Source organism: Eutrigla gurnardus (assembly GCF_963514095.1).
Source record: "Eutrigla gurnardus genome assembly, chromosome: 19".
Classification (NCBI taxonomy): domain Eukaryota; kingdom Metazoa; phylum Chordata; class Actinopteri; order Perciformes; family Triglidae; genus Eutrigla; species Eutrigla gurnardus.
In genome coordinates, this window is record NC_139930.1 from 22,706,756 (window position 1) to 22,817,666 (window position 110,911).

General features: G+C 41.7%; 7 protein-coding genes and 1 pseudogene across 25 annotated transcripts in view; 3 read left to right on the plus strand and 5 right to left on the minus strand.

Moving 5' to 3' along the window:
- The window catches only part of aebp1a (AE binding protein 1a), a 10,785-nt gene extending 7,174 nt beyond the window's left edge, over nt 1-3,611 (minus strand). Inside the window, exons 1-3 of one of the 2 annotated variants that reach the window (XM_084036078.1) lie at nt 3,061-3,611; nt 383-631; nt 232-291 (exon numbers count right to left, since the gene is read on the minus strand). In XM_084036078.1, the coding sequence (XP_083892204.1) occupies nt 232-291; nt 383-631; nt 3,061-3,313 (562 nt within the window). In that variant the 5' untranslated portion in view covers nt 3,314-3,611. The remainder of the gene's footprint in view (nt 1-231; nt 292-382; nt 632-3,060) is intronic. The other variant, XM_084036079.1, reaches the window with a different exon arrangement.
- Nucleotides 3,612-6,933: 3,322 nt separating this feature from the next.
- pnx (posterior neuron-specific homeobox) lies at nt 6,934-7,571 on the minus strand (the record flags this gene model as incomplete). The annotated part of the gene is made up of 2 exons (XM_084034832.1): nt 6,934-7,382; nt 7,463-7,571. The coding sequence occupies 2 exons, from the start codon at nt 7,569-7,571 to the stop codon at nt 6,934-6,936; spliced, it is 558 nt and encodes a 185-aa protein (XP_083890958.1).
- A 2,825-nt stretch (nt 7,572-10,396) lies between these two features.
- On the plus strand, nt 10,397-17,290 carry ash2l (ash2 like, histone lysine methyltransferase complex subunit). Of its 2 annotated transcripts, XM_084034930.1 has the most exons (17): nt 10,397-10,458; nt 11,226-11,292; nt 11,410-11,555; nt 11,643-11,731; nt 11,829-11,923; nt 12,302-12,397; nt 12,614-12,709; nt 12,797-12,872; nt 13,203-13,220; nt 14,333-14,432; nt 14,548-14,765; nt 15,221-15,388; nt 15,504-15,697; nt 15,834-15,926; nt 16,011-16,109; nt 16,200-16,259; nt 16,676-17,290. In XM_084034930.1, the coding sequence occupies exons 1-17, from the start codon at nt 10,400-10,402 to the stop codon at nt 16,781-16,783; spliced, it is 1,782 nt and encodes a 593-aa protein (XP_083891056.1). In that variant the 5' UTR covers nt 10,397-10,399; the 3' UTR covers nt 16,784-17,290. The 2 variants fall into 2 exon arrangements, with proteins under 2 accessions (XP_083891056.1, XP_083891057.1); XM_084034931.1 differs by lacking the exon at nt 13,203-13,220.
- Nucleotides 17,291-17,620: 330 nt separating this feature from the next.
- On the minus strand, nt 17,621-26,752 carry grk5 (G protein-coupled receptor kinase 5). Its single transcript, XM_084034932.1, has 16 exons — nt 26,517-26,752; nt 25,776-25,865; nt 25,575-25,687; nt 24,873-24,950; nt 24,671-24,768; nt 24,503-24,595; nt 24,237-24,300; nt 22,884-23,024; nt 21,892-22,082; nt 21,230-21,267; nt 20,641-20,730; nt 19,718-19,926; nt 19,496-19,633; nt 18,885-19,022; nt 18,665-18,796; nt 17,621-18,096 (listed from the first exon to the last, which is right to left on the minus strand). Exons 1-16 carry the CDS (start codon nt 26,566-26,568, stop codon nt 18,007-18,009), a joined length of 1,755 nt encoding a protein of 584 aa, XP_083891058.1. The 5' UTR covers nt 26,569-26,752; the 3' UTR covers nt 17,621-18,006.
- Nucleotides 26,753-36,893: 10,141 nt separating this feature from the next.
- On the plus strand, nt 36,894-88,138 carry LOC311029380 (electrogenic sodium bicarbonate cotransporter 4-like). Of its 14 annotated transcripts, none has more exons than XR_014598876.1 (29): nt 64,018-64,157; nt 65,834-65,898; nt 66,059-66,277; nt 69,386-69,515; nt 70,021-70,181; nt 70,460-70,615; nt 70,795-70,902; nt 71,633-71,688; nt 73,915-74,072; nt 74,159-74,246; nt 74,319-74,477; nt 74,996-75,117; nt 75,200-75,374; nt 75,457-75,590; nt 75,820-76,000; nt 76,089-76,179; nt 77,361-77,419; nt 78,388-78,579; nt 79,039-79,152; nt 79,424-79,537; nt 79,859-80,020; nt 80,780-80,958; nt 81,041-81,113; nt 81,196-81,264; nt 81,916-82,089; nt 84,515-84,679; nt 85,615-85,726; nt 87,192-87,244; nt 87,568-87,655. XR_014598876.1 is itself a non-coding variant. In XM_084034496.1 (28 exons), the coding sequence occupies exons 2-28, from the start codon at nt 65,835-65,837 to the stop codon at nt 87,839-87,841; spliced, it is 3,630 nt and encodes a 1,209-aa protein (XP_083890622.1). In that variant the 5' UTR covers nt 52,791-52,828; nt 65,834; the 3' UTR covers nt 87,842-88,138. The 14 variants fall into 14 exon arrangements, 10 of the variants coding, with proteins under 10 accessions (XP_083890619.1, XP_083890620.1, XP_083890621.1 ...); XR_014598878.1 differs by lacking the exon at nt 85,615-85,726 and adding an exon at nt 84,906-84,918 and having other exon boundaries at nt 87,568-87,652; XM_084034496.1 differs by lacking the exons at nt 64,018-64,157; nt 85,615-85,726 and adding an exon at nt 52,791-52,828 and having other exon boundaries at nt 87,568-88,138.
- Nucleotides 54,664-59,705, minus strand: LOC311029510 (substance-P receptor-like). 3 transcript variants are annotated; one of them, XM_084034670.1, is made up of 7 exons: nt 59,345-59,705; nt 57,028-57,203; nt 56,710-56,904; nt 56,370-56,520; nt 56,002-56,198; nt 55,830-55,926; nt 54,664-55,026 (listed from the first exon to the last, which is right to left on the minus strand). In XM_084034670.1, exons 1-7 carry the CDS (start codon nt 59,567-59,569, stop codon nt 54,862-54,864), a joined length of 1,206 nt encoding a protein of 401 aa, XP_083890796.1. In that variant the 5' UTR covers nt 59,570-59,705; the 3' UTR covers nt 54,664-54,861. The 3 variants fall into 3 exon arrangements, with proteins under 3 accessions (XP_083890796.1, XP_083890797.1, XP_083890798.1); XM_084034671.1 differs by lacking the exon at nt 59,345-59,705 and adding an exon at nt 57,519-57,590; XM_084034672.1 differs by lacking the exon at nt 54,664-55,026 and having other exon boundaries at nt 55,831-56,198.
- Nucleotides 88,139-92,377: 4,239 nt separating the features above from the next.
- Nucleotides 92,378-101,563, minus strand: LOC311029393 (3-hydroxy-3-methylglutaryl-coenzyme A reductase-like). Its single transcript, XM_084034519.1, has 20 exons — nt 101,440-101,563; nt 100,509-100,712; nt 100,273-100,384; nt 100,087-100,174; nt 99,563-99,647; nt 99,324-99,429; nt 99,094-99,200; nt 98,868-98,987; nt 98,558-98,691; nt 98,167-98,444; nt 97,906-98,060; nt 97,609-97,803; nt 97,207-97,365; nt 96,627-96,784; nt 96,444-96,549; nt 95,945-96,115; nt 95,147-95,287; nt 94,324-94,482; nt 93,587-93,741; nt 92,378-93,503 (listed from the first exon to the last, which is right to left on the minus strand). The coding sequence occupies exons 2-20, from the start codon at nt 100,668-100,670 to the stop codon at nt 93,455-93,457; spliced, it is 2,640 nt and encodes an 879-aa protein (XP_083890645.1). The 5' UTR covers nt 100,671-100,712; nt 101,440-101,563; the 3' UTR covers nt 92,378-93,454.
- Nucleotides 101,564-108,080: 6,517 nt separating this feature from the next.
- LOC311029980 (beta-1,3-galactosyl-O-glycosyl-glycoprotein beta-1,6-N-acetylglucosaminyltransferase 4 pseudogene) lies at nt 108,081-109,549 on the plus strand (annotated as a pseudogene). Its single transcript, XR_014599354.1, has 2 exons — nt 108,081-108,086; nt 108,167-109,549. The product of XR_014599354.1 is annotated as a beta-1,3-galactosyl-O-glycosyl-glycoprotein beta-1,6-N-acetylglucosaminyltransferase 4 pseudogene (transcript).
- The last annotated feature ends 1,362 nt before the right edge of the window (nt 109,550-110,911 follow it).

A 110,911-nucleotide genomic window follows, 5' to 3' on the forward strand; every position in this document is an offset into this window, starting at 1 on the left:
TTAAATACCTACATAATATCCACAGCAGCACATTTAGACAAGATTAAAAGTCCATCGTCGTCATGGGGGAAATATAATCTGCATTTAAATTCTCTTGAATTTATAATTTATGTAAAGTGGAGTAAAAAGTCAAATATTTCACTCTGAGATGTAGTGGTGTAGAAGTGTAAAGTATCTCCACATTTGACTTGATACACATTTCATCAAGGTTTTAATGTGATAAAGTCTCACCCAGGTCTGGCTCGACGGGCTCCTCCCACACAGGTGCCTTCGGGGTCACGGGTCGAACCACTGCGAAGACCAAGTCGGTAGAGTTAAAAGGTCTGGAATCATGTTTTACCAAGAATACGAAGAGTAACCGTGATGAGTTTAAGGTACATACGAGTCCCCCATCCCAGTTCAATCAGCAGTCGCTCCTCTTCCTCGTCCAGCGAAGGACTGCTGGTGTGTGGCTGCGCCGCGGCGGTCGTCACCTTCGGTTTCCTGGTGGCTTTTGGCGCCTTCGGCTTCTTTGTGGCTTTTGGTGCTTTGGGTTTTTTGGTGGCTTTAGGTGCTTTTGGCTTTTTGGTGGGTTTAGGGGCTTTCTGCTTCTTCGCTTTAGCTTCCTTCTCCGCCGCTTTCCTCGCTCTGGCTTCAGAGGGACGAGAGGAACACATTCAGTTATGGTCTTTATGGCACATAAAGCAGCTGCGTAGCTTCTAGAGACATTTTATTGGAGGGCAGTACGAACTTTTATCGTATTTACAGCAAACGTCTTAGCGTACCTTTTAAAAAGAGACACTCAGACAGACATAAACACATAAACGCAGCAGGACACGGTTCTGTAGAGGGTAGGCCGGTTCATTGGTTTGTTTTGGTCTGAGACCAAACCAGAAAGAGGCCTAACGAGCTCCCCGCTTGGTCCTTTGACAGTCGATGCCGTTCAGAGTGCATGAAGGAAGAGTTACATCAGAGCTTCATGTGTAAAATCAATCTAATCAACTCATCTTTTGATTGCTCAACATTCTGGGGCAATAGGGTTGTTTGTTTGAAGAGTAAAGTGGTTAGCTTAGCTTTGCATAAAGATGGGAAACCGTAGACATAGAACAGGAGTAGAAGGGACATTCCCTTTCAAATCAACGTAGCAGTATGGTCAGAGCGGTGGCCATTTTTATATGTACCGTTGCCCAAGTGACTGTAGCTAACTTCTGTCACCTAAGTGACGGCATATTAGACAGACTACATGATGTACATTTAACAACTTAATGCTTCATTAGCTTGCTAATTCCACCGTGCTTTAATGCTACCCCGGATACAGGAAAATGAGCTAAACTGGGCTCGGCGTAACGCTTCGTCCGCCTCACTTTCTGCTGCTAGCTAGAACAAGCTAGCTAGCTAACTAGTGTAACTGTGTTTATTGGACCCAACCAACCCCCAACCATAAGTCATCTTTCTATATAGTATTAAATACTATGTCACTACCTAAGCCCATATGTTGGCCTGTTTTATCATTTGGACTTTGTCAGCTTTTAGCTAGGATATTAAATTAGGTTAGCAGACAGGAAGGAACTGGACGGAGGCGAGTTCAGTGTCGTGTTTCGCCTCCTCAGATGTCTGAGATGCTTTCATGACTTAAAACAGTTGGTTTGAACTAGATGGAATATTACAGAGAGGAGATCTTCAAAGAGCGCCAGTGTTTTTAATCCACCGTCGTTACACAACCATCATCAGACCCCGACGCCGACACAGAGGGCGGCTTGTTTTCTTCTAGACGTGTTTCCTGATGTTCCACCGGTCCTTAAACACAACAGTCCCTCCCTGCCAACCCATTACTCACCTCCCCCGGTGGTTTTCTCTGCTGCCATTAGGCACCATGTATTATATGCTCCGTCTCCAGAGTGCAGACACAATTATAGTTTTATGGCAATGGGCTTCTTTTGCCAAATGATAACTGGTCTAGTTCCCTGTAAATAATGGCTAATTTCTTCGGAAACACTGTTCTGCCTTGTGGTCTCAACATCTAATCCAGGAAATACATTTTTAAAACAATTTAATCAAATATCGAAAAGAAAATCCATTTCAACTTTCAAACTAATTGCAGAGAAACATTGGTCGAGTTGCATTTTAGCAACGCAGCACTGGCTGCAGTCTGCTGTGTGTTGTGTGTTGCTATGTTTTGGTGAGGTTAATATTTCAGGCATGCTTAAAATAAATCTCATCAAAGTAAACAGAAGATAACAGCATTCTTGCCTGGATCGGCTGCAGAAAGAAAAAAAACCTGACTGCAAAACAAGGCTGATAAAGATGCTGCTCAGCAAAGCCTTCCCTGGATAAACAAAGCTTGAAAGAAGTGGAAAGAAGTTGTGTTTTGAGGTCTCAGGTTTAGTTAATTATGGCCTTTTATGTAACTTAAATCAGCCACACATGAGAAGTTCTGGCTGCTATGGCTTGTGGTTTTGCTTTATGCAGCGGAAAGTTAACATTCAGATCACGATTGCATCGATGCTACTGAGAGTGGGGCCCCGTAGTAAATCCTGCCTGCTCATTTATGGAAAAATCATAGTGGAAATATTTCTGCTGTTGCTCAGACTTTGTGTTTTTTGCAGATGTGTCTTTCCCGGAGACATGACTTTGGCACGCTGTCAATGTCGCAGCTCTTTCTCTGATCGGTATGTCGGACAAAACGAGCTTAGAAGCTTCAACAGTTGGGCAAGCAAGGGTCGTCCGCTGCCAAGAAAGTGTCAGACCACCAACTGGATCTCTGCGAGTTCCTGCTCCGTCATCTCAGACGCCTTCATGAAAACAAAAAGCCCCCAAACTCTTCTATTATTACTACTATCTACTATTCTGGGTCTGAAACTCAATATGTGTGGTGAAAATGCTTGGTTTTCTGTGATCGTGTGGGAGTGAGCTAATTGTCTGGACAGAGATTAACCAAATGTCTTCCTGCCTCAGAGATTGATTGCAGCCTTTCCTGTCTGCACGCTCAGAGCTGAGACGAGGCTGGAAAAGGTCAAGAAGAATCTACACATTTATTCCCTTAGATGCTTAAATTAATCGTGCATGTTGGCTCCTTCTTACCTGCCTCAATCTCCTCAGGTGTTTTCTTCTTCTTCTTCCCTTTCGTCCTCTCCTCTTCCACCACAGCAGGCGGCTTGTCTGACATTTCGCCTCCCTCTTCCTCCCCCTGCCTCCCGTGCTCCGCCAGTCCTTGGGTTTCTCTCCCACGAACCTGGCCTCCGAAGAGTTCAACCTCCTTCACATCTTCTTGAGCGCCGACCAGAACGCAGCTCAGGGTCAAACCCAGCCAGACGACCAACACCTCTGTCCTCATTTCTAAAAAATAAGTATACTCCAGAGAAAAAAAACCCTGAATCTTCAAACTAGCTGCAAAAAAACAACGTTGGACTCCCAATAACTAGCATCTGACCTGCAGATGCTTGATTCCTCTTGAAGTCCAGACGAAGTCTCAGCAGACCTGAAAGGGAGGTTGTCCTGCAGGTCTGGAGAGCGTTCTCCTCTCTGATGGCGAGTCAGCGTGGAGAGAAGGAAGAAAAATGTTGTGGGCTGGAAGTTTTAAAGCCGCCTCCTGGTCGTGCTGGAGACGAGGAAATTTGTCTGTCTGGAGAGGTTTTTCTACACACCTCCCTCTTCTTCCTCCTCCTCCTCCTCCTCCTCCACAGTCACATCTCTCCCTCATGGCCCTTCACCCCCTTTTCCCCTCACCCATCTCTGAGCAGAGGGGAGGAGCATCTGCCACATGTGACATTCCTACGAGGGGGAAAGAAAGAAAGAGGAGGAGAGGAAGAACATGAAGAATCTGAAATGAAATGATAGAAAACAAACAATGTGAGCAGCAGGTTCTGTTGTTTTCTGGGTTCTGCACACTTTTGTTACTTTAAAGCAAAGAGCACGGAGTAAAGGCACCGTTTTCTCAATTCAATATACATGTTTTGTTGCTGCAGCCTCAGTTGGTCTGGAATGACCAAGTAGTAGTAGCGGTAGTAGCAGTAGTAGCAGTAGTAGTAGTAGTAGTAGTAGTAGCAGCAGTAGACCAGTAGTCTGTTTTTTTTTCATCTAATCTTAATGTTAAGCCTAACATTGGTTAGATAACTAAACCTAACATTAATTTCGATAACTAATCCTAACATTGGTTTAGATATCTAATCCTAACATTGGTTTAGATAACTAAACCTAACATTGGTTTAGATAACTAATCCTAACATTCATTTAGATAACTAAACCTAACATTGGTTTAGATATCTAATCCTAACATTGGTTTAGATAACTAATCCTAACATTCATTTAGATAACTAATCCTAACATTGGTTTAGATAACTAAACCTAACATTAATTTCGATAACTAATCCTAACATTGGTTTAGATATCTAAACCTAACATTGGTTTAGATAACTAATCCTAACATTCATTTAGATAACTAAACCTAACATTGGTTTAGATATCTAATCCTAACATTGGTTTAGATAACTAATCCTAACATTCATTTCGATAACTAATCCTAACATTGGTTTAGATAACTAAACGTTACATTGGTTTAGATAACTAATCCTAACATTGGTTTAGATAACTAAACCTAACATTCATTTAGATAACTAAACCTAACATTCATTTAGATAACTAAAGCTAACATTGGTTTAGATAACGAATCCTAACATTGGTTTAGATATCTAATCCTAACATTGGTTTAGATATCTAATCCTAACATTGGTTTAGATAACTAAACCTAACATTGGTTTAGATATCTAATCCTAACATTGGTTTGGATAACTAATCCTTATGTTGGTTTTGTTGTCTAAAGAACACAGAATGGATGATAATTCCAACTGAAATTCATTGCTTTGAACGTTGTGCTGAGACATTTGTGTCCATGTCCATTGTCTTTGCAAGAAAAGATGTCCTGTCATCATTACTTGAAACTCCACATTGTTGAACATTTATTTGTTGAGCTCTTCTCAAATGTGGCTTGTAAAACATGCATGAAATTTTTAATGTTAATGTTAAAAAGATGTAGACTTCAGTGTATAGAGTCTTATTATAAAGTAATGAAGTCGTATTACACAACGTTTTGTTCTGGGTCACACACACACACACACACACACACACACACACACACACACACACACACACACACACACACACACACACACACTCAGTATTACTACAGTCAGAGTGTTTCCACATGTGAAGGCTGAAGTATTTCTGAGTCACGTTCTAAGCAGAGCGGCATTCTTCAGCAGATGATCCACTGAGATCAATGAAGACAAAAAAATACATGAAACGTGCCGCTGATGTGCAACTTTTTACTTTTACTCCCTACATTTTAAATCAGGCCCGTTACTTTAGTTTTAATGCATTTGATTTCATGATAATAAATCATATTTTTTTATGACATTATTCTATGATCATTGTTATGATATTTTATGGCATAGTACATCAACTTTTGAATACTTTTTTAAATGAGACTACTGCGATCCTTCTAACTGACATACACTGACATATACTGACTGTGTTTCTATTTTCTCAACATGTAAAGGAAACACTTCGTCCTTGATTTCATCACAAACATTCAACATCAACACAAAGTTTTACCTGGACAGGAAGAAACATAAAGTGGCAAGAGTTTAGTACCTTGAATTTGTACTTCAGTACTTGTGAGTACTGAATTCCTGCAAACTTTTTTTAATGTTTTTTATCATGGAAAACATTTGACATAGACGTTGACTCATTTCCCTGCTCACTGTGTGTGTGTGTGTGTGTGTGTGTGTGTGTGTGTGTGTGTGTGTGTGTGTGTGTGTGTGTGTGTGTGTGTGTGTGTGTTTTGTGTTTTGCCTCCATCTGGTTCTTATCCCTCATTGGTGACTGAAGTGATCTCAGATCTGTTTCTGTCTCACGATAATAACGTGTTTCATTCTTCTGGCACATTCTTTTTGCACATGAAAAGAAAAAGTTAGTGCTGAATCAATTATTTGTTTCTCCTGGTGTTTAAACAATCAGATTTTTCAGATTTTTTCAAACTAAATGCGTCACTGATTTTTCTCGTTCGTCGTGTTGGACGAACACTCTGGGGTGTTTAGAACCTCCTGACATCTGAGGACAAGAGCATGTGCTTAATTACATACAGATGTGTTCACGTGCAGCTGTGTGTGTGTGTGTGTGTGTGTGTGTGTGTGTGTGTGTGTGTGTGTGTGAGTGAGAGTTTAACTTGGAAAGGAAGTTGGATGAAGTTTCCCGTTTAGGATGTAGACACTCAAGACCATCTGTTCACACACACACACACACACACACACACACACACACACAGACACACACACACACACACACACACACACATAACACACACACACACAGACACACACACACTCCGAGAACAGATAAACTGATCTGAGGTCAGAAAATGGTCATTTGCAGGGTTATTTACAACAGAATGTACTTTTTCCATTAGCATGTTAGCATTTAGCTCAAAGCACTTCACAGAGCCTCAGTCTGGATCCTTTTCCCTTTTAGATCATAAAATAGCTTCTGGTGTTGAATATTAGAGCAAAGACAACCAGAATCATAAGTTTGTAATAAATCATGAGCCTGATGTGGTCCTCACCATCCCGTAACAAATGTAGAATCACAGTTGAGAATAGAGAAATAAAATATATTTAATACATTATGTGTTCCTTCAGATATTTATGCACATGATTGTTTTCATTGCAACAAGTTATTTTGAGATTAAAACTTCATATTTGACACTTTGCTGGTACCGTAAGTCAGTACATTTTAAGAAACAAGAACAACTTCAATACAAAATGTTTATCAAAATAAGTTATAGAATAATTACATAAGAAAAATATCTCTAAACTCCTGTTCGACACTTAAACAGCTCCCCTGAGTAATACAGAATATAGTGCCGGAGTGTTTTTGTTTGTCCTTTTTGTGCGCAGTCACTCATCGTGTGTAGATAAGATGATGATGCGGAAGCGGCAGCGGCAGCGGCGCGAACAGCTGGAGCGCGGCGCGCCGCTGCCAGTACGCCGGGCTGCAGGTCAGAGGTGCGCAGACGGCGGGATGCGAGAAGCCGAGATCCTCCTCCGCCTCCTTCCCCTGCAGCCGCTCCTTCTTCCACTTGGTGCGCCTGTTCTGGAACCAGATCTTGACCTGGGTCTCGGAGAGGCGCAGCGCCGAGGCGACGGTGTGCCGCTCCAGCACCGACAGGTAGTGGCACCTGTGGAAGCTGCGCTCCAGGACCTGCAGCTGCTCCAGGGTGAACGCGGTGCGGATCCGTCGGCTTTTAGCCTCCGGTCTACGATGCTCCCCCCGCGGAGACTCCTGCCCCGGGCTGCACCGTCCGTCTCCCGGGGGATGCTGCTGCTCTCTGGGTTCATCCCTAGACGCTCCTGGAAGAGAGAAAGTCACGGTTAAATCAATGCACGACATGATTAGCAGCCATTAGAACCTCGAGGAGTTTCATTCTCACCTGCTGCAGCTTGGATTAATCTCCCTGTAAACTTGGTCGGATCCAGAATATCCACCACAGAAAAGGGCGTCCCGTGGCTGAGCGGGAGTTTGGCGGCGTCTGGCTGCATGTCAGCGCTCTGTGGACGGATGAGCAGGCCGCGGGAAGCTCGCTGCTTTATATCTCCGGCCTCTGGCTTCATTTACATGTCATTCACAAAGTTAGACAAATAAAGCGACGAGCAGGTCCTTCTGTCTCTCCGGTGCGTAACGCAGACACGCTCCGGGCCCGTGGGACCCCCTCAGTGCGCGCTCCCAGCTGGGGGCCGCCGGGCCTGTTATTTATTGCCGGGCATCTGGTTAAAATGTGCCCCCTTTCTCTGCCTGCGTGTTCCTCATTGTGCTTTGGCTTGTCATTATTTGCAAATGCGAGATTTTACGCCGGTAGGACACGTGAACGCGTCTTGTGATGCTAATTGATGGACTCATCAAAGGGAAAGTTCGAGCCTTTTCTCTCTCGTGTGTCTCCAAAGAGCCGTTTGTCCTGTTGAATGCAACTTGCCCCAAGGCACTTCGGTTTAATGAGTAGTCTGTAACAACTTTATGAGAGCTGCTGGTCATGTGATCCCTGCAGCCACTTCAAGCCTATTAACTAATTAATTCATTTCATTAGCACTTATCAAAACAAATTACAAAGTATTTCACATAAAAACAAGAGGGATAACCAATCACAGTTAACAACTTTACATGTGACTTATTAGTTTAACTAAACAATTAGTTGTTTAAGCTATTAGCTGAAAAAATGCCAAATATTAGTGGATTGTCTATTTAAGGTAATTAAAAAATAGACTAATATATAATAATTGCCAATATATTATTTATTTTTCAGTAAAACATCCCCTGTGACTGACTTTATCAGATGGATCATGTTACTGTTGTACTTTTAACTACTTAGTGAGCTAGTTTGGTGCAGCGGTTCCCAACCTATAGGCGCCGGGCCCCTCCTGAGGGCCACAATCATAAGTGAGATATTTCCTTCTGGGTCTAGTGTATAGAAGTAGCACACAATGGAAATACTAAAGTACCCAAATTGTAGAGTAAATGTACTTAATTACTCTCCATCACAGCCTCTTTTATGTGTTATTGGCTGCATCCTCGGTTTTATCTGCCTCCATTTGCTCCATTAACTTTACCATTCAGGTAACAGTGGCATCTCTAAATCCACATTATGGGTGTGAGTTTCCTCCTCATGCAGTAAAGGAGGGTCCTCGGAGGTCCCTGGGGGTCACTGATCCTGAGGCCACTCATGAAGCTAGCAGCTGCCACCGAGCCTCCTGGCTGCAGACGCCTGCAGAGCTGCTGGTATTGAAAGGAGGCGAGAGGCCGTCCCAATCGGGACAATTAGCAGATGTCACCAGTAGTTTTGACCCTCTCTGACCCTCAGCTTTGTGTCCACAGGACAAGGGGAAGTGGATAGACTCAGGGGGGAATCTTCTTAGGTGGAATTAGCTCTTGTTGTACAGTTTATATGTATATGTATTATGTTGTGTCTGTTAGCACCTATAGGGCCTGAGAAACGGTTTGATGGAATGACAATAAAATCTGATGATGGAGGCAGAAAATGTAAGTTGGTGGAGACAGGATAAAAGGAAAAAAAATATGATAAAACTCTTCTTCTCCTTTTTTTCTTTAACTGGAAACCAGTTGAATGCAAGTTAAACTCACAAATGTCAAATATTTTTTTCTTAATAATCAAGAGAAGTTAAACTTGAATAAATGAGTCAGATATAAGAACGAGTTAAAGTCAAAAACCTAAATCAAATAAATAAGTAAACAGTGTTGGTAAAATCCTCACAGGAACACAGATGTGTCTCCATTGCAAGAGGAAAGAGGAGGAGAAAACACAACTGTTATCCTGCCAACAATGACTTGAAGGCATTTATTGCAGCACCCAGGGGTGCTCTCGGCATTCTCCTGGCTCCTTTGTGAGAGATCTGCTGGCACACTTTGTCTTTGTCCTCCGCGTCTCTTTTACACAGTTTCCCGAAAGGCCTCGCATAAACTTCTGGATAATGTTTGACCCTCACAGCGTACGTGGGGTGGTCTCGCTGCCACCACAAAGCTTATCACGTCGCTCTTCACTTTGTAAAAGGGTTCATGGAAATGTGGCGACATTTGCACGTCAAAACACGCAGTCGGCTGCTGGTTTAGGAACGTTTACTGCTCATAAATCCACCAACACTGTCTGCACTCTCTTTGTTGGTGTTCACACAGATGTAATAATGTGATACCAATTTGCTGTAGACAAAAATGATAGAACGTGGTTAAAAAGTATCCCTATGAAGGACATTTCTACTGGCTGTTTTTTTAAAAGGTTACTGAATCTCAGTCATATTAATAAGCAAAATAATAATAATTCCCCTCAAATACATTAAAACTAAAGAAACAAGCCTGTTGAAAATGTGAGTGTGTGTATGTTTACATATATTTGTTTTAAAATGTAGGGAGGAAAAGTAAAAGTTGTCAGCAGGTTTCAGCCAGAACCACATGGCTGCTGGCTTCCTGGCTGCTTCTGGATCGGCAGAGATCCCAACCACAAATCCGTCATCCAGTGAGGAAACTGTGAGTGGATTTGACTACAAATCAGCAGCAGTGCCCCGACTACCACAAAGCTTCCACCGTAAACATTATAATCTACTCCAACCAAAAGCAAGAGCCTGCAGAAACAAGACAGTAAACACAAAACAAAACTGTCCCATTGTAGTAAATATGAAGTAGAACAATATTACTCTTCCTCTAAAGTTATAAATTACACATTTAAAGTTTTTCCAGATGTGCAATTTTAGTATGGCGGTAAGATGCAGTACCCCTGTGGAACCTGCGGTGTCGCTGTCGCGCCGAACCGCGGCAGCAACCCGGAAACTGATGCTTTTCTTTTTTTTCTTCATTGATTTGAAACATGGCGTCTGAAGGAGAGGCGGGCAGCGCTGCTACAACCGAACCGGACCCCGGAGACGGGTATGTGTCCTTCGTGCGTGTTGTGTTTTTAGCCACGAGCCGTATAGTTCCCCATTCAGATTTTTACGTGAAGCTATAAACAACATTCACGCTTTTGTTTAACTGTAAACGCTCTTAGCAGCTAGCATGCTAACGTTAGCGCTCCACTGAGACGCCGAGTCGACCACAGACCGTTACAGCTTAGCTGCTCTTTGTAAGGAGAAAACGTCAACATATCTCATAGTTTAATGTTTACCTGTGTGTCGGCACGTCTAATTGCGTGCACTGAGCTTTATTTAATACTTTACGAACATCGATGTGTCCCTCTAATTATCTTAGATTCATATAAACAATTAATAATTGCGAACTAAATGTGTTTTTGATCGGTATAAATGGTGGAAGAAGTATTCAGACCATGTTTTAAGTACAAGTCAGTGTAGAAATATTAAGTTACAAGTAAGTCCTGCATTAAAAACAAGGGTAAGAGGATAGTGAATTGTATATGTTGTGTTAGTTGTTGTCTTCGACAGACTTACTGCGATGATGATACCTTTCATTTCTCTAATTTTTGACAATTTTGAAAACGTTGTGATGTGTATTTTCGCTTAATAGAGAATGGTTAAGACATTAATTTAAAAAAATAGCTTATTGATTTTCCTCTGTGATTTAAAACCGGTGCAGTTTCATGCTGTAAGGATTCTTTCAGTTCTTTTTACCAGTTGATATGAATTTACTACCTTTTTGTGTAACTGTGTAGTCACCTGATTTATCTTCCTGTTGACATTCAGTGATGCTGCATTTGGGGAACTTCCCACTAGCATGGATACGGAATCATCCAACGGCAAAGAGGGAATGGTAACTTATTATTATTATTATTATTATGACTTTACGTTTACATTGATTGTGTTTCGTTGAAGTGCACGTGACACCCATCATAAGTCAGGGTTTCTAAGCAGACTTTGTGTCACGCAGGAAACGGCCGGTGAAGGTTCTGAGGCTGCCGACGCTCTGACGGGGTCTGGCGATGAGGAGAGCGGCAGGCAGCTGGGAGAGGTGGAGCTCCAGTGTGCCTTGTGCATGAAGTGGTTCACTGCAGACACATTTGGCATTGACACCGCGTACGTGTAGCTATTCGAATGTCAGCAGTTTTACGATTGTACAGCGCTGATAGTTTTAACGATGCAACCTTTTCTCCTTCTCTACAGAACCTGTCTTCCCTTCATGACTAATTATGTGTTTCACTGCAACGTCTGCCATCACAGTGGCAACACGTACTTCCTCAGAAAACAAGCTAGTAGGTGTTCTGTGTGTTGCAACTACCTTGAAACCGCAGTGGATTTAAGCTGTTTGTTCTACTTGAGCCCAACGTTTTTGACCTTTCTGTGTTTCAGACCTGAAGGAGATGTGTCTCACAGCGCTGGCAAACCTGACATGGAGGTCCAGAACACAAGACGAGCATCCAAAGACAATGTTCTCCAAAGACAAGGTGCGTATAACTTTTAGTTGGACGTCTAAAGCCCTTTGCTCACGTGGATGTGATATAGAGCTTTTCAAGTAAACGTGACCTGGCTTTCAGTAAAGATACTGTGTTTTATTCTTCCCAAGTCTGTATTTATGTCAGGTCACTTTGTTCTTTTTTGAAGCACTTTATCTGCTCTTGCTAAATAAATAAAGTTATCACATGAAAATATATATATTTTTCTTTACAATAATTCTGACTGTTGAGACGGGTGGAAGTATTAAACTGTATTCAACTTCTTAAAAAAAAATATATACGAGTGAAAGTGTGGTGAAAATCTCCTGGTGTGAATACAACTACGGTCACTCATGGAATTATTTGTATGTGTCTGCTGTCTCCCTGCAGGATATCATACCGTTCATTGACAAATACTGGGAGTGCATGACGACGCGTCAGAGACCGGGGAAGCTCACGTGGCCCAACAACATAGTGAAGACGATGGTAATTTTGTGGAGTAGACTTTCTTGTTGCTGGCCATTTTCAGAGGCTTGTAAAAATTCCATCAAAATCTATTATTAGCCGTAATTTTGTTTAATATAATAAGACATAGCCATTTAAATCCAATATGCTCCTTTTTGCTTTTGTTGCCACACTTAACACTAGACTGACCAGACTTGTATATAGAGCTTTGTAATGGAACCTGTGCTAACTTTCCAGAGTAAAGAGCGAGACGTTTTCCTGGTGAAGGAACACCCCGACCCCGGCAGTAAAGACCCAGAGGAGGACTACCCTAAATTTGGCCTTCTGGACCAGGTATCCACCACTCGGCTGTCCTATAGACTGTAGGATGGAGCATGTCGTGTTTGTAGCTAATTTTAAGTTTCCGTTGCCCTACTGCAGGACCTGGGAAACATCGGACCCTCGTATGACACACAGAAACAGACCACAGCTGCTCCCACTGCCGGTGGGCTGAATGGTAGGAACATACGTTTTACGAGTAACACAAATGAAAGTATTGGTTTCACCATTCTGTGTCACAAAAGGCCAACGAGGGGGGGGGATGTATAAACTCCCAAGAGCATGTTAAACACATGCAGTGTAATTTTCTAGGTGTCTCTCAATGAAAACAATAACGAAATATTTTCTTTTATGTGGTGAAGCAGCGCGGTACCATGGGAGACGTTAGGATTCCTTCATCGTAGACATCGACAAATGTCTAGTCGTTTTAGACATGCTAATGTGGAGAAGTTTTGTGTTCTGCCTTTGAAATGTGATGACCATGGCGATGTTGTGCATTGTGTTCCAGGTGGATCTTCTTTCTCAGGTGAATATTTGGTATTTTGGCATCTGGAGCTGATCTGTTTTTGTGTCTTGTAACCTTCTGGATAGAAGTTGGCCCTGAGGTTCTTCAATTAGCATCTTGTGGGCAACTTCATCCACGTCCAGTCGTAATCCCCAACCCCAACTCCCCCCCCCTGTCTGCTTTTTGCACATGTTTGGTCCCCGCCCCCCTTCCTCCCTCCCAAAAGCTTTGCCCCCCCTTTGATTGATGAACATACCTTCCTTGTCTCTGGCTTGCTGCGAATGGGCTCTGACTTCCGTAAAAATCTCCACACTGAAATGCTGAAATCACATTCTGGTCCTCTGTAATCGACATGTGAGGGCAGTCAGCTATTTTTTTATTTGCCGTTGCCTTTCATCCAATACCAATTAGCCTCAGCCTCTCCCTTCCTGAATATTCTCTTGAGATTAAATAGATTTAATAGAATTAAAAAATCAGATTTTTTTTTTGTGTTGAAGGCTTGGATCAACCTCAACACATCACAGATGCTGTAGCTCTACATTTTTTACTTTAATCTTGGAATGTTTTTTTCTCTGAATATTTCCCCTGGCCTGGAAACCTTGATTTAGACTTTTTTTCTTTGTGTGAATGAATAACGGCATCTGCCTCCCCAAAGTTACGAGAGAACAATGTGTGTCACCTTGAAGAGGCTCATAGTGTTTGGAAAAAACCGCCACACCAACTACTTCCTGCCTTGTTGTGCCTGCTGTTTTCCCTATGTACACCAACATGCCTAATAACCTGCTTTCACCCTGTGTCCAAGTCTTTACGTGTGTTTGTGCTAGTGGCAGTCTTGGCATTGTCGGTGTGGAAAGAGTTAAAAGTGAATTTCAATTGGCAGAAAGTTGCCACCTAATGTAGAATGAATGGTGTGTTTTGTGGGAATGACTGGAATCGTTGTTTGTGGAATTCATGGTTCAATTATCAAAATATAGGGGAATACACAAAATATGAGACCGGTGGTGCACAGGTGTACCTCATAACTGGCAACTAATCGTATGTTGCCTTTGCCACCGACTGCCCGTGTGTGCACGTGCGTGTGTGTGCATGCATGCATTTTCTTTAATGTTGATCTGACTTGTGTTGTCCTGAAGGTGCTTTGGCCCCCGGCCCTGGAAAAGGAAGAGGGGCCAAACGTAAACAACAGCAGCAACAGGAGGGCTCTGCTGCAGGAGCCACGAAAAGAACCAGAAGGTAGAAGAACTGTCAACACACACACACACACACACACACACACACACACACACACACGTTATCAAATGATATGCTGAGTGAAGTCACGCATATATATCTTCCTCCCTCATGGCAGCGACCCCCTGTTCTCGGCCCAGCGCCTGCCTCCTCATGGTTACCCGCTGGAGCACCCCTTTAATAAAGACGGGTACCGCTACATCCTTGCAGAGCCGGATCCTCACGCTCCGGATCCGGATAAGCTGGAACTGGACTGCTGGGCCGGCAAACCCATTCCTGGAGATCTGTACCGGGCCTGTCTGTATGAGAGGGTGCTGCTGGCGCTGCATGACAGAGGTACTCTACTTTTACAGTTTTACAATTTGTTTCCTCATTTTTATATAATAGTTTTTTTATTTATAGTTTTTATCCATCAAAGCACGATCATTATTTTACATGTCTTGTGTTGGATGAATTACAGGAGACGATTTGACAGATTCAGAAAAGATGCTGCGTCTCATTTTATCAGAACATTTGGTCGCGCTTGTTATTTCCCTTGTTTTTTGAATGGAGTTCTGCTGATCCAGACACCAGCTCAGAGCGTGTCCTGCTTTTCTCCTCTTTAAATTTCATGTGTTGACTCCATCCTTCTAGTTAGCTATGTTTAAACTGTCCTCTTGTGGTTCTGTTCAGTCCTCTATCAGCGCTGCTCACACATCAACCCTTATTAAAACAGTCACACTTAAAGTAGCCCCGCTAAGAACAAGGGTAACAACAGGGTATCGGTAAGCTAACACATGTCCATGTTGCAGCGCCTCAGCTGAAGATCTCTGACGACCGCCTGACGGTGACCGGGGAGAAGGGCTACTCCATGGTGCGAGCCTCCCACGGTATCCGGAAGGGCTCCTGGTACTTTGAGGTCACCGTTGAGGAAATGCCTCCAGAGACGGCGGCCAGGCTCGGCTGGTCTCAACCCCTCGGTCAGCAGGATTCATTTTCAACGCAAAGCTCTTTACATTTAGGAATAAGAAGCATTACAACCCAATTTAAATCATCTTTGATGCTACAAGGATTTTTTTTTTATTTGTATTGCAGGAAACCTGCAAGCACCTCTGGGTTACGACAAGTTTAGCTACTCGTGGCGCAGCAAGAAGGGCACGAAGTTTCACCAGTCAATAGGAAAACATTACTCGTCAGGCTACGGTCAGGGAGACACGCTGGGCTTCTTCATAGAGCTGCCCGACGCCACGGAGACGGCAAGGGCTCTGCCTGACACGTACAAGGACAAGGTGACACCAATTTGGCCATTTTGAATTGTTTCTTGTTTCCACATAAAAATACGACAATGGAAAATTTGGCTGATGAGAACTACGCTGACTCAACACACATATTCAATCTTGTATGGTGAATCTGCTCTTCTTTCAGGCGCTGATTAAGTTCAAGAGCTATCTGTACTTTGAAGAGAAGGACTACGTGGACAAAGCAGAGAAGAGCCTGAAGGCCATGAGCACCAGCAGGGTGAGAACCAATCACCTAAATCCAGGTACAAAAGCTGCTGGTGTTTGCTGCTGTTAACTCATTTGTTTGTTTGTTTTCCTCCAGATGATCTTCTATAAAAACGGAGTGAGCCAAGGTGTAGCCTATGAAAACCTGTTTGAAGGCATGTACTTCCCCGCCATCTCACTGTACAAGAGCTGCACGGTCAGTATGCCGCTCGCGTCGGGGATTTCTGTTTTATTTTTGCTTCCTTAGTTGCCTTTGTGTGATCAACTTCACTCTCTCTCTTTTCAGGTATCGGTCAACTTCGGCCCAAATTTCAGACACCCTCCGAAGGAGCTCAAGTACCAGCCGGTGAGAGAATCGCGTCCTTTACAAACCTCACAACCGCACAAATTTAGTCGGAATTATACCTTTTTTATTCATTTTTTAAATTGTTTTTATAAGTGCTGTGTGGTGGATGTAATTGATGCCGATGTGAAGAGCGGTTCATGTGGATTTAGAAAAAAAAGATTGATTATTAATATTTTGTAAAATAAATATTAAAAGAAACTGTAAAGTGTTACATTTGAGAAAAGAGGTGGTAGAATTAATTTATTTTTGTTGGTCATATCTTTCATATCATTTCATGTTTACATAATTAACTATTTTCCATGTAGTAGAGAAATGAGCTGTAGTCATTTATCAAAATATAGTTGGTCTAATAATTAGGATATGAGGTTCCTTGAGTTATCGATTGATCTGCGGTTGTTTCCCCCCCTCCGTCTCAGATGAGCGACATGGGCCCGGGAGCTGTGATCGAACACACGCTGGCCGACATGCTGTTCCACGTGGAGACGGACGTGGACGGACGCCGCAGCCCCCCCTGGGAAGGATGAATTCAGTCCCCACACACAGTTGAATATTGTCCCGCCGTCAGGCGGTTAAAAAGCACTAATCAGAACAGCCACGGCTGATTTCTGCTCTTGCGATATAAAGTTTTTGCAAGACAGGAAGTTAAAACCTGATTAATATCACACCAAGCTAATTATGGATGGCTGCCCATCGTCATTTTATAACGTGCCATCAGCAGACATTCCACTCAACTAAACCAACATTTTTGGTGCTTTATAATATGTATATTTTGAAGTTATTGTTGTGCTGTAGATGGCTCCCACCGCCTGTCTCCTGTTGGACTTCTGGTTTTCTGCATGTCGCTGCAGCCAAACAGACTTCTAACGAGTCACATCGTCTGTAGACGAGAGCGGATTCTGCAGTTTTTAGTGCATTCAGTCTTTTTGCTAATTTTATTTGTTTTGCAGTGTGTGTCAGTTATTTACTATTTTATACTCTGGGTTAAATAAAAGAAATAAAAAAATATTACATGGACAAAGTTTCAGCTCATTCATGAGATTTGACATTCACTAGGTGGTCATCAACATTCAGCCTCCAGATTTGTCTTATTATTTCAGACAAATAAACAAATAAACTTCACAAAAAAAAAACGACCTCATCAGTGCAGGTAAAAATAAACAAACAAAACACAAGGGGGGTTTGGTTGCAGTAGCATCGCAATCCACACGGTGGCACCGCTGTAACGCCGCAGGGAGGACGTTTCTGAATTGAAGCACCAGGTATTAGTGGGGAAATGAGCAAAAGTTTGAGGAAAAAGTCAGGAAAGACAACTGTTATATGCAAATGTAATATTGTATCCATTAAATCGGAACCACTGCATTAAAAAAAAAAACTGGTTTATTCAGCCATTTCAGCTAAAACAGTGCAACTGGTGAAATAAGTGGAGAAGTAGCGTCATACTGCTTTTAAGTACTTTACAAAAAAACATTAACTTGATTTTAAAAATAGACGGTTGGTGAATCAACTCACAGAACAATACAATTACATATTTCAGATTTTTTTCTTTTTTTTACCTGAGAAAAAAAAAATACAAAAGCAAGTAGTGAAAGGAGATCAATACAAACACAAAGAAACATTAAAGTTGTTTACATTTACAGGATATGTTGTAGTTTGTGTCTCCGCCTCTTTAAAGAAGTCTGTATGTGTGTGTGTGTGTGTGCACGTGTGTGTGAGTGCACGTGTGTGTGTGCACGCGCTGGGATAGCCCTCAGAGCGCCGTACTGACCAGTCCTGACTTCATGTAGGTTTCACTGGTAATCAAACTCTGTCTGCTTTCATCTGACTGCTCTGAAGAAAGCTGTTAAGAGGAAAGAAACGTTCAGCTTCGAGAAATGGAATGCACACTAACTCAAGTACTGGAAGTACAACTTTGAGGTACTTTTTTTCCCACCACCACATCTCTGAGGCAAATATTGTACTTTAGTTACTTTTTCAGATTACAGTTTTTCTCAGAGATTATCAGACTTTTTTTCCCCCTCTTGTGTGATTTTATGATCGCAGAGGATTTTATTTTCCCATTTTTTAAAATGTTATATTGATGTTTTTCTTGTAAATCTGCCACTTAATCTCAGTGATTATTACATTTTTTTCTTGGTACATTTTTTTCTAGGAAATTCCTAAAGTGGATTAAGAATTTTTTTTTTTAATGTTTTAAAACATTGAACATACACGGTGATATTAATCCAGAAACATCATATATGATAGTAAACACTAACGGGGAACATTTAACTGCAACATCAATACTTCAGTAATGTTTTGAGTGCAGTACTTTTACTTGTGGAGTATTTTCACAGTGTGGTACTAGTACTTTTACGACGGTAAAGGATCTGTATATTCCTCCCACCACTGCAGTAGTATGTTCTTACGTTTCTGCGGAAGATGCGGTCCAGCAGGCTGCGTTTGGGGTTCTCAGGGTTCTGGGACCAGTCGAGGTCAGGAGATCTAGATCCATCAGGTCCGAACATGTTCAGCTCCCTGAAACATCCCGTCTCTATGATCTACAGGACGGGAAGAGGAAGACACTGAGGTTCCTGATTCTGTAGTCTGGACTGACATTGTGACAGAAATGACAGGATATGAACGTACGTCGTTTTGCCATGTTATGGGGACGCAGCCTGTGTTGAAATTGGAGTAGAAGTCGGTGTCTTTCTGGTCTAGAGTGACCCCCTTCACGATAGAGAACTCTTCAATGTCCTGCACGTCGCTGCAGTACACCAGTCTGGGCTATAGGGGCAAAAACAGACAGTAAGAACAGACTGAAATGTATTTAATGTATTACTCCTTCCTCTGAAAAACACCATTTATCAACCACAAGTGGAAGAAAGTTTAAGTACAATTCTGAGGTACTTCCCATTTTCTGATATTGATTTTCTTGACATTACAGCATTTCAGAGTGAAATATTGTACAATTAATTTAGAACTTATAATAATTACAAGTTATGGCTAATTATATTCCTGATTCAGATTATTAATCTAAAACATAACTGACTAATAAACTGAGCTGCTGGCCAAACAAAGTCGTGGACAGATATGGAGCTGGACCGTCACTCACACACGCATGCGGCTGTTCGCATGATCGTCCCTGCGAAATTATGGACAATCCTTCTGCATGTTAACTTAGCAGTGCGTTTGCTTGTGACATAGCGTGTTGATGCGGCCCACGTCGGACGTTTAAACCAAACAATGAGGGTACCTACATCAGGTTTGAATGGAGGCGTAACGAGTCCGGCCTCCAGCATCCTGAAGTTTACTTTCTTGAAGAAACGATGTGACTTGACTTCTGCCCCCCCTGAGCTCCCACAGCCCAACCTCGCTTTTGGGTCTTTGGTCAGCAGCTGCGACACAGGAAAGAAAAAAAACCTGCTTAGTTTGTTGAAAAAGGTGGACTTTGGATTTGATCGACGGGTTTCTGGACTTACTGAGGAACAGAGGTCCTTCGCCTTCTTGCTGAACTTGTTGCTGTATTCGAACTCTTCCGACTGGATCCTCCTCTCCATCTCGGAGGCGTTGGGATTCTCTCCTCGGGTCCGGAGCGGAGGCAAACCTGAGGTCATCTCATAAACCAGGCAGCCGAGGCCCCACCAGTCGACGCTCGTCCCGTAATTCTTGTGGCCCATCACCTCGGGAGCTGAAAGGATGCAGATCAATAATAATGTAGATATTGGTGTTTTCCTCTTGGATTTGTACATGGTTTTATGGAGATTTTAATCCCACTTTTTAGCGCAGTTCAGGACTCTGAGGTCTTATTAACCTCAAATATTAGCGACATCGCTACGTTGATGATAACATACTGTACATTCCTATGCATGTCGATTACTTTTTGGCTATTTTCATGAATATACAGAAGACCAGTGTATGACTGTGGAAGACCAGGTGAAAACGTTTTGCCAGGATAATTTGTGAAGGATCATCTTTCAAAAGTCCTTATTTTTGAGTGAGAACAGGCAAATTAAAACTCACCTGGAAGAAAACAATGTGTAGTGGTAATTAGAGTGTGGACTAGTGGTGCACTTTGGCCTCTGGTGGCTGAAATAAGTATTACAACAACAAACACACAAGTCGCCTTCCAAAACCTTTTCTTTTCTCCACCTGTTTCACAGATGCATTTCATTTTAAGGCATTTAGAAACACAGAAGAGAAAAATATATAGATCAGACTCAGAGAATGGATCACTATAGCCTCTTGAGGCTTCCTCAGATAGTATATTATTTTTATTTTACCCATAAAGCAGCAGGGACACTAAGCGATGAAAGGTTATTACTTTAGTTTATTTACAGAGCCACCAGCAGAAATCAGCATCTTAGCCAACAGCCTCCATCAGTCCTGTGAGGTGTTTTCTTACCCATATATCCCAGCGTGCCCACCTTCCCGCGCACCAGACCCCCCTCAGTCAGCCTCACCGCCAGGCCCAGGTCAGAGATGCGGATGTGACCTTCAGGGAACAAATAACAAGTATGATGACAGACTTTGTTTAATCATCTCTTTCCTTCCACGCCCTCCGGCTCTATGTAGGAGGCAAACCAAGAAGTTGTTGGAACTAAAACAACCATGTGGCGGCTCTAAGCACTGGAACCTGCCGTGCTCAATCAAGACTAAGACAAAAAGTCAGTTGTGCGTGGCCTGAAACACGATGCCGAGAATGAAGGAACAGGTGCAGAGAGGCTTCTTAAAATAGACGCCACACCTGAGTCCCACAGGCCTTTTCACTTCCTGCACCTGCATTTGTTTGAACCCCTGTCAGTGCCGCCGTCTGGCTCGACTTGAACTGTTATCATTCCGGTTAATTTCACCGCTAAAAATAGCTGAGCGAGAAGACGGACGTCATTTCGTCACGACTCCGTGGTTTGGAATGTGACGTTCCTGCGTGTTGTTGTCCAACATGAGCCGGTGTGTTTAGTGAACAGGAGGTGTTTTAGTGTGGCGGCACATACCGTTGTCGTCCAGCAGAATGTTTTCTGGTTTCAGGTCCCTGCAAGTTCAGCGAGGAGATATTGCATAAAGTCAGCAGTGGAATGTCAGTAAATACAATTCCACACGCAAACCTTTCCTACTTGCACTGCATTTATTTGACAGCTTTAGTAACTTAAAAAGCAGAATTTATGTGAAGAGTTTCTAAAATGTAATGTTTTGTCATAAATTTGTCTTCTTATACAAACAGTGGAAATGAGTCTATTAATAGAAAATGTAAACTGTTTCCAGTTGTAATAATGTTAATAGTGTTAATGTTATTAGTGCATGTCTCATTTCTTACTATTTTTACAAACCAGACAACCGATTCATTTCAGTTTAAAATGCATCAGTAATAATAATCTAATGATAAAATATATAATCAGTCACAGATTTAATACTTTTAACTACATTTTTCTGATTACATAATTTTACTGAACTTACATTGTTGTCAATGCGGGACTTTTATACTTGAACTTTGGCAGTGTGGTGTAAGTTATTTAACTATAACAGGGTATTTTACTGTGTGGTCATTGTTACTGTAATCAAGTATAACTGTGCTATTAGTTATTTTAATGTAATAGAGTATTAGTTAGTTAGTACTTGTACTAAAGGATCTGAATATACATCTAATACATAAACACACCTGTATAATATTGAGTTCTGATGCAGGTGGGTTAAACCACAGCAGACCTCTGCGGCGTAGAACTGCACTCTGTTTTTGTCCAGGCCGGCCACGCCGATGTTATGAATGTGAAACTTCAAGTCGCCGCCGCTCATCATGGTCAGAACCATACAGAGGGCGTGCTTGGTCTCGTAGGCGTACGCCAGATTCACCTGAAACGGAGAACCGTGAAGTGCATGTTGGCAACAGTGAGGCTCGTTGATGCGGTTTTAATGGCTACAAAGCCAGTACTTCTTCATTGGATGTTTTGTCTTTTGTTAATTTATTCACAATAGAAAACTAATGGAATATCACCAGAGACTTATCTCTTATGTGATCTTGAAAGCTTCTTTTTTAGACGATAGAAAGCGAAAGGTTTAAACCAAGAAATAGGAGTAGAATGGACATTGAACTGTTTTCAGTAGGTCATGTGACAAATGCAAAACAAAATGGTGATAGTTGTTAGTAGTCGTAGTGACAAACGCCTCAATGGGGCTGTAAAGTGATGTCACAGCTCACCAGGAAGAGAAGGGGCGGATGTCTGTCTGGCTAGTTAGCTAGGTAGCTAGTTAGCTTGTCCTTCTCCTGAGTCAATCACTAACTCATTTTCTGTTACTGGTGTAAAGAATTAGATAGCTAACTAGCCACCGATGCGTTAGTTAGTAAGCTAGCTTGCTAATTCCACAGCTTTAACGTGTCACTTGTTCCTTAAAATGATGTAAACAAAGTAGTGAGCCGGTGTGATAAGAGTGAGGGTGAAACATTAAGTAGTTAAATGTTCCTCATGTCTCTGCTTTCTAACATCACGACTCCACTGATAGTCGCTACGCTGCAACAGTCGTTGTGGCAACTGGACATACAAAAATGTCTGCCGCTCCAACCAACCTGCTCTATGGATTTTTGATGGGACAGTCCATTCTACTACTTTATTTCCACGGGTTAAACAGAAAGAGGTTAACTGGTGATCATCTCACCACAAATCTGCTGTTCAGCCCTTCCAGGATCTCCTTCTCGTTCAGAGCCATGGTCTCTCCTCTCCTCTTCTTCACGTGAGTCTTCTCCAACTTTTTGCAGGCGTACATCATTCCTGTGGCTCGCAGCTGACAAGCCCACACCTGAAAGGTTAAGATTGTGACACATGACTTAGTATTGCACTTCCATAAAGTCGGAGGACTTTGGAGGGACAGAATAAAAGGGTTCCTGAACATCCTGGTTTGAGTCAAACTCCAAAAACACTGGATCCCACAATTCCCGTAATGCAAGTAAATAGCATATATTGGTAGGCCCTCCCTGATTGGTAAATGCCCTTGACTTTTAAACTCCATCCAAGAAATGTTTTGATTACTTTCTTGGTATTCAGGAACTTCCTTGTTTCCCCAAACTAAGTACAAACAGCCACCATGAACTTCATTCCAGTGACTCTTGTTTCCTGGGTAAAACTCCAACCTTGCATCGGTCTTGTGAATATTCCCATATCTGCATGACGCCTCTCACCCTGAGCAACTCCAGAAAAGATGATAGTCCCCCTCCTCGCCAAGAGTTTGGTTCCCCCCTCATTGCTATCCAATTAGATCCAGTTGACACCGCTTTACCTCCTGCAACAGCTCTGGTTCCTTCCCCGCCAGAGAGGGGACGTTCCATGTCCTTAGAGCCAGTCTGTGATGCCATGGTTTTGCAAGCCCAGGTCCTCACATTGTGTCTGCTGTCCGACTCACACACCCCAATGCCTATCCATGCAAGCGGTGGGCCCACAGGGCACCGGCTCCATGTAGACTTTTTCGTGGAGCTCCCCTCCGAGGTCTGGTTCCAGAAGGGGGTTCACTTTCAACTCCTTTCTGGCGGTTTCATATAGAATTCACTCTTGGTTTAGCCCCTCCCCTAGGACCACTTTGCTTTGGGCGACCCTACCCGGAGGTATACCCCCTGAGAACACCCCTCTATCTCTCTTTTCTGATGAAGCATCATCTTCTTCTTCCGTAGCTACTTAGCTACCAAGCTGTTCAGGTTACTGTAGTATGTCATAGGCTGTCCTGGTTCTGGTTTTATGAGCTTTTCTACTGGAGAAGTTTCCTATTAAAGCAGGGGCAGTGGTTCTGGAAAAAATGCAACTGTCGATTCTTTATAATTCCCTATTTTGAAGCTGTAAGTATCACAAATGAATTCACCTCTCTTCTGATCTATTGTAGGTTGAGGTAGATATCTTGGAGACAGATATCTGAAAACCCTGGACAAAACTACAGAGAGCTAAATGGAAAGACAAGTTTTTCCTTTGAGTGAAGTAATATCTATGACAGAGAAATGTGAGGGTGATGTGGCTGCAGTCTTACCTCTCCAAACCCTCCTTTCCCCAGAAGTCTGTATTGTCTAAACGTCTGCTTGGTGATGGGTTGCCTTCAGGAGTAAAACAAGTTGTTGTTTTCATGAATTAATGGAATCCGTTTAAAAAAAAAAAAGAGAGAGTCAACAGTGAATGCATCAGAGCCTTCCCCGTACAAGCAGATAAACCAGCTACCCAACCATCCACTGATTTTTTTTTTTTTATGCATTGTCTTTTACGTGTCTTATTTCCTTGTTTCAGAACACACATACTGACCTCTCCAACATCTTCCACTGCAGGAAACGGTCAAAAAACATGCTCCCCTGGTACTGGATGAAGGGATCTCCACAGAGGTATTTATGTAGGTCTCTAACACATTAAACACACAGGTTAGTCCGTACTTTTAAACAAACGTGTGACCAGAAAGAGCATGTGCAGACTTACTCCCTGCATTCATGGAAGACGTCCATACAGGGGTTGAGCTCCAGTCTCTGGATGCAGCTCTGTTCACGCTTCAGCACGACGGACACACACTGATTGGACTGAGGCGACGTGGGCGAAGACGTTTAAAACGGCGTTAATATCGTTAGTGTGGTTGTCAGAGTGGATGCAGAACTGGTTTATGTTATGTGTGTCGTTGTCACACCTGACTCATGAAGAATCTCTGAATGATGCTGATGCCGAAAGCTCTCCTCTCTTCGTCCGACTTCGTCTCAAAGGCATCCTGAAGAAGACGAAGAAGAAATGGATGCACGTGTGCAGAAGCGAGTACGAATGTGTCCAGGCCAGTAAAACTCATTCACGATATCCACGATATCCTGAATTTATTATCGCGTCACTAAAACGGACATTTTTGCAGTGGTCACATCCAGCGTACAATATCGACTGCCCACTTTCTCATAGTCGGTGTACCATTATAAATAGGGATAAAAAACGTTATCGGGATTATCGTAAATATCGCTGCGAGTGACTTGAAAAAGTTGTGTGAGTCTAAGAAATAGATTTTTTCTTTATTAATGGAACCAGATATGAGTCCATATAATTCATGATCATCTTATTTAAGATTATTTAATGGATTTTCACCAAAACGACGTGTCTAAAAATAATTTTTTACATGTAAGGAGATACCAGGATGTTTTATTGTGACTCACGTCCCACGCCTAATAATAAACTTGTGGTGAAATACACAGATGACGCTGTCCTCAGACTTAGAGTGACTGAACTTAATTAAAAAAGAAGCTTTTCCTGCACTGCAACGACGGATTGGGCTCCACCTTGTTGTGTTTTGGTGATATAATTAATTAGGTTTACTCGAATTGTTAACAGTGACAGACAGGTGGAAGTGTACCAGAGAATCCTGCAGGGAGATGTAGTTCTGCAGATCAGGTCGACTCCGACAGAAGAGCTGGAACAGTTTCTTGCCGATGGGCTGCTTCACACAGAGACTGTAGTAGTCTCGCTCTGATGGAGAAATGAATGAGGTGTGAAACCATGCAGCAGAACATCGACATGTATTTAGATGTGTACACACACACACACACACACACACCTATGTTCATGGCCAGGTCCATACACTGACTAATGTGGGAGAAGCGGAGCATCTCTTTCCACTTCCAGCTCCTGCCTTTACTGCCTCCACCTGCAGACACAAGAACCCGGAGTCATGTTGTGAAAACATACATCATCGGAGAGATGATGGCTATAAATGCGTCTATTAACAATGAGTCACAACCGTGCACCCGTAGTGTAGCCTATATGCGTGCGTGCCTGGCCCGTCAGGTTTCAGACAATAGTATGCTACAGTGAATGAACTATTTATAGCTCTGGGAACAGGTAGGCAAAGCCTGTGGGACCGCATTACTTACTTTCACCCTGAAGTGGCCATGCTGTCACGTGAACATGACAGCTCAATCTCCCCAAAGCACACTTGTTGACTAACTCACAGGTAACAGCACAAGTGTGGTACATGTAATACTTCAGTTTTCCCTCTGCAGTCGATTTGTTCACCAGGAATGTCAATCATTTGAGGACAAAATAAAGGCTCCGAGCTTGTAATGTGTCAACAGTTTTGGTCCCGTCTCGTCCTTCAACACGGAGTTGTTTAGGGAAGTTACCGTTCAAACTCAAACTCAAATTATATATTATAATCAGCCTCTTGTTTGGTCTAAATTTAGTTCTATAAATATATTCATGACAAATACAAAGATTACATGTCTCTTTTGTCTAGTAACAATCACAGAGAAAATACGTTTTTGGACAAATTCTGTAGAAAAGAAAAACCTTCTCTTACCTTCTCTGGCTTTAATCAGAGTATTATTTGCCATTATACTTTCAATCTCCATCTATGCGTGTGTTTATCCTCCTTCTCTCAAAGCGGCCACACAATCCAATGTTCATGCACTGACTGTGATAAAATAAGATGTCATCACCAGCCACAACAACAATAATAAAAACAGCAACAGTCCAGTTGGTTGGGTTGGCGGAGCGAGGAGTGCTGCTGTCGCTGTCTAACCTGCAACCTGTTACCTGTGACTCACAAATGAATGGAGGTGTGCAGTTGTTTGCACTTTTTTTTAAGGACAGTAGCGTCCTCCAGCCCTGGGGACACTCCCTCGACTGGAAGGCGGGGCTGGCTCCCGGCTGAGACTCCACATAGATCCTGATGGGTATTGGCTTCCTGTTCTGGGGTTTTGGGTCCAAACGCGAAGAGCAGGTGTCATCAAGGGAAGGTTTACCAGAACAGAAGCATGTCGAGTCTACATCATTTAAAAGAACAAAAGTATTATAATTAAGATGCATTCATGTGTTCATCACTTTAATGTTGCAGCTGGTAATGATGAAGCTCATTTGAACTACTTTATATACTGCCGGTTAGTTTAATCTATAATCATACAGTATCTATCTATCTATCTATCTATCTATCTATCTATCTATCTATCTATCTATCTATCTATCTATCTATCTATCTATCTATCTATCTATCTATCTATCTATCTATCTATCTATCTATCTATCTATCTATCTATCTACCTACCTACCTACCTACCTACCTACCTAGCTATCTACCTATCTATCTACCTAGCTAGCTATCTAGCTAGCTATCTTAATTAACTAGTTGCAACACCTCTGTGGTCCACTAGATGGCGCTCTGAGGCCGTTGCAGACAGATAAAAGCTAGCTTGATATGGCATCGAGGTAAATTGGTACTATAAAAAGGCCCCCACATATCGTAGTCGTGAACGGTATATGATCTTGGAGACCAAAACCGTTGTTACACCAGGCTGTAACCGTGTATTACGTCACCAACAAAGCCGTTACATTTGGCTCGCTAGCTAGCTCCTCCGGCTGTCGCCATCTTGGCAGTGAGGACCCAACTGAACTCCCAGGTGAGCCGAGGTGACGCCGCAGAGCAGCTAGCAGCGAGCAGCTAGCGCCATTCAAGGGAGGTGAGTTATGTAATACCAATTAATACCAATATCAGAATATATAAAGATGTTCCAGTTCAGGACAAAATCCTGCATTTAAAGAATGTTAAAGTGATGCTGCTGGAGGCCAAAATAACAGTTCAACTTTTGTCTTTTCTTTAAAAAAATGCACTCTTTAGAGTCATGAATCACCTGTGCCACCACTGGAAAATGACAACGCAAAACATACACATTCATGTTTTTTCTAGTGGTGAAATGTGTCAGGTGGTCCTTGGTTTTCCACATGCTTTGAAAAAAGCATCATGAAAAGTTAAATATTTGATGTTTTAGTGTCTTAGTCGTTTTTAGTATTTTCACTAATCTAAATTGAGTAACATTACATCTTCAGAGCAACCGCTAAAAAAATAGGTTTGACAAACATGACATTCCCGAGTCAAGTATATGCCTGTACTGACCTCTAGTGGCACAATGTGTCAACTGCAGTGATTTCAAAAACAAAACAAAACGTTAGAAGACTGGTATTACATGATGTTGTGATTTAATAATAGATAACACTAAAATACAAAAATTTAAGAAAAAAAAAATCACCAGTGAGAGAACATACATAAAGTAAGCTTTCAGGTTGAATTATTTACACCATCAGCATCATTTTATTGAGAAAAACAGATTAGTAGGTACAAAATATTACACAAGGAATGTCAACATGGGACACAAACATTTTTATTTGACAAAGTGTTTTTTTTTTACTAAATCGCCTGACAATAAGATTTTTTTTATTTATTTTTTGATACCTTATTATGAGCCATTTACATCTTCATAGAGCAGGTCCTCTTCACGGAGTCCGCCATGTTTCTACAGAAGCCCAGAACGGACAAACCAAACACTGGCTCTGGAGAGGGCCTTTAGTGTTCTGTGTTTTTCACGTTGGCCTCCAACACGCTTGGACTAGAAAACTAGACAACATGTGACTGACTGGATCACATTTGACTGGATTAAACGAGTGAAACGTCACCAGTTCACTAGGGACTACGTTTGCATTTGAAACCCAGCGGCCGTCTGCAGGTCGATGGGACCTCTGGGTGACGGCAGTCATTCCGGTTTCATGTGGCAGAGTCTGCCAACAGAGTTGCCACCAACTGATCAGCTGGTTGCTTGTTCCTCTTAATCAGGACGCCAGAGGAGAGTTCTCTTTCATTATTTGGATGCTTCCGATGTGAAACAGTTCTCAGTCAGATTTGGAATCCGTGTCAAACCGATGATTGACCACCTTCAGGGTTTCGTTTCCTCGAAGCGCTTTAAAACAAAGCTCTGCCTGTCTGCCCTCCCTGCCTCACACACAAGGGATCTTCTACAAAGGAAATGATATCATTCTAACTTGAACTAGCTCTTATTTAAAATACATAATCGAAAATAAAAGTGTTTTAATCTTTTAATTTAAGATTTAAAATATAATTGTCTGCACCCCAAATAAGAAGCAACAACAACAAGATAAAGAATAACAAGTTGGCGTTTTGATCGTAGTTGGAGAAAAATTTGTGGTGTCCTTTGCAAGATCAATTACAAAGTACAATCAACAAATAAATTATAATTTTAAGAGCTAAAGATGAAACTTTATTGATCCTGAGGGGAATTCACAAGCTACCCAGCAGTTAAATAAATCGGCTTCAAAAGCTTAACCAGCTGCACCATTAAAGTGATCACATATAAAACATAAAATTACACTTAAAGTACTAAAGGTACAGTACTCACCATGCAGAATGATGATATATACTTGATAGATAGATTTCTACACCGTGGTACTTGGAATACCTTTTCCACCATTACAACTGAATATATAAATAGAAAGTAAATAATAGAGTCGGATTTCATGGCAATCCATCATCATAGAGGTGTTTGACACATTCCACTAACAACCACTAATGTCTCCTTGTCGGGGTGCCAGAGGAAACGTCACATGATCACTATGAGTCATTGGGATTCAACATCTGGGGAACAAGAACAACTGTACAAAAAGACAATTAGTTACAGAAGTACGAAAGTAAAATGTGTTTATGAAGCACTTTTCAAAGACATGAGTCACAAAGTGCCAAACGAGGCATTCTAAAATATTAGAAGGAATCATGTTGGAGTGACCATAAATGGGCCATGTGATTAAAAAGTGCAAGGCTAAAAAAAAAAAAAAAGCTAAAGAAAACAACAACATACCATGGATAATACTAGATATAATAATCATAATAATGATAACTTAGTGCTGCACGGTGGTGTAGTGGGTAGTACTCTTGCCTCACAGCGAGAGGGCCCTGGGTTCGATTCCCGGGTCGGCCCGGGTTCCTTCTGTGTGGAGTTTGCATGTTCTCCCCGTGTAAGCGTGGGTTCTCTCCGGGTTCTCCGGCTTCCTCCCACAGTCCAAAGACATGCAGGATGGGGATAGGTTAATTGATGACTCTAAATGTCCCGTAGGTGTGAATGTGAGTGTGAATGGTTGTTTGTCTCTACATGTCGGCCCTGCGATGGACTGGCGTCCTGTCCAGGGTGTACCCTGCCTTCGCCCAATGACAGCTGGGATCGGCTCCAGCCCCCCCGCGACCCTGAATACAGGATAAGCGGTAGAAAATGGATGGATGGATGATAACATAAAACCAAAACAAAACAAGGTGCTTTGACAGACAAAGAAAAACAAAAGAGAGATTCATAGTAATATAACATCAGAAGGCCAGACAAACTGGTCCCATAACACTGAGCATCAGACACTTTCCTTCATTTTGGTGACATTGTATGCATCAATTCATAGTGGAAATGTCTTTATGTAAAGGAAAGTGTACCAGTGTTCTTGCATGATGTCGTAGACATATGATGTGGTATGATGTCAATACATTCACAAATGAGCAGCCATTGAAAAGCATAATTCAAGAAATAGGTAATTGATAATTGTTACGGTATACTATGAATGAAGGAGGTATGGACCCAAATGCAGTTATAAAAGTTTTATTTAAATAATAAGCTAACAAAAACATCCAAAAACTCAAGGAGAGCACATGGGCAAAACACTACATAAACAAAAGGGAACAGGATAATCCAACGCGTAGACAAAACTCACAAACAATAATCCAGACAAGACCAGGAGACACAGGACAGATAAGGTGGTGGGTATACATCCGGGATAAAACAGACAACCAAGCAAAGACGGAACAAAACAACAAAACAGTTGAATGAATGCGGCTAGTTAATACCCCTGGTTCCGGATGCAAACCGTGTCCTTGTAGACTCGTTAATTGATCGCAGATGTCGCAGGTTGCGTCGTTATCTCAGACAGATATTTTTTTTAATTACTTTCTTTTTTTCTTACTTGGGTGTTTATCAATATACCTGAGCAGCCCCCCCCAATAAAGCCTGTGTGGGGAAACACTGATATCTATCTCAAAATTATGCATATTTACCTCTGAATACTGAATAGTTTGACCTCTAAAAGTCAACCGTTTATTAGTCATCCTACCCTGTGATGAGAAGTCACGAGCAGATATTGCTTAATTTTAAGGGCTCACGTGTGAAAAAACCCCAAAAAATGAGAATGACTGATCTAAAAATATCAAACTATTCTGACTCCTGACATGTTTATTTACTGCCTAAAAAATGTTGTAACTTGTCATCAGTGTGGTCACCGCTACTCATAGTACATGAGCAAGTGAGTTTCGAAAACACGCATTAGTAGCTCTGGGCGTCTTTCTCAAAGTGTTATTTGAAGTCTTTGAGTCAGCGTGTAATGTGGAGAAAGTCACTCTCTGATGTTCAAAAATGTGTTTTTGTGATGTGTGTGTATGTGTGTTTATAAGAGGGAATCTTCCATCACCTGGATGTTGAGTGACCCTGGCATGAAATCAGAAACACATGATGCACAAGGGGAAGCTGAAGGCCCTTTGGGTAAGACTTCCTTTTTTATTAAATACCACCATCAGCATTAAGGAAGGAAGGCATGTGAGGAAACGCTCAGTTCAGTCTATAATAACGTTGGAGCACAAATCTGGCTTTTAGGGCCATAAACTGATCTCCAGATGGGAGATTTCACAGAGCAGTCAGATGAGGGTCTGTGGTGGGCTGCTGCTCTGTGGCCTTATGTGTCTTTCATACGTATGAAGTGATCATGTGTACGCTCGCTAAGAGAGGACCTCTTCATCACCCAAATTCACCAAATCCATGAATAAAGTTGTGGGAGGCATTAAACATCATCAGCCGCTGAGGAGTTTGATGTTTCATTTCCTGAAGCCACGGAGGCGTCTTTTTTTAAATATGTTTTTTATACTAACAGGAACATGATTATAATGGTTAAAAAAATGCCATCCAGAGCTCTTAATTACTCATTCAATTAACAATGATCACGACAGCATGCTGCCGCACAACGTGATTCCTTCATACAAAGATGCATAGACTCCTCGTTTAGCTGTCGGCCAGTCGTGTTCCACCCCATTGGTCCAGACTGAAACACCAGATAGATCATTGACGTCCATGTTTCCTCGACATGTCAATATTCGAATAACTTTAAAGATCAACTGACTTTTCCTGAAGCGCGTCCGGGAGTTGATATTTGTGGTTTTACCGTGAAATGTCTCAACTATTAGATGGTATTGCTGTGACAGTTTTGACACATTTTGATGACGTTGGCACTAGCGGTGCAAGAAGTATCTTTTACTATCAAGTAAAGCTTAAAGTAAAGATGCAGTGGAGTAAAGTGTAACGTCCTTATATTTTATTAATCTGATTCTCTATAGGGAAGTTAAAAAGTACAATATTTACACCTGGAGTATAGAGGAGAAGTACAAAGTAGCAGAAAAGTAAAAGTAGTAATATCACAGTATAAAAGTCCTGCATTCACAATGTAACTTAAGTGCAAAAGTATTTGCACCACCAAAAGTAAAAGTACTCATTGTACAATTGTATAGTATTTCATTATAATTATGAAGGTACTAATGTGTATTTGCATCACTTTATATGTAGGGGAGTAGACTCACGAGTCACGTGACTATTGACACTAATGATTCAAGTTACTGACTGATGTGATAAACTCATTAACTACTGTATGTACTTTTAGTGTCGCATGGGACAAAAAGGTCTGTTGCTTTACCCATAATGCAGCGGGTGGGTGCGTCACATACAAGTGCTCACAAAGCATCGCTATCACACACCAAACTGCATTAGTACGTGAGCATTCAGCTCAAGTACAGCATACCAGAGCCTCACTATGACAATTTCATCAAATGGAAAAATAATAGTAGCTAAAGAAACAAACAGCACTGTGTTTACTTGCTGGCTAGCACTCCTCCAGACGGGAAACATGTATCTCCTGAGCTGTGAAGTTCCTCTTAAATGACAAACAAAAGGAATTAAATAAATCATTAATTTGGCTCTGCAGACCCGAGACAACACAAGAGGCCTTTCCCCAAAAAAACAACACACAACACAGTAATACAACAACCTTGGAGTCATATCTGACCTGAAACACTCGGAAATCAAACTGCAGACAGCCCAAACATGTTTCCTCCACTTAGGGTGAGGAACGTCTCCAAAGTTAAACACTGGCCTGAGCTGACCTTGGAAAAACACACACAAACATCAAACCGTCCAATGAAATCACTTTATTGACTATACATTTTGTGTCTATAATAGTCTGCATAATAATGTGTTTGTCCCTGTGTCATTCATAATAGATGCCCAGCATTTTATCTTAGTGACAGAAAAAGTTTTGGGGAAAAAACACTTGATGGTGGAAACGGCAGTTTACCGGCCAACGGGCTTCATTTGTTCAAGTCGTTGATGGCAGTGTTGGATTGTAATTGTAGCCTGCTGGTGTGGAGGATTACCATGGACGACCCTGATCAAGACAATAGGTGGAAACGTTTTGGATTCCACAGATGCCTACAGACCCTTCAAAATAAAATACAAAGATTGATGTGTAAAGACAGAATGAATGCAGCAGTTAGATCAGATTTAACGAGGTTAACTTTGGGGAAACCTAATTCCGAAAACCTAAGAGACCTCCGCAATCCTCCCGATCATTAAATGCTTTAAATGCTTTTAATGTTTTATGTAAAGCACTTTGAATTACCTTGTTGTTGAAAGGTATGAGCGCGGCAGTGGTGGAAGACGTAGTTTTACTTTAGGTTGAGTAGGTGATTCTATTCAGAAACGCTTTCTGTTATATTACTTGAAATCCTCGTAACACACCGATAGCAATGTTTAAATTAAATGCTCCGACATAAAAAAATTTGCTCAGCCCACCACGAAGGCAGCATTCCCAGCCAGGCTCTGGCCGTACTGTGTAATGTTGGCCCGCCCACGGCGAACCAGGAGACCGGATCAAACAACCGGTTCTTAAAATTACACCCGACCGGACCGCCCGGTTCATGACACCGGCTCGGACGGAGACGGTGAGACAGGACCGGTACGGTGCAAAGGGAGACAGGTCTTTCTGTACGAAAAAAACAATCAACAATTGTCTTCATTTTTGACTATGCCTGATTACGTTTCCTCACGAACATTCAGCGAAGAAGAGACCGGCTCAGACCGTGGTGATGTGGGGGGGAAAAAAACATCACGCTACACACAAACAGACCCGCTGAATGCTAGGAGCACCGGTGCGACCAAGTAACATACTTAGTCACACCCAAAATGGTTGCACTCTGGAGCCCCGGCTTCCTCAAAACGGTCCATGTGGAACAATGTTCCCTGCGCTGAGCAGAGATAGGAATTTAACGAAGCTTCGAGGCAGTTTTTGTAATCGAGTTATTCGAGTAAGTCGAGTAATCGTTTCAGCCCTGATTTAAATCATAAGGTAGTCTTAAACAGATGGGTTTTGAGTGTGATTTGAATAACGGGTGGGAAGTGATCAGTGATGTGATTAAGTGATCTTGAGCCCTCGGGGCGTTCTTAGGGAGCGGCTTTGAGCAGAGGCCTGAATGAACGGGGTGAGATTTTTTCGGTTCGGCGATGCGTTCAAAGTCTCTTTTCAAATTACCTAATCTGCCTTTAAAGTATAGCTGAAACGTAATTTCAAGAGGATTTATCTTTTGTATTTTGACATATTTTTTTTAGTGAAACAGGATAGGGAGGCGGGACATAACGTTGGGAGGGATTTGAAGATTAGCTTTTGACCATCTCTGTTTTGTATTATTGCAAAAATAATAAATCTGTTGCAGACAAACGTTTATGATGTTCGCATCATAAACGTTTTGTCAGTGAGATTCATTTCAAAGCACTTTCCTGATTTTTTTTAAGCAATCACCAGATTGATTCCCCACAGTTATATTTACTGATGTATTTTATATTATATACGAAATGTTAAAATCTCTTCATCTAATGTTAAACATGGACCTTTAAAAAACAAATGTTTTTCGTGGGGAAGTGCAAAATTTAATTATATTATATTGTGATACTTCACGCCTAGTTACTGTGTATGATTGGTGCTGCCGAGTAAAAACATTACTGCACTTGAAATCACACAAAGTGAGAGGGAAGTCATTTGACTAGAAATGTCATCCGACTGCATGAATATTCATGAGTTTGAGGAACAGGATATTTACACCACGCCCCTCGGTGTGAGGAGGGGCGGAGTCTGCAGAGTATAAACACGGCCATCACGCCTGACTCCATCCATCACTGTTCATCCCAGGACGAACGCTGTTGTCTGCCTGTGGAAACTGGAAATAACATTTTCTTCTTATTATCGTTGATCATTGTGAGCAACAATGGCCATCAATAAAGCCAAAGTAGCTATTGGATTTATTGTGGCAGGCACTCTGACAGTGATGTTTGGAGTAGTGTTTCTGTTTGTTGGACCAGCGGTGATGAATGACCAAGTGATAAAGGTAAGTCGCAGTTCGAATACATTCTCACATCCTTCACTTACTTCCATTTTCCAGGATTCTTCAAACGTATTTTGTATTAAATACTTCAAATAGACTTAAATAAAGTAGTTATTCGAGTAACTCGAGTAATGGTTTCAGCCCTGATTTAAATCATAAGGCAGTCTTAAACAGATTGTGTGGATTTTAATAATGGGTGTGAAGTGATAAGTGATCTGATAAATACTTCATTTCAGCATTCAAATAGACTTGAATAACATATTTTAACGTAATTTTGTATATTGTTTGTTTTTCATATTAATACTTATGTTCATCCAATTATGGCAGAAATGTGTGGCAAATCTTTTCTTCGGATGATGATTGCAGACATTATTAGATCTCTTTTTATAACCGCTTGTTATAAAATTAGTAAAAAGGTGATTCTATTTTTCAAAATGTTTATCAAGTTTTAGTATTTTTCTGCAGTCAACAGAAGTCAACTCTTGAGTTAATTCTATGAGAATAATTTCCATTCGCTGGCTGTTTGGTGTCAAGCATATACATCTGTTTTTCATCAGAAGTACTGAAGTAAAGTTGTTAGGTACTTTCACTTGTACTGGAATATATATGCATGTCACTTTATATAAATAATCCACTGTATTCATTCAATAGCTACTTTTCAGATTATGATTTTCCATTCAAAAACATGTGCTCATAAAATACAAAGCCGTTTATGATTCTTAACAAGGGGGCACATTTAGAACATCAGAACTTAATTCGTCTCTCCCATGAATCATGTCAGGACCCCTGAGATTAATCTGGCGACCCTTAGAAGGGGCCTGACCCCTAGGTTGGGAACTGCTGGATTAAACTATCTGACTGATTTACCCCTGATATCCTGTTCCCCAGCAGCGTATTTTCCCTCGTAGCCTTGAGCATTAACCCAAACCGTTGGTTTGCGAACCGTTGTAGCCCAGCAAAGAGTCGGTGCCGCTCTGGAACCAGTTTTCCTGGCCAAACGATGGTTCTTTATCTGTGGAAACTAGAAGAACTGGTTCACGATTAGGCACCGGCTCCGAATTGGCCCCAAAATGCCTCGGTGGAAAAGGGGCCATATGTGAAGTCATTAAAAGTACAACAGTAACATGACCCCTTATTACTATTTTACTGCAAAATAACTTATTTTGATACTTCCAGTGCATTGACTAAATATTTCATGATTATTTTTCATTTTTTAAACGATTTTATTGCTCATTTTACTCCATTAATGACTCACCTTCCATCACTGTTGTATACTAGTTAAATCATGGCGTTCTGAGTGGAGACTAAGTGGGAACTACATTTCCCAGGATGCCTCGGCGCGGCGGAGGCGTGACCAGGAGACTATAAATAAAGCGACGTCTGCTGCAGATCATCTACATCGATCAGATAGATTAAAACGGTGGCTGGTTTCGCGACTGTAAATAAGAGCGGAGCAGCGTAACGTCGGGCCGTTGTCGTGGTGACCTGAAGCTAGCTAACTCTGTTGTAGCCCGCTTAGCTAACAGCCAGCTGGACAACAAAACAAAGCTACAAACTCTGGCTGTCAATAACTAGGGATGGCGGTCAATAAAGCCACAGTCGCTATTGGGTTCGTGGTGGCGGGTGTCCTCACGGTGTTTTTCGGGACGGTTCTTGCTTTTGTGGGACCGATAATCATCGACGACCAGATAGTGAAGGTAAGTGGTGCGCTGGCAAAGGACTTGTAGCATTAATCAGCATTCTTTTAATGTGCTGCGTCAACTTTGTTTTAATGACAGCCGAAGGTCTCAAAGGGCTTCAGATGGCCACGTGAAAAAAAAGTGTTGATTAAAAGACTCGTGCGTGCGAGCTAACGGCTATTAACTCATATTATGCACGGGCTTCTGATAGAGTTAGCAGTGTTGGTATTGACAAGCCGAGGCGTGTAGCGTCGTGCAAGGTGTCCCACTTAACGGGGTGGTAAAAATGAATGAATGTGCACAAATGGTGACAAGTGTCCACTTTCTCAGAGTTCGAAGTGATGTCTTGTTTTGTCCAAAACCTCTAAGCTATTCATATTTAAATATTCATATTTATATTATAGTTAAACTATATTAGATTTGTTTCTTCCATTAATTGATGTCTATAGAAAAAATGTTATTGCGATGTTTAGTAAGTTTTTTTTAATTTTATTTGCATCATACCAATACCAATAGAAAAATACATATAATAGAAAAAATAAAAGTTATTGCAGGAGAGGAAGGAAGCTTGTTCAGTACATGCAGAGTACTGCTGGTCAAATAAAGACATTTGAAGATGTCTCAATGGAATCTGAGAAACATTTTTATAGACTTAACAAGCAGTTAATTAATGGTTAAGTTCAATTTTTCAATATTTGTTGGGGGGACATTTTATGGGGAAAACAGTGAATTGAGAAAACAATTGCCGGATGAATTCTATTTAATAATATATATTATAATGCATCCCTTTTTTTTTACGGTTTGTGTCAGAACACAGTGATCGATCCAAAGAATGAGATGTCCTACACAATGTGGAAGGACGTCCCGGTGCCGTTCTACATGTCCGTCTACTTCTTCAACGTCCTCAACCCGAAAGAGATCCTGAAAGGAGAGAAGCCCATGGTGGAGCAGCGAGGACCTTATGTGTACAGGTAATATTTTTATTTTTATTATTGCATTCTACATTTCTGAGAATGTAATTTGTTGGAAGATGTCCAATCTTTTCCTCATCTTGTGCTGCTCTCATTGCTCAAATCGAACAAACTGTCCTGAACATGATCCTTTTTGATCCATACTGAAACCATGTCTCCTGTGCCACATAAAATCATTTCCAGACTCTCCACAGGCTACTGAAAGGGGAAAAGGAGAAGGGGGTAACCCCTTTTTTTTTTTTTACGTGTTCTTGACTCCAACTTGGGAACACTATGTCCAGTATATGCAAATGTAGGTCATGTGTGAAATTGAAATTCTCGGGGAACACAGAGGGATGGGGTCCAAACTCTGTTACATAACTGCCATATGTACAGGAGGGGGGGGGGGTGTAATAAAAGCATTGCATGCATTGACCTAGAGTGATTAAGTTGTCTGTTTAGTGTCCAGATGTTCAGGGAAACACAGCGAGGTAAAATTATTTTTGTTTAAAGTTCAATTTCTCATTTCTGAGGTATCACAGCGAAGGCTTTTTCACGGATGTCATCAATCAGTAATAACTCGTAAGTCTCATTGAAATACTGTTAACAGTTGTAAGTTAAGTTTTAATGACGTCCACGTTCTAATCAATAAACAGTGTGATTGAATTAAAGAAGTACAGTAACTGTGAAGGTAATGAGTTCATAGTTGTATTTACATAGTTGCATGTTTGTGAACTGCAGCTAGTGGGGGGGAAAAAATTATTCTTTCTTCCTTACATCTGTCTTATCTGCCTTCATTCTCTTATCCTGTCACTTTATCGCAGTAGTATTTTTCTGTGGACAAAGTCTACCTCGAACCAAAGGGCAGAGGTTCGTTGACACACAATGAGTTTAAACAAACCAACAAACAATAGCGCTTCTCCGTAATGATGTTATAACGACAAAATAATGGCAGTAAATGCTGTTCATGGCCCATCCATAAAGTAATCTTTAGTTTCCTTTGCAGCGAACGGTTAGGAAATGTGGTGTTTGCATCTTTTAACTTCGGAGATTCTGATTTGACATTTGGGATAAATACAGGTTGAATTTAAAAAAGGAAAAGCCATTAAGCTGTCGGAGCTACCACAGAGCCCACACTGTCACTAATTGAGCTCCCACAAGAAATTTTGGAAACAAGCAATTTTTTTTCCAGAGAGAAGCAGACCTGCGTTAAAAACATAAAGATGAACTCAACAACACGTCGCCTGACGATCGAGACGGAAGACGATGACATTAAGGGGAAAATGGAATGCAACATCAATCTTTTTTCTGAGCACCTATAAAACTTTTAAATCTTGTACTTTGTACAGTTGCACATTTCCACTCTTGTACTGGTATGAGTTTCCATTCCCTGTTGTTCCATGAACCGATCTGTGTTTAATTTGTTTTTATGTCACTGTCACTGCTGTCTTATGTGTATTGTTTTTATGGGAACCCTGGCTGAAAAACTATTTCCCCCTGGTGGGATAATAAACATAACCCTTAACCTTAACTATAAAAGTGAAGGCAAAAGTAATTTTTTTGTAGTTTTTTTTAGTAGTATAAGTAAGTATTATATTAGTATTTTTATTTTTTCAGAAAACGCATTCAGAAAGACAACGTCACGTTTCACAGCAACGGGACAGTGTCCTACAAGGAATACAGAACATACTACTTCGAGCCCACGATGTCTTCAGGGAACGAGTCTGACGTTGTCACCATTCCCAACATGTTGGTTCTGGTAAGACTTTAATTTTTCATTTTCACTTTTATCGACACACACACAATCATTCGTGGTGCGTTTTCACTCATATCTGTGTTTTCAGGGTGCAGCCGTCATGATGGAAAACCTGCCCTTCGCGGTCCGTTTAATGATCAGCACCACCTTCAAGACCTTCAATGAGGGGCCCTTCCTGACCAAGACCGTAGGGGAGCTGATGTGGGGTTATGACAGCGGACTGGTTGATTTCCTCAATAAATACATGCCCGGCATGCTGCCCTCAACGGGGAAGTTTGGACTCTTTGCTGAAGTGAGTGATTTAAAATGGTTTCAGTCCCGTTTTATGGCCCTCAATGACCAGAAAAACATGTTGAGCAGTATGTATGTGGGGGTTCATGCAGTTCCTGGTCATCTCTCGAAAAGTTTTTCAAGACGTTTCGCCTCTCAAGTTGAGGTGAAACATTTTCCACTCCGTCTCCTCAAATTAATTAATTCTCGTGACCGTTAAATAGCACAAAATCTGGTGTTCACGTTACATTGTAGCCTTGCAGAAATGTGTGATGAAAACATAGAAATAATCAATCGGTCATTAAATAAGTGGCATAGCTGAACGATGAGCTCATACCACTCTCTGAAATATGAGGATTCGCTGCTTCTCTCTGTTTTTATATGATTGTGGATTTGTGCTTTGGTCAAACAATCGAGCACATTTTATAAGTACTCTTTTTTTTTTTTCTTCCAGTGAAGCATTAATAAGCTGTTCAACTTTATCTTTCTTCAGTTCAACAACTCCAACACCGGCCTGTTCACCATCTTCACTGGACAAAACGACATCAGGAAGGTCCACAAAGTCGACTCCTGGAACGGCCAGACGGAGGTGACGAGCCGACGCCGCGCCGCACGGTTGGTTTGAATGTTTTTTTTTTACCACCTGTGCCTGACTGTCGTCTCTTCTCGGCAGCTGACCAACTGGAAATCCCATCAGTGCAACATGATCAATGGAACAGCTGGCCAGATGTGGCCTCCCTTCATGACCAGAGAGAGCACGTTACCGTTCTACAGCCCCGACTCCTGCAGGTAACGCGTCCTTCTCACTTCCATCTAGCGCTGCACCATAATGGGCAAAAAACATTTATGTTGGGCTAATATTTTATTTTTCTGTAATATATACTGTGAAAAAATAACTCAATTTGCTAATCTCTCACATCCTGCAGATCGCAGCCCTACTTATTTCTCTCAAGATCCCCACTTGTGTCATTTCAGATCCATGGAGCTGGTCTACCAGCGTGACGGGGAGATGAAGGGCATCCCTCTGTACCGATACGTCGCCCCCAAGACGCTGTTCGCCAACGGGAGTGACTACGCTCCCAATGAAGGCTTCTGCCCCTGTAGACAGTCCGGTCTGCTGAACGTCAGCAGCTGTCGACACAGTGAGTCAACATTTACTGCCACCTGAGGTCACATTGGAAGAGGTGAACATTCATTTCCTGCAGACGCTGCTTTGCTTAAAAGGACAAATCCACTTCACTTTGTGTGAAGTTTCGAGGCCAAACATGTTTGCTTGGTGAAAGAATGTGTGTTTTATTTTTATTTATTTTTTGTATGTTTTACTTCCTTACACACTTGCATTTTGGGGACTCCGGTTGAATAATCTCACCCGTTCTCTTTTGTGTTTTACAGACTCTCCAGTCTTCATCTCTCACCCTCACTTCTTCAACGCCGATCCTGTGCTGCTGGACTACGTTCAGGGTCTGAATCCAACAGAGGAACAGCACGGCCTCTTCATCGACATCCATCCAGTGAGCACACACACACACACACACACACACACACACACACACACACACACACACACACACACACACACACACACACACACACACACACACACAATGACTTCCTGTTGCCTCCCCACACACGTCAGTGGCATGAACCTAATGTAAAGCAGAAATAAATAAACATATAATTATGGCACACAAGTGGTTGAGTGGTTAGCGTGCATGCCATGTACGCACATACGCAGCTGACCCCGGTTCGAATCCCGGCTGGAGGTCCTTTCCTGCATGTCACATCCCCCATCTCTTCCGTGTTTCCTGTCTGTCCGCTGCTAATTAAAAGCCGTCTATGCCAGAAAAAATCTTTAAAAAAAAAATAAAACATATAATTATATTAACATAATATTCTAATTATTAAATGATCAAATATGTATGTTGTAAGGGAGTTTTCTCTATACCTGATTCCCTCAGTGTAAGCTTAATACATGTTATTTTATTAGTTATTAAATGTCTTCTTCTCCAGGCGAGGTCACAAACAAGACACTAGCGTGTCTCTCAGGGCCGAACACAAAGTTCCTCAAGATAACTTGTGCTTTAACTCAATCCATGATTTTCACGAGGATCATCAGGCATCAATAAATATTTCTGCATAAGACATCTTCCATCTCCAGAGGTCTCCTTGCTTCGACTCGTACATATTTCCATAACATATGTATGATTTTGGTCCTCTTGATTCAGCCAGAATGAGTCACCAGTTTAAAGGAAGTGACTCTGTTTTGCCTCACTCTTGGCAGAAAAAGTGAAGCTCATCTAATCTGGCAGCTAACAGTAAATCCAGCTGATAGTCTTTATCATCATATTTGTTGGGACTGATATATTTGGTGCTGCCCTGATTCAGCTTGTTCCAAACTCCTTCTGCAACTCTAGCTTGTGAAACCTCACCAGCACTGCTGTTGGCTGCAGCCTGCGTTGTGATAAGATAATTGGAAATTAGGCCATTTCTCCTTTTTATTGCAGTTACTTGTGATAGAAGACAATAAAAAAAGTTTGTTGCCGTGCAGATTAAAGCTTGTATAAGCTGGTTACATGGAGGGAAGAGTACGAAACGAGGGTGTCTAGATTGATATCGAGTTAATAATTAAGGGAAATGGAGTGGCTTTTTATGAAGCATTTTAAATTGAGTTGAAGGAAAACTTTGAGCCATAATGGGTGCGACATCTTCACACTTCACTACTAGCTTCTGGTGGCTAATGCTAGCAAACATGAGAGGAGCTGTTTTTTTTATTTTTTATGCCAGGTTAGTTATTGCTAATTTTCACAACTTTATTGTCAGACTCTTTTTCTACCTGAAGCTTTTTTTTCCTGAATGGCTTGCATGCAGCTTTTCATTGTTTGCTACAGCGGAGCTCCATAGCTTTGTGTCGCTGTGTTTGTGCTTCAGAAAGCAGCTACAGACTGCATGTTCTGGAGGAAGTAAATATTCTAGATGGGGAGATTTTTCAGACTATGAAGAGATAACTGAAGAGTAAACGCGTTGTGAAATAAATGAAGAAGGTCATTTTAGTGGTGTTGTCCTTGAGATCAGCTGTGATCATCTTGAGAGAAGGACTGATTGTCCATATCTTTGTTTCCATTTGTTACAAATGTTAACCTTTTTGGTAAACGCAAGAACATTCTCTGGTCGCTGCAGGTGAAGGGTTGCATCTGATTTTGACCGACTGTGCCTTAATGCATGATATTTTAAAATACTTTATAAATGAGTCAGTCATGCATCATTGATATGAATAGGAGCCAATCCAAACCACAGTTTATTGATAGACAGCATTTCAATCCAACCGCGGTCTTCATCAGGTTAAAAGTGGTTTTGAAAGGAGGAAAGAGGAGAGAAATAGGATGCAAAAAAAGCAAATCATCCCGACTTGATCCGCAGGAAAAAACATATATGAAAGCAGAATTGCTGTATTAATAAAATTCAGACCACAGGTGACAATTCTAAATAAAAGAAAAATGAGAATCATAATGTTTTCCTTAACAAACATTTCTATTATATACCTCTGCATAAAAATGTACCAGAATGCCGGAAAATAATTCTAATGTAAGCCTCAAACTATTTCTTTTTTTTTTATTGCTTTAGTTCAGAAGAGACTATTTAGTTTTGTGCTCATAAAACAAGTTGTACCATTTAAAGAATAAATAAGCCAGTAATGTGTGACATGTGTCAGCACTTTTCCACCTCTAGCTGCCTCCTTTCAGTTTTTCATTATTCTGCTCTTTTTTTATCAGAGCCACATGTGTTTTTGCTCCGGACGTATGTAGCTGAAAGAAGTTAGTGAAAGATGATACCCGTATATATATGTTACATATACATTCGGGGCATTTAGCAGACGCTTTTGTCCAAAGTGACTTACAATATGTACATTCGTTGAAATAAAAAAAAACACAACATATTGTCAATAAAGTTAGAGTGAAAAAATAGAAACGAGTGTAGTAGTAGCTGTTTTGCAAGGATCCCCCACTTGATGAAAGTGCGATGGAGAAGAACATAGAAGTGCATTTTTTTTTGGAGGAGGAGGTCACATGTTTGTTTGACTTCAAGACCTGAACATTCTCTACATTTTCAGACGAGCAGCGTGTGCAGACTGTGTACTTTTGGTTTAATTAAAAAACAAAAGTGTAAAATAACAAGGCAACAACGTTATCCTGTGTCCATCACTGCCGACTTGTGACTACTGCAAGGCCTTATGTCCCAGGAATTGTGACCTCTTCCACTAAAAACAAAAGCCAGATGTTAGTAGTTTTTTTTCTTTCAATGGGAAAGCCTCTTCGGGTTTATGCCCCTTCCTGGGCGGCGTGTTGTTTATCCGGTCTTTCTCCAGCTGTGTCTCAACATCGAGTTGTACAACAAAGGAAGAGCCATCACAGACATCACACACAAATGTAGACAGGAAGTAGTTCAGGTCCGTCACGAGGCCCTACTTTTGAACGGAGTCACGAGAGGGACTCTTTAAAGATCGTGTGAGAGTCGCACAGTTGGAAACGTTATTTACTCGGAAACCCGTCTATTGTGCAGCCTTCGTTTGATTACTTCCTCCATTCAAAACACACGCTGAGGTATTGCCTGCTACCTTGACAGATCATTTCACTGTCAATTGTTTGTGCCTGCGGTTCAAAGATTCAGCAGCAAGAAAATCTGTTTTTGCAGTTTTTCATTGTTTCTACTTTAAACTGCTCTCGTGGACATTCATTTCCTGCAGTTTCAAGCGGTAAGAGCTTGATTTCCGCCTCTCACTTGCCAGATTTATATATGAAAGGGCCAGTTGTTGTGTTGCTGAAGGGCCTGAGGAAGCATCGTGGCACGAAAGGGAGAACGCAGTTATGATGGTGTGCACGACCATTATCATGTTCATAGGGTTTACACTTTGGACCGACATACAACAGAAGATAAGAGATTAACTCGAAATGTAAGGTTTTTTCAAAATTCTGCCATGCCGTCGATTGCCGAAACAAATAAAATGATGGTCAGGAGACAAACTCCGAATTTGAGATGCTGCACTGCTCCAATTAGAAGCTCTTTCTACGCTGCCTTTTCGTTGTGGGATTATCCCTCCTTTCTTCCTCAAATGGTCATTTTTCCTTCAGAGCAATGCATGCTGGTCAATAATGTTCGGTTAATGCCCAACGGCTTTTCATGATGAATTGTGGAATACTTTTACTCACTATATAGGATATAATAAATCTCACTACACATTCAGACATGGCAGGGAAAGTCAGGGTATTTGATCATTTGGGGCCAAGTCATGGAATATCGGTGTGTTTGTAGCATATTTAAACTTTATTTGTAATTATAATACATTAATTATAATAATAATAATATTTCCCCTGCTGTATTTTTCTTCACCAGGTTATTTCACCAGTTTCCCCCTATTTCGTGAGTGGTTGTTATAAATAACACAAGAAATGTGCACTGTGCCGAGCAATGACCCTGTAAAGGAGTGTCGGCAGCTTTAACTTGAAGAAGGAAGAGCACATCTATATTGTTTTCACTGTTGTGAGTGAGATGCTAAATCTAGTCCTCGAAAATCCTCAAAAGCATCACCGCACGTGAGGATTTCCTTCGTTTGTTTCCTGTGTTTGCTAACATGGGAATATATTGTGGTTTGTGATTGAAGGTTTTCCTTATTCCCCATGTGAGACTTGATCCTTTGTCGTTGCAGCTGACGGGCGTCCCTCTGAACGTGTCCATCCGTCTGCAGCTCAACCTCTACATGAAGAGAGTCTCAGGAATTACGTAAGGAAGTTACTCCCCCGACGGCCGTCACCCCATTAATGTTTGTCATGTATTGTGTTTGTCTGTTCATCCTTCAATGTGATGGGCTGGTGGACACTTCCTGCTTTTCTTGCCGTTCAGCATCCGACCTTGGAGTTTGAAGTTGAGTGTTTTTTTTGTCCTTGTAGGGAAACTGGCAAGATTTCTGAGGTGGTGATGCCAATGATCTGGTTTGAGGAGGTAAGTCGTCCCTTCTTGATATATTTACAGAGGGCTGCCTTATAGATTTAGGCAATTTTGCCGTCACTTTTGTACTCGTTTCTGTTGCTCAGATCATCTTGTTCCTTTTTTCGTTTTGCCACAAGGTTCCAGCTCCTAGTTTTAGGCTCAAAATCTGGAAAACATCTGTATCGAATCAGGCAAAACATCACCCAGCAAAAATGTCAGAGCATCGGCATGAACTATGAATCATTTGGTGCACTTTAAAATAAACTGCGACTAATCCTCAATTAAACTCTTGACACCGAAGTAACTTTCTGAATATAATAGGACAAAATACCAGGACCTATGTCAATATAGATACTTAAGTAAAGAGTCTGACGCACTTTTCTCAACATAGAGTCAAAGCTGTCTGTTGCTCCTCCTCAGAGCGGCTTCATAGACGGGCCCATCCTCACCACCTTCCACACCAACCTGGTGGTGCTTCCCATGGTGATGGAGTTCATGCAGTACGGCTTCATTGCCCTCGGCCTCGCCACGCTCATCATCGCCGCCCTGGTGCACCACAAAGTGAAGGTAAAGCTCTCTGGCAGCATGCTGCACGTCGTTACGCCTCTTTAACTGCACGTCGCACGGTTACGCATGTTCTCCCCCAAACCTGGTTTTGGACTGAGGCTGTATGAGGGTCTCCTCCACAGTCGGTGTATTAGAGTTGATGGAATTCAGAGTTGCGACCGTAGTATCTTTTTGCTGCTGCTAGGTAGATTATGTTTTCCCTAAGATATCACATTATTATTGAAGAATGTCCATCCAACTATGAGCCCGTCTATCGCGTCACTGTTAGTTTGTTGTGAAACACTTTAAGCTTGATGTTGCATAATAGCATGAATCAGCCAGTTAATGAGTATATCTTGTTATCACAACTCTGCTGTAATGCTTTTATAGTCTGATATATCAGCAGCAGACACTCGTTGGCCCATGAAGACCAGTAACAGTAACTGTTTGCTGCTCGGTTCAGTGAACAGCTTCTTTTAGGAATGAGCGCGGGCAGGTTTTTAGCATCCCGTTTAAAAGTGGCCGCTGATGCTTTATGTCTGCAGAGGTCGGGTATAAACCTGACACCAACCTCCACAGGAGTGGACAACCCCGGGGTTCGTAAAACTGTCGGCTCCTGAACAATCATCCAAATCCAAACTCTTTACTGCCTTAATCAGTTTGATTTTTGATTTCGGAAATCAGTTTGATTTATTTCTGTCATTGCTTCTTAATTGAGATTTGATTGATCTTTGGAAACGGCTATGACATGTTTTTGTCAGATTTCCAGCTTTCGGGTCGTTGTTGATTCTTAATAGCATATCAGATATTCATTTATTAATATGTTTGTTTAGCAGTGGCTTTAATGATAAAGAATGTTGGCAACTTATCAAACATTTACAGATACAGTATATATGAATATTTGTTTTCTTATCTCTGCTCATAACTTTCTTTCTTTCTCATCTATTCATTGCATAAATAATTATTATATGTATTTGGTATGTGAGAGCAGACATGCTGAAAGAATCACATCCACAGTTCTAGTTGAAATGAGCTCAAGGTTTCCCCCCACGGGGGAGATTATAATAATAATCTCCCGTCCTGTGATGGAACATTCGTTGATCTCTATCTAAGCTCTCAGTTGGTCGATTTTCTTTCGCAAACTTCAGCTTCTGTCATCTGTCTCCTGCATTATAACAAAACGATACAAACCCTGAACTAATCAATCACACGTTTACTGGCAGAAATTAATCTCTGCATGAATTCTCTGAAATCTCTGCACATCCACCATCTAAAATCAAACTTTATGCTCCCGCATTTCACGACCTAACAAACCCGACTCCGTCCAGCAGCTACTTCCTGTAACGGTGTTGTGTTTTCTGATTGGTTGGTGTGTGAGACGATATGGTTGTCTTCTAGGCCTCTGACACACAGCGGGTAAAAGACACACATGCCCATGAAAAGGAGAAATATATTATAAATGATTCAGGTGGGTAAACACACAGAAGGTTTACACACATGTATAAAATGTCCTCATTCATGTTGTTCAGGTGTGTTTAAGCCTTTGATTTACTCAAAAACGCACGTTAGACGTTAGAAATGTTGAAATTGAAATAGTTAAAACTTTATTATTCACCAAAACAGTCTTTTATCTGCTGACGCTCCTCTTTCTTCTGGTCCCAACACAGAGAAGTAAATGTGAAGGTGAAATGAAAACGCGAGCACTTCAGGAACCTCTACTACCAGATGTTTTGGACTGAGACACACACACACACACACACACACACACACACACGCCCAGCTGGTGTCGTGGACTCGCCAATGGCCGACGTCATTCCAGCATCTTCAAGCGAAACACTGACTCTTGGTGCTCTGCTCCGTATATTTCAAAGAGCTGAGTGAAGCTAGTTTACTACTCTGTCGGGTTGATGACGCTCTCAGACTCAAAGGCTCACGTTAACTTTATTTAGCGTGTTTGCGTTGAGGCTTTTTTGGGGTTGAGACCGTTTTCACTTCTTGAAGGCAGAAACGAGTGAAAACGTTCTGTCGCTTTTTTTTCCCTCCTACAAAGAACTACCCAAAAACAAAATGGTGTTCGTTTTTCTCTGCTCGGTGTTGATCCGGATCTATTTTTGTGTCGTTTCATCCGTCGCAGTAGACAACGGGGGGTTAGTGCCATTGTAGGTTTAAGATAAGAGCCGGGGGAGGGGGTGCAATACTCCAGAGAAAAAACATCTGAATTTTGACAATTAAGTGGAACACTGAGGGGGAAAAAATACAAAATTTATGAGAAAAATCATACTTTGCAATCAGATTTATCAATAAGAAATACTGTTAAATCTGAATCACCAGATGAGTTTATTATCTCTCGTAAATTTGTGAGTTTCTTCTTGGAAATATACCGCTTAAATCTCAGAAAACATCAAATTTTCCTTTTTCTTCTGAATATTGCCGCCCCTCCCCCAACTCAGTTTTTTTTTAACTGTATTTGTTGAACCTGGACTGGCTCTAAAACGCAGTCACAGTTTGATGATCATCCGTGTTGACCTGGACATTTTTTACTTTTTTTTTTTTTTTTGTCATTTCATCTGTAGCAGTAGACTGTTACCGTGGTGGCTTTTATTTTTACTGTGATTTTAAAAGAAATGTTTCTGCATCAACAACAAGGGAACCTAGCGGGCAGATGAAGCCGACTGCCAGCTGTACTATACTTTACCACCGACGTGCCTTCACGGACGTGGAAACACTCCTCCGTCCCCGTAGTTCACGTGCACTCGGGATCGCAGACTGGAAATGAAAGAATGACGCACTCTGTGGATCAGCGAGTCGAGCAGAGCAGACACATTTCTGTTTGTACACTACTGTCTTCTGTAAAGCTGTGAATGTATTTCTAGAAATGGACTTGAATGTTGATGTTTGGCATCAAAAATGCCTCTTTTTATTGTGATGAATGAAACGAAACTTGATAATAAAGGTTTTTATAAATCTGTTCATCAACGTGTAATGTCTCGTTTAGTGGAAGTTGGGGACGGAGGAAAAGTAGTTCCAGGTGCGGTTTAGCACACCAGTGATATTGCCGGCATGGCCAACTTACATCTTTGTGTCCCCTGTTTCATATCCACTTTCAAAATGAAATGACTGTTAGTTCCCAATAACGGAGGTGGGAAGCAACGCAGTACAAATCTTAATTGTTTACAGGGTTTTTTTTATCAAGCAAGAAAATCTTCACTCAAGTGCTTTAAAAATAATGTCTCTTATCTGAAAGACAACGTAATACCAGGATGTTTTGGTAAGAGTTATACGCATTTTTTTGATTTATCGAGGTAATGTCAGGAATTGCGATTGTTGCGAAGTAAAGTGCAGATACCTGAGACTTCTCCTGAAGTACAGTAACAAAATATTTGTACTTGTTTCTTCCACCTTTGGCAGTAATACCAATCCAGAAACATCAAATATGATAGTAAAACACTGACAGGGAACATTTTAATGCACCGTCTACGACTTTTACTTGCAGTGAAGTAATTCCACAGCGTACTATCAGTACTTTTACTGCAGTAACAAAGTACTTCTTCCCCTCCTGGAGGCAGACCACCACCTCACAGAGTCCACAGTCCTGAGACACATTGTACTGCAGCGCTGTGAAGTCATTCATTCTGGATGTTGTTACAGTTGGTCCACATTAGTGCTGATTAACTCGATCCATATGCTTCCCCGATCTACCAATTAAGTGTATTTATGCAATCCGCGTCTATAAGGTACTGAATGTACAAATCCTATGACACTGTGCAGGCCGTGGGAGGGGTCCGCCCCTCTAAGGAGTCTGAGCTCCCTCTTCTAGTCTGAAAACCAGCCAGGAGCAGTGACTCTCAGCAGCAGGCTTCCTGAAGGAGAGGAGAAGGACTCGTCTTTGTTCCCTCTCATTTCCAAACAGAATACATGTTGTTCTTTCAGTATTATGTCATGTATTGTTGTCGACACAGCCTCACCTGTCTGACTCTCACGTTGGACGTATCATGTACGAGGAAATCCACGAGGAGTTTGTCCTACTCATGTCGATCTCTTTATCTTATCAGAGGTTAGAGGTCAAAGTCTGGTGAAAGTATTCCCTGTTGGCTTGTTCTATATAAATATATGTATATATATTGGTTGATCTTTTTTTATGTTATTAAAGATCTCTTGTAAGAAGTTGCACGAGATGGTGCAATTTTAACTTCTTCTGGTGTGAACGCACCTTTAGATCGAGCAATGTTCGCTCTGCGCTCCTATTGGTCAAAAGTGATGTCGAAGGCAAAAAGGCGGGGCTACCTTGTGATTGACAGGTTTGCTGATGTGGCGTTGACACAAACACTGATTTATTTTCTGTATACTAAATGTTAGTTTTCTCCGTGTGTGTGTGTGTGTGTGTGTGTGTGTGTGTGTGTGTGTGTGTGTGTGTGTGTGTGTGTGTGTGTGTGTGTGTGTGTGTGTGTGTGTGTGTGTGTGTGTGCCGGGAAATAGCACTATAAACTCCAAACATGGAGAAATGGCTCTATCTGGTGGACAAAAGTAGAACTACAATTAAGAAGCTCTGGACTGAAAGTCTTGTCTAAAATAATTATTATCAACGTTCTGCGTGTTTTTATTTTTTTAGTTTATTATAAACTTCCAAAATTAGAAAAGACACTTTTAACCTTTATCGAAATGTTTGCTGTATGCATGAACACAACTTATTATTATTATGATCCTATAGTGAAGCAGGATAGTTAAATGTATATCATCTTATTTGTCGTCATTTAGATAAATGAAGGACTCCAGTCTTGGTTTCCCATCATGCCCTCTAACGTTCCACGTTTTACAACCTCAGTGTAAATCCACAGGGTCGGGTCTTCATTCCTTGCTATAGATTATACACACTGTAAATCGTTCTCTCCCTTGTTTACTACCGTGGGAAGCCCTCATACCAAACCTCTCTTTTAGGATCCTTTAGAAAAACCTGGTATTTTAATCTGTAAAGTTCCCTTCCAGTTCTGGATGAGGGAGAAAAGCGGATGTTGTGGTCAGAGACGTTCCTTCCACGCTTCCCTTTCAGGAACTGTAACCATGGAGATGTACCGTCGTAGTGCCACGAGAAAGAATAAATCAGTTAAATAATGAGAATATAAATGTGGAAATATAAAGAGAAAAAAATAAGTATTTTTTTTTCAAATGTAAAAATATAGGAGAAAAAAAATAAAGGATGTGTGAACATATTAGAAAATATCTAAGAATAATTACTTTCTTTAATATTATATATTTCTTTCTTTAATATGATATATTTCGTATTTACACGTACATTCTTAAATGCAGTTCTTTACTTAGATACATTCTTGAGGTACCTTTACTTGAGTACAACCACCATGTTATGCTTCTTCTCCACTGCTATCAAATTATATACTTAACTATAATAACTGCATTATTTTAATTATCAAACACTATAATCAGGTGGGAAGTTACAAAGTACAAATACTTCATTACTGTACTTTAGTAGAATTTTCAGGTATCTCTACTTTCTTTTCCTCACTACATTGTAAACTATCTGTACTTTCTACTCCTCACATTTTCAAAACAGGCTTGTTCCTTTAATTTGTGTGTATTATTATTTTTTGTATTAATATAACGTGAGATTCAGTAAGCCTTGTAAAAAAACAAAACAGCCAGTAGATATGTCCTTCATAGGGATACTTTTTACTTTCTACTTTACATTTCAGAGCCTGAAACCGTTTCCCTTTTACTTGAGTAAAGAAGTTGATTCATTACTTTTACCGGAGTCTCTTTGACCACAAGTTTCTGTACTTCTACCATCTGTACTTTTGACACACATAATACATGTACAACACTGGCACAGTATGGTTTTACTTGATTTGTGGCTGATATGTGTACTTGTATCACAGGTACATGAAAGTGTCTCTTTTGAGGCTGTGAAGTCGTCATAAATGTCCTCAAGTGATGAGATGTAAAGTAGGCACCGGGTTTTTAAAAACATATTTTTATGTGTACATATTTTTAAGATCTTGGCTTTTGCAGTACTTACACCAAGGTAAAATTCCTTGTTAGCAGTAAATAACGGTTCTGATTCTGTGTTTTCTTCTCTGATTCTTTTAGCCGACATTTCACTCTCCGGTTGGAGTCAGTCTGCAGCTTCAGGTAAACAACCATCAGGAACATTACATTTATTATACTGACAAAAGAACACGTATTACAAGATCATATTCTGCTTTTGTAAAAAAAGAAAAAGAGAAAAGAATTAAAGAAGCAACACTGGTAAATTGAGCATATATATTGAGCATATTGTGTTATGGTTCCCTCATGGATGGATTTAATTTTTATTTGTTCTCAAACAATTGGAAGTATAGTTGATGGCTGATGGCTGAGGTCCAGACTCCAGATCTCCAGTCCAGAGGCTGACACAGCAACACTCATATAGTATTATTTTTGTATATAAATACATTGAATATAAAAAAAAACTTTAATTGCTTCTCAAACACCATATTAAAGGGTCACTTTTCAACCTGGACTTTATGTTCCGAAAAATCATCACGATCTTACCCTTTAAAGACAGTAAAGGGTTGGTTCACCCAAATATCCACATCCTTGTTGCTGAAATGCATAAAGTCAACGGCACCATCCAGTTTTTATGTTACAGCACTGTCATTTCTGTTTGGGACCTTATTTTCTTGACTTTTAAATTACCAAACATCACGTGTGTAATTCATTGTACTATTTAAAGGGGATCAAATAATTTTATGACTCTTGCCGTTTTCCAAAACAAAGTCCCATGACATGACATGTATAAGTCCTCTGTGCGCTCAACATGAAGTGGCGTCACAACAGCCAGAGCAGCCATGCAGCTGTACTGCATCCGTCGTCTGCAAGGCTGAAATAGCATCGTCTCTGAGCGTCACGGGCGGTGTGCTGCGGCGAAACTCCTCCCCTTCTCCAGTCCATCTTCTTTCCCGTCGGACTCCAGCAGTCGGACGGACACTAATCTATATTTGGCCGACCTGTGACCTGGCTGCTGCATGCTGAACCCCCGACCAACGTATTGTTAAAACAAGGAGCTAATCCTGGCCAACAGGTGCTGGAGTCTCACACACACACACACACACAATCACACACAATCACACACACACACACACACACACACACACACTGTTGTCAAACTTTCCAATACCAGCCCAGCAGAGAATGCTGGGAGGATAGATGTCGGATAGATCCACACACCGGATGACGAAACAGCGTCAGCTGGTTTTACGTCTCGTCTTTGGTTTCCAACACACAACGGCATGTTTTCAGAACCTGAAGTCCTGCATTCAGAAGCACCAGCAGTAAAAGTACTCGTTCCTGTGCCTCATATGTGACATTAGTCCCAGTTCAGTCATCTGAAAACCGAATGCATCTCGGCGGCTGAGACGAGGACGTCTCGTTTCAAAGATGCCATCACGTGCAGCCCAGAAAGGCAGCTTTGTTTTCCTGGATTCAGAGGATCCAACTGATGGATCATTCACGGTGACTGTTGGATTTTTAACAATGCAGCGTCTACGAGCGGATCAGCGGCCGGAAAAGCAGCACCTGAAATATATGATGCGACCTTGGCGCCGGTGATCAGAATATAATCAACTAATGAATGAGGATGTATTATTAAAGATCAAATGACCCAATCAATAAATACAGTCTGAGCTCCATCTGCAACATTAAAGTGACAAACACATTAATGCATCAATAATTATAACACAATAATATACATTATTCTGCGTATTGACTACTTTTTTGTCAGTCACAGGGCTGCATTTTAAAATGATATACGGGGTGTCTCCCTACGTCGCCCTAAAACCACGCTTATTTTAATGTGGATAAGTTTAAGTGTAAACTGACACTTAGGACGTCGTCACAAGGCCACCGACCAAGCTCCCGTGTTTGGCATGTCAGGAGCGAGAACGTGTCGAACGCATCATAAAATAGAAAATACTCAAGTAAAGAACGGCCGCTGGTTTTCACATCGGTGACGGTTCTCCGCCCCCTGACCATCTCCCGGCCTCCATGTGCCATTAATGCACTTAATAATGCACTTAACCGGCACGGCCACCTCTTCAGAGCCGTGAGAGCTGACGGCAGGTTTGAGCCGCTGCTCGTCACACGTCCACACTTTGTTTCCCACGCAAACCTTGATGGCGTTTGCTCTACTGTGAGGGGCCGCTGGCCTCCGAGCCGTTGGAGGTGACCTCCACGTGAGGCTGACTGGGAGGGCTGCAGGACGGCAGCGCTGCACTCTTTGTCTCCGCCGCCGCAGGCTGGACGGCGGTGGACACGACCGTCTCCATCCGACTGGCTCGGTAGATGCTCACCTGAAAACACAGACGGTCGAGATCGAGTCATTCATGGATAGAAGGATGGCGAAGTCCAGTCTCGTCTCAGACAAGAGACAAATAATCCTGATGAATTGTGCCATGAATTACACACATGATGTTTTTTAAATTTAAAACATAATTCTGCACGTCAAGCTAGCACTGTGAGCTAGCTTGACGTGAGACCAGTTTTGGAGACTTGCATGTGGGGGTGGGAGTCTTGATAGAGCTCCAGCCAGCTCACCGCTTTGGTGCTCGGCCTTCGGGTATCTCCGTATAAACTACCTTCAGACTAAGGGAACCAAAAACATGAGCTACCCTGGCTGAGTCTAGTTGGTAGTGCTGGTTAGCATCATAGCTAAGTCAACGTTGGAACGCCTGGAAGTGTATAGCCAATCAGAGGCAGAGTAGAGGCGGGTCTTCCGGCAAGGCATACTGGGAGCGACCAGCAAGTCTCCAACTGGTGTCTCCTGGGGATTATCGCAGATGTAGCATTGCTACCTACGTACAAATATATAATGAAGAGAAAATACCGAAACATATTTTTTCATCTTTTCATATCAAAATCCAACAACGTCGGACGGGACGCCCTTTTCAGCTGTAACCGCCGTAAAACAATAGTACATTGCAGCGTCCCGGCTATGTACAACAAAGCGAGGAGAAGCTCCGATAACAACACACACAGCGGGAGAGTGACTTCATACTCTGCTCAGGTAGACGTTACTACACTACATCTGGTTTGTTTCCTGCTATATTGCTCTGAATCCCAGAAACATCCTCTTGTACGCTAGTTTTACACTCACCTGTGTTTGGAGGTAGCGTCTGCACTTGAGCTCCAGCTCTTCCTTGGCGACGCGGGGAGCACAACAGCAAAACACCTGCTGGAAACCTGCTCTGAACCTGCCGAGGACGAATAATCAGGTCAGGTTTACCGACACAAACACAGACCGGCACAAAAACAAGTGGACGTCTCACCTGCTGTTCAGGCAGTAGTAGATGATCGGGTTGTACATAGTGGAGCTCATGGCGAGCCACATGACGGCCAGATACACCTGTTGGATGTAGCGCTGTTCGAATAAGTCGGGGAAGAACTGGTGCAGCAGGAAGTAGACGTGATAGGGCAGCCAGCAGACCGCGAACGTACACACGACAACGATCATCATCTTCACCACCTGCACCGGAAACATCCAGACTCAGTGTTCGCTGGGTTTAAAATAAGCTTTTCACTGTTTTGGTTTTCATGTGAGGATTAAAAAAACCCATTAAATTAAATGCTAGTGTTTCGTGATAGTACACGGCTATAACTCAGGTGTGTGTGTGTGTGTGTGTGCGCAGCACATCACCTTGCGTTTGGCAATCAGCTGTTCTTTGTAGCGTTCAGAAGAGTCTCCGGGAATCGCACTCGCCCAGAGGGTGATGCCCACAATCGTGTACGCACATCCCATGATGCAAAGGGGCAGGAAGTAGATCAGCAGCGTCACACACACATAGTATCTGCAAAATGAGAAAAGGAGGGAAAAAACTTTGTGTTTACAGCTAACCACCAATTATTAACACTGCTCATATGCTATCATTACACGTGCTAAACATCAGCATGTTAGCATCAATGGATGTTAAAGTGTCTCCTTTTGGTTCAGGTTTACGGAGGCCTAGCGTTCTGCTTGGTCCCCTTAAGGTACTCACATCTTCTTGAAGTCCACGGTGCTGTACTCGGGCCAGTCTATGAAGCAGACGGTGCGTCCAGGCAGCAGCGCGGTGGACGAGTAGTAGTACTGAGGGAAGGCCAACAGCAGGGCCAGCACCCAGACCACGGAGACCACCGCACGGGTCTCTGTGGACGTCAGCCTCTGCTGCAGCGGGTGGATGATCGCCATGTATCTGACACATGAACACGGTTTCTGTTACGCTACCTTCTTTGTTTAGAAAAGCCTGTTATATTAGATATTCTCTACATTCCACAAGAGGAAAGAATATTTTGCACCTGAATGCACACTCACACACCTGTCCAGAGCGATGGCCGTCATGGAGTAGATGCTGGCGAATATGGCCGCTATGGGGAAGAAGTTGTGGAAGCGGCAGTAAACCAAACCAAAGTACCACTCGTTGTGAACGGCGTAGGTAAAGTTGATCACCGTGTTGAACGCTGACATGGCGGCCTCGGCGAAGGCCAGGTTCACCTGCAGGAGCGCGAGTGAAGGGTTTACATTAAAACCTCACAACCAGGATTAAAAACATCTCTGTGCAACTTGTGGTGGGAGAGAACCTTGATGCACAATTTACTTTACAAGGAGATACTTTTCAAAATCCCAATTCAGTATTATGGTCCATTTAGAGTCAAACAGACCAGGAAGCAGGGGATGCTTTAGGGCGGGGCTACCTTGTGATTGACAGGTCGCTACCAGGCTACCAATGCAGTTAGCTGCTAAGATGACTTTAACACTTAGCTGTAAAGTTGACCTGAGATTATGAAGCTAACATTAACATCTTCACACCAGAATCCACATGGATCCAGATCCAGTAAGGTTGCTGCTCAGGTTGCCGCTCTGCTGCATTTGTTCATCAGATCCACCCGTCGCTCCTCCACAGTCCAAATATGGTCACTTCCTTTCACTGGTTGCAAATTTTTTTACGAGATGGTGACGGCCAAAATACCAAACTCGAGGCTTCAGAACCGTAGTCCACAAACCAACGGGCGATGTCACCATGACGACATCCACTTCTTATATGCGATCTGTGACTTCCAGGCATTGCTCCTCCCCTCCACGGTCTATTTAAAGACTTCCAGGTTGTGCAGCCAAGGTCATGACAAGGCTGTAATTCCTCCGTACAGCCATTCAAGTGCTCGGGTGTCATATTGGTCTTTGCTTATTGTTTGGCTTGGTTGACAGCTGTTGTCTTAATGCATCCCGTGATGATGCAGCAGTTGTCGACCAGTTTGGTGTGAGGTGATCGGTGCCAACAAAGCACGGTGGCAGCTGCTCACACTGCTGACCAGTTTACCTTAATGTTCTGAAGATGGGTCCTCAAAGAGAGTGTCCTGTCGAGTGTAACGCAGAGGTGCTCAGGGTGGCGATGACCGCAGAGATTTACTGGGAGTCTTATTGTTTTGTGTCTATTTGAGGATGTCTTTTGCTCATTTTCAATGTTTTTTGTAAAACGACTACAAAGACTTTGAAAAAGAGCGGAAGCGATTAGTCAACTGCTCAGTTTGGCAGAATAATAATCAGCAACTATTATGATTGTTTATGTAATTATGCAAAAATACTAGAATTGTAGTTGTGTGAATATTTGTAGTTGTCTTGCATCTCTTTGTAGTTTTCTTGTGTCTCTGCAGTTTTCTTGTGTCTCTTTGTAGTTTTATTGTCTCTTTGTAGTTTTATTGTCTCTTTGTGGTTGTCTTGTGTCTCTTTGTAGTTGTTTTGTGTCTCTTTGTGGTTGTTTTGTGTCTCTTTGTGGTTGTCTTGTGTCTCTTTGTAGTTGTTTTGTGTCTCTTTGTGGTTGTCTTGTGTCTCTTTGTAGTTGTTTTGCATCTCTTTGTGGTTGTTTTGTGTCTCTTTGTGGTTGTTTTGTGTCTCTTTGTGGTTGTCTTGTGTCTCTTTGTGGTTGTTTTGTGTCTCTTTGTGGTTGTCTTGTGTCTCTTTGTAGTTGTTTTGCATCTCTTTGTGGTTGTTTTGTGTCTCTTTGTGGTTGTCTTGTGTCTCTTTGTGGTTGTTTTGTGTCTCTTTGTGGTTGTCTTGTGTCTCTTTGTAGTTGTTTTGTGTCTCTTTGTGGTTGTCTTGTGTCTCTTTGTAGTTGTTTTGCATCTCTTTGTGGTTGTTTTGTGTCTCTTTGTGGTTGTTTTGTGTCTCTTTGTGGTTGTCTTGTGTCTCTTTGTGGTTGTTTTGTGTCTCTTTGTGGTTGTCTTGTGTCTCTTTGTAGTTGTTTTGCATCTCTTTGTGGTTGTCTTGTGTCTCTTTGTAGTTGTTTTGTGTCTCTTTCCCTTGGTGCATTATAATCAGCTTACAAGTATTACTGTCCTACTCTCCTCTGTAGCAAAACGTTTGTTTTTGTTAAACCATAAAACCATAAAAGTTTGGAACTATATAGTGAGGTAATAGGTTCTGACGCTGAAATCGAATTTAAAGGATCAATCAAATTATCAATTCATCGATCGGCAGAATAACAATCAGCAACTCTTTAGATTTTTAGAATTATTCAAGAGAAATTCCAGAGATATATAAAGTAAACATGCAAGATTTTACTGGCAACGCAAAGAAAAGTTTTCTGCGCATCACAGAAGCTTTCTAGAAGCCGACTGAACGCAGCAAGCGGCACTCACCAGAAAGTAGTTGGTGACGGTCCTCATGCGTTTATGCGCCAGAATAATCCAGATCACCACCACGTTACCGACCACAGACACCGCGACGATGCTGCAGTAGGCGACGGCCCACAGGGAGATCTGCCACACCGGCTGGACGAACTGGTTGAAGCCGTCGCTGCGGTTAACGGACACGTTCGTCCCGTCGGTGGCGTTAAACCCGGCGTCGTCGTAGAGAGAGTCCATCTTCTGCCCGGTCCCCCGGCTGGTCGGTTGAGCCGCCCGGTAAAAATAGATCAGGGTCCTGTTACGGGGACGGATTCCGGTCTAGGAGGGAATGCAGCGGCGAGGAAGAAGCGACACATTTTTGTGTGTGGTCTTTACGCACCGCCAAGCCCGCGCGCTCCGAAACGCACGAGGCAGCTCGGCAATCATTCAGACCCCCCCCACCCACCCACTCAGCCACCTTCCCTTTAAACGGTTATCGCGCTCCTGTCTCCTGTGACTGATATCAGCGATTGGAAACCACTCTGTATGACCCTGAAACTGATCCGGACTCTGCAGGATTAGTCCCTGATCTCTCTGTGTCAGTCTGATGATATTGGTTTATGTAAAGAGATGAGTCTTAATGTCCACTGCAGGTGACATGAACAATTAATAGATGGTTTAAAACACACAGTTATGTTGATTTAAGCAGATTTAATGACAAAAAACCCTCCTGTGACAAAATGTTGTATATATTTGAGCTTCACTCTGTAGAATTAAGTTCACTTTATTTATTTTTTCAACATTTAGCCAGATTCTGATCTCATCAACAAAGGTGTCCTGGCCAAACAAAAAAAAATAAAAATAAAATCTTTAAAAAAAGAATAACATGAAAGAGGGTTTTCCCATTGAGCTGATTTTTTAGGAGGCGGGGCCTACCAGTAGGAGTTGTGACATCACAAATAGTTTGGAAAACAATATTCAAGATACACAACCTCATGGTGGTTTGTGAAAGTCACAAAATTGCCAGCTACTCATTTGTATGGAAGCCCATTTCTGCCACTTTATTATTACTTCTTAAGTTTATTTTATTTTTTCTGGTGCTTCCATAAATTTAAATTGATTTCAGTAAACAAAAGAAGTTGAACTGTCACTTCTAGCTGGTATGCTGATGATTTTGTTGACTGAAAATGTTGCCTGCTAACTACAAACTAACGTATAGTTGCTATTTATAATGTGTTAGCAGGGGGTAATAAGTTAGCCAGACATGCTAACATTAGCAGGTACGTTGTTAAAAAACAAGCATGAATAAAAATGCTTGACCGTTGGATCATTTCGGATTATATTTCTGTGGAATAGAGGTTTGTTTTTTGGATCCATCCATCCTCTAACGTGGGATGATTCACGTCCGTTTGCCTCTTTGCGTTCAGAGTTCAGCGATTCAGATTCTTGCTGCTAAACATTAATAATTAGTAGTATAATTGTAACTTTACTGCAGTATTAAGTGTTATCCACAAGTTGTCACCGCATCAGTTTGGCTCTTCCTCTCCTGTTCAGTGATTTGATGCTTCAACACTTGATGCATCAGAAGAATAACGTCTCTGTCTAAACGCTGCAGCTCTGCTGGAAGTTAACGGCTCGACAACTGAAGGTCGCCGGGTCACCAGACGAATAGACAATCACTGCACAGTAATAGAGTATATTCATCTCGCTGCTGTGTGTCGAGTTAATGGAATTCACTGGAGGAAAAAAACGAAAAATTCAATATCATTTGTCGCCTGCGTTTCTCACAGCTGATGTTTCCAGCAGGTAGCGAAGAAGTACGAGGAAGAAATATGACCTGAATGAAGAGACACGATGAGGAGCGTTCTGTCATTCATCCCCTCATCTGCATCCAAACCGGTTTCATATAAAACTCCAATTAAAAAGAGAGAAGAGCATGTCAATGTGGAGGGGGAGGGGAGGACCGAGAGGAGGGAAAACGTTTCATCGTTTAGTGGAGAGTTCACAACCAAATACGACTCAGAATGATCAATTATCTTTGGTCCATTTGAAATCTGAAACATCTGTAAATAATGCAGCAGCCATTAATTAGTGTTGTTTGTTTACACGTTATTTTTCCTGAATAAACATCCTCAAATGGCATAATTCATCATTGTACTGACAGTGCAACAAATAAAATGTTTGAGAATAAAAAATGTGAAAAAAATGTTTTTTTGGTCACAATTTAGACTGAACAACAAATATTATTATAATTATGAATTTATATTACACCATTTAAAACTGAGTTTACAAATTGATTTGAGAGATAAAGTAAATACAACAGAAAGTCAAACATAATGTGTACTTTTACTTCTGCTACTGCAAAGTTTTGATGCCAATACTTTTTTTTGTGTTATCTTTTTTTTTTATTATTATTATTTTGATACGTTTTATGAGACACTTTTAAGAGCAACATTTGGGTTGCCAAGTTGTGAAAAAAAAAATGTGAGCATGTGTGTGTGTGTGTGTGTGTGTGTGTGTGCGTGTGTGCGTGTGTGTGTGTGTGTGTGTGTGTGTGTGTGTGTGCGTGCAGTCACGGTCACATTCCATCATCCTCCAAAGACTCTTCAAACAAAAGGATCCAGTCTTATCCATCTGATATGCAAATTGATTGAACTATTAAGCGGCACAGCAGAAACGAATATGACACGTGAAAAGACGAAGAGGGAAGAAAAGTCTGAGGTGATGATCAAACACACTGGAGTCGGATTTATGAGATTTTATTTGTTAAAAAAAGTACATAATAAAGAATACACAAAATTATCTGGAATTAAATAAAATAGGATTATTCACATGCCATGAGAAACATCATGTTTACACAGGAAGAAGAACTCAACACAAAAATCTAAAACATAATAGTCATCACCAGCCAGAAAAGTCCAGAACCACTGGTTTAATCTTTGACCATGTGTTGTATTTGACATAGTTTGTTTAAGTCACATCTCTGTCAAATATACAATAAGATTTAGTCTTTGATGTACAGTACTTGATGTTAACACAGTCAAGCTGGACTCGATTTGGCTCCTCTGTTGGTTAAGCTTTGTGCTCTGTGGCGGTCCTCAGGTTGACCTCTGACCTCTCAGTCATATAAAATTGTTTTTATCTGTCATAAATCCTCCTGAAGTAAAACTCTTTCTTGGAGTCCAGAAGGGACTGGAACCTTGAACTGAGGCGAACGTTGACAGTGATCCACTGACTTATTTGATCCTTTTTAATGGTCATTCTGCACCTCTTTTACCAGTCAGGGTATAATGACATCATCAGTCAATGGATTACTTGCTTATTTATTGACAATACTATATGGATATCTCTAATTTATTTAAAATGGTAAAATATACTTCATCTTATATGTGACCTTTTCATTTTCTTGCTTATGCAAAATTACAACAAGAAAGTGCTGTTTGTTTCTGCTTGTTTTATTATGTTTAGACAAGTACTTTTATACAATAACATTAACATAAGAATCCCCATCTTCACACACTAGACACACATATGCCATGTAACTCATTTATTTAGTCGCACCACTGGACCTTTTTGCACAAAACTTTGCACACTTCACTTATAAAGATGTTAAATGTGAAGTTATATTGTATACAAGACTTCTCTAATTTCATTACTTATTTTAAAGTTTAATTTATTAAGTGGTTATTTTTTTGTTTCATTCATACTGTCTCTTTTGCTTGCTCGTGAACTTCCCTTTGGGGTTTAATTAAATCGTATCTTTTTATAAAAATATGAATAGATAACATCTAATCAAGCAATCTCTCTCCCAGCTGCGTAGTTCTCTCCTCAGTCTTTAGATTCCTGGATTGTTGTCACTCAGATCGTCTTTGTGTGGCGGATCACACAAAGTGATTTGTGCGTCAAATTAGTTCTGCTGTCGAGGAAACGAAGAGGATTACTAACAGCATCTCAGCCGGGTGGCACCGGGTGGACAGCACCCTCAGAGAATCATCTGCAGTTTGTCAGAGCCATCTAGTGGTGACATCTGGCGCCACAGTTCAAGTGTTTGTCCGGCTCAGAGCCTGCTGATATTCTATATTTACTTAATGTTAACGAATCCCATGAAAAAACCAACAGTGAACGTCTCATTTAGTAGAAAAAGGTTAGAGTTGAGAAAATATTTCACTCCGGCTCTCAATCCATAAAATAAACTCAGCGGCTCGGCAGAAGTATAAAGTAGCATGAAATCCTTCCTGAGAATACTAAAGTAGAGTTCAAGTATCCGAGTACTTTTTACTTTTACTGGAGTAAATGTACCAAGTTACTTTCCACCAATAACTATCCCAAAACAATCGTTTTCTCAAAGTAGAATTGATTGATGGATGTCCCACAACACACGCACACACACACACACACACACACACACACACACACACACACACACACACACACACACACACACACACACACACACACACATATACACACACACACACACACACACACACACACACACACACACAGAGACACACACACACACACACACACACACACACACACACACACACACAGAGAGACACACACACACACACACACACACACACACACACACACACACACACACACACACACACACACACACACACACACACACACACAAGTGACACTCTGGCTGCATCCAGCATCCAATACGCAGATTGTCTCTACAGTCATTGAGAGCAGTGTGTCGTTGTTTAGAAACACAGGACATTGTTGTTATTCTGATCTTTCTTTATGCCTCGTTAGTCTACTTTACTTCGACATTATAAAAACACTCCGGTAACGTCTTCATTTGTGTTTTTCTCAACATCATCTTTCACGCCAGGTAAGACATAAACACTTAACAGCGCTGTTAATTATAATGTAAGTCTGACGTGTTTCTGTTTTACACTCGTTTTGATTTGGGAGCTGCCTGAAAACCTGCCAGCTTTACTCTGACTGACTGATACTGTTTGGGAATGTATTTCCCTCCACGTTTAATATTTTGCTAACTACTGAATTAGTCGCTTTTATTGCACATTGGTTTAAAAATATAGAAAACTCATTGGTCTGAGATAATTTCCTTCAAGAGTAGGGCTGCACGATATGAGGAAAATATGCAATGATAAGTACTCAGTTCTGCATTTTTTCATTCTTTTACTGAACAAATTGAACATTAAACCAAACATAAAAGGTATCATCTGCTGATCTATGCTTACAACATAACTCTCTGAGTGCAATATTGCAGACTTTCATAATGTGTTTATAAGGTGACAGCGTGATGACGATTTAAAAACAGCTATGTTTTGTGCAGCCCATCATCCTCTTTCACCAGGGGTCTCATGTAGGGTCTCACAAGTTGCTCACCAGTCCTGGAGAGAAGCAGAGATGGTAGTCAACAGCGAGAGACAAATTATTTTTGATCCCATTTGAATTGTACAATGAATTACACATATGATGTCAATTTAAAAGATCATTTTGATCATTTTAATGTTTGTCAGGATACAGTTTGTCCTCAAATCATTTATGTTAGTGTGAAACTGCTCAGTGAAGTACATCTCTCGTCTCACACAATGTATGTCACCATCACGGCCGTTAGCGTGTCTTGCTAGCAACTAATTTAGCTACATTCCATCACCACTGGAAGGGGCGGGGCTAAAGCTTTATTTATGCTTCTCTATACCTGGCTATCCTGTCTTATAGGCAACAATTATGTTTATTTTGTCAACATAATTGATGAAACCAAACAAGCAGTGAAAGTTCTGCACAGCTCCTGAAACATTTCCTGATATCGTTAACGTGTGTGTGTGTGTGTGTGTGTGTGTGTGTGTGTGTGTGTGTGTGTGTGTGTGTGTGTGCATGTGAATGACTGCACTCATGTGACTGTCCTTCACAGTCAGTGATCAGGCTTCAGGGACTAGTAAGCAATCAGAAATGACATCTATTGATCAGCCTAGAAAACCCAAATCAAGCTTCAGGAAGAGAAACCTCCCCCAATCAGATCAGTTCCCTTTGCACAAATAACATTTACATCTACAAGAATACGTCTGGCTGTTATTGTCATGTGTGCTGTGTATTTTGTTTTATTTTTATGAGTTTGGTGTGTGAATATACAATTCATCTTGCATGTAATTTATTTTAAATGGAAACTCTTTTTTAACCAAAGTCCAGCGGTGGTTTGGTGGGAATGCTGGGAATTCCTTTTGTTTTCCAGCTTTGCCTGAGCAGCAGTCTGATCCTGAGGGGCTGCTGGGGTTTTCCATTGACTTTTCCTCTCGTCATCTATTGATCTGTTGAGGTTTTGTCATGGCACAAGTGTTGCCATGTGGCTCAGCAGCTCACAGGGTACAATAAAAGTCACCGTAAGGCCGGGAGGATTCCCTGACCTCAACAAACTGCATTAAAGTGCAATGAGTTATGGTTTATTTTGGCTTTTCATTGATGGAGAACCAAAGATAGAACGACGGTGGTGACTGTCCAGCAGCATTCATATCTTATCAATAACCAGACTCTTTCTTTCAGGATGGATCACCATGACTTGCAGAGAGGGAGAAGTAGAGGTCACAGGCGCAACGACGATGACGACGGTGAGAAAACAGTTGGTTTTATGCCAAAAACGAGGACATCAGGCATTGTGCGCAAAGTACAAAGTCTCTGCAAGTTGCCGCTGCACCTGGTCGTCCACATACTCATTTTTGTATTCACTCTACTGATCCAGCACCTTTGTGTTCTGTGTCTCCTTCTCAGAGGCCCAGCCGGTCTACATCGGTGTTCCGGCTTCCCACAGACGGAAAAGGCGCCGACATCATTCCTACGCCAGTGACGCCGACCGCGAGGTGCGGCACTCGCACTATGATCACCACACACACCGCGAACACTCGCACCACGGATATTCCCACGACAGGGAGGAGCACTACGGTGATGACGAGGGCAGCGCAGAGCGCCACGAGCGCGCCGACCCCTTCGGTTAGAAAATGCATATCTGTGTAAATGATGTTTGTCCCATTGTGTCGTTTTCTACACGCTTTGATAATGTTATTCCCAAGAGGAACCTCTTGGCAAGGAATATGATAAATAAGTCTAATAATAAACTTAAACCTAAAAGATTACAAGTGAAGGAACAACTACGATATCACAATTATGTAAGTCACAATCTTATAGCAAATTATGATGTCATAATTGTCACTGCTGTAAATGATATAGGGTGTAATTACTCTCACTATATAATCAGACAGCACCATAATATGGCTTAACTCACTATATAGTTGTTTGCAGGACATAATCATCATTTTATATCATGCATAAAAAAAGTGAACCCTCTTTTTTAGAGACGTTAAACATTGAATGGGGTCAAATCGACCTCAAGGAGAACCGGAGGGTTAAATAAAACTGCACGTTTTTAAGTGAACGAAAACAAATCCAACCTATTTGGTGCTTTATAAGCTCGGCCCGCTTAGTGGGCAGCATACGGCTAAGCCTGGTCTATGCTTTTTTGGCAGATATGCCAAAGGAAGTAGAAGTTGCTAGTGCATGCATGTACGTGATGGATATCTTGCACCACGGTCCCTGTTCCCAGGGGGCCATGAAGTCTGAAGCCTGTAAGCTGATTAGAGCTGAGGAACTCCAAGCTGTGTGTGTGTGTGTGTGTGTGTGTTATTTGGGGTTACTGTGAGTGGTTTGTGTGTGGTATGCTTTGTATTTTTCCCCTCCATTCCAGGCAGGATTCATACTAAGTGTTTACACCAAACATTAGATCTGCGATGGCCAGTAAAAGCTGCTGGTGCAGGACTGTTGGGGCCACCAGAGCGGGAAAGTAGAAGTTACGTTGCCGAGGATGTCCTCTGTGTTTTTGCATGTGTGTTTGTCTTGAGTATGTGCGTGCTCGGACTTCTGGGAGGAGAGTACTAGAGGGTCCTTTGGTGTGTGTCAACCCTCTTAAAGCCTCTGGCTGTTTGCTGCGCCGGAGATTTCAGTGGATTCCTGCCACAGCTTAGAGAAGACCTTTTTCCCCGACACGATTGAATGGCGCGAGTCTGACCACTTAGGAACAAGCACACACCAAATGATATTTGGAATAACAAAGCTGGCAGTGTAATAGAAACTCAAAAGAAGTCTGTGCGGGACGAACAAGCCGGAGGGACGTATGTGAGAAGGAGTGAGAGCGTTACTTTGTCTCCACTCATGGTGGAGAGCTGAGATCACTCGGCCTCAACAAGAGGACAGGAAGCTAGATGCCTCTTTTTTTTTTCTGGGCATCGAAGTAAACCCCGAGGATCTGTCTCTAGTCTAGTAAGGTCCAACTGTCTCTTGTGGGAAGAGGATCCGTGAGCAGCATGCAGGACTCGGGGCAGTCTTTTCCCTTCATTATGGCCTCCAGCTGGACCTTACCTGGCTCCCAGATAGGTAAAGATGGCCCAAGATAAGATAAGAGGGGAAAAGCCTGGAGACATGCAGGTGGTTGTGGTGTTAATTTAGAAAACTTTGCCTAAAGTGTTCGTCAGCTACCTTTTTTCTCTCCCATGACTTAGATGTGACATTGGCGATGTCATTAAAGTTGAGCTGAAAGAGTATCTTTTTTCTGTATTGTGATAGATTTGAAACAGGCAGGAGGGACATAACGTTGGGAGGAGATTGATATGATCATCTTTCTCTACTTTTGTGCTGCTAATAGAGTGATTGGTTGGTACCAGCTGATGTAAGCGCATGTCATATTCTGGTTTCCAGGAAGGTTCTGAATCCTGGATTTTGATGTAAAAAGACGAAGAAATTGATGTAATAATAACAATAGAGTCTCATTCAGGCGTACGCCGACCTCAATAACAAGCTCACTCTCTTTTACTTTCTGCACAAGGAACACATGTTCCCTTGGCTGCATCCCTTTAGGCATTGAGATAAATAAGCTTGTATGAGCTCATCGTTGGTTAATGATCCACAATTCAATGTAAAGAAGAAGATCCTGGTGAGAGAACAACTTCCCAGTGTCCCAGTATGAATATGAGGAAGATGTACTGGGAGAAGTTGGAAATCATTCATTTATGGTGACTGTTTAGTCGTAACTGTACAAGCCGGAAATTCACACAAGCCCGGGTCTAACTTTCAACCAATCGTTGACCTCCTTTATACTTTGGCCCTCCCTCTGAGCTGCCAATCACAACAGAGCCAAGTTGGTCCGAATGTTATTACGCCTGGAAAAATAGTTCTAACTAGAATTTGAGCCAGAAGGAGGATTTAACGTGTTGAGTTAACAAACGTTAATTGAATTTGGACAAAATGAAATAAGTTAATAAATAAAGCAGTTTTGGTGAACGTGGTGGAGGTTTATGTAAACTAGGTGGCCGATGTTGTCGATGGACGATGACGTAGTAACACTGGTTTGGTCCTTTAAAGAAGTGTGACCTGACCTAATGTGAGAAAGCAATGGAAAGTGTTGGCCGCATGGTGGAACATTGTATTGTATTATAATTATACAGCACCACGCTGTAGTTAACATGGATTACATAATTGTTCTCTGTACGTGGAAGTGTTGATTGTGAACGTCACTTGTCACATGAGGCTGCAGCCGTTCAGATCTGTGAGTTCATGCGTTTATCGGCTTATTTATTTATTTTTTTATTATTTAGCGTCGGGATCACAAACCGAACGATAACGAGGAGACCAGTGACACACATGTTTCCGTGGCGATAGATGTACACTCACAGCGTTGCGATGCAAGTGAACAGCGCCTCCGGGCTCAGATGTTAATGGGGATCGATCTGCTCAGAGTCAAATTAGAAAAGGCTGATCAGATAGTCATTAGAGGAGCTGCTTGTTAAAGAAGAGTAATGGGGAATGTTTGGTTTAGAAATGTTTCTCTGGTGTCTGGCTGACTAAGAGAAACACATTCTGTCTAAATTGAAAAGTGAGATTTTTGGTCACACGTAAAAATAAAAAGGCACAATCACATATGAATGATTATAGAGAAGAATAACTTGTTTATTCCAAGAGCAAAACATGCATGATGGTTCGCCGTCATAGTAAGCAATTGAGGCTGCTGGGAAATGTGAATTTAATTGAAATCTGTCTCCATTTTTGCAGTGTCGCCTGCTGCAGAGCGGTTGCGCCACATGCTGGGGGAGGATGACAGCACCCCGACACCCACGATTTTCACTGAGATGGATACGCTGCAGCATGACGGGGGTGAATTAGAGTGGAAAGAGTCTGCGAGGTACACACACACACTCTCACTCACACACATACACACACACACACACACACACACACACACACACACACAAGCATGCAGGAGTCACGGGGTCAGTGCTTTCATTAGTTCAGCATTCGGGGTCACTTTTGATGGGATTTAGAGGTTGAGGGTCGACACGTCGTCTTTGCTGGGTCACACGACATTTGATTAAAACTATAGTTAACGTTACGTAACAGCATCCTGCTGGTTAGCACTCCTGAACTCCAACCAATCAATCATTCTGTCTCCCTTTACACTGTCAAATAACCATTTCACTGCTTCAGTGATTGAATTTCAGACTTGAAAAAACACCCAAAAAACGATCTCCCTTTCAGTCAGTTTTGCAGATTAAAACATTTTTGCCAGAAAGCACTCATCAGCATCATTATATCTGTTTAGTGTAAGTTAGTTTAGGGATCATCCAGCTGTGGTAAGCCAGCTAATGAATTCCAGACCAAAACATTCTTTCCTTCCCCGTCTCGTCCAGGTGGGTGAAGTTTGAGGAGAAGGTGGAGGAGGGAGGAGAGAGATGGAGCAAGCCTCACGTCTCCACGCTGACCCTCCACAGCCTGTTTGAGCTCAGGACCTGTCTGCAGACAGGAAGCATTCTGCTCAACCTGGAGGGATACTCACTGCCACAGATCGTGGGTGAGTCCGGCAGAATTTATCCGGCGTTGTTTCTGTACATCAGAACTAACAGTTTTTGAGTTTGGTCCAGTATTAAAGGAGATCGCTGCTAAACGGTGTTTAATGTAAACATATCGGTGTATCATACGTCTTTAAAAAGTCGTCTTCAAGTTCAAAACAGTCCTGACATACGGCTCACAATGTTTTCATGAAGGAAAGTTTCAAGCGTCTGTTTATTCCTGAATTGTTCAGTATGAGTTAAATAATCTGTTCATTCAACTGTGAACTTTTTGCTCCAGATGAGATCGTGGATCGGCAGATAGCTGACGGTCTCATTTCTCCGGATCTGAGGGAGAAGATCAACTTTGTGTTGCTCAGGAAGCACCGTCACCAGACCAAGAAACCAATCCACCGCTCGCTTGCAGACATAGGAAAGTCCTCCAACGCCGCTTCCAGTAAGTTTGTGCGCCATTTGTGTTTTTTTGTTAACTACCAATCAGCAAAATAAATCTACCTTTCTGATTACACCCCAATGCTTCCTTTGTTTCCTGTCATGTTGATCACCATCTGTCTCATCTTTCCTCGTGAAATCACCTCGTCGTTCTCACATCTTCTTCTGCCGCCGCTCCATCAGACCGTAGTCCTCAGGTTAATCTGACTCATAGCACTAGTTCAGCCTCTGGGATCCACCGCTCCACAGAAGACCTGCGCTCTCGGCAGTCAGGCAGCCTTGGCCGCCTGCGTGAGTCTCAATGCACCACACAAACACACACACTTTCATTCATAGCTTCCTTCCTGAAAAAAATACAAAATAATACATTTTCTCACATTTTTATATCAAAATACAATATATTTTTCTTCCTGGAAACAAAATAGGTCGCCTTAGTTTCAACCAATAATATCATGACATCCATCCAATTGATCCGAACTAGAGAAGGTTGGCAGCGTTTTCAACCATCAAATCAAATTCCTCCCAACGTTACGCCCCTATCCTTTCCTGTTCCACTAAATACATCACCGTACTGAAGATAGACAGTTTAAACACTATTTCAGCTCAGTTTTTCTTCCACTACTGATAACACAACTCAACATTTTAAACTCTCACTTTCTTAACATCGTTACTTTATTCTGTGATTCTAAATGAAGTAAAATAACTGAATCCCTGCTTACTTCCTGCCACTGCATGATTTCAACAAATCGAGATTATGTGTGGTGTGTTCCTTGTTAAATTTCATTTGTTCCCAAATCTGCCTTGAGGAGAAAAAAAAAATAAAGCTGGTGAAGTTCTGGCAAACATGGTGGGCTTACTTCAATGCTCCCTCTGTTGTTGTTGCTGTAACCATTTAATTGGATGAAATGTTTTACTGAATAAAACTCCCCTTGGACACAACTTTTTCTTTTTAAAGCTCAGATGGCATATTGTATTTTTTGTTTTTATCAATATGAAATATAAGTGTGCGGTTCATTTACAGATCATGCCCAGAGCCGAAGCATGAATGATATTTCAGACACACCGAGCACAGACCAGGTAACTGTTATGTTCAATATATGATATGTGTGTGTATGTTTATGTGTGTGCTGAGTTTTGTGCTTTTGTGGGTTCAGCTTGAACATACTTCTGCTTTCCGTTCAGGAAGTTAAGGTGCATGTTTCATCAGTCAAAGCAAAATATAACCACTATTGCTGCTTTGTTGTGAAGTCCAAGAAACGCCAGGAAACCAGACGCCATCCTGTCGGTTCATGACATCATCCAGAGGTGCTCGGTACATTCCACCAATATCTGGATTTTGGACAAAACAAGGCATTTAATTATTTCACTTCCATCCAGTTTATCCTCAGCAGAACGGTGTATGTGGGAGTCAAAGTAAACAAAAACATTTTAATTATCAGTTAATGTGACGAATATCTTCCTAATAAATCAGTGAAAATAATAATATCAGAGCCCACAACAGCAAAAAAAATATTCCATCACGTGGCAGAGAAAAGCAGCAAATCCTCAATTGATTAATAGATTATCAAAATAATTTCCGATTAAATATCTGCACTTTATACAAAAATACTACATTACAGGTAAAAGGTCAAAACCCCCCAATTCACAAAGTGTAGACATATTTTCTCAGTTAATCCCTGCTGGTATGTAGCCTTGCAGATAGTTGTGAACGGCCCCTTTAATTAAACACCCTGCAAACCAATTTTTCCAGGAGTAATGAAGTCCTACTGGAATTAAACAATCTGCTGCCAAAGTAACAAAGGTTTCTTTTATTTCTCCAAAGCTTCTTTATTTCTCTTCACTTTACTCGCCCTGCCTGGTGAATCCACATCCCCCAAACTATTACACAAGCTTTTCCATGAATGTTTAATTAGCCCAAGCTGAGACGACCCTGATGACATCACTTTGACATCCTCTGGGTTGTTTAAATCAGACTACATGCACAGGTTTAGAAGCACTCCTTGTGATGAGTAAATAAGTGCCCCTTTTTTAATATTTGCAACACATTCATTCTATCTGAGCTGTTATTGATTTGTAATCGGCTGATCTGCTGTCACCACTAACGATTATTCCGATCATTGCAGTTGTGTGTGCAGATAACGGATGGCATGAAGTGACACAGTCTCTCTGCATTTCCGAGTGTTTGTCTGTCTGTCTGTTTGTATTTTATGAAAAGTTGAGCCGTGTTTCGTGAGTGTTCAGAGTCGTCAAGAAGCACGTAATCCCTCTAATCCACGCAGCCTGGAAGTGGTTATATTGTGTTTGTGTGCAGGCGTCTAAGCTCCTGTTGTTTCTCTGAGCTTTATTGTTTGAGTGCGTCGGCGAAGAAGTTTCAGTTGCTTTTTGTTCCTTTTTGTCATAAATGTAAATATCTTGACAAGAACATCAAAGCTGGCGATCTCAAGCGTGTTCTGGTTCTGGTCTCACAAAAGCCTCCATCTGTCTTTGATCTCACGATGACGCAGGCAAAGTACCAGGCGTCGTAGCACGCCTACGGGAGGAGCATAATGCTACAGTGTAGCCGCACATGGCAACTTAAATGTATTCTCCTTAAATGAGTTGATGGCATGCAAGATTGAGATGTTTTTGTTTATAGTTTGTTAAGACCAGGAAGTTGGGCGAGAGCGAAAGAGGACCAGTTGTTGAATTGACTCAGCATTAACAGATTAAAAAGAGATTTTGATTAAAGCACCCACCACTCCACTGCCACGTGCTCCCTTGGTTAGGAGAAGGGGGGGCTGTAACATAGTTATTATACTTGTAATTGGATGTGTTTATACCCCTGATGTTGTAGAAATCAGCTGAAGAGTACTCTTGAGTACCCCTGAAAAAACCAAACCATAAATCTGGGTCATAATAAAGGTCTTTAGTAACCTATGCAACGTAGGTTTATCTTGTTGTAAGCATTAGTGTGTTAGAGATTATTGTACGTTATGCCCTGTGTTGCTCTGATCTTGTCGTTTTCCACAAGGACAGCAGTATTAAGTATTAAGGCGTGATGTTGCTAACTGTGCTCAGGCCCGGTTGGGCTTGGAGTGATGTGAGTGCAGGCCGGCGGGGGTCAACAATAGTCACAATAATGTTAGGGTCTAGCTTTTGTCGTGGCTTGTATTGTAGTTGTTTAAATCCCTTTACATCAGTTTAGCTGCTGTGATCCGATCTCCGACTCTATGTGTTCGTTGATCGCGCTACGCAGTTAAAGGTCAGCTGCAGTGCAGCAGGCCTCAAACATGTGACCTCTGCTCTCCCTCTCTCCTCTGCCAGTTGAAGAATAAGTTCATGAAGAAGATTCCTCGCGACGCCGAAGCTTCCAACGTCCTCATCGGCGAGGTGGATTTTCTGGACAAACCCTTCGTCTCCTTCGTGCGTTTGGCTCAGGCCACGACTCTGGGCGGCCTCACCGAGGTCCCCGTGCCAACCAGGTGCCGGTTTTCTTTACGCCTCCGTCCTTACATCTATATAGAGCGAGTGTGCCTTTGGATTTATTCACCACTTTCTGTCCTGGCAGGTTTCTCTTCATCTTACTGGGTCCTCACGGCAAAACCAAGTCCTACAATGAGATCGGCAGAGCGATCGCTACGCTCATGGTGGACGATGTAAGTGGTTGGCGCCGCCCCGGTAGACGACACTTGTGCACGTTTTGATTTCATGTCTCTATTTCCTGCCAGCTGTTTAGTGACGTTGCCTATAAAGCCAGGGACCGCGAGGACCTCATTGCAGGGGTTGATGAGTTTCTGGACGAGGTGATTGTCCTCCCGCCAGGTGAATGGGACCCAAAAATACGCATCGAACCCCCCAAGAAGGTTCCGTCAGCAGAAATGAGGCATGTACATTGAACTACTTTACACATTTGACCACTTGGGGGCAGTGTAAACATGTCGTGAACAGAGCATCAAGGCAATTTAAGTTGACACGGTTGCTTTTTTCCAGATTCAGCGGTTACAGAGCAGCATGATGATTTAACAGGAGTCTTTGTGTTTGTTTCACCTGATGAATAATTGCAGTATTCTCTTGGTTTTTGCTCTGTTTTTTGGAAATATCTTTCTATTTAGTTGCTTAATGCTCCACTGTATTCACCAGTAAATTTTACTATGAGAGGGAACTGGAACAGTAAGGTTGACATATAAACAATTAGCTGAAACTCACTATAAGTCCCAAGGCCCAAATCATCTGTGAGTTAATTTTGCTTCCGATATCCCGACATTTATTTACCAGTAACCAACTGATTAGTTTGTAACCAAAAAATGTTAGAATCATTTTGTTGTTCCATTTGCTGAAATGTTTTGCTGCGTTTTGATCAGGAGTCACCCTGATGCCCTATTATGTCCACGTTTACCGCAGGAAGTCGGTGCTGAACCTGAACGAGCTGGGTCAAATGAACGGCTCGGCCGGCGGGGCAGCTGGAGGGGAAGATGAGGAGTTTCCTGCTCCACATGAGCTCGGAGAGGAGCTCAAATTCACTGGGAGGTATGAAAAGGCATCATATGGCAAAAAAACCAACTGAATCATCACGGATCTGTGATCCTGACAATACGCTTCCTTCTGGTAGGTTTGGAGGTGGATTGTGGCTGGACATCAAACGGAAGATCCCGTGGATTTGTAGTGACATCTACGACGGCTTCCATATCCAGTGCATCTCTACTGTGCTCTTCATCTACCTGGGCTGCATCGCCAATGCCATCACCTTCGGAGGACTGCTGGGCGACGCGACTGACAACTACCAGGTCTTCGTAGGAGAAGAAAGTCTTTGCCAGCGTTGTTTAAGTGACAGAATTTGACGTCTGTGTGTCCCTTCTCTATTCACAGGGAGTGATGGAGAGTTTCCTCGGCACCGCGCTGGCAGGGACTGTCTTTTGTGTTTTTGGGGGGCAGCCCCTCATCATCCTCAGCTCAACCGGACCCATCCTCATCTTTGAGAAACTGCTCTATGAATTCAGCAAGTAAATAAAAGCGTGTGAACATCTTTTAAATCGAGACTGAAGACGTTTATTGCTGCTTGTATTGAACCATTTCTTACACTGTAACGACTTTAATTCTTGTATTTCACTCCTGTCTTATTCTATTACATTTTTATTTTCTTCCTTTGCATTTTGTCTTTTAGTTTTTAATGTTTCATGTAAAACTTTGTAGCCGAAATGTGTGATATTAATAAACTTGCCTCGTCAACAGGAGCAACAGCATCGACTACATGGAGCTCCGTCTGTGGATCGGCCTTCACTCGTGTCTCCAGTGTTTCGTGCTGGTTCTCTCAGACGCCAGCTACATCATCAAGTACATCACTCGCTTCACAGAGGAGGGCTTCTCCAGCCTCATCTCTTTCATATTCATCTCGGACGCCATCAAGAAGATGGTGGGTAAATGTCTGGAACGTGCAAATGCACTTTCAGATAGACAGCAAAACTATAACGCAAAGATAACGGCGGTTTTGTTTTTGGTAGGTGGGAGCCTGGAAGTATTACCCAATCAACCGTGGCTTCAAGCCCGACTACATCACTTCCTACAAGTGTGAATGCATCGCCCCAGACCAGGGTGAGTCTTCAAACTCTCCCTTTGTTTCTTTAAGTGTGATTCGATTTAAAGTCGAGCTGATATGGGAAAAATATATTTTTTTAATATCAAATCCAATATTTATTTCTTCCTAGAAATGTGCAAAGATCAGCTAGCGCCAACCAATTTCAACAAATGATATCATGGCATCCGTCCATCAGTCAATCTGAGTTAATTTTTTCAGCCATCAAATCAGATCCCTCTCAGCGTAATGTCCCGCCTCCTATCTTGTGTCCCTCAGAAATACATCACTGTACAGAAGGTAGAGACTCTGGAAATGATGTTTTCAGCTTGACTTTAATGTCCTCACTATCAGTGAGATCAAAATATGAAGGGTTTAACTTCAGGAGAACAGGAGTGTTGTTTCAAAATGTGCAAAAGTTGCAAAAGTGAAGGTACAGCAATGTGAACCTCCTCCCCACACCTCTAAAGCTCATTAATTAATTCATGGTGTCTCATTTGTTTGGTCCTAAAATCTAAATGTTGTTTTAAGGAAGTTACGTTCCTGTTTTTGGTGTAAATTAGTGATCTTTAGAGTTAGGTGTGTTTTATTTAACCAGAGTGATGCTGTCTTAATGCTAAGCTAGGCTAATGATGTGTAGGTCGTGGATGTCCAGGATGTGAGATCGGTGTCTGTCATGACAAATGTAACGTGCAGGAAGCATTTTAATGTGATTAGATGTAAATGTTTGGTCGTTACTCTGTGATGATGATGTATCTTGTCTGTTTCTGCCTCGTTTTTTGGATGCTGTCTGACAAAGTGAGTATTAGAGAGCTTTCACGGTGTGTAGTTTTATCAGAATAGTCTGACAGTGACCTGGCGACATACGCCAACAACCCCACAGCTGATTTGGATTCAAATGCTGCTGTGATTGATGCACATATTAAAAATAATATGTATAAAACAACCAAAACTAACAAACTTTGGCAGAATGTTAGGATATAATAACGTGTTTTCAGGGCAGCGTGAGCACTGTTAGTATTTGTGAATGAACATTACTGCTGTTGGATATTTGAACGTGATTGTTGCTTTTTGGATTTTCTTATCCAATTTTACCTGAAATCGCCTTTGAATTCTTGTTAAATCATCTCAAACATTACATCGAGAGCTTCCTGTCACATTACCCATCATTAAATGATCCTCTCCCCTTTTTGTTCTTCAGCATCTGTGCTGGGCTTGAATGTTTCAGCTCCACTCGCAGATGATAACATGACTCTGCTGGTAAGTGACAAAAGACAGAAGCTTTTCTTTCCATCTTTGTAAGGTAAAGTAAATGCACTCAGGTAAACGAGTTCCGGTTGTTTCAGGTTTAAACGATGTGTGTTGTGATCCCACCACTAATGGCTAAAGACTGTTGCAGTAATCAGGCCCATAATTATCAAGCATCTCAGCGAAGGAAGTCGGTCGTAACTGGCCAAAAATTCTCAGAGTGACGAATACTTTTAGGAGTAGGACTAAAAGTATTTGATCAACTTTCTTCATTTTGCTGATATTAAGGAGAGCTCCAGAGGTTTACTCATCTGTTGCCAGCCAGATATCAGTTAATGATCTTATAACATGATAGTTTTCTGCAGATCCTGCTGTTTATGAGAACTGCAGCTCTGCAACATTGTTGATTTTTGCAGCTAATAACACAATTATAACACAATTAAGAAAAGACACCTTTTTAAAACCATCTTCAAAACCTCGAACAGGAGAATAAATACCTAAGATTTCCTGAACCCCCCCTAAGTATCTCTTCTTCATACCTTTCTCAATATCTTTCAAAGGTAGAAATAAACTCTGATCCCTAAGTGTTCTAGAAGCTTCTGAGGATGGATGTTATCACACACAGACATGCTGATGTTGTATTTCTACGAGGAAGTGCTTTAGTTACACACAAAGTGGCAGGAATATTATTTATATTTTGTACGTCCGTGTAGAAAAGTTGTAGTTAAATGTTCAGTGGATTCTCTCAGATCGAGTGTGAGATGCTTGTTAAATACGAGACCAGAGTCGAGTGTTAACGGAGCTCTGTGGTCTATGTATTGTTTTTTCTTCTGTTATCGCTTGTCTTTTCTCTTCCGTCTCTGCTTCTTCTCCACTCCCAACCCCGTCCTTTGATTTTTCCCGTCTCGGTCTTCGTCACCCACTTTCGTCGCCCCTCTCCTCCCGACTGTCCTCCTCCACCCTTCGTCCCGTCTTTGTAGTATAACTTGACAGACATGGACTGGAGTCAGCTGAGTAAGAAAGAGTGTGTGAAGTATGGTGGCGCGCTGATGGGGAGCTCCTGTAAGTATGTCCCCGACCTGGCCCTCATGTCCTTCATCCTCTTCTTCGGCACCTACTCCATGACAGTCTCCCTCAAGAAGTTCAAGTTCAGCCGCTATTTCCCAACGAAGGTAAGACAACCTCACAATTTGCACATTTTAGACATTTTAGTAGTAGAAGTTACCGCTACCGGGAAATGAACTGGCCCCAAACAGAAGGTCGCTGTAAAAATATATTAAAATACATCCAATTTCATCATGAAACTCTATGTATTGATTCAATCATTTTCAGCTGAATATCCCCGACAAATTGACTGTTTACTTCTACTGTATAGTAGTAGTAATACTTTTTAAAATCTACAGTTTTCTCAATCTTTTGTTCATGGCTTTGTTGATGATTAAAAAGAATGTTGAATATCGACATAGCGTTTTTCCTTCAAAGATGCTGCACCAAATATCAGCATCTTTAGTTAGAGAATATACTGATTGGGGCCAGCTTCATCCCGTCCTTCTCCGTATCCGAACCACCACCTGTAAACCTCCACGTCTGTCCCGGCATGTTCTCCTCTGCTCTCCCTGAATGTGCTCCAGCTCCGTTCCCTGATCAGTGATTTTGCCATCATCATTTCCATCCTGGTCTTCTGTGGACTGGATCTCCTGATGGCGCTGGACACTCCCAAACTGCACGTACCCACTGAGATCAAGGTCAACTCCTCCCTGAATACCTCTCTCACCTTTTCCCAAACTTTTGCTTTGATCCCTGCTTCGATTTAGAGGATGTTGTTTCTTCTTTAACTGTTTGATTTTTCATGTTGATTTTAACAATGCTGCAATTCTTTTACCGAGTATAACTTGCTTTTTTTCTTCTTGTCTTCACTTCCTCATGTACGCACCTTTTTTCTTGTACTTTTGCACATACGTGTCCTGTCCTCTCCGTCATGCTACACATCTCCCCCGTCCTCCCCTTTTGTCTCAGCTGAGGAAGCTAATCAGTGATTTTGCCATCTTCATGTCAATCATGTCCTTTGTGGGTCTGGATATGTTGATTGGGTTAGACACACCCAAACTAATTGTTCCAACTGAGTTCAAGGTATTTGATTTGTTGTGTTTATTTATATCATATGACTACTCTTTTGCATGTGTTTTTGTTTTTTCTTAATGCAGTGGTGGAGAGTAACTCAGTACATTTACTCAGTGACTGTACATAAGGACAGCTTTGAGCTTCTTGTATGTTACTGGAGTATTTCCATTTTGTTATACTTCTCCTCATCTGAAAAACCTCCTCCACCTCTGCATGCTAGTATGTTTTCATCATTGTCAATGAAGACGTGAAGCATTTCTTTAAGACGCATGTGTGCAGCTTTCACCTGTACTATATATTTATTTGTTTTTCCGTCGTGTGTGTGATTAGCCCACGCGTTCTGATCGTGGCTGGCTGGTAATGCCGTTCGGTAAGAACCCCTGGTGGTGGTGTCTGGCCAGCTCCGTTCCCGCTCTCCTGGTCACCATCCTCATCTTCATGGACCAGCAGATCAGCGCTGTCATCGTCAACCGCAAAGAAAACAAGCTGAAGGTAGATTCACATCATCAACACAAGCTTGTTTTAACTTACAAAACATATGTGGAAACTGATATTGATTTAGTAGCTGTGACATTCAAATGTGATGTAAGTTAAAACACAAGCTTGTTTTAACTTACATCACATTTGAATGTCACAGCTACTAAATCAATATCAGTTTCCACATATGTTTTGTTTAGAATATTTGTCAGCTCTTTCTGATTGGGGACTGAAGCCCTTATATATGCCTTCTTCAAAGCCACACTAACGGTCTCGATCCGTTAGTTTGTGTTATTATGTATTTGGTGTCACACACTAACACAAAGAAACTAGCCGATAAGATATCTTTAAAAAATGGGCACACATTAGATTTCAGTTTTTAAAATGTACTTTGATTAGTGTTATTATGAAGTGGGTTGAGTGGGATTTTATCAAGTGTGTTTTATTTACCATCTTATTTTCCTTTTTATGTTAATTAGAAATGCATTTTCCCTTATAAAAAGTGACATTGTGCTTTATTTATTTTATTTAAGGCAATATACAAAAAACGTTATTATTATAATTTATTTATTTATTTTTATAATTTAGTTTTTCATTTGGCATAATGCTGTAACAACACATTAACAGGACAGACGTGAGCAGAACAGAAAGGACGGCCTCATACTAAAATATGACCAAACACACTCACCAAAGCCGTCTGCAGTTGTGGTGAATAAAGGCTACTGTGTCTATTTGTTGTATTAATTGTATTTTTTCTCACTTCCTGTCTTGCAGAAAGGCTGTGGCTACCACCTGGACCTGTTCTGGGTGGGCGTGCTGATGGCGGCGTGTTCCTTCTTGGGTCTGCCCTGGTACGTGGCAGCAACCGTCATCTCCATCGCACACATTGACTCTCTGAAGATGGAGAGCGAGTCCAGCGCGCCCGGAGAGCAGCCGCAGTTCCTCGGAGTCCGGTAAGACTGTGACTACGTATGCATGTGTGAACGAATCCTTTCACCCGAATGCATTCATTTCTTTACAACTATTTATTTGTAGGGAGCAGAGGCTGACGGGCATTCTTGTGTTCGTTATGACGGGACTCTCCATTTTCCTCGCTCCTGTTCTTCAGGTGAGTTAGCAGATGGTGTGATGTTTCTTTGTTGACGTGACTTTACACTTTAATACTTTAACTGCTGCTCTGTTTAATTCAGTACATCCCCATGCCAGTCCTGTATGGAGTGTTCCTTTACATGGGAGTGGCCTCGCTGAGCGGCATTCAGGTAGGTTTTTATTATATAGATATTAATGTATTGACTTTTTCATCCACATACTTACTTTCCGTGATACAAACTAATTTTGTCTGACAATATACATAAAAGAAGACAAAGAACATGCCATATCATCAACATCATAATAAATGATAAATAAATCCAATACCAGTATTTTTTATTGAGTGAAAAAGAAAGGAAAATGTATTAGTCATAATAATATTGTAATAATAATATCAAGTACATAAAATGAATTAATTTGAATCATAGTAAAGGGAAATACACAATAGTATCATACATTAAGGAACTAACAAATTAAAAGGTTAAATTAAAGTCAAACAAATGAAATTAAAGCTGATTTCGAAACAGTAATAGAAAATAAATGGCTGTGAATGATCATGGATTTTGAACAGTTGATATTTGATGTCGCCACCTTTTTTTTAATCTTCATCATTGAATTCTGATAACATCTTCTGCATAATCACATTACATTAAATTGGCTTATTGAAGAAACCAAGATAATTACAGTTTAAAAATAAAACTTGTTAATGCTCTTGAAAAGTCATAATTTCCTTGAAATTTATTAAAAAATAGAATCTATTCAAGAAAGAAAGAGAAGCAGGATTTAAATGCTCTGAATAATTCAACGTTTGACTGTTCCAGTTCTGGGAGCGAATCAAGTTGTACCTGATGCCGCCCAAACACCAGCCAGACTTCTCCTTCCTGCGCCACGTCCCTCTGAGACGCGTCCATCTTTTCACCCTCGTCCAGATCGTCTGTTTGGCCGTCCTCTGGATCCTGAAGTCTACTTTCCTGGCCATCATCTTCCCAGTAATGGTGAGTGTATATACGTCACAATAAATTATTTTTATACGATGTTACTAATGGAGAAAACAATCAGCAGGTTGATACATAATGAAAATAATAATGAATTAATAGTGTAAAATGAGCTCCAGCTGAAGCAACAACGGTAAAAATCATGCTTTTAAATGAACACTGAATGATAATAATCTAATGATAGAATATATATAAGTAGAACAGTAACAGGGCATATTTTCTATGTAGTGTAGAATGTCGAAAAAAGTTGTAGTGTAGAATGTCGAAAAAAGTCGTAGTGTAGAATGTCGAAAAAAGTCGTAGTGTAGAATGTCGAAAAAAGTCCGGAAAAATTATAAAATGAATATATTCTGACTGACTTTTTCGTGAATTTTCGACATGCTATAGCATGACCTTTTTTTAACAATATGATCAAGGTTTTTTTTTTTAAAGATTATTTTCTTGCATAGACACCTTTGTATTTAGTGGTGGATAGAGAGGAAACATGGGAGAGAGAGGGGGATGTGACATGTATCAAAGGATCTCCAGCCGGGATTCGAACCTGAGGCTGCTGCATATATGCAGACATGGGTAAACGGCATGCACTCTAACCACTCAACCACCTGCCTGCCATGAATAAGCCTTTTTATGACTGTTTCGGACTCACTACACTCAGATTTTGATTGACACGCGATATAGAAGCATATGTTAGGACTTTTACATCATTTTTACAACATTTTATGAATTTTGTCGATTTTTCACTTTTTTTCCGACATGCTTTAGTATGACTTTTTTTTTCCCTGAAAAAATTGACCATGGCTTTTTATGGCTGTTTTGGACTCACTACACTGAGACTTGGTGCATCAAGCGATATGAGCGATTTTTAAGGCTCTTTAACAATTTTAAATATTTTTTTATGAATATATTCTGACTGACTTTTTCGTGAATTTTCGACATGCTATAGCATGACCTTTTTTTAACAATATGATCAAGGCTTTTTTTTTTTTAAAGATTATTTTCTTGCATAGACACCTTTGTATTTAGCGGTGGATAGAGAGGAAACATGGGAGAGAGAGGGGGATGTGACATGTATCAAAGGATCTCCAGCCGGGATTCGAACCTGAGGCTGCTGCATATATGCAGACATGGGTAAATGGCATGCACTCTAACCACTCAACCACCTGCCTGCCTGCCGTGAATAAGCCTTTTTATGACTGTTTTGGACTCACTACACTCAGATTTTGATTGACACGCGATATAGAAGCATATGTTAGGACTTTTACATCATTTTTACAACATTTTATGAATTTTGTCGATTTTTCACTTTTTTTTCGACATGCTATAGTATGATTTTTTTTTTCCCTGAAAAAGTTGACCATGGCTTTTTATGGCTGTTTTGGACTCACTACACTGAGACTAGGCGCGTCAAGCGAGATGAGCGATTTTTATGCCTTTTTAACAATTTTAAATATTTTTTTATGAATATATCCCGACTGACTTTTTCGACGTGCTATAGTATGACTTTTTTTTGGGGGGGGGGGAATATGACTAAGCCTTTTTATAACTATTTTGCACTCACTACACTCAGATTTTGATTGACACGCGATATAGAAGTATATGTTAGGACTTTTACATCATTTTTACAACATTTTATGAATTTTGTCGATTTTTCACTTTTTTTCTGACATGCTATAGTATGACTTTTTTTCCCCTGAAAAAGTTGACCATGGCTTTTTATGGCTGTTTTGGACTCACTACACTGAGACTAGGCGCGTCAAGCGAGATGAGCGATTTTTATGCCTTTTTAACAATTTTAAATATTTTTTTATGAATATATCCTGACTGACTTTTTCGTGAATTTTCAACGTGCTATAGTATGACTTTTTTTTTCCCTGAAAAAATTGATCATGGCTTTTTATGGCTGTTTTGGACTTGGAAAACGCAGGTCGAACTCGTAAAAGAATAATAAACATTCGAAAAACAATAGGGCTTCGCAGCCCGACGTTGTCGTCGCTCGGGCCCTAATAATAATACATTTTATTGATAAAGCGCTTTCAATCAAAGTGCTGTACAGGCAGTAAAAACAAACACAGACAGTAAAATACAGACAGTAAAATACTTAAAATAAATAACTCAAGACATGTAACAAAGAGTAAACAAGTGTGTCTTCAGCTTTGCTTTAAAAACATCCACAGAGCTTGCCAGTCTAATGTCCACAGGAAGATCATTCGTAGTGTAGAATGTCGGAAAAAGTCATGAAAAAAGTCGTAGTGTAGAATATCGAAAAAAGTCGTGAAAATAGTCGCAGTGTAGAATAACAAAAAAAGCTGTGAAAAAAGCTGTAGTGTAGAATGGCGAAAAAAGTCACAGGGCATATTTTTCTACTTTCTGTTACAGTATTATATTTTTTTTGTTACAATAATCTGGTATCTTCTGCTGACTGTAGATTCTGGGTCTGATGGTTGTGAGGAAGCTGCTGGATCTAATGTTCTCACAACACGACCTGGCCTGGCTGGACGACATCCTGCCAGACAAAGACAAGAAGAAGAAGGAGGATGACAAGAAGAAGAAGAGGGAGAAGAAGGTGGTGGAGCCAGAGAGTGACGAGGAGGTGAGGGAAATGTTGAGAAACATGACGTTAAGAGATTACTCTGCACACCCACACATGCCATATCTGCCTGCCAAACACAGGAAGCTACTGTAATCTGCAACTGGCGAGTTTGTTTCTCTTTTATCCGTATTTACTGTGTATTTAAATGTGTCTCTCCATCTGTTTTGTCGTTCCTGGGTCTGTTTTCTCTGACTAATACTGTATGTTTCTCCTCTCTGTCCCACAGTGTTGCTGAAAAGGCACTGTACAACACTTACTTCCGTCTTTATGTCCGTCCACCTCTTAGTGTGTCCGTTGCCCTCTCTGTCTGTTGTTCAATCTGTTAGCATCTTGGTGCAAATTATGTCCACCGATGACTCGCATAGAAGGATAAGGCTGTTGCTATATTCAATATTTTTGTCAATATGCACTATAATTAACTATGTTTTAAGGTCACACCAGAAAATGAAATAATGCGTGTGTCCTCTCAAAGGACGTCTAAATCTAAGAGCAAGAGACTTAACAGCACTTAACACTAACATGTGGCATACCTTCCTGGATTACTCTGAATCTAAATTATGAACTCCTATTTCATTTGTGGACAATTAGTCATTATTTTTGGACACACTGAATCAGTGAATCACATAAAGCAAGCCCCTTCTTTATTTATTTTTGCATTTTTGTTTTGAATCCTCTGTCAATTATTTATTCCTCCTTGTTTGTAAAATACAAAAATATTTTTGTTATCTGTAAACCTGGAAAAAACAACAAACACGTTTTTTTAATTTAAAAATGCATGTTTGTATAAATGTATTTATATAACGTTAAATTGTAACTTTTTTTTTAAAGGAAGAATATCTCTGAGAATAACAAAAATATAGGATATAATGAGTCTTATCCTTTAAAATCCCAGTATTTCCTTTGCATGCCGACCACTTTGTCTCTTTGTCCCTCAGCCCAACAGCTCTGTCCCCCCTCCAGGGAATATTCCCATGGAGGCCATAGAGCCCCACACAGAGCCAGTCCCTGTCTATGTTCACCCTCCCACCCTAAACGAGACCTCAGACTGTGAGTAAACCGACACCAGCCTCCACCGCTTGTTGTGTCAGTCTAGTTAGTTAGTTAGTTGTTGTTGTTTGCTTCCATTTATTAAATGTGACGGATAAAATGGAGATTTCGGTAGGTGTTGCTCTTGAACATGGATCATCTTTTAAGAGATTTCACATCGACTGCTTTTTAAAGTGCACTTCACATTATACTAGGATTTTGTTGATGATATTTCTGTCATGAAAAAGTCATAGTGTAGAATGTCAAAAAAAGTCGTAGTGTAGAATGTCGAAAAAAGTCATGAAAAAAGTTGTAGTGTAGAATGTCGAAATTTAGTCGTATTGTAGAATATTGAAAAAAGTTGTAGTGTAGGATGTCGAAAAAAGTCATATAAAAGTTGTAGTGTAGAATTTTGAAAAAAAGTAATGAAGAAAGTCGTAGTGTAGAATGTCGAAAAAAGTCATAGTGAAGAATGTCGAAAAAAGTAATGAAGAAAGTCGTAGCGTAGAATGTCAAAAAGTCATTGTAGAATGTTGAAAAAAGTTGTGGCGTAGAATGTCGAAAAAAGTCATGAAAAAAGTCGTAGTGAAGAATGTCGAAAAAAGTCAGGAAAAAAGACGTAGTGTAGAATGTAAAAAAAGTCGTAGTGTAGAATGTCGAAAAAAGTCTGTGTAGAATGTAAAAAAAAAAAAGTTGTAGTGTAGAATGTCGAAAAGTCATGAAAAAAGTCGTAGTGTAGAATGACGAAAAAAGTCATGAACAAAGTTGCAATGTAGAATTTCGAAACAGTCATGAAAAAAGTCAGTGTAGAATGTAAAAAAAGTTGTAGTGTAGAATGTAAAAAAAAAAAAAAGTTGTAGTGTAGAATGTAAAAAAAAAAAAAGTTGTAGTGTAGAATGTCGAAAAAAGTAATGAAAAAAGTCGTAGTGTAGAATGTAAAAAAAAAAAGTTGTAGTGTAGAATTTCGAAAAAGTCATGAAAAAAGTCAGTGTAGAATGTCGAAAAAGTTGTAGTGTAGAATGTCAAAAAAAAAAAGTCGTAGTGTAGAATGTCAAAAAAAAAAAGTCGTAGTGTAGAATGTAAAAAAAAAAAGTCGTAGTGTAGAATGTCAAAAAAAAAAAGTTGTAGTGTAGAATGTAAAAAAAAAAAAGTCGTAGTGTAGAATGTAAAAAAAAAAAGTCGTAGTGTAGAATGTCAAAAAAAAAAAGTTGTAGTGTAGAATGTAAAAAAAAAAAAGTCGTAGTGTAGAATGTAAAAAAAAAAAAGTCGTAGTGTAGAATGTCAAAAAAAGTCATGAAAAAAGTTGTAGTGTAGAATGTCGAAAAAAGTCAATAAAGTGGCAAGATGAGCTGCTCGTTATCATGTTAACACTTTACAAACCTGTTTTTGTTCATCTTTGTCATCTCCGTGTCTCTGTTGTGTTCTGATGGCCGGTTCTGTGTCGTGCTCGTGTTCTCTTCGTGTCTCCGTCTGTGTTTCTTTCCAGGAGACGAACCTGTACTCGACGGTCACGTCCGACCAGAATGACTTAGACCGCAGGTACTGTGTTCTCTGTGGTATCTGAATGCAGTTCCCATAATGCATTAGAAGCATAAACAGGAATTATGTTTCCATAGATTCAGTGAGACAACTTTTTTTTTTTGTGCCAATATCTGTTTTTGCAAAATGGCCATATTAAAAGTAAATGTTTATATTAGTAGTTAGAAGCCGTTTGATCCTCTCTGATACTCCTGCCAGTGTAAGAAACTGAACTTGTCTAACGGCGCCCTCTGCTGTCATTAATCTGGTATTTACTGAGTTTTTAAAAAAAACAGGTTTCTTGAGCTTGTGTGAGTAAAAGTGTTTCCTGGCTGCTTTCACAGCATCACTCTGCACCTGAAGATCTCCTGCCCTGACTCACCTGTCCACTCCCAGACCTCCAGCCTCGCCCCCGGGGACGCTCCGCCACGCCTGCCGCCGCCACGCCCGCCCATGCCCCAGGTCAGCATCCAGGTGGACTCGGACTTGGACGAGTCGGGCTTCTACTCCAGACAACGCCGCCGCCTTTATTCCCCTCAGGACCTGCTGCCTCCACCTGCAACACACAGAGACTTTCATGCTTCCTTCGAGGACCCGTGTGCCGAGACCGTCCTGTAGAAACACCATTTACAGCTGTGATCATCATCTGTAACGCAGAAGGAAGTCGAAAGTGTAGCTCATAATATATCTCCATTTAAATTCATTTAAGAGCCTAATAGGCATAAAGAAAGAGCTCTTTATCAGACATGAAGCCACATGTATTATAAAACTCCCCCGTTAAACTCTCAGAGCACTGAGAAGCTTCCTGTAGTCATAGCTGCAAAAAAAAAAAACACACACCGAAATGTTATGTTATTAATCATAAATGTATGAACCCATGTTAGGCATCAGTACTATTGATCATCGTTGCTCTTTTTTTTCTTGTATATTTAAAGAATAATAGAGATGTACCTGATGGTTTATGTGCGTTATGAAGGTCAAACCCTGAACATGTAATAAAAAAATGAATTTTAAATCTGTTTCTATTGGTTGGTTTTGTTCTTGACTTGATCAATGCTCACACAGCGCTGGAATGTAACTATGGATATTTACTATCTGTAGTTTGTTTACTTAGATTTTTACACGCAAAGAATTTATCAAATGTTTCTTCATAAATTCATCTATCCGACAGTTTAAAAAAGTACAGATGAAAAAGATTAGTCATTAAATGGAAAATGTTTAATGTTAAAATATAAGTATTAATGTTGAGGCTGGGCTGCACGGTGGTGTAGTGGAGGGGCCAAGGTTTAAGGAGTGATAGTACGTCATAGTTTAGTAATACTCATAGTATAGCATGTTTAAAAAGGCATCCTCTAACTTGCTCTCTGCTTGTTGAATGGCGCCCTCTGCTGTCAGTAAACTGGTAACACGCTGCACCTTCAAAGCTGCTGAAGAGGTAGAAACTGATTTCCACCTTTTTAAAAAACAGGCTGTAACTTAAACCTTCAATGTTTTCTTGAGCTTGTGTGAGTAAAAGTGTTTCCTGGCTGCTTAATAGTTGCCCTTAAGTATTTATGGAATAATAATGAGGTTTGCTCAAAAGTAAATACGTCACATTATACGCTGTTTTTATATACTGTATATATACACATATATATACATATACATATATATATATATATACACATACAGTGGTGTGAAAAAGTATTTGCCCCCTTCCTGCTTTTTTCTTTTTTTGCATGTTTGTCACACTTAAATGTTTCAGATCACCAAACAAATTTTAATATAAGGCAAGGATAACTCAAGTAAACACAGAATGCAGTTTTTAAATGAAGGTTTGTATTATAAAGGGAGAAAAAAATCCAAACCTTCATGGCCCTGTGTGAAAAAGTATTTGCCCCTCCAGTTAAAACATAACTTAACTAAGGTTTATCACACCAGAGTTCAATTTCTCTAGCCACCCCCAGGCCTGATCACTGCCACACCACTTCCCAATCAAGAATTCACTTAAATAGGACCTGCCTGACAAAGTGAAGCTCCTCAAAAGCAAGACATCATGGTGAAAACCAAAGAAATTCAGGAACAAATGAGAAAAAAAGCAATTGAGATCTATCAGTCTGGAAAAGGTTATAAAGCCATTTCTAAAGCTTTGAGACTCAAGAGAACCACAGTGAGAGCCATAATCCACAAATGGCGAATACATTACACCGTGATGAGCCTTCCCAGGAGTGGCCGGCCAATCGAAATGACGCCAAGAGTGCAGCGACGACTCATCCAAGAGGTGACAAAAGACCCCAGAACAACATCAAAAGAACTGCAGGCCTCGCTTGCATCAAGGTCAATGTTCATGACTCTAGCATAAGAAAGACACTGGGCAAAAATGGCCTACATGGCAGAGTTCCAAGACGAAAACCACTGCTGAGCCAAAAAAATATTAAAGCTCGTCTAATGTTTGCCAGGAAACATCTTGATGATCCCCAACACTTTTGAGAGAATACTTTGTGGACTGACGAGACAAAAGTTGAACTTTATGGAAGGTGTGTGTCCCAATACATCTGGCGTAAAAGTAACACCACTTTTCAGAAAAAGAACATCATACCAACAGTAAAATATGGTGGTGGTAGTGTGATGGTATGGGGCTGTTTTGCTGCTTCAGGGCCTGGAAGACTTGCTGTGATAAATGGAGCCATGAATTCTGCTGTCTACCAACAAATCCTGAAGTAGAATGTCCGTCCATCTGTTCGCGACCTCAAGCTGAAGCGAACTTGGGTTCTGCAGCAGGATAATGATCCAAAACACACCAGCAAGTCCACCTCTGAATGGCTAAAGAAGAACAAAATTAAGACTTTGGAGTGGCCTAGTCAAAGTCCTGACCTGAATCCTATTGAGATGCTGTGGCATGACCTCAAAAAGGCGGTTCATGCTCGAAAACCCTCCAATAAGGTTGAATTACAACGACTGTGCAAAGAGGAGTGGGCCAAAATTCCTCCACAGCGCTGTCAAAGACTCATTGCAAGTTATCGCAAACGCTTGATGGCTGTTGCTGCTGCTAAGGGTGGCCCAACCAGTTATTAGGTTTAGGGGGCAAATACTTTTTCACATAGGGCAATGTACATATGGATTTTCTTTTCCCCTTAATAAAAGAAAACTTGTGTTTTGTGTGTGTGTGTGTGTATATTTATGTGTGTGTATATAATATTCCATACAATTGCTATAAGTATACTGTGCCATAAAAAGTCATGAATAAGAACGCCATAATATAGAAACAGTCTACTTGTTTTTTTCCGATTGTGAAACGACAGCAAACACAACAGCATTTACACATGAAAACTCAAACCACAGTCTGCGTCACCAACAAATACACAGTTCACATCCTGTAATACCGGCTCAGTGCGGGATCACTTTGAACCATCGTCGTGCCTCTCTTCTCCCACCACCAACCTGTCTCCCTGCCTCTCTTCTCCCACCACCAACCTGTCTCCCTGCCACTCTTCTCCCTCCACCAACCTGTCTCCCTGCCTCTCTTCTCCCTCCACCAACCTGTCTCCCTGCCTCTCTTCTCCCTCCACCAACCTGTCTCCCTGCCTCTCTTCTCCCTCCACCAACCTGTCTCCCTCCCTCTCTTCTCCCACCACCAACCTGTCTCCCTGCCTCTCTTCTCCCTCCACCAACCTGTCTCCCTGCCTGTCTTCTCCCTCCACCAACCTGTCTCCCTGCCTCTCTTCTCCCACCACCAACCTGTCTCCCTCCCTCTCTTCTCCCTCCACCAACCTGTCTCCCTCCCTCTCTTCTCCCTCCACCAACCTGTCTCCCTGCCTCTCTTCTCCCTCCACCAACCTGTCTCCCTGCCTCTCTTCTCCCTCCACCAACCTGTCTCCCTGCCTCTCTTCTCCCTCCACCAACCTGTCTCCCTGCTTCTCTTCTCCCTCCACCAACCTGTCTCCCTGCCTCTCTTCTCCCTCCACCAACCTGTCTCCCTGCCTCTCTTCTCCCTCCACCAACCTGTCTCCCTCCCTCTCCACCAACCTGTCTCCCTGCCTCTCTTCTCCCTCCACCAACCTGTCTCCCTGCCTCTCTTCTCCCACCACCAACCTGTCTCCCTGCCTCTCTTCTCCCTCCACCAACCTGTCTCCCTCCCTCTCTTCTCCCTCCACCAACCTGTCTCCCTGCCTCTCTTCTCCCACCACCAACCTGTCTCCCTGCCTCTCTTCTCCCTCCACCAACCTGTCTCCCTCCCTCTCTTCTCCCTCCACCAACCTGTCTCCCTCCCTCTCTTCTCCCTCCACCAACCTGTCTCCCTCCCTCTCTTCTCCCTCCACCAACCTGTCTCCCTCCCTCTCTTCTCCCACCACCAACCTGTCTCCCTCCCTCTCTTCTCCCTCCACCAACCTGTCTCCCCCTCTCTCTTCTCCCTCCACCAACCTGTCTCCCTGCCTCTCTTCTCCCTCCACCAACCTGTCTCCCTGCCTCTCTTCTCTCTCCACCAACATGCCTCCCTGCCTCTCTTCTCTCTCCACCAACCTGTCTCCCTGCCTCTCTTCTCCCTCCACCAACCTGTCTCCCTGCCTCTCTTCTCCCACCACCAACCTGTCTCCCTCCCTCTCTTCTCCCTCCACCAACCTGTCTCCCTCCCTCTCTTCTCCCTCCACCAACCTGTCTCCCTCCCTCTCTTCTCCCTCCACCAACCTGTCTCCCTCCCTCTCTTCTCCCTCCACCAACCTGTCTCCCTCCCTCTCTTCTCCTTCCACCAACCTGTCTCCCTCCCTCTCTTCTCCTTCCACCAACCTGTCTCCCCTCAGTGTTTGAAAGTCACCAGGCTGAAAACTTTGTTTAAAAATTGAAAAAAACTCTAAGATTCTTATTAGATGTTATATTTGCATATACTGTTACCTGTTTCCAGTAAATACCTTTCAAAGTGAAGCATCGATACCTCTAAATGAAATATATTTTCCACCAGTGGACAGCAGCAAATGTTTTGTCCTGGGTCACATACGATGATAGATTTGTAGCAGAATGAAGTGGGTGAGACCCAAACTAGACACATGTTTTTTATATATAAATAATATGTTGATACTAATACTGCAGCATCACACTTCTTCTGTCCTGTTTTAAAGTTCATCCTCTGGTTTTCCACTTGTTCCTGTTACAAGAAAGACAACTGGGATATCATTAAGAGAGAACAAAGTTTAATTCATTTTAAAAAATAAAACAGTGCAATCTTTTTAAATTAATAGCTTTAAATTGAATATTCTATCTAGAACATGCCAAGGCTCAACGTCTCCAAGACAAACTGTATGTAAGGCCACGTCTGAGCTTCATTGCTTCCAGAAAAGGATAATAAGCCTGCAGAGTCCGTGATGCCTTGAATTGCCGCCATGCCAATACATTATCCAACTGTTATCTATACAAACACGTATAATAGTGTCCCATGAAAGTTAATTAAATGAGTAAATATGGCTTTGACTTTCCGGTTTCCCTAATCATCTGAACATAAGGAAGTAACCTGCGTTCAACATGCCTGTAACAACTGCTCCAAACGTGACCAAACGCTCTGTTGGCAGGAACCAGCAGCCACAGTATACACAGTATACAGCAGCACCTTACATCCGGACGAGTTGGGCAAATGATATCTTAAAACACTGATTTAACACAAACACATTCAGACAGAGTAAATGAGTAAATGTCACCTACAGCAGTAAAAGCACTGTCTCGAGCCAGCTTTTTGGCATGTGAGGAAATCATCTCTCACTTCATGCATGACCGATGGGAGAAGCGGTTTGCTTTTGGCCATAGGACTCTGAAAGAGGCACACAGGATACTTGTTCAAGACTTCGCAGCAAGGTGGATTTGACCAATCCAAAAAGATCAGTGCCAACGGCAAAAACGAACTACTGCAATGTTCAGTCGCGGACAAATGGCACAAATAAGTTACTTCGACATAACATCTCAACCGAAAAAGTATTTTGGGGAGATGGGGGGGGGGCACACAAAGCAAGCACACATCAGCCGTAGTCTTCAGCACCTGTTGGGCCTGGTAATCAGCTTATTAGTCTTTATGGTGTGGACTTCCTCAACACACAGCGCTGCCTGCAGAACCACAACAGTCGGAGACGATTCAATCTTCTCACCGGGAACCTTTCTTCTGGCACTAGGAGACGATTCAATCTTCTCACCATAAACTTTCCCTCCGTTTGCTGGAGCGGTGCTGTTCAGTCTGTTATAGTCCGACTCTGAAGCTTGGTCGCCAACTTTTCATGTCTCTAACTTTTGCGAAGGTGTTTCTGGCTGGTTTGTTTTGGATCTGGCAGCGAGGAAACAGGACAAAGTCAGCAATCGGCGGGGAAAATGAACGCGTTAACAAAGAACATGAGTGAAACATCTAACCTGTTGTGGGTCATGTGGCTCTTGACGAGGTGTCCAGCGGCTAGAGCGGCCATCAGGGAGAGCTCCCCTGCCAGCACGCTGGCACAAACCACTCTGGCCAGCTGACGGGCGTTCTCCCCTGGCTGGTTGGAACTGGTACCTTGGACGCCGAGCATCTAGAGACCGATAGATAGATGATGATTTGATGAAGACTAAGTCCTGGTATGCCAGATGGCCAGTCCACCCCTCATCAGTTGTCTTAAAAAGCAGCTTCGTTGTTAGCATAGCGTACCTCCGATCGATCTCACTCCATTCAGACAAATGGTTTGCTTATCGTCTTGCAGACGGACTGAACAAACCATGACTTCACACTTTTTCACAAATAGTCATCATTATGTTATTTATTACAACTAAATCACAGCAAAGTTATTCGGGGTTCATACCGCTGTAGTAAACCAGTCGCCGTGTGTCTGTGTTATTCACAGTGAATACAGCTCAGTGAAGTTCACCGAGCACCTCTGGGTGATGTTATGAATTATGAAAACACACCTCTACACTGTCTCACTGTCACATGTCTGCAAATCACTGACACACTAAATGCAATCTGCAGTTGCAGTTGTTCACGCTTCAGTCAAAGATTATTTTTTACATACCGGTATGCCACTTCTGGTTATCGTTTGCTGACAAGCAATCTGGCACAGTTTAACGATATCCAGCTCTAGTGAAAGTGAGATAAAATAATTCCTAGTTGACATTACCTGCAGACAGGCCTGCTGTGGTGCCAGGTTGGTGCCTCCTCCCACAGTTCCCAGCTCTATGGAGGGCATAGTGCAGCTGATGTACAGGTCCTCCCCTTCTGAACCAGCAGGCTCCATCTGAGTGATACAGTTGGAGCTCCCTACTGTCTGAGCGGGGTCCTGAAACAAGAAATGCCATTTCATAATTTTAGCCTATTACAAGTGTGTGAAATCATCATAATTAGCATAGCAATGTTTTTATCTTGCATTCTACTTAATAAACTTCATCAGTTCTGCTCATTTATCGGGTTAATCCAGCATGCGCTATTAACGACTCCGGTCGGGAGCAAGATAGTCGGACTGGTGCCTAATGGATTTCTATAGGAATTATATAGACATGAGTAGTTTAAATACAAAATTATTTGTTATTTTAATATTCAGAAATTCCATTTTAGGCTTCTTACACACATTAGAAGAAGAAGCAATGATTGCGTAAGCATCTAAATTCACTACTGAGTTATACCAGGAATGTGTGTCATAGGGCTGTTGAAGGAATTAACTTCGGGAATCGAATATAATTTGAATAGTAAAAAAATCTGTACCATTTAAATGCTGAAATGATTAACTAACTAACTATTATTAATGCTTTTGACACATGCACGCACACGGAGAAAACATGGCGCGCACACAGAGGACACCGCCAGCAGCACTCGGTGAAATGACAACAAAGATATCGACGGACCATTCAAAACACATTGTATATCTTTTAATCGTCATTCTGAACCAACTGGATTTTTTTAAAACCACATTCTTTATTAAACAGGCTTGTTGAGCGATGCATTACCTGTCCGCATGCGATGTAGATAGCTGCTACAATGTTGGCAGCATGAGCATTAAAGCCCCCGATACTGCCAGCCATGGCTGAGCCCACCAAGTTCTTGTTGATGTTCAGCTCCACCAGAGAAGCTGTGCTGCTTTTCAACACCTACGGACACATTAATGGGTTATTTTAGAAAAGAAACTGTAGAAGAAAACTCTTCAGGTCTAATTCTGTGGTTGGTTCAAATGAGGTTTAATCACTGACAGTGGAGAAAAGAAATTCACAGTGTGTCCATGAAGATCCAGTCTGTTGAATGGCCTGGCGGAGTTGGATTTATACAGAACATTCGAGAGAACAAAAGGGAAGGTGTCATGAGTGGGTTTGCATTGAATGAACACATGTCTCTCTGCAGAGGAAGAGTATCTGTTGATATCTACAAGGTGTGACCGTTCTCGGGAGAGCTAGACGATGTCACTACAGGGGTCACTCATCGGGCCTTGATCAATGTATGAAAGACAAATATTACGGCGACAGTTCAGGAAGAGGAAAGATCAAAGAGTCTTTTCATCAAGACGGCAAGGGTTAAATTCAATAGAAACAGCTCAGCAGGACATTTGATGTTTAGAGAGAAAGGAACATTATACCAAAACCAAATAAGAATTGTAAGGTAACCCATTTTCTTCTACAAAACGCATGGTATGACAAACAGAAAGGAATTTACTGGGTAAATTGAATGAATAAATAAACGGGGATTTGATCCCTGACTGATAAAGGACTGGTTTTAGAGTGTTGCAACTTGAGTTTGGTATTTGTTGTCTTTACCTCCCTGACCACGCTGGCAGGGATGGTGGCCTCACACACAGCAGACTTCCCCCGACCCAGGATCCAGTTAATGGCAGCAGACTTCTTGTCAGTGCAATAGTTGCCACTGACCGACAGCACCTCCACATCTGGATACTGCTGGCGGAGTCTGTGCAGAGCTTGCTCAGTCCCCTGGGAAAAGCATGGGACGATATGAAAATGTCTCATAACGATTGTCCTTTTTTTAAATTTCATTACACTTCCTGTATTTTTCCACTTCTCTACCATTATAACATTAGCTTATTCAAGTCACTCATGACGATATTTACGAATATCCCAATTATAGAAATTCACCACAAACAGGTTTATCCCAATAAAAGCTTACATCGTCCTATCAATACACAGTGTACACAGACAGTTTTCATGAGTTAGAGCACTGGAGATACCAAGGCAACAGAGTGAGCTGACGAGAGGCTGGAGCAAGAGTTGCATTCAAAGTGCACCGACATTTGGGCGTTACCTTGGAGAGCATGTTCATGCCCATGGCGTCTCCCGTCTGAGACTGGAAGCGAATATACAAGTTCTTCCCAGCTAAGCCCACCAGCAGCTTGTCGAGACGAGCAAACCTACCAAAAGCAAAAGTTAATGGATGACCAAAGGAAACTCGAATCATTCTATTAACATTTACACTGTTTCCACTGACCTGCTGGTCTGGTCGAAAGCCTCTTTGATCACGATGAATCCGTCCGAGGTCTCGAGCCAGACTTTGACCTCTGCAGCCCGGCACGCTGAGGGCAGCCTCACCACAGGACCTCTGGTCATTCTGTCAGCGAGGATCCTGCTGCAGCAACCCCCGCTCATCTGAACAGGAAAGACAACGGTTAGCGCGGTGACATACACACTAGGGTTCGGCTGGTATCTGGTTTCACCAATTCAGATCGTTGTACAGGCCTAAACCGGGTTTGATTTATGCAAACCGGTTGAACCAGCATTTGTCCTTAAGACAGGTTCTGGGAAAAAACCCAACAAAAACATGTCACACGGCCTCTGGCGGCATATCCGTCTCCATTGTTCCACAAAGCCTGGATGTTTTGTAAAAAGAGACACCGTTGTGGCGGAACATTGCAAAGCAACGTTATTTATAAACAGTACGATCGTGGCATATTTGTGACTCTCCTTTCCATGATTACGGCACAATCTTCGGTGTAAAATAAACAAATGTATCACTCGGGAGGGTCTAATACACACATACACAAACACACAGCTAGAGATCCGTCACTCACAGAAAGCGCCCTGCATCCTCTGTTGGTGCTGGCTACCAGGCAGCCCTCTGTGGTCGCCATAGGAATGTAAAACTGCTTCTCATCCAACAGCAGAGGACCGGCCACTCCTACTGGCACCGGCATGTAGCCAATGACATTCTCACAGCAAGTGCCCATCACCTTCAGGGGATCAACACAAAGTGATTTAATTAACTCAAAGCTTCTGCAGAACTTAAGCCACGTTTCCACCAATAAGTTCCTGTTCATTTCAGTCCCCATGAGACAAGACATTGTCTTCGATTTTGGATCATAACATGGCATGGTCAACCCAACAATCTTGTCCATAGAGGTATTTGGTCAAAAACATTGTGGTATTTGATTGTTATTTAAATGTATCAGAAACATAATTTAGTCCCCAAATACCTTAGAATAGTCATAGTCTTTATAAGGCAGAGAGGCCAACGCAGAGAGAACAGGCAGTTTGGGTGAAAGCATATCCCTCCTGATGGCCACGCCCCTTTCCGGAGTCTCCAGGATGGATTCCAGTTTGTAGTTCAGAATATGACGTGAGGTTACCAGGTTCATCACCTCTTTATTGCTGAGAAAACGGGCCCCTCTCTGGAAAGCAATATGGGCAAAGCAGTTATTTCATAAACCTTCAGACAAAAACAGGACATAAGATCTCTTCTGCAAGGATTCCCATCTCCTCTGGAAGCTTACCTGAGGATCTGAGAGGATGTCCATACATTCCTCCAGCGTCCGGGACTCTGAATTACAGCTACTTTGAGGAACACAAGGTGATGGAGCAAGAGGATCCCCTGAATCCATAACACAGTGGCCGTTCCCCACTAGGGATGCTGGAGGCTGAGTCTCCTCTGTTGTAGTAATCATGTTAGACAAAAGTCACGCTTAGCAACAAAGGAATTACAGTTTTTGTTTTTCCTCTGTGAATAAAAAGCTAGGGCAAATAATTATTCTCACCCGTCTCTCCTAAAGCCGTATCAGCCTCAGGGCAAAGTTTAGAGTCTAAGAAAGCTGGCGGGGCAGGATTGGTGCCGTTCATGGTGGCCTGGGGTTTCAGGGGTGGGAAGTCCCTCCTGCAGCAGTCCCCTGCCCCCCTTGGCTTCTGGGTTGGAGGAGAGCTGATAATGGGACTCATGAGGGACAAGGAAGACTCTGTCTCTGTTTGCTCAAAGAAGACGTACTTCACAGCCAGGAGCAGGGCAAGACCGAGAGTTATCACTTGTTCCAGGTCCATACTGGTTGGAGGTGAAGAGGGAAAACGCCATGCATCAATACATTACTGCACAAGAGTCAATAACAGGCAAATGTATTCATGGAATGAGAAATCTTGCTTGTTTAAGGTTTTTACCTGGTGAGCTTCAGAGGCCACGTCTTACCACCAGAATCCAGTCTCGTAGCTATTGGCCCCTCCACCGAGGAATTCTGACCTGGATGCTCAGCTGCTAGTCGAGTGTGAGCATGAACCAAGGCCAGGCCCAGAGACTGAGGGGGACATCAAAAAGTTAGACCGTTTACATGTTCATAATTCTTATATTAAAAGAGAGACACCTTTTGAATGACGTTTTAAACTGCTGCACACAGTTGAGTTATAATCGCAGTGCCACACTTTCAAATGTGGTTCTTGACATCTGTGGTAGCAGGTAAATACAGTTTCTAACCATGATGATTTTAACCCTCTGGGTGACAGGATTGGGCTTGTTGTCCTCTTCTTCAGCCAGCACACGGGCAAAGTGGCTCAGCTGCCAGATTGGACGGCCCTCTCGACTTTCCCTAGACAGCTGTACATACAATAATCCAGCATGAGCACAGAAGCACAGACAGAGTAGCTGAGAGATGCAAGGAAAATTATTTCAGTTCCTGCCAAATGTTAGACGTCATCCTTACCTCCAGGACCAGGGAGACGCACGCAGGGAAGAAGGTCATGAAGACAAAGTAATTGGCCAGGACAGACATACAGCCAAAACAACACATGATCTCTAATTGAGGCACACCTGGAAAACAACAGAAAATAGCAATGATTCATTTTCCACTCAAATCGCCACCATGAGTATTAAAAATGTTTTTAACACATACCTGGCAGTGTTATGGAGAAATAAATCAATAGTATTCCTCACCTGACATGGTGCCAATTCCAATGACCAGACACTCAACCAGAGCATCTAGGGTGAATGTGGGGCCCAGGATGGCCATGCCCTGAGAGATGTTCTCCCTCACCTCCTCCTGTACACAACATACAGAGCCACAGCACTTGTCAACGACACCTCAACTACATCCTTCCTCTAATTCAACACACAGGTATCAGTATATCATATCAATGCACAGATAATCCAAAACGAGGTCTGTGTGACATTACCTGGGAGTTTGAGCTGAGGGCAAATTTGGCTAATGTGCAGGCTTTGGACAGGTCAATGAGCAGGAGAAAGAACGGAAGGGCTTCACTGCAGGGCAAGGAGACAAATGTCAACCAGGAGGATGAAGCTTGTCTACATTGTTGAAAAGACACTGCCAGTGTCCTCTGTAGCAACGTTAAGACCGGGGGTAGCTGCCTCATAAAACTACTCTGATACAACAACATTTATCTTCAATACTGTTTAATAATTAACTTATAATTTATTAATATCCCTATCACAAAATCTGCTGTTTGCAAATACGCCTTTGCTTCCCAAAGCAGTATACACCCAGGTATATTTCCAAATGGAAGTTAATCATTATTAAACCACAGCTACCCTGTGATTAATCCGTTTTGTTCATCTATTGACATTGCAGTAGCTGAAGTAAGGAGACAACATAGGTTTAGCAGCCTCCACCATATGTTGAAAGCCTGAATTATTTGTATTAATCTTTCTGTTGAACAATAAATATGTTTGGAACACTTACTTAAGACCTGTCAGCTCTTTTCCAAAGAAATGGATGACCACTGTACTGAAAACAAAGCTGGAAAACACTGTGAACAACCCTGCAATACCTGTAGGAAGAGAAATGTTGATATTGATATATTGTTTGGTATTCTCACAGAAAAGCTTTGAAACATATAGTTCCGTGCTAAACAACTATCATACTGACCCAGTATATATTTGGATCCAAGTTGTCGTAGATTCTTGAACTGAAAATAGATATAAACGATGGCCATGCAGCGTGTGATTGTGAGGATGATTATGTCACTGCTGTGGATTTTCTGTAAGAAAATAAGCACAGACATGTATTTTGGTTAACACTACTCGAGCACCTCTTTCACATTAACATTTGGGATGAGCTGCCCCATCCAGGCACAGCTTCCAGCTCCTGTCAGGCAGACTCACCTCCTCGACTTTGGGGCACTCGTTCCAGCTGCACATCTGGCTGCTGGCTGTCAGGTTGTTCATAGATACGAGGCAGACGGTGAGAGTGAGGGTGCCAACTATAACCTCCCACGGATGGGAAGCTACCAGCAGGCCATGGAGCCTGAACATGCGTGCCAACATGGTCCCAGGGTGCCTTCCCGCTACCTCGGGCCACAGACTCACCTGTATTTAAAGCAAAGGACGAGAACGTCACCCAATATTGTCTCGTTGACTACGAGACAACATGCTATCCCGCTGCAACAACTTGTCGCTGCTGTAGATTGTAAAAGACTGCGGTTAGGATAACAATTAACATTGTCTTTGGTTCGTATTAGGCACATTTTGGCAGCTAACCCAACTCAGAGTCAAGCGTCAGCTTTAGTTGGCATTTGCTACATTTTAGCAGCTAGCATCACACAGAGACTAGCGTTAGTTGGCATTAGCTACATTTTAGCCACTAACCTAACTCACAGAGACTAGCGTTAGCATTAGCTACATTTAATTTTAGCAGCTAGCATCACACAGAGACTAGCGTTAGTTGGCATTAGCTACATTTTAGCCACTAACCTAACTCACAGAGACTAGCGTTAGCATTAGCTACATTTTAGCAGCTAGCATCGCACAGAGACTAGCGTTAGTTGGCATTAGCTATATTTTAGCAGCTAACCTAACTCACAGAGACTAGCGTTACCATTAGCTACATTTTAGCAGCTAACCTAACTCACAGAGACTAGCGTTAGTATTAGCTACACTCGCTGTAAGTTACAGCGAGTGTAGCTAATACTAAGGGTGTTACAGCCTGTAACACCCTGTCTAACAACACACACAGCCACCAAGGTCACTTCATCTCTCCGAACTTTAAGAAGAATTTCACAATTTCTGTCCCATGAAAAATATATAATTCGCGTACGTTCAAATGTAAGCTTCCCCGGTTTCAGAAAGCCCTTCCCATGACGACAAAGCCGCTTCCACAAATCGCTTAGCTAGCTAACTTCATCTTCATGTATCTAACGACACCAACATGGAGATGCGGAAATAACGACGTCATGATTACGTCAGTTAATGTCACGTTGCGTGCTGAAAGGGGAAGTGGAGGTGAAGTCTGTAAAACGATATTTAAAATGTAATTTAAACAAATGACATGGCATAAACGTCCATATAGATACATTATAGTGCTGCATTCACAATATTAGTAAAAGTGAAAGTACACAATTAGGCTTATTATCATCATCAAAATAAATAAAATAGATAAACTAGAAAATTCCCCCGCTGGAAATTTTGAAAGGGCCACGGGGGCGACTGCCAGAGTGTATATACATTACGATGAGATTCTTGGAGATTTCAAACGAGACGGAGTTGTTTTAGAGGCAAATACAGAGACTGCTTGCTGAAAAACTGTCCCTGAAAGGAACGTGCATCAGCAGTTTTGCATGAATTTACCTCTAAAATGGCTCCGTCTCGTAACGTTACATTATTATCACATAGCGTGGTGAATGTGCAGGTCACAACTTGTCCACAAAAGCGTTTTGGAGTTGTTGGATTGTGTATTTGATGAGTTTGATGAGTTTGATACATGTCACCGAGCTCAGCTGTCACTCTTAAGGCTGGATTATGCTTCCGCGTCGACACAACGCAAGGGAGCTTGCGGACCCCTTACGTCCTTGCGGACCCCCCTTACGTCAACGCAAGGGCCTGACGTGTGCCTCCCAAAAATCCTCGACGCGCGTCGAGGCGACGCAACGCCAACGCAACACCAACGCAGCGGCTTTGGCTGTGATTGGTCCGCTAACTACATCCGCTGGAGACCGCTATCCGGTTTCCACTCATAAACACCGCCATTTAAACTTTTAAAAGGCTACTTTTATTGTTTTCACCTCGTTTTATTGTTTGCACCTTCTTGCTTTTGCACAAAGAAATAAAACACCAAGTTCTGAAAAATTGTGGACGTTTAAAGCCGGAAAGTAAACAAATACGCTATAACGAGGCTACGACGATATACGCCAAGAGTCTCAGTCGGTCGGTCAGTCTTTACAAAAACCATAGCGCCCTTTACCGGTGTGGCTTTGAATTGCATTTCGACACGTAAACCCAACGCAGAACCATCACTGTCTCCAAGCAACTGCGTGGCCGTTGCGTTGCCGTTGCGTTATCACTACGCGGAAGCATAATCAAGCCTTTAGACTACTGAGACTCAAGTAGAGTACTACCGAGTACTACTGAGACTCAAGTACCGAGAACTACTAGCGCACTCAACTGTTTGCCAGTAGGCTACATGTCACCGAGCTCAGCTGTCACTCAAGTTCTCTGTACTACCGAGTACTACTGATGCTCAAGTACTGAGAACTACTAGGTACTATGTACTGGCAAACTGTCAACTGTTTGCCAGTACATGTCACCGAGCTCAGCTGTCACTCAAGTACTACCGAGTACTACCGAGTACTACTGAGACTCAAGTACTGAGAACTACTAGGTACTATGTATTTGCCAGTACATGTCACCGAGCTCAGCTGTCACTCAAGTACTACCGAGTACTTCTGAGACTCAAGTACTGAGAACTACTAGGTACTATGTATTGCTTGAAAAACTACAACTCCCACTGGCTGCTCCTGTCGGCCAATCAGAGCGCACCTGCTATCACTTCTGAGTGAGACAGAGAGAGATAGACAGACATGTGTCTCCATTTTAAAGTTTAAATGGAGTTTCTAGGTGAAAGATGTTTGACAAAAACTACATTTCCCACTACATTTCTCCTTCCTGTCCACCAATCAGAGCACACCTGCTGTCAGTTCTCAAGATCAGAGCCTGGCTGTATTCGAAACCGCATACTATACTGCTAGTACGTACTGATTTGGCCAAAATGTAGTATGCAGTATGCAGTATGCAAACAAAAGCAAAATCTGCAGTATGCGAAAAGTTCCCGGATGTCGTACTGATTCGGAGAATATTTCCAGTATGCATCCGACCAGTCTACTCTGCCTACTGTTTCCCCACAATGCAATGCGCTGGAGCCTGGATAAATCGAGTAATGACAGAGCAAGAGAGCGTTTCCAGGGGAATACAAATGCCAGAGCAAAAAAAAAAAAAAAAAAAAAGCCGGAGCAGTACGGCGTTTATATTTGTTAAATTTGTTTACATAAGTACAGTGCATAGGCTACTTGATTATTGTGACGAAAGCTATATAGGTACAATAGAAATCCAGGCTGTACTCTGTTAATTCAAACTTTTTTTTATTAATATTTGGTGATTTCTGTACATGCAGAGCTCCCGAGACAGCTCTATACTGTATACTGTCCACTACAAACAGCGGTTAAGATAACTGGCTTGCTGTCTCCCCGGGAAGACGACGCATGTTGGCCGGCGGAACACCTCTGGAGACGGGCTGCTGCCTCTGAGACGACCCGCTCCTTCCGGAGCTTCACTTCTCCGAAAACATCGAGGCAAATTACTAAACAGCCGTCATTTGGGTAAACTTACCGCACATTGGGGATCTAAAACGGTTACTTTCTCGCATGAAAAAATATTAAAATTTAATAAAGTGATATAATAACAGCGCTACAGCGGGAAATAAAACAGCTTTGCGCCTGTTTTACAACTACCGCTGCCGGTCACCACGAAATGCATTCTGGGAAACTTGCATACTGCATACTGCGGTGTGAACGGCGTCGGTCTGCTGAAGTAGCATACTGAATCCCACATTCAGTACGCAGTATACAGTATATACTAACGCAGTATGTAGTAGGCAGTACGGTAGTATGCGGTTTCAAAAGAGTGCCGTCACCATAGCAATGGCCCTCAGCACGTGTGTATGACTGCCATCAAGCCTCTCTCTGCCTCTCTCTATCTCTCCATTCCGGCTTCACGGAGGGTCTGAACAAAAGCTTGCCACGCTCACACCGAAACTCCTATCGCCAAAATGTTCGCACCGTTAGCGCCACAAGACTCTCCTGAAGACACTGATCACTTTTATTTTTTCCTAGTGTCAGAAATGTGGACGCTAGGGCGAGTTAGAAATGGACCTGGTTTCAGGTTTCTTTGAAAATCTGCTTCTCGATTTGCATTGCAGTCGATTGGGAGAAAAACCGACGTTGCCGCGCTTAGAGGTTGCTAGTTCAAATTCTATAAATCTTTTAGTTTAATCTTCTAGAGTTTTTGAGCACATTGTGAGAGACAGGACAAGTTTGTCTACAAAATTGGAAAATATCACGTGTGTAGAGTGAAAATTGTGGCCGGGAGGAGTTTGGAAAGGAAAAAAATCTGAAGTATTTCGAGGAGCCCCCACACTCTAAGTGATGATGTCACCCACTCTAGCCCAGAAGGTTCCGCGCAATACACACCCATTATAATCTCATGATTTCTCCCAAAACGATCATGGTCATTGAACAGTGATTGATCAGAAACTATATGACCTATTGAAGCGTGGATTGACACACCAGGACACAAGACTTGTGTCTACGTTTTAAAGTTTAAATGGAGTTTCTAGGTGAAAGTATGCCTGAGCAGCAGGCGTTTGAAAAGCTACAATTTCTGCTTTTTTTTTTTGTCGCTCGTCCCATTCAAGTCAATGGGAAAATTGATGTGGTTTTTCGCGACTTACGCCGATCGAACCCCACGTTTTGATATATAATTTGTCCTACAACTCTTAAAGCTGTAGGAGTTTTAGGCAATCGAAATTCGGAGGCAAAATAATAATAAGTAGGAAAAAATCCTATGAATAACAATAGTGCTCGGGGAAGCACTGGGAAGCACTGGTCCCTTCAGCTATTTCATAGCTGTAGGGGCCAGTGCTCGGTGCGAATTATTGTGTTAGGATTATCAATGCACTAATGTGTTCTTGACTTTAGTGTTAAAGGTAAAGGTAGAGTTCATATCAGCTATTTTACTGCTGGGTATTTCATAAAACATAATTTAATTTTTTGATTATATTTTGTATTATTAATCTGAATTTGTAAAGTAATCTACAGTTGTCAGATAAATGTTGAGCAATACAATATTTCCCTCTAAGATATAGTGTAATAGAAGTAAAACTAGCATAAAATGGTAAGTAGACTAACTGAACATATACTAATTACAAAGAATAATGTTTTTAACATCATCCATCCATCGTCTATGGATCTATCCATAAACATAATTAATATGAAATGTTAACAGCAGTTTTTGTGCTACACTTAACCTTTTTTGAAGATATGTACTCTGAATAAAGTACCAGAGTGCATTAAGAAAAGCATCAAAATAGAGCTTTAAAAAAGAAATCTAAATAAATTCTGGTGGAGGATCATCCCTGGACCGTCTTTGTGCCTGTATCGACATAGAAAAGTGAGTTTATGGTCTCAATCGCTAGTTTCAAGTCTTACTCAATACAGCATTGTATCGCTTGTGTTTGCTCCTAGCTCCACAGTCCATATAGGGTCACTTTTTTTCACTGTTAAAAAAATTCCGAAAAGCCAACACCCAAAATGCTGAACTTGAGACTTAAAATCCTGAGTCTACAAACCCATGGGCAATGGGTAGTTTTTTGTGTACTTACTGTTTAAAGTCATTTTAAAAATCTGTAGTTGTACTTTTACTTCAGCTGGTTTTTTTTTTTAAGTATTGTAATTTGCTACATTTTAAATAACATCCGTTACTGAGTATAAAAATGTAGGCCTAAATAAACAACAAAAGGAAAATAAACAAACTGCAGTTAATGATGGGCAGGAGAACAAACTGGCACTAAATCAGAAGAAAGATGAAGACGGACAAGTCAGACAACGGTGGCTGAAGGCGAAACGGAAGGAAATTAAGTGAACCCCTGGCCATGCATGGGACCACTTCAAGTGCAAGACAGGCAACAGCTGTATTATGCATGAAAGCTGTTTACCTAGAAATACCAAACTAGCAACTTATAAAAACATCATCACAACCTCCCTAGGGGTTTTAAAAGTCCTGTGTCGGCATGTTTTATTTTGCTCTTGAACTTTAATTTGTAAAGGTTTTTCTTTCATCTTAAACAACTAGCGATTACAGGCAGAGTAGGTCATTTGGAAAAACCGGAGACTTTGAACACATTGCCAAACCGATAAAGTCCCACCCCCTTCGTTCAGACCTTCGTTCAAAACACCCCAACGAGCACATTGCCAGGCAGGCAGGACATCCAATTATTTTATTATTTTCTCTGACCAGACTTTTTTGATTGCACAGGGTTTTTACAGTCCTGCCACGGCCACAGATGACATTTTCTATATTTATGTATAAGCATTTAATGTATTCATTGCTATCAATATGTTATGAGGATTTCAAGTAATATAACAGAAATAGTTTCTGGATAGAATGCCCTACTCAACCATTATTATCCACTTGTCTTTTTTGCATGCCACAGGAAAGACCCCCCCCCTCCTGTTGTTAAAAGTAGCTTAGTCATTTTTACTTTAAGTTCATCTTAAACAAGCTACCCTTTCCTACTACCTGAGTACATTTTTAGACTGGCAATTACTTGTATGTAACTGAAATTTTAAAAAGTTGATAGCAGTTACTTGTACTCCAGTTATCTGCTCATAGCAAAAGATCAGATACGAGAAGCAGAATCAGTGAGTAATCTGGTGCCTGTGTGCAGCTACAATTGTAAATTAGCATTGAGGCTTCTTCTTCTGGGACGTTTTAATCAAATATAAGCATGGAAATCATTCATGAACACAGTATTTTTTTTCATTTCACTGAAGACACCAACCCGTTTTAAATAGACTTAAGGTATAAAAGCTACAAGGGGACTCCTGTGAGTCTGCAGGTGTCGTGCTGTATCCTTATATATGAATGATGCATCCTGTTTAACAATGTCAATATGTATTTTATCTAAGTATGTTCTTATGCCTCACCTGTTGTGCTTGTGTTGTGTACCTGTGTCCTGACTACTAAATTCATATTAACTTCTTGGAAACATTTATTTCATTATTGGCTGAAAAATGCTTCTCTGCCTTTAAATGTATTGTAAAGGACTCCTAAAGCATAAATAGAGATGATAGATTATAGAGATTTTGAATCTGGTCCAAATGTTTATCCAAAGCTAGACACACCTGCTAACTGTGGGTATAATGAGGCATTAGCGGATACGCTTTTGTTCATGTAATTATCCAGTGGTAATGGTAATGATTGTCCTGTAAATAGTATCGCTTTGATCCCAGCGGAACCTGTTTAACATTTTTCAATGAGCTTAAATACGGCTTGCGAGTTACTAGTGTTCATTATAAATTTGGCATTAAGAGCAGATATGTTGGGAATTGATCATGTTGCAGTTTTGAATCTCGGCTGCGACTAACGGAGAGCGACAGATGTCAAGTTGATATTGATGAAAGACAACGGGGCAGAAAAAGTTAATTGAAACAAAAGATTAGTGTCCATTCTTCTTTTTTCCCTTGACATTGGTAAGTTGCTTCTAAGTTTTGCTCTTTGGAAAACGATTCATAAAATAACTTTATTGCACACAAACTGACATGTGTTTTATGAATTCATGCTTGTTTTAACGCCTTTTAGGATGCAACAGGTAAAGATTTGCTGAGCGTTCGGGAGCCTTGTGAATGGACCGAGGTGAGTCTCTATTGAATCCACACGTTTTTTACTGAAATCCAAAACTGAATTTCGGTTTCTGCTCCCTCACATCCTCACAGAATGAATTCAAGAAAAGCCACGTATTCCTTCTTACTGCTGTCACTGCTGACTGGATGTGTCATCCTATTGGTCAACGTGAAGGACATCTACGTCACCAAGTATTTCCCTCCACGACCAACTTTAAATCACATTCCGGCATATCGCAAGTACAATGTTAGCTGCAGGGCTATATACAACATGGACCCGGTGGAGGTGGGTAAGTCCCTGATCATCAGACGGACACAAGTTGTGGAGGACAAGGATGAGACCCTGGTTGACCTCACCTCAGACTGCCCCTCATTCATCAGGTCCAGAGGTTATGACGATGTGTGTGTCTCACAGGAGGATGAAGACTTCCCTATTGCTTACTCACTGGTTGTGCATAAATCTGCTTTGTTGGTGGAGAGACTCATCAAAGCGCTGTACTCACCCATCAACATCTACTGTATCCACTATGATAAAAAGTCTCCAGCTCAGTTCATCTCAGCCTTGGAGGGTTTAGCCCGCTGTCTGCCCAATGTCTTCATCGCCTCCAAGCTGGAGTACGTCACTTATGGACACCTCAGTCGGATGATAGGCGACATCAACTGTATGTCCGACCTTTTGAAGGCAGATCTCAAGTGGAAGTATGTCATTAACCTCTGTGGCCAAGACTTCCCCCTCAAGTCCAACTCTGAGCTGGTGTCAGAACTGAAGAAGCTAAACGGAGCCAACATGCTGGAAACATGCCGACCCAGCCACCACAAGAGGATGAGGTCCGTCTATCGTTACGTGCTGAGGGACACCAACATCCAACACCACAAAGAGATCGTGAGAACGGACCAGAGGAAGAGCCCACCGCCACAGGGCATCGAGATGTTCAGCGGCAGCGCCTACTTTGTCTTGTCCCGGGACTTTGTTGTGTTCATGAACTCCTCAGTTTTTGTGAAAGAGTTTTTGGATTGGTCCGAGGACACCTTTGCCCCGGAGGAACACTTCTGGGCCACACTTGTACGACTGCCAGGCGTACCTGGAGGGGTACCCAGATTGCACCCTGATGTCACAGACCTGATGATTAAGACCAGGTTGGTGAAGTGGCAATACCACGAGGGGACCCTGTACCCACCCTGCGCAGGGATACACGTCCGCGGCGTTTGTATTTACGCCTCAGCAGAAATGCGTTGGTTGCTTGACTATGGTCACTGGTTCGCCAACAAGTTTGACACCAAAGTGGACCCGGTTATCGTTCAGTGCCTTGAGGAGACGCTGGAGGAAAGGGAAAAGTCATTCCAGTCATCTCATACCTGTCTGGGCTACAGTCTACTGTAGAGCAGTGATGAAGTAGTCGATCTACAGAAAATTAAGTAGCAGCAATTCTGATAATCAAGTAATCATTGAAGTAATTTTAAAACTCACATTCAATGGTGCCAACTTCTGAAATATTTCATCCTTTTTGTTTTAAATCAGGTGATGAATTCACTTTAGATTTTGATCTGTTGAAGAAGAAAAAAAATAACACCTTTGATGTAATCTTTTGGGGGTTTTAAGTAACAGTATGAGGCAAATTCTTTACTGTTTTCTGTTTTATATATATATTCTTTTTCTTACAATAAGTTCAGACAGTTTCGGAGGCTATAATCGTCTTTGAGCATTTCTAAAGTTGATTAAAACGTATTAATGAAGTGCCAGCATTTTGTATCATACTTGTCCTGTTAAAGGATCAGTTCACCCAAATTACTACAAAACACATTCTCTCATATCTCTGATGGGGTGTGGCCATGCATATGTTGTTTGTTGAGTGTATTCTTTGTTTCCTGCCCAGAGATGTAAATAAAATAATATGAAATAAAATAAATGTTTGTTGTCAGTCAGTCGGGATTATTTAAAAGTCCCAAGCCCCGAAGCCCACTTGCTTATGTGGTACCTTAACATAAAATTATACAGATGTTGTAATTAGACCACACCAATGCAATAATGAAACCAGAAAATGGCCATGGTATGAGCTCATCATTTTTAAACTCAGAGTCACAAGCAGGTTTCTGGGTATGGTGGATGAATGAAGCGCGCTGTATGATGAAGCTGTTGTGAGTAAATTCAGGAATACGAATTGGAACACTTTTTTAATCCCAAAATAATCAGTAAATTGCTTCTCAGTTTTGCTTGTTGGAAAATATTCATCATAAAATGCTTTATTGTTGTTTTATTTTTCTTTCTTTCTGACATTAAGTCTTACTTCACACAGTTTTAAAGTTGATTAAAATATTAATGAAGTGCCAGCATTTTTAATCATAAATACTTGTCCCCTTAAAGGATCAGTTCACCCAAATCACTACAAAACACGCTGTCTCATATCTCTGGTGGGGTGTAGCCATCAGCGCAGTTGCTAAGAATTCTGGGCCCCCTGAAAGAATATCGGTGTGGGCCCCTCTACCCATTCATTGCCACCCACTGGGGGCTGTGTGTGGGCCCTAGCGGGCTGTGGGCCCTTAGAATTGTCATCACCTTTCCCCCCTATACGACGGCACTGGTAGCCATGCATATTGTTTGGTGTATTCTTTGTTTCCGACCCAGAGACTACCAATGCAAATTAATAATAAATAATAAAGTGTTTAAAAATCTCAAGCCCCATAGCCTGCCTGATACGTTGTTAAATAGCTTTTTTTGCACACAAACTGACGTGTGATTTCAGAATTTATCCCCTGTCAACTTTTAGGGTGTGACAGATTGAGTGTTGCTGAGCCAATATGCCGCCATGCGTCTGGAACAAGGTGCTCTATTCAAATCCA

Bases quoted from the DNA above. Each gene is read 5' to 3' on its own strand.
- ash2l (XM_084034930.1), top strand. From the start codon at position 10,400: ATGGCGTCTGAAGGAGAGGCGGGCAGCGCTGCTACAACCGAACCGGAC. The intron at 11,924-12,301 runs GTGCGTATAACT...GTCTCCCTGCAG, and splicing joins CAATGTTCTCCAAAGACAAG to GATATCATACCGTTCATTGA. The intron at 15,389-15,503 runs GTCAGCAGGATT...TTTGTATTGCAG, and splicing joins CGGCTGGTCTCAACCCCTCG to GAAACCTGCAAGCACCTCTG.
- grk5 (XM_084034932.1), bottom strand. From the start codon at position 26,568: ATGGAGATTGAAAGTATAATGGCAAATAATACTCTGATTAAAGCCAGA. The intron at 25,866-26,516 runs GTAAGAGAAGGT...TTGTGTCTGCAG, and splicing joins TCTGATTAAAGCCAGAGAAG to GTGGAGGCAGTAAAGGCAGG. The intron at 20,731-21,229 runs GTATGTGCCGCC...TGTTCCCTGAAG, and splicing joins CATTCTGCTGGACGACAACG to GTCACATCCGCATCTCTGAC.
- LOC311029510 (XM_084034670.1), bottom strand. From the start codon at position 59,569: ATGGACTCTCTCTACGACGACGCCGGGTTTAACGCCACCGACGGGACG. The intron at 56,905-57,027 runs GTGTGTGAGTGT...TTCATGTGTCAG, and splicing joins ACGGCCATCGCTCTGGACAG to ATACATGGCGATCATCCACC. The intron at 55,927-56,001 runs GTGAGACGTCCA...CGTCCTCGGCAG, and splicing joins TACTACTGCCTGAACAGCAG to GTTCAGAGCAGGTTTCCAGC.
- LOC311029380 (XM_084034496.1), top strand. From the start codon at position 65,835: ATGGATCACCATGACTTGCAGAGAGGGAGAAGTAGAGGTCACAGGCGC. The intron at 75,375-75,456 runs GTCTTCGTAGGA...CTCTATTCACAG, and splicing joins ACGCGACTGACAACTACCAG to GGAGTGATGGAGAGTTTCCT. The intron at 78,580-79,038 runs GTAAGACAACCT...AATGTGCTCCAG, and splicing joins GCCGCTATTTCCCAACGAAG to CTCCGTTCCCTGATCAGTGA.
- LOC311029393 (XM_084034519.1), bottom strand. From the start codon at position 100,670: ATGTTGGCACGCATGTTCAGGCTCCATGGCCTGCTGGTAGCTTCCCAT. The intron at 98,061-98,166 runs GTGAGAATAATT...TTACTACAACAG, and splicing joins TACGGCTTTAGGAGAGACGG to AGGAGACTCAGCCTCCAGCA. The intron at 96,785-97,206 runs GTGAGTGACGGA...TTTCCTGTTCAG, and splicing joins GAGGATGCAGGGCGCTTTCT to ATGAGCGGGGGTTGCTGCAG.